This window comes from Lepeophtheirus salmonis, chromosome 5 (assembly GCF_016086655.4).
Source record: "Lepeophtheirus salmonis chromosome 5, UVic_Lsal_1.4, whole genome shotgun sequence".
NCBI classification, from domain to species: Eukaryota; Metazoa; Arthropoda; class Copepoda; order Siphonostomatoida; family Caligidae; genus Lepeophtheirus; species Lepeophtheirus salmonis.
The window spans coordinates 6,131,059-6,275,237 of NC_052135.2; the positions used below are offsets into that span (position 1 = coordinate 6,131,059).

Consider the following 144,179-nt stretch of genomic DNA (forward strand, 5'->3'; position numbering starts at 1 on the left):
GCTGTTTATGATTAGCATCAAGTAGTATTTTTATTCACAAAGCCATTTGATGAAGTTTTATCGAGGTTTATTATTAATTTGTCAATTTTATCTAGGAAAAATATCAACATTGAATCCCCAACGAAGATACAATTTATGACGTCACAGAGAAAGATATATTTTTATAATGACCTTTTATAAGAAAGTATAATAACCTCTATTGTATTAAGTGGGATTTCCATAGAGAATTTCCTACCCTATGGGCTATGGCCTATGGGTTATGTCATCTAATTCCCTCTAGCCGCTCAAATAGGCCATTTTTCAATTTAAGGAAAGAAACGAAAGAAACCTTGCATATAAATTCACTCAACCTTTGCACAATAGCAGAATCTGTGGCAACGTCAGAAAAAAAAGCTTCATCATTTAAAAAAAAAAGATTTCCTTAAATATTTATAATCCATAAATCGTTAAAACTATGCTCATAAACAATGTTTTACAAAGATGTACTGACCTGATAAAATTTTAAAACATAAACTTCATAATATATCTCTTAACCGATTTGTATCTGATAATAATAGTTGTATATACATATTTTGCTTCATATCTTTAAATAGTATATTTACTTAAGCAGTTCCATTTGACACTTGAGCTGCTGATCAACGAAGGAAAATGAATGTAATACTAATATGAATGAGGAAGTTAACAATCCTACCAACCACAATTCCATTTTGTACCAAAAAGTTTATTATATTTACCCAATACATAATGAATTCTCAAAATATTCCATAGAAATATCTGTATTGAATATATTTGTAGTATAATTACGCAAAACAATCCGATTATAATAATAGTCGATGTGTACATATTTCATGATCTCCGTATTTTGTCATTCATTATTTCAATAAAATAATCAGAATTCAAGTGAAACATCCATAGCTGAGTTAGATTAGATAATGTGTGATGAATTTGAGAGAAAGGGTGGAGTGAATTATAGTATTTGATATCTCCGTTTCTGTTTGATTCTTATTATGTACATGATTCATGAATATCAACTATCAAGCATAGGATAAGGTATAACAATATGTAAGCATCAATGGTTATCTATACGATATATATACGACCTATATATAATTAGTTTATACTATGATCATTCGTACATCCTTCAATATAATTTATTTCTATGATTTTTCTCTTTCTTCTTTTGTTTTCCCTCCCTTGGATATATCTGGTAGTTGTGCTCTAGCTTTAAAAGAAAAATATCTATAAAACAAAGTAGTGAAACGCACCCCATAGTTTTGAGGAGAGACATGGTCGTAGATAGTTCCTTTTTTTACCGTGAGGTGTCGCTTCTTATGATATCAAAGATGACGTCAATATATTATTTTTTGTCATTTTTCCTTATGCCGTAAACAATGTTTTCTTCCCTTCACAGATTCTACCTCTTTGATTCAGTTAAAAGGGTGAGTTCATGGAGGGTGTGTAGTTAGTTATGGAGTAATTCTCAACGCTCTTGGCGGAAAAAAAAAGTGTAGCCACAACTCCTATTTTGTACAAATATTGATCACGTGGTCTTCGTTTCACTATTTGTTTTAAGGCTTTATAGCAAGAAATCCAACTCTGTTTTGTTTTTGTTTTTAGACTGACGCTCATTTTCTTCCTTTGAATTCAATACAGAATCAAATAAATAATAGTTATACAGTTCCAACTCTCAAGTAAATAATTTATTATTTTGTATATAAATCTACTTCTACAGCACTATAATAGTTTGGCCACTGTCCTGTCATAGGGTTATACGAAGTTCTTGATTTGTTCAACGACTCTGCATCATTCTTTATCAACAACATCCCTGGAGTTCTGTCTTTGTATTCCCTGCTTTTGAAGGTATGAACCTATGTCATTTTTTCTATGAGTATTAACTACTAATTATTATTAACTATGAAACCCTCATTGCTTGATGTTAAGGGATTCCTTTGCATTGACTTATTTGACTCCCGCTCTGGAATGATAATAAATGCATCATTGGGGCTCCTTGATATTGATATGATATGTAATGTTTGACTGCTTGACGGATATGTAACTAATAATTGAATAAAGAATACTAGGCAAATTAGTTCCACTTGATGATCTACTCCTTCTTACTTATTAGGTAGAAGTTGACTGTCAATGGACAATATATAATAATTTTTAACTAAATAATACTTCATTTGATGGAAATGCTTTTGTTTTCTTTCAATCATGATTTGAGACACATCATTTGGATTTTCTCATCATCAAAGTATTCAAATGATTTATGTATTTGCATACTTAACTAGTTTACAAAGAGTACAATTTCCTTACTTTTTCGTTATATTATTGTCATGTTTAACATTCCAAGATTTATGGGAAAATGTAATTTTAATAGTCTTACCTTTTCATTCACAAATCTATGTCAAAATGGGGAATGATAAAATAAAAGTACTTACATTCTTCGAGAAACAGGATTGGAAGGATTGAGCTAGGCTTGTCTGTAGATACATTTTATTAATTAAATTTCCCAAATAGATGTGTACATGCTTTCACAAACACATTATTTATTAACATGTCATTGTAGATAGTGTAATTTAGGTGTACAAATCGAGATTTTGTGTAAGTTGCTATTAAAAAATGAAATGAAATATTTCAAATGATGATTTTTATAGTACATATGTATTTGTGATAAGTAGATATCGAAGGTTGAGGCCTAAACTGTCGTAACTACAAAATTACAAATATGTGTGTTAATGCCTGTATGTCATCTTAGACGTATTATATTTAATGTTAATACTTAAAAATAGAGAAATTCATTCTCTTGAAATATATTTCTACGATCCATTTTATTATAAAAATTGTCAAACGCCATTATTCAAATTGAAAAAGATGGAATTTCCAAGCATATTTATATAAAATAAATATTTGAGTGACAAAAATTTGGTTCTCAGTCGACGATAAGTGGTACGTCAATATAAAAACAATCTTAAACGAAACTCAAGGGTAGGAGGAAATCGCACTTTATTTTTTTTACTTCATATATTGGTACATAAGGCCAGTGTTAAGAGTTGTAAAATCAAACCAGTGTGGAGGTCAACGATGGATTCTGATTATTGGGGCCTCAGGGGTTTATCTCCCCCACCCCCATTAAATTTTTTTTTGAAAATACAGTTAATTAAAGTGGAATTTTTACTCAATATGTAAATATGTATATCATATGAATTATGAATATACTCGTATATTAATTGAGTTACGATACTCCATAATTTTAACTAGAGTTTAGAACCTTTATTTGATTTAAAAAACTTATATTAGTTCCACTATAGCCTTTCAATTAAAATCTATCAATTTCTCAGTCTTTTATTGTGAGAATCAGTTTTGTCTACTTTAAGTGAATTTGAGGCACACCTGAATGATTAATAAGAAAAATATGCTGATAGAAATAAAAGATAATTCGTCAAACTCAAAATTTTGAGAAAAATCATTCTAATTTGTTTTTGTTTTGATGGACAACCACGGATTGACCTTGATCCTTGGGAACCGAGAGTTAACTAAGGTTGGACTGTGTATTTTTGAACTACAATTTCAACAATCATCAGTTCGTTCATCACTTAATAGTTAATAAGTTTTTTTATTCTTTAATCCCATATTTCTTCTTACCAAAAAAAAGTATCTTCATTTTTATGGCTCTCATATTGCACTTACATTTTTTCAAACAAAAAAGTAACCTAGGATTTGATATGAAAACCTTTTTTAGAAACAAAGTTTGAACGTAACAGTTAAGGTGTGTGTGTGCTCTACAATTTCTGTGACAAGTTGTTATATAAATTGGGGAGGAGGGATAGAAAATTATATTTAAAAACGTTATGTCACCCTTCCAAAATAATTTGGAAGGTAATTTCATTATGATTAGAGTGATAAGGTTTATAGGGAATTTTGTAAAAAAAAACTCCCAAATCTCAAATAAATACATTGTATTCGAAAAGTTTGTTATAAAAGAAATATTGTATTATGTGTTTCTGTCATTTTTTTAGTGTATTCAAATTAAATAAAATGTCACGGGCCGGGTTTCAGGACTCAAAAGATTCGGTGCTACACTCACATCACTAATATGTAGGAACATATCTTTAATAAAGTGATCCTTGGCATTAAATACATATATTATTAAAGAAGTAATATATGACTTTTCTAGTGAACGTCATTATCATTGATAAGCATTTTTTTGTGGTACATATTATTTAATTAAAGGGTTCACACCTCCATTACTCCTAAATACATAATTAGCAAATATGACATATTAATAGATCAAAATGACATGATAATTAATAGGACATAGTATCAATTAATAGCTCTTGGTAATTAAAATGGCGGATACTATAATAATTAAATAAAACGCTATGGAATAATAATCAAATTGCAGCTTGTACAATTTGCTTTTGCAAATAACAAATTGAAAAGTACATATATTAGAATATTTATACTTTATATAATGTACAAGTTGTCAAGGAGGAGGGGAAAAGTATTCAAGAATGATGAAGTATGCGTGACATTAATTTATTTGTTTTTCAATTTATATTCAAATTATTTAATTATCAGTAAAAGTAATGATGTTTTATCCTTCGTTGATCAAACATATACATATTCCTTACACTACATATTACTCCACTGATTTATTCCAAGAGATGGAATCTACCTTTTTGGCCTTAACGGATACATTCCCTTTGACATTTTTGTAAACTTTATACCTACAGTGTGTGGCCGTTGTTTATCTACGAACTTTAAGCGCATGCGCATGTAGGACTTTGTTTGTTGTTTTGACGGCTAACCGGAAGGGGTTGGCGTCAATTTAAATGTATAGATGAAGAAAATATCTATTCCAGAATCGTTTAAAAGGGAGAGTGTCCTTGTTCCGACGAACAAGACAATTTTAAGATTGGAAAATTCTTGAACTTGGACAGGTCCATTGTCTGAAGGTGATTATGAATTAACAGCAATGTTTACTGATCCCAATATAAGGTCAGACTACCCCAGGGATCCGGATTTCTTTGCAAATTTGCAAAAAAATCATTGATACTGAGCTATCTACATCGATGAAAGCCATTAACAGAGGTCTCAACTGTTCTTAAAGGCTTATCAGAAAGTGTGTGGGGGATAATTTGCGATGCAAAAATAAAATATACGAAAAGCTCAACGTTGACCTGGTGACTTAGTTTGTCCCCATGTTTGGCCTCTAAGATCACTGGACCTCAACCCCATAGAATTCTTTGTGTCGGGTGTAGTTGAGCGACACACCAACATGTCCTCCTGCAACACAAAATTCAAGTTGATGTCTAGGATCAAGTATAATTCCAGAATTTGCCAAAGGAGAATTTCATCAAGACCAGGTCTCGTTTCCTAAATAGGACCGAGGTCGTTATTGACGCTAAATGCGATTATATTGAATAATAATATTTTTTTTATTCGGCTTTCATTTGGCATTGGTTTTAATTAAAATCAGATAATTAGCTAAGGAGAAAAGCCATTTAACAAAATCGTGTTAGTTGTTAAAAAGGATGTCCAACACTTAATCCGTTTAAAATATACTTAATCATCATAATTATATAATTTTATCGAATTAATATACTCATAAATATGTACGCTGTACACCTATGTTTCACCCTCTTAACGAAGTTTTCTAGGTATACACATTTATAAACATATATTGTACACTTACCTATAAATAGAACAAACTACTTTCTTTTATTTATTAGTACTTTATGATCGTTGTAATACACATCTCTCATGTCTATTCTTGATTCTACAAAAAAAAAATATTTTTCTAGACTTATAGGCTTCCAAAAACAAAAGAAAAATATATTACTCACTACTTTAAAAAAGAAAAGAAAAATGCCCTACATCGTCTTCCACTTTATTCCTTTTTGCAAGATGGAACTTAAATTTGAATGTTCCATTTTCAGGTATACAAAATATATTTTTTTCATGTACAAAGAGCTTTTCGGTTAGGACAATAAAAAAATGACTTTGGCAAAGTTTGAGGCATCTCAAGCCATTTTTCAAGTGGTATAGGTAATTTCAATATGGGGGAAAAATGGATTTTTGGATCGAAATTAGTTATTTAAAGCTTTTTACACCATCACAATATGATGCCATGAGTAAGCTAATTTATATTTGGTTTGTCAATCCAAAAGATTGTGCACCTTATTTTTAATCATTTAAGGGATCGAAGATGTGCTCAATGATTTTCAGTTTCCCTGTTTTATCAAAGATAACGTTCCTCAATTTTGCTGAACAACAATTACTTCAACTAGAGTTACTTTTTGCTATAGTACTTTCTCTTTATCATTGATTTAACTAGGACACTGCTTGAGTATCGAGTGGTACATTGAAATCTGAACACTTACTAATTCAATAATTAATTAAGGTGATATTTTGAAATTAATTTATATTTGAATATATTAAAGTTTAAACAATTAGTTTAATTACACAAAAAAACCTGAGAATGACACTTGAACGTGATCGACGAATTTCCATTCGCGCACTCCAAGCAGTTGGGCGTCTCCAGGACACCCGTCTACGCCGTCTGCAAGTCTGAAACGTTTTAGGGGAAGAAGGGCTCTGATAAAAAGGGCAAACTGGCCCCATATGAGTTAAAGAAAATAGCCGAGGTCAATCCCTTCGGGTCCATGAGGGACTATGCAAGAGATCTAAGAGTTTTTCACCAGACTGTCCACAGAGCTATCAAAAAATTTGGTGGAAAGAATTGTGGGAGGAGGAACTGATTCTTTTGAACTCTTGTTTGACACTCTTGCCCCCTTACTGCCCTGATGCCAAACCCCTTGACTACACTTTTTAGGTGCATGTCGAGGTGAAGACCTGCAATGTACGTCATCCAATCACCGAGGCCATCAATGCCACTGTCAGCCGGCACTGGGACGTCATTACAGATGACTATATCAACTGCGAGTGCCAGTCCTTACGTTGACGCCTGGAATCCATCATTGCTGCTAAGGATGGCTACATTAATGATTAACAGAGCTCAGACACTCATCTATTTATAGTTTTAATTTTTGTTGAAATTCTATTGTTAATTAATCAATTCTTGTTGAAGTTTAAAATTCAAAGTGTTCAGATTTTAATGGACCACTCGGTACATCTTAAACGAACGATACAAGAGGCTTAAAAATGACTCGAGAAGCCTTAAACATTGCCGAAGTCAGTTTTTTGGTCGTACTTGCTTCGGAAAAACATATTTGTGCAGAGGGAGGGGACGTTAAAATCAAATTCAATTTGCCCCACTTTTCGAATACAAGAGCATATTTTAAGCACTTTATAAAAAATAATGACCCTAAAGATTTTCTTATTCTTATAAATGCTCATTTAATCAAATTTTAATGTGTTTTTTTCCTCGACATATTTATCAAGTATTTCTACTGAGAATGTTATATATTCCATGAATCAAGACATAATTTATACTACAGGGTCCACCCTCTAGTGGGGCCAAGGGGGGGGTATGATCCCTCTCTTCTTTGCAATGTAAATAGTTACGACAATATTTTTGTACTTTAGGTAAAAGTAGTACATTTTTATTTGTCTTATATATAGGGTGAAAAAAATATATATCTCGCGTTCCTGACGACCCTCATGATCCACCAATATTGTAATCCCGGTTTGAACTATAAATCAGGGAATCAATTTATAATAATTTGAAATAACTATGCCTTATCTTTACATTTGATCATTTAACTCAAAATATGTTCGTTACCCAATAAGTTTTGTTTGCATTGTCATTTGAGGGAGTGGATTTTTTTTTAATTTATCGAATAGGGACATGTATTATTAGACGTCTATTTAATATAATCTTTCCTACGATTAGCAATATCCACAAATGTTTGATACAATAAGTTAGTTCTTAAAATGAAGGAACTTTATTTTGATTTGAAAACAATAAATCCTTGAAATATCCTAGATATTTCCCGGCCAGTCCGCCTTTCAATTAATTCAAACAGAATTGTAAAGGTAACTACTCTTCTCAAACTAACTGAATGATTTCATCGAAATAGGACATATGTCTTTGGATTTGAAGATTTTGATATGATCAGGGCATGGGATTTTAATACCCTTCAGCAATATTGAATTATTTTTCTGCGATATTTATTTTTTAATTCTTCTCTTACTTCATAGACAATTTTCCTTATTATCCGTTGTCCAACCATGCGTACATTCGATTTTGAAACTCCACATAACCTTAATTTCTAATACTTCAGCCACTTGTAATAAAATTTAAGACTAATACTCATTTGATTCGACTTCTGATTGTTTGAGTATCCGAAGTAGTTCATTGGGCTGTAATTTTTTTTTTCTTTCTTCAAAATGAGAAATATTAATTATATTCCTACGTGTCACTTGAGAAAAGGAACTTTTATGAAACTTCTGAAATACAGCAACATAACTTTAAATTGAAAGATCTGAATCCCTTCACAAATAGAGATAGGATTCTTTTTGAAATGGCTATAGAGGTTTAAAAAAACGCACATTGAAAGCTTAAACTTTACAAATACAATAGAAGATCGAATTAATAAGTCATCCTAAAAATGCATACCCTAGTGCACACACTATAATAAAAATTTAGAAGAAGTGTACCTTTTTTGTGACCTTAGACCTTTTTATATTACCTTTGGCCTTTTTATATGACCTTATAACTATAATAAATTATTTAAATAATGAAGACATTTGCGAGTTTCTTATTATTAATATGAAAATAGATAAAAAAATACACCAAAATACTACCAAGATATATAGTCATTAGAAAAGTTACCAAGATAAAGTCATTAGAAAAGTTGCTCATTTTCATATTTTAATTCCCCCTCCCCCCTTTCGGCTGAAGATGTACATTGTACATACATTAGATTGTGCATATTCTGTGGGAATCAATTTTAAAGAAAGTGTTATTGAATCCTTATGAATGTTCCTACATAGTAGATAGAGGAAGATAAAACTTGAAATGCTCCCATTCATATCCCAAATTCCTATAAATAATTATGCATGAAACCTGTTTATTACTTATTTTACTTTCCAAAATATTATTTGCATTAATGAATCTATATAAAATTTATTTAAGTTTCACTATGCAATGGACTTGAAATTATATGCATGATTGTATGTGTAGAGAGAGGTCTATGGACAAAACCTACATATGGTACATACATAGTAGTATTGGATTTCTGTCTGAAAATCCTTGACTAGTCCCGTTTACCCGTTATGATTTTTTTGGACAGAATTCATTCAGTCCAATAAAAAATTCGGCATAGACCAGTCTCATAGAAAAATTTGGTATGGATGAGTGCAAAGGAAAACATTGATCTAGATAGGTGCAAAGGAAAAAATCGATTTAGATCGGTTCAAAATAACAATTAGGTATATACCGATTTTACATATAAATTGTCGGGTCTAGGGAAGCTTGCCTGAGGAAAATTTGAGATAGGTTACTTGCCCCGGAAAAAATTCGTTCTCTCCTACGACCCAACCCTCGAGTGCCTCCCTGAATCCTATCAGTGATTTGCCTCACCACATCTAACCGCCTCTTCTTCAGACACATCCGGGATCATGACGAAATGTAAATCACTGCTCTTGCCTTATCTCATGTTATACTTGTTCGTCCATCCATGAGTCTTTTTCAGTATGAATAATACATCATGTCTACAGTCTAATGATAATTGATAACGGATAATTAAGTGAATTTACGTAGTGTTTGTTTATTTTTCCTTTTATCCTATTATTATTATTAATTAATTTGACTTATTTTGTCTCTGGTTCGAACTCATTACTCATTTCATGAGTAAGATTATTATTTGCATTAAATAAATTCCAATTGAGGAAAAATGACCATAGACAGAGGTTTGCGCTCTACCAAATGTACATTCTAGTTAAATATGGTTATATGGTTCTTCCGTAATATTAAGATAATAAAAATTAATCATAAAAATCTATCTCAAATACACATTGTCAATGCCCCCGCAGGTTCAGCGTGACTGCAGTGCGCAGTAGTTTTTTCCGCCCGGAGAGCTTTATCCAAGGCAAGTAATCTCACGGTAAGATTTTCCAAAGGTGAGCTTTCCTGCCACCTATTTGTTGATGACGTCATATGTGTTTCTAATTGTGAACACAGTACCATGATTTCATACGAAGATGAAACACAGATAGCTCGGATGGATTTTCTTCCCATCGTCCCACTTGGAATAAGGAACTCAGAATTAGAGCATCTCTTGAGATGGATGATCAAGTTAATAGTATATTCATCTGATTCCCTTATCTTCCTTTGGTTCTATGTAGAACACCGATTAAGCACCGAATATTATTTGCATTAATGAATCTATATAAAATTTATTTAAGTTTCACTATGCAATGGACTTGAAATTATATGCATGATTGTATGTGTAGAGAGAGGTCTATGGACAAAACCTACATATGGTACATGCATAGTAGTATTGGGTTTCTGTCTGAAAATCCTTGACTGGTCCCGTTTACCTGTTATGATTTTTTTTGGACATAATTCATTAGTTCATTAGAACACCGATTAAGTCCGAAGTTAACCAGATATTTAGTATCTATCTAAGATTTTTGTTTAATATAAGAGAAACATCAACAATGCTTGATCTAGAAAAAAAAAAGAAAAAAAATTACGTCTATCATAAAATATGATACAAAAAAAAACAAAAAAAAACAGTACATAGAGTGAGACTGAAAGAAATCAGTCCCTAATGGGAGACCGTAAATGGCCGTCTAGAATGTGGGACCGAAAAATGTCGATCCACGGGCTGAGACCCGGGTTGGACCGAAAAATCCCCCTCCCCATTTCCTACTTACTGGTAGTATACCTTGTCCTATCCACCATGCCCATATATTCATATAATAGAAGTGTATAATTTTGCATAAGGTGGAGTGTCCTGTAAGTATTTGATATGATACATAGACTCAATTTTTTGTTGTTAATTCTAGAAAAAATAACGTAAGAGAAAACCGAAAAAAAAAAAAAATCGGTGCTGGGCGGAGTCGCAACACTAAAACATACATATATACCTACTACAATTATATTGATTCGGTTTATGTATATTTATTTTATTGTTAAAAAATAAAACCTGTTGTCAAATCATTTTGCAACTTGTGTTATGTAATACTAAATATCTGTAAATATGTAGATGGACCGTGATGTCTACATATTTTACCATTTTAAATCGCCATGATGATCATATTAATTTCGTCCTCATTTTTGTTTTTTAGTTGTTTTATCTATCCATGAATTAATTACAATTTACAGTGTGTAAGATAAAATCATGTACTTTTTGATAACGAACAAATAGGGTAAACTTTTGCAAGAATTAAACAGAATGCAACATTGAGGCTTTATGACAGATGTCTTTATTGATATATCTTTCTATTTTAAAAAAGAGATTTTATTTGGGTGCTACCATAGCCTCTAATCTGGACATAATGCGCTACAGTGCTTCTTCATCTATACGTTTGCCCACTGCTGCTCGATGGAGGCCTTGAGGTCATCCACATTTCGTTGAGGGGGAAGTGCATAATCTTTTTCAAGTACCCTCCAGGTAGTATAGTTGAGGGGCAACAGTCTAGAGAGGAGATACAAACCCTTGACCCATTATCCTTTAACAAAGTCCACAATTTCTGACCTATCTTGACCTGGTTGGCCTTGGTTGTTGCAAAAAACAGTTGTCGATGTTGACGTAGATAAGATACCTTCCCCAAATCCTTTACATTACTCTCACTGACATTGAGACATTGCTGCCTCATCAACCCTGATTTTCCGCCGTTTACCGCTGCCAGGGGACCTCTCAAGGCCTGAAGCCACTATGCTTTTTATCTCGTAAACAAGACTCTGAGAGCACCCTACGATCTTCATGTCTCCTCAACACTCCTTGCCTTTTCGCCTCCAATTCCATGCTGACAAGTGTGTTGATATTTGTAAGTTTGCTTTTTATTGTTTATTAACCAGAATAGTCTTCTCTTTTAATAATGCAACCTAGTGTTTAAAAATATTAACCCTTAAGTAATCCAGATTAATTTAAAGTCAAGTTCACGATTTACCTCGCAAACTTTATGTAGCGTTGTGCCTTGCTTTAATACTGTCGTGAATGTGGATTGCTACAAAAAGTATTACAATTAATTATGGAAAGGAATTATCTTAGCTTTTATTTTCGGTATGGCAATGTATTGTTAATACATATGATTATTTGCTAATGTAGTGTTAGGCGTGTTGTTTGCCTTTGTGTGCGCTCAAAAGTAACTATTTCACACAACAATAATATTTTAAGATTGTCTCGTATCTTTTTTCTCAGATAGGTTCGACTTTTAAAAATTGTCCTCTTCTTTTCTATACTTAGATAACCGATAGCCTATTGACCATCGGTAAATATGTGTATTTAGAATATGCAATTTTATACAGTATGTCAGTATAATATTATTTTTATATACTTCTAAGCAATGGGTTTGGTTTAGGAATGATATATAACTATTTATATACTTCATAGTTATAACTTGATAACTACTAATAGGTTGTGTAAAAAATGTGTTTTTAGAATAGGTGAACTCCTGCGACAGGGCTTTATACATTTTAATATTATTGCATTTCCTATTGATAGAGAATTGATTCATTTTGATTCGTTTTATTAAGTGCAAACTAAATCAATCCTATAGTCTAATCCTGAATCTATATTAATAAAGCAATGTTTTTCTGTATGATTATATGAAAACTCATATAGTGCTCCATGAAATACATAATAAACATATTATCTTCTATATTATTAAAACAAAATTTGTCTTTTAGCCGGTGCCTAATTATTCCGGGTACTACCGCTATTGGAGATATATTTATAAAGATTTAAAAATCTTGGGCCAAATAACTTTTTTGAAGTTTGTTCTCCTGAATTTCCATGTTCTACGGTTTAAAGAGCTATAACAAGTGTGGGTTTCAGCTGGCAGGCAAAAATATTGTTGCATAAGGTTATTTATCAACTAGGGGAAGTACCTGGTATTCCTTTGAGTTATTTGTTTAACTATAGCACAAACTTTTTGAATGTCTTTATTACCCAGGCTCATCGTGTAGTCAATCTGAAAATTTTCACCTTTTCTATAACTAGCAATAATTATGCCTAAGTAAAAATTGAAGAATGTATTTTAAAATATAATTATTTTGCCGAAAATTAAAAGAATATTTAATATATTATTCTAAAAATAATTAAACTTTGCAAACACTACTTTTTTATAAATAATATTTTAGATCTTTAGTCTTTTTCATTATTGACTCTTCAGAATCCAAAGTATGACAGACCATTAGAAAAACATAAATTTGACAAATCCAGGCCAAGAACTTGAAGTGTCTGAGATTTAGTGTTTGATCGGTCTAAAAAAAACTAAAAATGCTACGGTCCGGTCCTAATAGAATTTGTCAGTCCTAGGTACGGTCCTTATAAGTATTTTATGCAGTGGTTCCCAAACTTTTTTGAGTTCTACAGCGAAACAGCTCCAAATAACGCTCCCAGTCCTCGACACTCTCCAGTTTTTGGTCAACTGTGAGTAAACTCGGCACCCACTTTGAAAATACCTTCTTCAAACACAATTTTTCATGCAAAATAGTAAACAGACTGCTATTTGATATCTTTAGGTTGTCAGCTATCTCGTGCAGCTTAATTTTATGATTGGACAAAAACATTTTGTGGACTTTTTGTATGTTTTCGGGAACAACTGCAGAATTTGTGCGACCAGAGTGTTCACCATCATCGGTGTCTGTACGGCCACTTTTAAATTCAGCAAACCAACGTTCCACAGTCGTTTTATATGAAACAGTGTTTAAATTACACTTATCAAGCCAAACTTTATATCCAGTTACGTGTTTATGGAGTACGATCTTCCAGGAAATTCATTTTTATAATGACTTGTAAAAAATATGTAAATTCATCATTATTAAGTTTTTGATGCTCCTAAAAATAATGTCAATTTAAATTATATTCTATATATTTGGAAATCATTTCGCGACCCTTGGAAGTTAGTCCGAGGACCGATCCAATTTCCAACACTACTGACATGGGATCTTATTGATGCTCCGAGCAAAATTTAACTTCAAATGAAACTAAAGTATTCTAAAATTAATTGCTGTATATTATCCTTGCTATAAAAATATTTTCTCTAGGAAAGTAGCACTTAATTATAGTCCTTGGTCCTAAATAAGGCCAACTCAACACTAACTATCTTCTATATTAATAAAAAAAAAGTGTGTCTGTTCATGTGCGCCTAATAACTCCAGACAATTCCAGGTACTACATCTAGTACCAAATGATATAAAATTTGTAGTTCCACCAAAACGCTCATAAGCCATCATAAAAAGTTGATTGTGAAACTATCATAATTATTTTCTCTCTCCTTAAGAAAAGAAAAAAAAATGTCAAGACGTTGTTATTATTATTATTATGTTAAAAAGTATGTACACAAACTACATACATTCACATAGGAGGACATAATATTGTAATAAGTATTAAGAATTGCAAAAATTCGTGAGTCATGTACAAAAGTTCATTCCCCCAACGTTACTAATGAACCAAAATATGTCATTTTTTTGTCCTCTACGTAGTAGGGATGTACATACAGTGTGCGTGAGCAAATTGTACCATTTTTGAAGGTAATATTTAAATTAACTCCATCATGAACAATACGTACCTATAGTATTAGAAGTATTTTTTTAATTATAATTCTATCTTATATTATTAACAATTTTTCTCAAAATGTACTCCTTTAAGGCCTTGCGCACTTTGATGACGTAGTCATTGTACACTTATCACTTGTTGCCGACAGTGATCCCCTTCGGGGTAGTTGACATATAACCAGTGCTTCACAATCTCTTTTATCACCTCTTGGTACTCCTTGCAAGCCGTTTAATAAGTTTAACAATCTTGTTGTGTCCGAAGACTTCCTGTCTTCCTAGAGAGGATCTCACCGCTGTTAATGAAGCTCTTGACCTTATGGTCAAGCTCAACAGAGCACTGACAATGCCCGCGAATTCCTTTACAGAACGATGGGTGCGGAGAAAGTCTGTAATCCATTGCTCATTTTCCTCCAATCTCGTTGTTTGTTGACGTATCGTAACCAATAATAATACATCCTATGAAAGCTCATAAATTTTGAAACAATCTATTGCAAGTAATTAGTGATGTGAAAGTCCTTATTTGTTTGGTCTAGTCCAGTCCAGTCTTGAGAACAGTCCTTCGAACTGTGAGTACTAGAACTAGGCTGGGCTGCAGTGTTCTATCATAAATAAGGATCGACACAAAAGTATTTCAGTAATAATGGCTACAATTTGCTTTCGCACACTGATGTGTTCCTGAATGTTTAATTATTATAAGAATGTATAATATAACTTAAGACGTGAGGCATTTGTATATCCATCATAAATTAGCAAATAAAATGCATGTTACTTAAGTTATATGTATGTTTGTTGGAGATCTAAAGTAGCGATAAATAAATTATGTTCTTGTTGTTGTTGATGGTGAAGAAGACAAAATAATAAGGTAGCCTGGAAAGTGAAAAAAGTAAGTACATAATAATTTAAGAGACACTCAAGCTTTCCACGACTCTCTTTCTTTTCTTTATGAAATACTTTTTTGCAAGAGTGTTTATTGTTGTTGCATTTTTCCTTGGCCAATTTATGTAAAACTTTTCATCATGTTAGGGGGGTGAAAGACGAAAAGTTGAAGGAAGGAGAGTAATACTAATAACTAATGATCGAGCAAGACAAATTATTTACAAACGTTTATAGACAGTAATGAGTAGGGCTGTAAATCATGAGCGTTTTCGGTATGTTAAAAAAAAAAAAAAATGAACATGGTCACTTTGACAGTTTGAAGAATACTTTTAATAGTAGAGCATTCTAGCTGTCATGAGATTTAATTAAATGAGCTGCGATCAGCTATGAGGTAAAGGAAATAAACAGTAAGTGTTCCGTTCAAAAAAATTTCTTCGTTTATCGTTCAGACGTTATTTTTGTTTCGGTTCCGGGTTCCAATCATAAGGTAGTACCATATACAGAGTACGACAACAAATCACGACTTCTACTTTGATAATTTTAGTGAAGCCAAGATTTTTAACGCAATAATCTGGTGAATATTAGCGTTCAAATGAGCTACAACAGACATAATCGGTTCATTCATTGTGGAGATGGAGGCCAAAAGGCAACGCATAGCCCATTTGATTTGCACCTAGCACAGTAACAACAAGACAAGACAAGATACGAATAACTGTAGCGTGGACTAGTCAAGTAACTCCAGGAACGACCGTTAACTCACTTATGTGCTTGATGATGTTCCGCCAGTCAACCAGACTAAGTTCCATGTCTCTGCTATTATGTCGTGAAAGGTGGCATCATACAGGAAGAGGATCCCCCGTATTGGTTCCCGAAAGGTCTGCAAATCTTGATTAAGGAGTACCAGGACGTCGTCCCAGGATTGTGAATTGTTGAACTGGTCAAGTTCATTTGTTCGAGTACAGGTAGAGTACGAGAAACTTTTATGTTCGATAAAAACCTTCAAAAAGTGGCATTCCAGTCCTTGATTTATCCGCCCTTTAAATCATATTTAAAAAACTATATAAACTTTGGTTTTCTTGAATTTTTTGTAAGTCATATGGGAGCGGAATGCTAAAATATCTTATGTCCTGTTCCCGTTATTCATGAGCACACTGTATACCTAAATGTTCTCCCTCAAGAAGGAAAAAATAATTATGTTAACGAGTGATCAAAATCGGGTGTATTTTTTAGAGCTTCCCCGTTCTTGTTTTGAGTTTGCAGACTAAAGATTGAATTTTCTTTTCACAACCTGTTGTCAATATTATTTAAAGATAATTGAACTTCCTTTTCTACTACATTCAATTATATTTATAACCTGATTGAACATTTGTGTGTGGTCATAAAAATGAGTAATAACACCTAGAGCAGTGGTTCTTAACCTGGGTTCGATCAAACCCTAAGGTTTCGGTGTGTCAGTCTCGGAGATTCGGTGGAGGTCAAAACACACATAATTTTTGATGACACGCTTCACTTGACCAATTAAAAAGGGTTTGGTGAATATTCACATGAAACTGTAGAGGTTCAGTACATCCAACAAGATTAAGAACCAGTGACATAGAGGATCCTTGTTGGACTCAAGGTAGAATTGAGGATCGACATCGGAGTAATTCTTACCTATGTCACAACTGCTCGTAGCTGATCTATGAAAGGTCATGACAACTAAGCAGCTCATCTCTAAAATATTCATCAAATTTTTCAGGGTGTCCATATTGATTTTTGGTTTCTTTTAGTTTTAACATCCCTGAAATGCTCTCAAATAGCATCCCTTATAATAACAGCTTTTATAAATATAAATAAAACTGTTCAGGTTGCCAAGAACAAAAAGTCTGACGCTAAAAATACTTAAGATTTACGACCCTAGTAATGATCCATGGCAGCTAGGTGGGCACGGGATTCATGCCCCAAATAGGTGCCCCTCAAGATTTATTATATGGACTTGTATATTTATTTACTTAGTATGGTTATTATTATATGGATATAGTGATGAATATTTTATAGAGCATCAAAAGTTAGAAGACATAAATTTAGGAAAAACATTGAAAAGGTCATTTAAGAAAAAAATGTACTAACTTTTCTGCAAAAAGGTATTTTCTGAAATAAAAGGTCATTTAAGAAAAAATAGAAATATTCCTCTCTAAAAAAGGCCATAAAAATAATATTAAGGATGGACTTTTTCCTAAATAGGTCATTTGAGGAAAGTAAATCAATTTCTTAAAAATAAGAGTCATTCCATGAAATTTGCATGTCATTGACTAAAAAAGGTCGCTTGAGAAAAACATTTTAATGTTTTTTTCCAAAAAAAGAACCCCGTTAACGCTAAAACCGGACCTGGCCTAGGGGTGTCAAAAATATTCTGAAGGGAATGTCAATTCGAAAGAAGATCTTCAACTTATTTTCTTAAAAATAATAAAGAGCACAATTAAAAAAAAAAAAAATAGGCTTGTGTAAATCTAGAAGTGTTAAAATTTACACATGGGCTCTCTTGTGAAAATTATGCTACTCCGTCACTGGTAATGACGTCTGATGATTATAATAATAAGATGGGTTATTATTTGTGATGCATACCTGGTGGTATGTAAAAAAAAATACCTGGAAATGAATGTGGTCATTCTGACAATTTGAAGAATGTTTGTGAGAATAGCACCTTGTTGTCATATCGTTCGATTAGATTAGCTACAAGTATCCGTGAGAGGAATGAAATACATACAAATCCCACTTCGTATAAAGGAGGGATATATAGGATGGAATTATTCCCATGTGAACCCTCAATTCTACTCTGAGTCAAAGAAGGACACACACTTAAAACTAAAGAAGAGACCTATGTCAACAAAAAACTATGTATAACGATTTGAAAAGAAAAAAAAAACCTCTGATGCGTGTGCTTTTATTTTTATTTTTTAATAAGTCGTGGAAGTGTTAACATCCGCCTCTAAAAGACGAATTCTTGCCTATCTTTGCAATAAATTGATTTAAAAATGTATATGAAAATAAATACATATATACATATTTAAGTATGTGTAGTTATGATATTTTCCCTGCACTAATGCTATTTTAGATGTAGAAGGTTCTCATCTCTAGGGCAGTAATTCATTTTCTCTGCCCAAAATCATATAAAAGGCAAGGTCTTAATTCAGTAGTAACATATGTCTCGCTCCTACCTTCTCCTAGCGCTCTAACACAAATCTCTTCTCTACTTATAACTTCTGATCAAACAGTCACGGTTACTCTCCGTCATAAATGATTACTTTATACATGTTCCCTCCTCAAGAATTCAATAATAATGATAACAACTTCAGAAAATAAAACCCCCTCCTACGATTGCTAACATTAAAAGCTCTCTACCTCTGCTTTCTATGACATATTTTATACACCTTTGGTTATTATTATTGCACCATCGTATTGAAGCGCGTCTATCGGTCAATCGGATTGCACTCTTTTTAGCCTTTGCGCTCTAGTTAGAGTGGGGGAGGGGATAATTCAAAGGCATAGTAGAACTATGTAGTAATGATAATAATATTTTTTAAAGCAACAGTTAATTTCTTGTTATTTGTTTTTTTTTTACTTTGCCCTATTTCAGTCATGATTTGTTTTCTCCTAGTGTGACATAGTTTTTGAATTATAAATTTTTCCATGAAAATGTGAATTAATTTCTACTTTACTCAGTCGCCTCATTCGTCAACTTCCTACAGCATATTTAAGTACAAATGACACACAAAAAAATAATTCACTCTGTAAGTTGTCTCCTGCTTTTGCGAGTAAAAAAAAAAAAAAAAAAAGAAAAGATATTCATACTACGAATACTATGTAAATACAATTTGATTTTACTTACATAAAAGGCTTGACATGACACATGTCCTTCAAATAAATGTCTTTATTTTTGTTTTTATCAGTAGTCGTATAAAATATTTTAAAACAACATAAGTTCTTGTAAATGACTCTTTTCTTTTTCATAATATCTTAAAGATATATAATATTTTTTCTCCTTAAGGGCTTGCCTACTATGTGAAACACACACACACACACACACAAAACATTATTAAGGAGGGTGAATAATTGAGTGCGGTTGCCAATTTTGCATTAGTGATGAGTAGTAGAGCTGCTCCTCAAATTATAATTGTTTTATCCCCTGTCAAAACCACTGACAAGTATGTAAGTCCATGATTCTATTAATAAATTCAAAATAAGGATGTCCAAATTGGGTAGTAGACTAAGGAGAAGTCCTTCCCCCGCAGTGGGAAGAAAGTTGAAGGAGTTATTTAGTAAATATGTCTGTGATCAAGATTGCAGTGGGGTTAAAGGGAATAGTAAGCTTGGAGGAGGAGGAGCTGGGGATCCCTACTACACTTTTTACTCCGTAAAGAAAGACAATGCCAATGGTGTCACGAAGAAGGGGATGGGAGAAGAGGAGTGGAAGAATCCGCCGCCGAGCCCTAGTGGTAAATCCAATACCCCTGTTGGTGTTATATTGGATGAAGAAGAAAATCATTATAATAATCTGAATAGTAAAAGTGAGAGTTTAAAATCTCGGGCGAGCAATCTGAAGGGGGAGGCGGAAGAAGTAGTAGAAGAAGAACTGCAAGAAGAAGAAGAAGTAGTTGTAGTAAAAGAGGAGGATCGTCATGTAGAAAGAGAAAACTCCTCGAAAATTACAAATACTACAGTTACGATTACACCACCTTACAATAACAATACTTTACTACTAAAACCTACAGCATCATCCCTCATCGAGTTGTTACCTTGCAGTAGCAGTAGTAGTAGTAGCTGCTATACGGGGGGAAGCAGCAGTGCTAATTCTAGCCGAAAGAGTAGTCTTGGTCAAAATACGTCCACATCATTACTACGGAATGATCCCTTACTATTCAACAAGTTCGATCAAAGACAATACACTCATGATTCTACCTTCCATATAAGCAACTACAATATGGCCAGATCCGCTTCACTGGGTCCACCTAGTCGGACTCACTTCCTCACTCAAGAACCATTTTTTCGCTCACAGACTGAAAGCATCATTTCATTTCAACGGGCTCTCTCTGCGGCTCAAAGGATTGAGGGGACTTTTGAGCATCAAAATCAGTTTTACAACAATAGCACTTCTGCGGTTCTTGTCAATAATAACAACCATAACATTAATAACAATAATGGACTCCATTCTCGACTCCCTAGTCCACCCATCACACGGTTCTCGCGAGGTTCTTCCATTCGACAATTTAAATCCGTGCATCAACATGTGTCTCTATCTAGGGCTAACTCTGCCCCACCATCCACCTCTTTGAATTCAAGGTAATCCTAGTTCTACTGATATATGTATGTAGTGTGCTCCAAATATTTATTGAACTACTTCACCCCTGACTTTTTTGCTGCCTCACATTTTCTCAAATCTAATAATTAATTTCGTTTCCCTAATCCTTTGCATCCTATTAATAACAGCTATATACAGAGTGCAGAAGCTAATATTTTCCGTCAGCAAAAACAATTTATTTTGTTTCAAAAACTCATCATTTTATTAACAGTAAATTAAAAAATATACTGACAAAAATTATTGTTAAATCAGAGAGGCTGATTATTATTAAATATGTCCTCCATTAGAAGCAATGACAGTCTTAATATGCTGCCTGAAGCTGCAATAGGCTTTGACAATTTTGTCCTTAGATCTTGGAGCTGGTGGGCCAACCAGATTTCGGTATGAGATCGCATTTGTGATGTACTCGATGGTGCACCCTACAAAAGTAATCAAAGGGGTTCAGAAATCAGCAAGTAGTTTTGGATGCAGAACTTTACTTCTTGGAGCTCTGCATATCCCTTTGTCAACATTCTTGGCATGCTGGATATTGTAGACGGTCCTCATATTGACATCCACGATGGGTGCGTTGTATTTTTGGGCTATATATGCGTTAAGCAAGTTGTTTGCCTCCTGATTTGGTGACCGATTCAAAAATGTATCAGGCAAAGCTCTTATTTATGACGCATTCACATGATCAAAAAAATCATGCAACATCGTGCTAAAAAAATGCATAAGAATGCTACCCGAAAATTTTGCTCACGCACCCTACATATACAGACTTACTACATAGCAGCAGAGTTGAATGTGTTTAGTTTTTCTTTGTCTCTTCCAACTTTCATGAGTCATCTTTAGTATCATATCATATGAATGTAGACTCACCTACTTAGACTAAGGAAGAGTCAAGGTGTTATAAATGAATTATTATTATTAACGATAAAAATAATTATAGTTTATAAAATATTCAATCCAATTTTTTTTGTTTTGCTCTTCATTTTTTGTTTGTTTCTTATTGCGCGTGGATTTGTGTGTCTCTCTTCTTTTCAAAATGATTTATTATTGGTATTTAAAATAGCGTAGTCAAAGCATATTTATTAAATGAATCATGATCCTACAAACATACTTATTGCAACTTACTTATTACATTTCTATTATTTAAACACTCTTAATTCCCCTATTTTCATTCTCCCCTTTACCTTTCCCAAAAAGCATTACATTTTTTTCACAAGGTAAATTTATCATTTGTGGGAAGAGCGAACGGCAGTCTTAACATAACATATTTTGTTCGTTTTTTAATCGTTTTATTACTATACTAATAACTACAATTTCATATGTATAAGAAATTATAAGGATGATCCATTATTATGTGTCAAGGAAGGATTAACCAAGATGCAATACTCTCAAGTTCTTATACTATGATAACAAATTATGTATGTACCAGTTTGGCTTCAACTTTTTTCCCAATTTCGATTACGGCTAGTTTGGAAAAGTTGTCTTGTTGTCAGAAAATAACCTTTGCTAAATTTTGTTGTTCCATAACGTTGTCTTGCACTGGTATATTAAAGATTGAAAGGAGACATAAGTTATTTTCTTCGTTCATTCAAGATTAAAATACAACATGAATCCTTATTTTACATAAATTAATGATGATAAACATTGTTTTAATCTATAAAATCTACCATATGGAGCAAAAAAAGAGAATAATATAAGAAAAATTTGATATTTTCTTTCCAAAAATCTAAAAGAAAACAAAAAAGAATGTGCGCTACACGCAATAAAACAATTTTAGCAAAAAACTTTTTAAATACTTATTATAGGTTAGAAAAATGTCTATCAAATTATTTTATGCAAAGTACCTAAAATGTATTTTTAATATCTATATTTATACAATTTGTCCGTTCTTTCATAATTTGATCGAGATGTCCGATCTAAAGATGACTACGTAGGGCAATGCAATTTTGCATAGAACATTTTCATAGCCCAAGACAAGGTTATATCATAACGCTTTTCCGACTGAAGTTTTACTTTCGGTATTAAGTCTTGAGAGGCTGCTAGTTTGAACTTATTCCACTGTTCTTTCTAATATATTACATATATAGCCGCAGTTTAAATCATACGAAACGAGAACGAGTTGAAAACGACTAGAAGCACAGAGTAAACTCTTAAGGCTTTAAATAAACTAAGTTTGAAGATATAATTAATATAACCAAACGAAGGTAATCAATTATTGTTGCATGTATATTTTGATACAAATCATTCCTAATGTAACGTAAGTTCCACAAGGAACGACTTTTGCTGTCAGTTGTCGATTTATCTTTTCTTATTTTTAACGGTGTTTTGATTTTTTGATTTTTTATTCCTTTATCTCAACTTGACATTTGCATATTTAAGCTAATAAAAATTAATTTTTTGAATTGATCGTCTATGTTTCTACAACCAAAGGGGCATACTTGGTTTTTTTACCACCTTCCCAGAAAAATGGTTGGAGTTAAGCGTTCTGCTTTTTATTATAAACGTTGATGGGTTGAGTTTGAATTAGCTACTGATACGCTGTGAACAACAATGATATTGTTACATACTCATTCCAAAGCTGGGAAGAGTGATTGGCTAACATTGTTTTCTGTTGTTTTAAAATAAATAAATGTAAGAAAGTTATTTCGGTTCAGACCAGAGACTCATAGCAATGATCCAAATTTTCTTTTCTAAAAAAACATCCCCTTTTATAAATGAGATAAAAAAAGGTTATTCACCGAATTAGTTCTGTGTTACGAAAGTTATAAACGGACACAGGACGAAACACATCACTATGATGTAATACAAAAAAAACCCCACTTATTTAGATGCTAAATTATGTATTTATATTAGGAATATGGGGCGTGGTTCATTAGAGTATATACTTCATAATAGAACAAATGAGGTGTTAAAAGCTATCTATTGACAATTTATATTACGCACCTAATTAGAGTTTATTCATGGAGTGGGAGAATGAGAGATGAATTTGATTAAAAAATAAAAAAATAAGTGAGGAAACGGAAGCTTTAATTAATATTAAATTATTATGTAGAATACATATAATAAATATATATGTATTCTACACATTTAATATACACATCAAGTGTCTTTTGTGCTTGTAAAACTTAGCTTCAGGAAGGAAGTCGTTGAACTTGAAGTTTCATTTCGTTTCGTTTTATTTCATTTCTTTCTTCGTCTCTCTGTTCCTTCTTCTTCATACCATATTTTTACCTTATTATTTTCAATTATGTAGAAATATTATTTCGAAACAACTGCCCAAAACGGTTACGGCTTCTTCTACTCCTATCCATGTTTTCTTTCTAACTACGTACAATATACATTTTACCTGTCTTGGTGCGATCATCATTCATTGTTCTTTGATAATTATCAAGAAATGCCTTTCGTTTTCTCCAAGTATCATTATTATTATTATTATTACTATGTACTACCTATTATTACCCATAAAGGTAGTTAGTTATGAGCGAACATGCATACACAAAGCAAGCAGCACCAAACTACTCTTATTGTCATCATTTGACGTTAATACTACCCCCTCTTTCTAATTAAATTTAAAAAATATGTACCTAAATCTATATCTATAGTAATAATCGGTACCAAAAAAAGGATATCTATTAATTGACAGCATAATTAGAAACATAATACTCATGCCATAAGACAAGTTAGAGAAAGATTGTTAGAATATTGTTGCAATATATATGTTCCATGAAATAGATATTCTGTAACTGGATTCCAATCGATTATTTTAAGGAAACAACATCAAAATTTCATTTTTTTCCCGACATTTTATAGATTGTCAGAACAAAACGCATTCACAGAGGAACATTTGATAGTTATTTCCTTGCTTAGAGTAATAAAATGCAAAATAATAAATATCCGGTGATACCAAATTTCTTAAATTTTGTCATTTGGGTCCACCCTAATATACATACAACCACATATTTCATAGAGATTTTTCGTTCATTTATAGCCTTCGTCAAATAAGAAAAGTTGACAACCACAAGAATGTTGGCTATAGCCAGAGAAATTGACAAATCTAGAGCTATTCGTAAAAAATTAAATTTTTGGAAAAAAAAAAAAAAAAGAAATTTTATGCTCTACTTCAATATTTGCACCAATGACGAAAGATAATTATAGTAAAAAGCAATAATTCCTTAATTTGAGGGCTACAGGGGCTATAGCTAAAAAAATTCATTTAATTTATTAGACTAAATTTGGCCTCTTACAGTTCTTACAAAATTCGTTTGAGCTTGCTTTTGTCTTGATGGTCCACATATTTTGTATTTACTTGACTGATGTTCATTTAGACGGCGTACATACTTACAATGTACATAATATGTGCATGCAATTTGAATTGCACGCGTTGTTGCTCATTCCTCTTCAAAATTGAATTTGTATACAGGGTGAAGACTCAAAAATTAGGAAATTTTGAAAGCCGTTTTAACTTCTTCATATTTTTATTTTGCGCCATTTTACGGCAAACTTTTTAAGCAAAAGTTGGTCATTTAACAATTTTATTCAATATGTCCACCTCCATTCTGAATGATGGCTTCAATACGGGGACGTAGAAAAGTACAGTTTGCCTTGATCAAGTCCGAGGACAAGTTGTTCCACTCCTCCGTGATCACGCCTTCAGAGCAAAGCCATTCGGATGAGAAGTCTTGTTCGTCTTGCCCTCCAAGATGTCTCAAACAGTTCAGTCCAGGGGTTCACGTTGGGTGAGGACGAAGGCAAGAAGGCAGCCATGCTCTCCCTGCCGAAATGCTGCAACTTCTTGGACGTTTGTGCCTGGGTACCGTCTTGGATAAACACATAGTTGCCCCTGAGGAACGCGCTCTTCAATCATAGCAAGGCATGGTACCTGAGGACCTTATAGTAGACGTTCGTATTCACTTTCTCGTGGGCCTTGAAGAAGTAGGGATGCATCTTGTTGCCGTCGGACGCCACGAAGCTGAGGACTCTAACCTGAGCTAGATGTTTAGTCCTGAAGGTTCCCTGGACGTGAGCTCTTGATTAAGCCCAGAACCGATCATTTCTCCTTTTCAGAACAGCGTCCACTCTGAAGATGTTCTTGTCAGAGATCTACTTGTCTGCGGAGGAGATCGCACACCCTCTGCCTTTTTGCTTGTTGCTCGAACTTTTTTGATCGCATAAAAACAAAACAAACATCAAATTGTAGGTTTTTGTCAGCTCTTTTGAATGACGCCAAAATTGTTAGACTTTTAGAACTGAGTTTAGAAGGACTCGGAAGATTATTCTAACTTTTGAGTCATCATCCTGTACATTGTTTGTAGATTAGACTGTCCACGTCTCGAGTTAAATTTTAATCAATTTGACACTGGGAAGAATCAAAAACTAACTGTGGCAAATTTTGAAGCCGTTGTTGGCATGCCTTTAATTTGAAAAATATGATTTTTAGCTATTTTTAAGCCTTTTTCACCGTTCCAAATATGAGTCAGCCTTTCCAATTTTATTATTTGACAAGGTTGTGCCCATTTCAGGTTCAGCGGTTCTATCAGTCCCGATCTCGGTTCTGCTTTATCGTTCTCACTTCCTGTTCATTTTTATTCAGGCTCGTTTTGGTAACAGGCACTTAAAACAAGGGGCGTTGCTAGAAAGTTTGGGCCCAAGAAATGATATTAGATATAAACAGGGCCGCAACTACCTCATACGCATAGTGTGTAATGCCCCAAGTTCCAGCAGGGGTCCCGAAAACTAAGGTTGCTTTAGACAAATCGAGTGCTGTGAGGGAGGCTAGGGGGGATTTTAATATTATTAATTTATACATGTGTAATTCTGAAAGTAATTTTAAAAATTGTGAATAAATATGGTTGACTAATTTGGCTAACTACCTGATTATTTCGGTCTTTTTTGGTCATTTTTAGAGGAAAGGTTGCAAGGTTCAATAAAAGTACAGAAGTGTTTTATTTACATAAAATTATGTAGATGGAATATTAAAAGGTTATAAAAATACCAAGAAATACAACAAACGAAAATAAGCACAAGAACCGAGACTGATAAGCAATATAATGCGGTATCGGTTCGACTTTTTTGGTTCCGGCTCTAGCGGCTCAAGAACCAGAACTGCAGGACCATAAGGGCACAACCTTGGTAATTGGTTTGGGTACATTATATAAGTTTTCCCGTAGGACATATTTTCTCTTTCTATCTTGAATTAGAAGTTGCAACTGCAGATTCTGGATATTCACCACTCTTGCTCTTCCCATTAATATTTCCAAATTTGACAGGATTTTGATTTTTTACTCTTAGTGGATAAATTTTTGTAAGAATACCGTCTCAATGGTGGTCAAAGCTGCAGGGCAGAGGTACAAGAGGCTTGAAAAGAGCCCATTCTTCACTCAAAAGCATCAAAAATTCCTTAGGAGCGTTGTATGAGTTTTCATCATGAACATCTTGGGAACGGGGGATTTTCTTCTCCGATGAACAATTTACGGAATGTGTCGTCGCTACTTTACAAATAAATCATCTATAATTCATAATTTCAATATAAAAACATATTAACTTGAAAACAGGGTAGTCTAATTCAGGGCTCGACAGCCATTAAAATTAGCCGTTGTTATTGACATATATATACGGAGATCTTTCATTGGCTTAGATTAGATAGAAATCCCCAATACAAACCCGTAATCAGAAAGAAGGGCACAGCGTGCTCTACGGAATATGTTAAATAGTGATGTTAGTTCTTGAATTGAAATTGTTCTCCACTCTTAGAATTGTGAGTTTTGTTATACAAAAATCCGAACCTCACAGGAAGTGAAATATTGGGAAATTTGTGTTTTATAAATATCATATATTTAACTCAAAAATCACACATATTTGTTTTCAATTTCTAGTCAATATATGAGACAAGGTTTTGAACCCAAAATTGCCTGTGTATATGCGTTATTTAAGGTAGGGTATTACCTAGCCAAGTTGGCTAGATACAGAGTACCCTGGTTTTTGACAAGCCGTAGGCTAGCGTGTCTGCCGAACACTTTAATGTACACAACTTTAGCTCATTAGTGTTTCAACTTGGATTTCCAAATTATGATTAACTATTGTTGTCATTCTCATCAGGATTGGGTTGGGTTGATGATATGAAAGAGTTCAAACAACAAAGATAACTTGGCAAGGGTTATATATAACGGGTATGAATGATTAGATTAGAAATAAATAATAGTGATCCAGCAGCAACCTCCTTTGTATTGCGCCAAAAAAAGACGTACATATTTATGTAATATCCACTTAAGGATAAAATAGCGTGAAAAGAATCCCCCTGTTTGTCTTTATTTTCTTTTTGCAAGAGATTGACCCTTTTTTCGTAGTATCGTCTGTGAATTCTATTGTTATGTGAGTGTGTAGTCCAAGTATAAATAGTCGTCGTCGCTATTACATAAGAAACGCACGCTCAAAAACGGTTTGGTTCATGGGTATGTTGTACATAGTATGTATGTACATACTATGTAGTCTTGTACGAAAACTGAAATAATACATGGTTCGCTCTGTTGCTTCGTGTGCCTCGTGCGCTTCTGGCATAATTTCTTTGTTATGCTGCTGTATAAATATCTTTTTTTGAAGTTGCTTCATTTTTCATATACAAAATATATCCAAAATTGCAGTCATTTCTTTATAAGAGCAACAAAGAGTAGTGGTTATTGAGAAGAGAAGTGTGTAGGTCAATCAATAGAGGTGATGGATCCAATGGAGTATTGTTTACCTATATTTATATACTAATAAATAGTCCGATCTATCAGGAGTAGTGTGTAATGATGATAACATATCTTCTGATTAAAATCAATTGTGTTACTCTATAAAAAGAAAAGGAAAGAGTAGTGAAATTAAATAAAATGATAACTCTATCATCCACAGTCGTTGGAAACAAACATTACTAATAAATTTCATGTATTTATATTGTGTGCCTCCGTGTAAGTTTTACAAATACGTGATTTGATTCATTTGTGTATTACACAATATGAATGCCGCTTGGAACAAGCGTCACTCTATTCTACTTGAGGTACCTAATTGGCCTAAGCGTTTACTTCATCGGAGTAGACGTAGACATACAGAGTCTGGAATTGTCGTGCCAGCCTCAGCGTCTGCATCCTCCTCTCCGGATTGGAAGCTCTCTGAGAGTTTTATATCAAATTCTGTTGATATTCGTGTGAGGAAAGATTCCTCCACCAAAAGGAGTTCTCGTCGGATCCGTCCTCTCTCCGTTGGAGATGCTGCATTTTCAAGGTCTGTACCTACTAGAAGTGTTGTGTAAGTCCTTATTTATCCGGTTCGGTCCATAAACCTTCGGGCTAGAACTGATTTAAAAAATAAAGTTGAGTGACGTCGTCAAGGACCGAACTTAATCAGTTTTAGGACAGAACTGGATCGGACCGAGACTGAAATGTACAACACTACCTACTAGCTTTTCGATATCAAGGCAATATTTGTTGACAGGAATCAATCTTCAATAAATACTCATAACAATAAAGGAAGTTCATTCTTATTTCATTATGATACCTCCCCTGACGTTTTTCATTTGGTGTAACATTCTCTTGATTCATCATGGATCCCTAGTAGGAGGAGGATAAGGATGATACGTTGTTTCACAAGGAGAAAATATGTGTATTTTAGAGCAAATAACTAATTTATATCCATATTTGGATATGTAGCAAATGTTCCAATCATTCTCAATACTTATTTTATGTAATCCTGGTAGATATATACAATATACATGGACTCATGCCATGCATGTGTCAAATTCAATAACTCCGTCTCTGTGTATTATTCTATAGCCATCTTTTTTTTCTCTTTCTTCTTACGGTTTTACCCCCACATGTGTGCTTTTGATTGTTCCTTATACTTTATTCGTATGTCAGTAATATATTTAATAGAACGTTTCATTTAATAGGCAAAGCGATGATCTATTACTTCATCGGGGAAATTCATTCGTCATGAGCAGTTTGGCAACACCCCCTCTGCCTAGGCCAAGATTAAATGTCAAACAGGATGGAACTGCGGCTGCCATTAAGGTGTTTCTCCCCTCTGGGGAGGCGAAGCAAATCAAGGCTCCAGACACTATTGATATCAAGGTAAGGGCTTTTATTTACTCTCTAACTATTACTAATATTACTTGTCAATTGTGTATTTTCAGGGTATTATTCAACTCTTGATGAGCCGGCTTAGCGATGATGAAAAAGCATATACTCATCTCTACGCTATGAGACTCATGAATGCTGAATTTCGAGAACCTATTTGGCTGCATCAAGATATGACGTTATCTCAAGTAAATTCTTTTTTTTTCTTTGTTATCTTCAAATTAATTACATTTGTGGATTTATAAATGTACTATATCATATAATTTATTGTCATTTCTACAAAGACATGAAATATCACCCTAGTGGTCAAAATTTTTTGTACATACATACATTGTATTGAGTCTCAAGGACTTGTAACAATAATAAACTATAGCCTTATTTTTGATAATCTCAATTTTTATTTTTGCAGGTCAAGGCAAACTATTTTGATAAAATGAACAGCAAGGATTGGGTCTTTGAATTGCGTATTCGATACTTACCTACAGATTTATCAGATCTCTATGACAGAGATAAAATCACCTTCTCTTACTATTATGACCAGGTTTGAGTCTTTTGTCTTCATATTCCTCTAATAGCTGATTACTTAAGCTCACATGGCTTTTTATTAGAATCTGTTGAGGTGTATTTACATTAGAAGGGTTTGATTTTCTACTTTTTTCGAATTTCGATTATGGGTAGTCTGAAAACGTTGTCATATTTTTTGGGAAATCACCTTTCCAAAATTGCATTGTCATATGATGTGAACTTTAGGTAGCATTTCGATCAAATTATGAAAAAAAAAAAAAACCGTCTTTACTCTGTGAATATAATTACAAAAAATACATTTTTAGTCTATTTACAATAAATAATTTTTGATAGGCAATTTGTTTATAAAGTTTGTTCCCTAAAATTGTCTTATGGAATACAAAAAGATAGGAAAAATTGATTATCCGCGTTTAACCTCCTGTTTAACATTTTCAGAATGGAAGGATCAACATTTTCTCTTTTTGCTCCGTAGGGTATTTTTAGAAAAAAAAAACTTTATTAATGTTTTTTATAGATTAGAATAATGTCTATCATAATGAATTAATCCAAAATAATGCTTAATGCTGTATTTTAATTCTTATTGACGAAAAAAATAACTTTTGTTTCCTTTTAAACTTCGAATTAGATGTACTAACTAAAGATGACATTACCAATAGGGCAATGAAATTTTGCATAAGTTATTTTCTTGCTATATCACATCTTTATCGAACTAGACATAATCAAATTTTGAAAAAAGTACAAAAAAAACCCACCCTAATGTACATGCCATTTTCGAAAATGCATTTGATTAAATTTTGAAATTCATACTTGTTGACAAATTTTCAAATTATTTTCTTATATATAGCAGTATGCATCATGAGTTACAATTGTTTGTCCTTGAGGGATGACTCTATTTTAGTTAGTTGAAACTCAAATTTATACAAGAGTAGTTAATATTTTACTTGATGCAACATGTAAATATGTATATTTACATGTAGCTAAGTATAAGAAAATATGTAATACTATTTTAATATATTTTGTAAGCGTGACGTAATACTAAGGGTCATCAAAAATTAATTGCAATACGAATTGGATAGGATAAATGTCTCTATTTTTGCGTTATTGTTTTTCTTAACTAGAAAGTGCACCTTATTTATGAATTTCTCCTTCACAAAAAAAGTATATATTATTTTACTTTTTGATTTAAAAAATAATTAATAGGTATCTATTAACTTAGCTTGTTGTTGCACGCACCTACAAAGCATGAAAATATCCTCTAATCCCTCCCTTTCTCATAAAGGTTCGTCTTGATTACTTAAACAAAAATTTTGAATCACTGGACTTGGACACAGCCATCCAACTTTGCTGCATCGAGATTCGGCGCAACTTCAAAGACATGCCCGGAAATGTCCTTGACAAAAAATCCAACTTTGAATACCTTGAAAAAGAAGTGGGACTCCAAACGTTTTTCCCTAGTGCAATCCTTAAGAATCAAAAATCTAAGGTTCTACGGAAGCTCATTCAGTCAAATTTTAAGAAATATGGAAATTTTACAGATTATGAGTGTGTTTTCAAGTTCTTTGAAATACTCAAATCCGTCTATAGATTTGATCTGGAACGTTTTAGATGTGCCCTGGGTGTAAGTTTAAAATACGCATTATTTACTCATTATCCATATATTCTGATTCGGAAATCATTCATAGTCTGGTTGGTCCATACCTGTGGAACTCGTCATTGGTGCCTCCAAAGGGATCGCTTATATCATTGATAGTGCAGTTACGGTAAGAAAAAAAATCAATAAATAAAAGAACATTTTTAATAACTTTGTCCCTACGCCTCACAGTCTTACACAAAAATATACAGTGTATTTCCTTGTCAACTGGTGATATTTTTGTTTTTTTAGCCTAACTAATGTTCTGAGCGTTAATTGGTGGAGCTATCATTAGCTCTTCTTAAGGTGTGAACGCTTTTCAACAATTATGGGATAAGAGTTACATAGTTGGGAGGAATTGGGTAATTACCAATTGTTTTTGGGACTTTTTTCTGTTTCTTTTCTAATTGATTATAGAATAAAGGGGTAATGACGTGTTGTGTGTAGAGTTGCCAACCGTCCCTTGAAAAACGGAATTGCCCCGTATTTAGAAAAAAGAACACCCGTCCCGACCCTTGCATTGAGGTTTCCCTTATGTATCTGGTGTGGATAGTCTTGTGTTTGTGGATATTTAGGATTGAAGACTGCAGTCCCGCCCAGTTCAGTATCGGTCCGATCCAGTTTTGTCATATAAACTTTCCTGTCCTTCATGACGTAACTCAACTTTATTTCTTCTTTATTTTATAATTTTTAGTACTCTATGAGTCTTAATGACCGGTGTTAAAAACTGATGGGACCTCTCCCAAGACTGTACTGAACTGGACCGACACAACACTAGTTATGGACATCCTTTATATAACTTTATGATGTGTATATTATTTAGAATCACCACTTTATCCTTGAGATGGGAGTAATAATACATTAGGATAGCTACTTTTAAAGATAATTGGAAATATATTCTAATTTTTTGTGTAGGAAGGTGTCTGTACAAAATTATAATAGTATTCCTTGGATTCCTTCCTTATATAGTAGCCATAATGCTGATAGTCCGTATAAAACTCACAATTAAACAGTCATACGCTGTAAATTTATTGGATGATAATTGTTTCTGCTTTTCTTATTAATTGATTTTCTAAAATATCTGCATACACATAGATAATAATACTTCTATACTTTTTCATGGAGTATTTTTGATGATGAAAGCAATGAATATTTATAATGTGATGTCTATTATGAGACGAATTGACAATAATAACTTACTCCTCTTTCGTCATTAAATGCCAGGGGTGTGGGAGGGTATTCCATGAAGACTACTACGATAATGATCTTTTTTAATTCATGAGATTCTATTATTTTTTTTCTCTATAAGGCAATCACTTGCTTTTTTCCATATTATACCTATATATTTTTTGCATTCTATACACAAACATATACAAAATAATGATGACGTCAGGTCCCATTTTGAAGCAAGTACATAAAATACTTCAATGCATTTTAGCCCCTCGTTTGTTTGTAGTTGGAGTCACTCTGCTACTCTTCATTCCTTAGGATTAACATTTAATCTAAACAACAAATATGTTGTTCAATTTGCATTTGGGAAATTGTATTGGAAAATACAATTCATATAACATTTAACTTCATCGCTCTTCACTCTTCGAATAGAATGATGATAAAAGGCACAAATAGATACAATGTATCACGTAATCCTCTTGAGCTTTACTATTATTATTTAAAAAAAAAACATATGTACGAAATGAAATGCATGTGTGAAATATAATATAAGTTATGAGCTATATATCTGGGGATGATTCTTTCTTCATTTTAATTAAATAATGAGGTATATTAGCATATCTCAACTCACTCAGTATGAGATACTCTAATGATATTTAAAAAAGATTTAAATACATACACAAAATGACACCCTTTAATCATTGAACGCTGAGCGAATTTATGTGTTAAAACGTATTTATACTAAAATAGTATACCCATCTTATAGGCTACTCATATGGCTGACTTTAGTCACATCAAATCCATTCGTACCCTTCTTCCTAAGGGCAAGGAGCATGACTTCAGATCTGGAAAGCCTGTTTTACAGCTTGATGTTGCTGGCTCTGCTGAAATCCTTTCAATTACTTGTCCCTCTGTTCATGTTGCTGAAAATATGGCGGATCTCATTGACGGATACTGTCGAATCATCAATCATTCTAACACTTCTATCTGGAAGAGAAAAAGTAATTTATTTGACTTGTTTTTATAGGCTCAAAATATTTATATATCCATTTTTTAAAATATTTAGGCATAGAAACGGAAATAGATCCAAAAACTCCACTACGAGATACCTCCAGTCAAATAAATTGTCAAAAAAACAATGTTGTCTTATTCTCAGAAGATTATTCTGAAATCGTGGATGATGAAGAGGGAGACTACTCTTCCCCCTCTCGTGATTATGAAATTGATCGAAGTAAAGTCGATTTACACGACATCATTGGTGAAGGACAATTCGGAGATGTTCATCGTGGCATTTACAAAAGTAGGAATGGAGTATTAAATGTCGCTGTCAAGACTTGTAAAGTGGATAGTGATACTAATATGGCCGAAAAGTTTTTGGAAGAGGCTTGTAAGGTTATATAATTTGTGTGTCATTTCATGCCATAATTTGTACTTTTAATTTTTAGATATCATGCAACAGTTCGATCACCAACATATAATTAAACTTATAGGAATATGTTCCTCTCCACCAATATGGATTGTGATGGAATTAGCACGCTTAGGCGAACTTCGAGCTTATTTACAAAATAACAAGCATAGATTAGATCTATCTCATCTTATACTTTATTCGCATCAACTCTCAACGGCTTTGTCGTATTTAGAATCAAAAAAATTTGTTCATCGAGATATAGCTGCTAGAAATGTATTAGTTTCATCTGAGAATGTGGTTAAATTGGCCGATTTTGGACTCTCTCGTTGGATTGAGCACAATTCATATTATAAAGCATCAAGAGGCAAATTACCTATAAAGTGGATGTCTCCTGAAAGTATTAACTTCCGTAGGTTTACAACTGCAAGTGATGTCTGGATGTTTGGTAATTAAGAATTATACTCTTCCAATCGGGCTATTCCATAAATAATTCATTTATTCACAGGAGTTTGCATCTGGGAAATTCTAATGCTTGGAGTGAAACCTTTTCAAGGTATTAAAAACTCGGATGTTATAGGAAAATTGGAGAAAGGTGAAAGATTATCCCTACCCTCAGGATGCCCTTCTCATTTGTATTCTGTTATGCTCCAATGTTGGTCCTATGAACCTAGTAATCGACCTACATTTCAGGAGCTGAAGTCTGTCTTATTCGAAACTCTTAATGAAATAAAAATTCAAGATAGTCTTGGAGGTTATGCCACGCCTTGGCAAGGTGATAATAATAGCATTCCTTCATCTCCCAGAGGGAACTCTTTACCTCCATCATCTACATCTTGTTCATCTCCCATCATTGATGGTCGATCTCGTCTTAGAAAGGTAAGCCCCCGATGTTTACAATTTAAGAGAGTGTAAATTATTTCGACTTTTATTTCTATTTACATCTCTATTTTACACTTTATTATCTTTTAGCCAATTACATATATAGTCTGTGGGTATTAAATTTAATATTTATTATTCAGTTTTTTTCGAGTTCATGTAGCAACGTGTGTAGCTTACGTCTTTAGCCTCAATAAATTACACTTTTAAATACATATGTACATAGAAGGTTAACATTTTTTTAAACAATTCAATAATAAATTGTCTTGTAATACCCGTAATGGAAAACTGTCGTTTAAATATTTGTACTCAAGGCTATAGGATTAAAATAATGTATAACTTGCAGCATGTTACATATTAGAGTTATGACATTTTTTAGGAGCCTATGATTAATTAAAAAAATACCTATTTGTCTCACTCCTATAGTCTCGTACCTTGGACTTGCCGGAAGAAGAACATGGATCACCGAAGATTAGTGCTTCACCTGTGGGTCTTGAACAAAGAGTTCTAGTTGCTCAAATCCGTCGACAACAACAACAAAGTGAAGAGGACTCCAAATGGTTACATCAAGAAGAGATTAATTTAAAGAAAAGACTCTCTATTACTGCATCTTTTGGCTCTGAAACTTCCACAGATTCTTACTCAGACTCAGCTGCTAATAATATTACTAATCTACCTCTTCCCTGCCCATCACCTCCTAGCTATGGATTCGATAAGGACCGATCCTCGACTCCAGTTTCTACCAACTCATCAGAAGAACGAGTCAAAGTAAGGATATATCCACTTAATAACATTATTTCTTTGTCAACTTTTAATTCTATCTTAGGATGTGAAGCCTACAAAGACAGCACAATTGGATAGGACTAATGATAGTGTCTATGAAGCCACCACTAATGTTGTCAGAGCAGTAATGTCATTATCTCAGTGTGTTCAACATCAACTCTCATCTCAGTACCTCGAAAAAGTTAGAACAGTAGGTGTCGAACTAAGACACTTGTTGTCCTCTGTGGATGTTCTTGTACCTGCATTTCCTCCTCTAACACATCGACAGGTTCGTAGTAATTTTCCCTCTGGTACATATATTATTATTCATTTTCTGTCTTCCATGCGTATAGGTTGAAATGGCACACAAGGTATTATCCAAGGATATGGCTGAGTTAGTGGATTCCCTTAAATTGGTTCAAAAATATTTAAATACTACTGTTGAAGCTGAATATCGCAGGTCATACATAATTAGAAACGCATTTAAAAATATACTCATACCGTTTTTGTATTCCACATATTAGGGGAATGCTCTCTGCCTCTCATGTTCTTGCCATGGATGCCAAAAATCTTCTCGATGTCATTGATAATATTCGTGTAAAATATCCTCATGTTGATAGTCATATAGTTCGAGGTGGAATTGTTGCTTCTGGAAAGTCGAATGGAACCACAAACAGTTCTTCTAGTGGAAATACAAGCACTAATAGCAGTTGTTCTAGTGCTGGTAAAAACTAAGAGAAACTAACAACTCTTTATCAAATCTCTCCCATAATATACATACAACAGAGTTATTATTATTTTGTGTAAATTATAAGCTATTAATTATATAAAAGATATATTTTAATAAAATACAATACGGAATGTATCTAAAAACATAAATACCCAATGCGTCATATTTGGATTTACAGTGAAGATTATTGTTCAAAATCGATTTAAAACTCGTTCCTGAAGACTGTGATAACAAAATTAAGCTTATTTCCAGTTAATTATAACAGAAATCCACTTTTTTCATTCAAAATGCCCTCCTCATCCCCAATGACGGCCCTCCTACAAATCTTACAAGTCAGCCCATGCAGCCTTGATAGCGGATTCCGAAGAGCTCACAGATTTTCAAGGATTGTTGTAGGCAGCTCCCTTTACATGGATGGAATAATCCAAAGGATTAAGATCGGGGGAGCTGGGTGGTCACATGTTCTTGGACATATTCAAAATAGGCTCTTGGCTCTAGATAACCTCTTCTCCTTTGTGGAAGCTGTAATAATATGTTTTTTTCTCCTTCCTCTTGGTTTTTTCCCTATAGTCATCTTAATGGTAATTCGGAGCGTAGTTTCACTCACATTCATCTTCTCGGTGATACCACGAATTGTCATTACTGGATTTCTATCAAGGCGGTTTTTGACACGCATAATCATGGCCTTTGTTCTTAATATTCGTTTTTGACCTTGTCTATACAATCTTGGGACTGTTTCCTGGTTTTCAAATCGATTTTTAGTGCTATACACGGGCATCCAGCTGACCCTGAGGTCGTTGGTGATCTCGATCAGGGTCTTCTGGCGCCTGAGTATTTCTAGCAAGAAAATTCATATCAAAACTCCAGCTGTGAGCATTTCTTTTAGTGTAAACTTAAATATCAAACATGAGATACACTAGTTTAATTATATGTAGGTATTTTTTGGCCTTACCCACAATGTATTGGGCTCATAGATCATCATCATATCACTGTGGGTATGTACATTTATCTCATATAATATGGGATAGTTCTTTTTAAATTACTTCAATATAATATGTAATCGACATACTGTTGCCTGTAGGTGGATTCCATATTCGTGACTTCGCATTTTTCCTTTAAAAAGTTTTATGTTGATGCTTTTATAATGTAGTAGTACATGCACATACAATCAAATGTGGAAATATACTTTAGGAGTTATGTGTAAAAGCATGATAAAATATATAAAGTGTAGTAAAAAGAAATCTATTATTTTTCCAATAGATGCCTTTAGTAATGAGTGTCTCATGCTGTATAAGTGTGATGGGTTTACACTAGATGACGTTAGAATGATAAAATTTTCTACTTAAAAAACTTTTTGGACAGTTTTGGAATTGTTTTACTCAGTTTTGTTTGAGCGTTCATCAAAGATGGATAACAAAAAATAGAAAATGTGCCATATTTTATAGTTTTTCTTCGATAAAGGGTAAAACGCAGGTGGCTGAAAATGTGAATAGTGTCAATCATATGGTATCTTGTTTAGTTGATTCTGTTCTGGTAATTTTGATGGCAAAGATGAACAACGTTCTGGAAGGCTAATGGTACTAAGTGTGGATAAAATAATGGAAATTGTCGAGTTCTATCGTCATGTAAGCACTCTTTTGATTGCCAACGAGATAAGCATTAATGGAGAAGAAAAAAAAATAATGGATTCTTTTTACTACACGTTATAAAATCAATGTGTTGAAAAACTTATTTTCAATCATATTATGAAATTGGTCCATTATAGGCAATGGAATTTAAAGGCTTAAAACTTGAGAGCCTAATCATGTATGAAGATTTATTCAGGCTTGTAAGCGTTCAGCTATTTTGGCATTCCGTTCAGCGTTCCGCTCTTTTTTTTTCTTTTTGTTCAGCGTTAATTGTCAGGGTCGTTCGTAGGGGAGGGCTGTAGCTCTCCCCTCCCAAAAAAATGAAAAAAAAAATCTTCTATGGGAAAAGAATTAGCCCCCCAAAAAAAAAAAAAATCAAATCAAATTACTACAGTTATTCAGGTATCTTTGATTAAAATAACTTCCACCGATACTGCTATTATAAACACTAATTAGTGATAAACTAAACACCAGCCATCACAATACATGAGAGCAGAATTTATTATTTTTAATGCCCATTTTGGGTACGTTTACTAAAATCTACCATCACCACTTTCTCTTTCTAATTATTCTTCCTTTTTTTTCTATCTCTCTTTCTATCCCAATAACTTTTTTCTCTAGACTGAACTAGATATTAATCCTACAGCAACCTAATAAATTAAAATGCATCATACAAAATATAAATACATCACCATGACAATTATTATGAAGGACAATTTGCTGAATGACATTTCGTCAAAGGATAATTTTCCGAATGTACATTTTAACGAAGGACCATTTGGGACATTTTGCCAAAAATAATATTTAGTATATTATATATGCGATTTTATATTGTAGTTCAATTTAAAATGATAGTATGATAAATAATATAAGTATTGTTAATATGCTATAAATGTCAAATAAGGTAAATTAATGGATGAATATTTGAAGACAAATATTTTTTTATTAATTATATTCATTAATAATAATTATATAATCATAAATAATTGTAGGGCTCATACTCCCTAGATGACTAATAACTGTCATTTTACACCCAAGCTAGTACGGCCTGTCCTTTTACCCCCTAGTATTTCACTGTCCGATCCATTTACCCACTGAACCATCTACTCCCCAGTATTTTACCCCTTATTACTATAAATAGAAACCATACGACTATACATTCAATCTTTTAACAACCATACAAACGAAATTATTAATTAAACCTAATGTGATGTATTGGACTTCTCTTGACGTCATCATATCTTGTCACCGGTATTTATTTAAACTTTATAATTAATAAGGATTATTTATGGGAACAGGAGATCTACCACTTGACCAAGTACCCCCTCCTTTAAACCCCTTACAATTCACTCCCCCGAGCCATCGACCTTCCTAACCCTTTATTCCCCATGATTTTCTATCATCATTATTGAGAAGTACAGTTAGTAAATGATAGAAAGCCAAAGTAACAGATGAATGTTATGGTTGTTTGGAGCGGTTGTTGTGCAATGCAACTTTCAAGTTTTGAATTGGAGAGTAATTATGAGTTCTATAAATCATCATAATTGTTTCGAGATAGACACAACATTTAAGCTTCAATAAATATTTCTACTTAATGCCATGACAAAAAATTGGGGGAGTAAAATGCTAGGGGGCAAAAGGACGGGAGAGGATGTCTTGTTCCCCAAATAGTATGTGGTTCGAATGTAGTTCGAATATTTACCGTTGTAGTATTTTAAATAAGTTAAATAATAAACAACAGCAACTCAAATTCGACATAAAGGATGATTTAAATTGGAAATAATCATTAATTGGTGAGCAAGCATATTATCAGCAAGAAAAGTAATTCCCATAATGTATCAGAAGAAGAGGTTGTTGGCTGTAGTGAGACAAACTCCTGAGAAAATTCGGGGAGGCCCTCAAAGGTCGAGTCGTAGGAGAGCTCGAGGAAATAACACTACTTTGTTATGTGTATGTAATGGTAATTAATTAATACAAAAAATGTTTTCCTGAAAAAGAAAATGCATTAATTTACCTTATTATATAGCTTATGAACAATACTTATCCATCATACTATCATTTTAAATTGGACTAAAATATACAATCGCATATATCATATATAATTTTTCAACCAAATTTATCAAATGGTCCTTTGACGAAATGTCTGTTCGGTCAATTGTACTTCGGCAAAAATATTTTCGGCCAATAGTCTGCACATGGTTAAAAGAGTACACGGACGAAGGAAAGAGGACGGTTGATCACTTTAGTCAGAAACTTTGATAGTCATCAGTGTCCTAGTAGAGTTGCTATTTCTAATTGTATATGGATTTTTTTACCTAGCCTGACTTCATGAAGAGACATTTATTGTTGTAATTAATATAGGAGGACAATAAATATTATAAATTATGATTATACCATAACGGATGTACGACTGATGCTTGACTTCCACCACGCTTTTTAATATTGACGTCATAGTGTATGAGTGGTTGTGTGTTCTGTCAAAATCTGACATAACTTACCCAGTAGATGGTACAATACATTAAATTGAAAATTCTAGCAATAATGATAACATAAACTATGATTGGTTACGTGTTTTGTCAAAATCTGCCCGTCTTGCCCAGCAGTCGGTACGATACATCACATTGAAAATTCTAGTAAGCCCGATTACATGATGGTCTTTTTAATTTCTATTTTATAATGGTGAATATCAAAGGGGTTGTTATCGGGAAGGTTGTTTTTACTTATTTATTTATTAACAAATTGAATACTGTGACAGCTTGCACATAATATATATATTTTAATTTGAACTTAGCTAGTGTTGGATCAGTACACTATGATTGATTGCCTAATCAGACTCCCCCTCCCTTTCGGTCTTTTTTTTTATCGGTACAATCTTTTTTACCATTCAACAGTCCTAAGGACGATACTTTTGTCCTTCCGTTCTATTTTTCTTAATAGATAGGACTTCACTCATAGCTAGGATTGAAAAATGTAAAAACGAAAAAAATAATAAATGATCGCTAGAACGTACAATAATAAGTTCTAACCACATATCTCCTAATTTAAACTTCAGCTGTCTTGTCTCTTGAAAGAGGTTATGTTGAACAATTGAAAGGACATAGTTAGTAACTACGTCATTTCAGCTGTTCTAATTACCATAAAAGTCTGATAAGGACCGATCCTAGGGCTGAAAAATTTGATTCGGTCCGGACTTATAGGCTTCAGACTTTTTAGTTTTTCGAGACCGATCCAACACTACTTATGCCCCATAATTCAAAAGTAATAAAGTCAAAAATTTGCAAACAGATTCTGACTCCACTCAAAATTTATCTTCTCTTTCAAAAGATGTTTAGAGCGACACATGATTAAAATAAGTCAGAATGTGTGCATTTCTGTTAGTACAACTCTTATCTTTTTAAAACTATTAACTCGAAACAGCATTGTATATATATATGTATATGTACTAAATAAATATATTTGATTAATGATATCGACTAATTTGCAAAAAAAAAAAAAAATCCCTGCGACTTATCAGACTGTAAATCAAAGCTACGCATGTCCACAAAGGAGATGAAATTTTTGAAGAGATTGAGCAAATATGCGTTTTAAAGTCAATTTTAAACACCGCTGAACTGTTGCAAAATAAAATCCTTTATTCTTTAAATCATTTGGGATGGTTACTCATATAAGGGTCACCTAGTTATGTATATGTTGTGCACAAATTGCAACTTGTATGGGGAAATTGTACAAGTTGCAACTCAAAAAGGGATGAATAATTTTAAATGAAGGATTTACAGTACTTGGCTTGAGAATCATACAATAGTTGAATATTTCATGGATAGTCGATATATTTATGTTGTAAAATTTGGCGGTTTTAAGAAAACAAAGAAAATACGTTTGTTTTTTCGTTCCACATCACTTTTCAAGCCATTGCTTAGCTTAAACGGTATTTTTTCTCATCAAGAATCGGTGTAAAATTAGAACACAAGTTTGTTTGTGATCTATTGTCTTGGAAATAACAAGGGTAGCGTCGCCACACTTAGCCCAATAACTCACAAACTCAAAAACAGATTGTCATGAAATTAGGAGAGCTGTCTTTTGAGGCTTGGTACCCACTCAAAAAGAGGTGAATTAAAAAAAAAAGCACCATCTACGTGTCAATCCCAGTAATTTTCAGCCCATGGGTTACAATTTAACCATGTTGATGTAGACATCGTTACCTTTATTACATCATGCAACCCTTCCAACGAAAAGAAGCAGACAAAAAGCCCAGAAATCCTCTAGTAGTTAGCCAAATAAGTCAACCACCCTAGTTTTCTATTTATGTCTTATGTACTCCCAGACTAACCCTCTCATTATTTCTTCACAATTTTTAAAATTAATTACATATATATATTTCGTAATATTAAAGTCCTACATTGAATTTTATTCGATACTGGTCTGTATTATAATATTGTTTAATAACATTTTGTTAAAACTGATAGACAAAATATCTTCATAGAAATAATGAATGACCAAAATATATATTATATATATTTGAGGAGAGATGAACAAGAAATTATATTCCTGTTCTTTTGGAAACGGAGCAGAAGTATTATATAACTTATTACTTTGTTTATTTATCAAAAATAATAAGTTATGAAATAGGGATGACGTATCAAACGAAATGAGGGAATTGACAGTTGATACATACATATGGTATTTATGTGTTTGGGAGGTAACACCCTCTGTAATTTTAATAGATCGAAATGAAAGGATATTATCAATTGACCTAGTTGGTCATTAGAATGATTCATGTTGTAATAAAATAATGCATTTTAAAACAAATAAATGTCTACATGTACAATTTGCTTATGCAAGGTGTAACTTGTACAGATATTGCAACTTGTACACAACATATATACATAACTCTTCATGAATTAACTGCTCTACGTATTGTAAAAGTGGTTTCATAACTTGACGTGTCACACTTTTTTAAAAGATTTTTCCTTACTTTTCGTTTTAAAAAGTAAGGGAACATCTCTTAAAACTAGTGCGACGGGCTCGAGTCATAAACCCACCCAAAGAGTACGTTATTTATTCCTTGGCCCACCTTATGATTATTATAAAACATTTTTATAAACTTATAAATATAGAGTAAAACAGGTAATTAATTGTTTTACTATGTAATCTGTTTATAATCTATGGAATTGCTATTTTTGTAGAATATTTGTAAATATTTTCACATGTAATCATAGAACAGTGGCGTAACTATTAATTACGTCATACTTTTTTAAAAAATAGATATAGCTTTATATATGAAATTAAAGTAGTCCATGGCTTATATAGAGTGGTAAAATTTAGACCATTTTTTATGCCCAATCTCAATTGATCAGAGTCTATACAAAAAACAACAATTATCCTTTCTTTAAAAGGTTTTTATTTGGTTTATGGATTTTAATCCTTCAAGTTATGGAGTACAGAATTTCAAGAGTTGAACTTAAGTAAAATGTATTGACTCTCTGTAAAAGCTCATCATGAAAGCGATGTGTTGAACTTTGAGGATGAAGAAGGGATTCTAGTAACATTGCTCTGGAGAAAATTCCAGGTCAAAAACAGAAACTATGGAAATTTCCCGTCATTTACTAACAAAATTAGAATACATTGGTCTAAAACTTGTTTAGTGAATGGCAGGGCCACCAAGCATGTTAAAAACTACTTCAGCCACTTCATGAAGCATTTATGCCCCCTTTGAATACTCCTAAATAAGTTCCGGGTAACTTGTTCATAGGTTAATTTTTATATAGTTTATAGTAGGTTGATCATACTTCCGAATTTTACCGTGTGTTGAGTTGCTTTGACTAATGTCGAACCTTTATAAAAGATTGGTTTAAGTTCTAGATATACTTTACACCTGTTTACTACTCCTCTGATCTCTTCTAGGGAATAGGGTAGATTCTTAGACCGGACAAAGTGAGTTAATCACCTGATTCCAGGATGAGCTAGACTTTCATATAAGATTTTGAGGTCATCAATTGTTTGAGTTGAAGCACATATTCTGGAAAATAAGTCTGCTGAAGCGTTCTCCTTGCCTGATTTATATGTAATATCATATAAAAAACTAGAAAGTTCGAGTCTCCATCGAAGAATTTTATCATTGTTTATTCTACTTGAGTGTTTTGCTTTGAACATAAAAGAGACGGCTTCTTGATCAGGGATTACCATAAAGTGTTTTCCCATCAGAAAATGTCGCCAATTACGAATAGCCTCTACGATGGCATAGGCATCTTTTTCTATAAATGAATGTTTAATTTTTCTTTTATTTAAAGTTCGTGAATAGAAGGATACATGTCTTCCTTTTTGATATTGAGCCGCTCCGATTGCAAATTCTGAAGCATCAGCATCAACTCTTCTGGGGCTACTTTTTTTATTGTACTAAATGATTCATAGGGTTCTTTTTCCATCGAAAAACGATTGATATTTGTAAGTGGTCTTAGCTTTTCAGAAAAATTATGTACGCATTTGGAATAGTGAGCAAATATTTCTAGTACTTGTCTTAAAGTATAAATATTTTTTGGGACAGGAGTACTGAATAACGGACGTATTCTATCGGGATCCGGCTGAATAGACAGATTTTCTATTAAACATCCCAGCAAGGTTATTTTTGATAGATTATATTTACTTTTTTCTTCATTAATTACTAATTCATTTAATGTTCTTCTTCACAATTTCCACATACTGTAATATCATCTATATATGCATACGTGCATTCCAATTTTTCAGTAGAAATAATATAATATATAACCCTTTGGAAACCAGACACTCCATTGGTAACGTCAAAGGGAATCCTTTGAACTGATAGTTTCCGACAAGTTTCAAAAGCTGTGAAAATCTTCTCTTTTTTTTCAATGGCTATCTGATGATAGGCCCTTTTCAAGTCAATTGTGTTGAACAACGAATGTCTGGCAATCTTATTTAACAGATCATCAATCCGTGAGAGTGGATATACATCCAATAAATATATTTATTTGTAGTTTGTGAATAATCTATCATAAGTCGTTTACGATCGTTTGTAGTAACAAGAACCTAAGCTCTCCATGGGGATTTACTTTCTTCGATAATTCCTTTCCTTAAAATTATTTCAATTTCTAATTCTATAAATTTTTATCCAGTTCTGAGAATCGCCATGATTTGATAGTTTTCGGTCGACAATCAGGAGTTAAGTTTCCGAACAGTGTTGGAAACGTGAATTTCATAATTGAAAGATAACATACCTGGGTTCATTTGGATAACATTTTCTGGGCTCTCCGAATGGGATTTCAATTTTAGAATGCTCTCGGAGTATGTTAAGTCCGAGAATACTTCCATAGCAGAGTTTGGTAATACCCAGAGTTCAACTCTATCATAATGTTGTTCCCTAACAACCATTGACAATTCACAGACTCCAACAACGACAGTTTGGAAAGAGGAAGATGCCATTGATACTTTCAATTTAGAAGGAATTACTCTCCAACTAAATCTTCTAATAAGTTTGAATGAGATGAGACTTCCCGTGTCAACTAGTCTATTGACCACCTTTCCATTCAATCTCACTGATATAATTGCCTTTTCTAGACTTCCTTCCCCAGAGGAAGAAGATGACAAGTACGGAATTTGATAGTTTGTAACGCTTGTAATTGCAGATTAAATGTGAGAAGATTTTTTTTTTTTGACAACTTTCAAGCCTTTGAATAATGGTCTCTTTTATTACAGTTTTTGCATAATGCATTTCTTGCTGGGCATTCTTCACGAGAATGTCGGTTGTCACCAGAGAAATATCAACTCTCCAGAGATGTGGATGCAGCCGTCGGTATAATCTATTTCTTCAATCTCCGAGTCTTCTTTAATAATTTTGTTTTCAGGATCCCTTGTAACAGCATTAATCAATGAAGAAATGGGTGTTTGAGAATATGAAAGAACATGACACATGACTTTCTGCCGCTTCTAAAGCCCAGCTTGCTCGTATACTTTTTCCAAGCTAAGTGTTTCATTTTCCAAAATCCTTTGCCTTATGTGTGAAGAACAAAGTCAATTTATGAAGGCAATCATTTTTTGCTTCTTCAGCATTTTCAGGACTTGAATTTGCAATCTTTGCAAAGAAGTTTGAGGGCTTGTAGAAAACTATCCAGTAGTTCACCCGATGTTTGTCTTTGTGTGACTAATAATTGCCTGGCAAAAATTTCATTCTCTTTCTTTACGTAAATTGATTCTAATGTTGCAATAACTTCTTCATACGTTGCTATTTCTGATATATACGAAAATACTTAATAACTTATATAATTATTCAGGACTTCAATCTATATCTTTATCATATATACGCCCTAAAAAGCTTTCAAATGTTCTTTTCCAATGCGTTCATTCCTTCTCAGCACTTGAGGAACTGGGATCAACCTCGAAACGGTCGGGTTTTAGGTATTTATCCATTTTAAGAATGGTTGAATAAATTGTTGTAACGGAATGTAGGCTTTATTCAATTATATATACAATTTATAACGATTCAATATTAATAATAATAACTACAAACAAATATAATTAATATAAAAATGTACAACCTCCATTTCAAATCTGGTCACATGGTCCCCCGATGTTTACTACTCTTCTTTTGTCAAGGTAATATTATATATGTATATTATAAATAACAAACGGAACAGTTGAAATATTTATCATAGTTCGATTTAAAAATACCGTACTACATAAATAATTGTTTTTCTTTGGGATTTTGCTTAAATCGGATGATTGACACACTTTTTATAAAGCATTGAAATAAAGCGAAAAATTCGAAATTATTTTTTTTCCAACCCAGCTAATATATTTATTTTATCATATATTTTAAAATCAATTTACACCAAAGATATGCAATAATTATTGTCGACTTATTCAATTATGAAAAAAAAAGAAGAAAGAGGACACGCTACAACACTCTTTTTCTTTTCTAATCGCTAAACCTAGTTTTTTCTTGTCACACTTCCCCACTTTACTTAAACTGTTATGTCAATAACGTATTTTCACACTTTCATTCAGCTCATTTTTGGAAATTCTATTGAGACATCCTTTTTTATTTGTTCCACATTGACAGCTCTGCATTTTAGTGGATGTCGACTTTTTAAAATATTTTAACTGAAATAAATGAATAAAATCCTTAAAAATGGATATATCATTCAGTAAGAATTTTTAATACTTTGAGTAATCGGTAGATCTTTTGATTGCAACCAAAGATAATGAAAATAAAAACTCCATATAATCCATTGCAAATGACATGCGAATAGACGACAAATCTCATTAATACACTCTCAATATCACTTCTCTCTGGCTTTATAAACATACCAATTATGCCAATAAACCATGTTATCCCAAGAACACTAAACATACGAATATAAATAATGACGTTCTTCATTTTCTGATTCCGTCGATCTAAATGAAGTTGCGTGTGAAACGAGAAGATGAAAAAAATTTATGAAAACATTATCGTTATCGTAATTGCTTTACCTTTTCGCCTACGATCAAATGAAGTTATACTTGTGGATTGTATGGAGCTTAATGAAGACGAGAACCTATTATTTTGAACCCCGGTGGCAGTTTTATGGATATTCATTGTGGTCAAGATATATAAAACCAAATTGAGGATCGTACTAAGAACAAACGGAACTCCAAAAAAAATAATAGAGCCTTGTTTATTTCCAATCCAACAAGTAAATTTACCATAATCAACTAGAAAGACGCCTGTATTATTAAACGCAACTGCCATGCCCACAATAACACTTGGCAGACTGATGGAGTAAATCAAGTATTTCATAAATGTTTGCTTTGGTCTTTGTTTCTTAAGGAGCCCATCCTTGCCAAAAGTTTTATATAGATCCCACGCAATAATGTTTGTCCAACTGAACATTACTAGTGTCAGGAAATGAATGGTAATTGCAATAAGGATACAGATGATAGGTTTTCCCGAAGAAGTTTGTCTATGAGCTCCAGCTAAAAAAAAGTTGTATAATTAACTCACAAACAATCGAAAATAGTCTATTTAATATCACTGATGAATAATAGCTGGTAAGCGAAAGTAGAGCCCACGAGTCCCATTAAGTTTAGACCTGGAAGGTTTCGTAGCTCAGAAAAGAGACAATAAATGAGAAAAGTCAAGAAAAGACAAATAATCGAGACGCTCGTAACTATGAGGCTCAACCAAGTTTCAATAATATTATCCAAACCAAATCCATGGATATCCAGCTCAATACATACCTATTTAATATAATTGGATGGATAAATACATATCTTCATAGCACATTCTTACCTCAACCCCACTTGGGTGCACAGTATATTCCCATGCTTCTAAATTTTCCTTTACACCGAATCTCTTGGGACCGATAAATTTGATTTTGCGTTCACTCTCATTCCATTGAAACTCATTAAATGAAAACAACATTCGATTACACATTGACTCATTTAATTTGGCTCTATTTTCGCAGACCTTAACAATCCCTGTTACGTTTTTCTGTGTGCTAAAATATTCGCCACGGAATAGAAGATTAGCAATGTATGTTCCTTTGGTATACCACTTATCTTTCTCCAAAATATACACAGACATTTCCAAATCATCTGAGTCCAGGGATTTGTTGATTTTAATTTCGAATTCTTCGTTTAGATAGGTCTGAAGGGTTCCGCCCCTTTAAAAGAAATGAAAATCTGTTTGTAATGCAACTTGGTAAAAGCTACACGGGTTCAATGCAAAATGATTGTCGTAATATTGTTGTGTATCAAAATCATGGTGTAAATTATCATTGTGAGACGAGGTTCTTGGTGGTAATAACATCATGAATCAATTTCATTGCAATACAATATTATCGTGTGCAATTTCATGGCACTTATATTATATTCAGTTAATCAAATCATTGAATGATATAAAAATGTGCATTTGAAATCCTGGGCCTTAAAACTATTTAAATTTTTCTGCCACCGCTTCCATGATATTATAATATACTACAATACACCCTTGTGAACAGGTAGTGTAAGTGAGCTACTGGGCCTCAAGTAACATTAGATTCTTCCACCACCGCTTCTTGGAGCATTAAGTACCCCTTCGAATACCCCCAAAATATGCCCTAAACAATTGGTTGTGCAGGTGTACTGTTTAAATACAAAGCCAAATTCGTTTTATATCTTTAAAACACCTTTTTAATAGATTACATATACATATGTAACTTTTATGCAAGTCCTTATTTATTTTGTCAAGTCCAGTCCAGTCTTAGGAACGATCCTATCAGTCCAAGAAACTTGTTCTTAAGACCATCCGTCCTTCAGACTGTCAGTAGAAGAACAAATTTAAAAAAAAGAAGTGGAATGACATCATCCAGGACCAAACTATATAAGTTTTAGGACTGATATGCAGGACTGAGCTGGAACAGACCGAGACTGTTGTCTTCAGTCCTAAATAAGGATCGATACAACTCTAACTATATGTATTTACTATAAAAGACTCACCGACACCAAAACCAAATATCTTCCTGATCGTAAAACGAATTCTCTTGGATTGAAGTAATGGACACATATGCTTCATCACTCAAGCTGATGATAAAATTGTTTTGCATTGTTAGATCCACCAAAGAGGCAAGTAAATCTTGAGTAGAGTATTCATAACTCTCTGTGGATATATCACTTAAATGAAATATAATACTAAAAACAAAAACATGGTTCTGAGACAGGATAACATTGAAAGCATTTAGGACTTCATTCACAGAGGGCAAGTCAGTTGGAACTCTCCAAATCCCTTCTTTGATTAAAATTAAACTGGAGGTAATCCAATCTCGAATTATCAAGAGTTCATTGCTTAGCTTTCGGGTTTCAACGTATTGAACATGGATATGAGACAAACGGGACATTGATATGGAGAAAGTATTTGCAAATTTTGAGAAGAAAATGTCTTCTAGCGTATTTTTAACTTCTTCTAGAGTATTATTGAACATGATTACCTGTGCAGTCAGGTTAATGTGGACTTCTTTACTAGGAAGAACCAAAGAATTAAATCCTGTTCCCTCAGAAATAGGACTTGAATCACACTTATTTACTTGTGAACCAATATTACAGAAAATCTTCCGACAACATTTTGAAAAGGGATCCCAAATATGATTTGCAGGACAGTTATGAAACCAACTATCTGCAGAGTACATAATCTTTGAACTATCAAGACCAAAAGTAATCATGATGGAGAGAGAATCAGGAACACCAAAGTTAAAATAATTTTTCATTATTGAACGCTCTATCGGGATGGTTGTCTCAGAATAAATAGACCGATGCATCGAAAAAAGTGAGATATTGTTATATGGATCAAAGCAAAATCCATCTTCTTGCGTGTACATTTGATTTGAGCAGGCTAAGCAGTCTGCATTTTTGAAATATACCATTTCCGTCAAAGAATCTGTACCAGATGAAAAATTTGGCACAAAAACAGGAAGAATGTGTGAATTACATGACTGTGTGAGAAATGGAAAATCAGGGTTAATCATATCCGAATAAAGACATGAGTTTAACTTGGGTACACAGTTTCTTTGTTTTAATGAGAGTATTTGATGTATTCTATTAGCTTCGTATCCTTTCCAACATTTATAGCAAAACTTATTTTTATATACAACGGTCCCATCTATGAATATATCCTTAGGCTGTCCAACCATGTCACACATTAGACCCAGTTTTGTATCTCCTTTGAAATGTGTAGGACATGATGCAATCATGTAAATACCTGGCCTTATCACTTGATTATATATATTTGGAACGCTTCTAATACATTCCACTTCTCCTCGATGATGAACAAATTCCAAAGGTATTATGGACTCTTTGCTTGCACAATGAGCCTCATAACGAAAACAACAGTCACCAAAAAAAATACAATCTGGATCGCACGAACATGACATTGGGGGTTTCATTGTTTCTCCACAATAATCAAAGTCAGAGCCCTTACAAAAATTATTGTACCAACAGGTGTCATCATCTTTTTGTGCCAAACAGAAAAAATCACTCGTCAGCTTCATAAAAAATAGTACTTTAGAGAGATGTTTTTGGAATGAAAACATGTTTATTAATAAAATTGGCCTCTTTTTTCTCTCTTATAGTATCACACTAATTGATTATCTGCTAATAAGTGGATTTGGTACTCCAAAGTAGTTAATGGATAGGTAAACAAGATAAGGACATGAGTAATTGCTTGATAACCTTTAAGAACAGTTGATTCACCCATTTGCTTAAACAAAAGGAGTGATTCTCAAACTCGTCACCTCGAAAAATAGCCAGATGCGACCCTAAATGGATGTTTCTGTTATCTATAAGTAGGGTTGAGTTGTGAAAAAACTAACTTTGAAAATTAAAAAAAGTAAAAACAGTTGTTACGTGTGCTCTTTTTTTCTTTAATTATTTAATAGGTCGTCATGGTGTTAAAGAATCCATATGAAGTAAGTATTATAGCCTATTTTTGCTGTAAATTGATTTAAAAGTGCATAATAAAATGAATATATATGAATTTAAATATAAATACAATTCTCTTTGTAGCAGTAATTCATTTACTACACCCAAAATCATATAACAGACAGCTGATATAAGCAAGTGGATATGTCATATACTCCCGCCTTATCCTCGTACTCTTTTTTTTCCCTTACAAGTCCATCAATTCTATGGGTTTGGTTATCTCACCAAATGCACTGCTTCGCTAAAAATATAATGAAGCATGGAATTCTAGATGCATGGAATAATCACGCATGTAGCTTAGCTTGTTTTTCTTTTTTTCCCCTCATGAAGGATAGAGTAAAAAACAAGTGTTACTCATTTTTTCCTTTTTTTCTACCAATCACTCCTTTTATATTAACCTCATGTAGGATACGTGAGCGTTACATGTGTATAGAATTCTATGACTCAAGTTTGAGTGAAATACAAAAAATGAACAACGGGAGGAAGTTAGAGTTATGACCGGTCGTGGATCCGGTTCTGAAGTACCCGTGTACGGTATAAGTGAACTTGTATTCCCAAAAAGATCCAAGACCCGCTCCAACTTAGGTTATCCAAACTTTTTACAGATCTTAAAATAGATCTGGGGTTTTTTCGGATCTTAAAAAGCTTATAGTACTAGGTGGTCCATTGAAATCTTAATGCTTACAAATTCAATAACTAATGAAGGTTGAGTAATTGAAATTCATTCATATTTCGATATATAAAATAATAAACAATTAGTTACAGAACAAAAAAAAACCGGAGCTCTCCAGTTTATGTACAGGTCGAGAAAATGACGATAGAACGTGATCGAGGAATTCCCATTGTGTACTAAAAGCAGTTGGACGTCTCCAAGACTACCGTCTACGCTGTCAGCAAGTCTGAAACGTTGGAAAAGAAGGGGACTCTCTCAATTAGGGTGAAAAAAAAAGAGTTTGGGTAGAAAGGCCACTTTTGAGACCGGCAATGAAAGAAACCAATCTACTCCGTTGCAAGACTCTTTTGAATTAGCCTTTTAAGTTATTTTGAGCTTGATTTGACACTTTTGGCCACCTCAAAGCTCTGATGCCAAAACCCTCGATTACAAATTTTGAGTTCATGTCGAGTGGAAGGCCTACAGTGTACGTCATCCAAACACCAAGGCACTCAAAGACAATTTCAGGTAGCACTGGGACACCATGATAAAAGACTACACCCGCAGTGGGTGCCAGGCCTTCCGCCATTCTCTGGAAGCCATCATTGTCACTAAATGCAGCTACATTAATCATATATGAGAGCTTAGACATACATATATTTATAATATTAATTTTGTTGATAAATTATATCATGTTGAAGTTTAAATTCAAATTTTTCAGTTTTTAATGGACCACTCGGTATTAATGATTTCTAGTAACAAAAAGTTATCTATATTGGACGTAGAATCTTTATATATCTGAATGAGTTTTGGAGTAACATCTACATAAACTGTTTTATCGCACACGTCGTTACCTTTATTGTATCATTTAACCTTTCCGGTTAAATGATACAGAAAAAAGGCCGAAAATCAGTTGGTAGTTTGCTAATTCTTCCAAACTATTGAACAATAATTATATATTTGGAAAGAATTGGCCAACAACATAGAAGGAATTAATTCTAGTTCAACCAATCAACGTACAAAACATTGGGTAGGAGAAAAGAAGCAGAAACATCAACAGTTGACAACAAAATAGACTGTCAATTTTTGTGTTAGTAAGGTAACGCGGTGCCTGTGGTTATTTCACACGGTGTTACCTTACTAACAAAAAAATTATAATGTATTTGATTGTCAGCTGTCGATGTTTGTTTTTCTTCTTTTCCTTTTATCAGGGTTCTTAACATTGATTGGTTAGATACGAATTAGTGTTTTATTAAGTTGTGATGAATTATCAATAATTATTGAATAACAATTCCATAGTTGGAAGAATTAGCTAACTACCAATTGAATTTGGGATGATAGGCTGCGAGATATAGTATAGGTAACAAGTAAAAACGTGTACAATGTTACTATAATAATAATTAATAAATATGTTCTCATAGAAATAACATTGGGCTATTCATTATTTAGGAATCAATAAAAATGTAACTTTAATCCGGATCCTATTTTATTTATGTCCGAACTTCGGGTAAAACTTTCATGATATTTGAGGCAAGTATCTGTGTAAAGATTCGAACCGACCCGGGTCTGAAAAAAATGAAAATCCGTTGTATCTTTGGATACATTGAGGTGGCAAATTTTATTTTTATAAAACCTTCTTACTTTCGTTTTGTTTTTTACTGGAGTGTCTACATGAAAATATTAATTCCATACCCTCTTTTTTTTGTATCCATAGTTTCCCCTCAGCTGTTGTTAAATCAATAATTGAGTTTATTTGTGTTCTTACATATGGGTCTAATAGATAAATATGCCGATTCTCATAAAGGACTACGATTGGAAGCAAACGGAATCCAGAATACTCATCACTGTCCAAAATATTCGATGGACCAAACACTCAAGCTATGATTTATCAGATCAATACTTTAAGTCAAATTATGCGACTGGTCACATTTTGGAATTTTTTTTCGAAAAGAAAATTGATGTAGGATGAGTATAGGAAAATAATTTTAGGGTTTAAAGTAATGTATGTTCTATATTAAATAAGTAGGTTCCGAAATCACGGATGACTATTAACGGTGATCAATTACTTCTTGATTTGTGCAAAGCAAATAATGGAGAGGTTTGGAAATCTGTAGATTTGAGTGGTTCTCTTTCAAGAGAGGATAAAATAGATTTACGATTAAAATCTCAAGAATGGATATCAGAATATTCAAAAAACTTACGTGCAAAAAGAGTGAGGATTCGTCAAGGCTCGAAAGGAAATCAATTGAAAAAGCAATCCAGAGGGATGAAGATTCACAAAGGTAACTTGAATTTTTAAAATATAAGAGAGTAGAGATAATTATTCAACTTAAATATATATATATAAAGGAAACTGGAATGTCAAAAAAATCGAATTAAGGACGAATTTATCTCTTCAAATACTAAAACTCCACTTAAAAACCATATAAATACAAACACTCCTTCCAGAGGTATTCTATATACATAAATCGGTGCCCTGTAATTTTTCCTTAATGGCATTTTGCCTCAAGGATATTTCGCTTTAATATGGAGAATAAATGAGATTTATACTCCATTATTGTGCAATTTTGGTTAAAATAGATTTTCCCTTTGAATTTTCAAAAACAAAATATGTAATATGAATGACTATAAATGCATTAAATGTTTGTTTTCTGTTGAAATTATCCTCTCGCCTCGATTTACCGAGTGGTCCATTAAAATCTGAAAGCTTTGAATTTTAAAACTTTAACAAGATATAATTTGTTAATTAACAATAGAATTTCAACAAAATGAATACTATAAATAAATATGTGTTTTCTTAATTATTAATATATCCGCCTTTAGCGGTAATTATGGCTCCAAGCCGGTTGCGGAAGGTGTTTGGATGACAGACACTTCAGTCCTTTCCCTCTAAATACACCTAAAATATGTAATCGAGAGGGTTGGCAATAGAGCTGTAGGGGAGGCAAAAGTGTCAAAAAAGAGTTCAAAATAACTCAAAAGAATCAATCAAAACTAATTCAAAAGAGTCTTGCAACGGAGGAGATGGGGTTCTTTCATTGCTGGTGTCAAAAGTGACTTCTCTACCCTGATAAGACTTTTTCAATCCACCTTTTTGATAGCTCTTGAACAGTCTGGTGTGAAACCCCGAGATCTCTTGTCCCACATGAACTTGAGGGAATTGACCTGGGCTATTTAATTTATCTCCTCCGGATCCAGTCTGGCCTTTTTGAGTTCGTGAATGGAATTTCATCGATCACGTTGAAGTGTCATTTTCTATAATTGTACGTAAGCTAAAGAACTCAAATTTGTTTTCTTTTGTAACTAATTTTTTATGCTTTAATATATCGAAATATGAATTAATTTCAATCACTCAACCTTAATTAATTATTGAATTAATAAGTGTTCAGATTTCAATTCATGAGTGTTTTCTAGTATGAATAATCCATCATGTGTTGATTATTATTAACGAAGAAGTGATTAGCAATCCTTCTATTCGAAACGTTGCTGTGTTTATTCATTACCTACTTTGTCTCTGGTTCGAATTCATTAAATAATGAGATTTTGTTGGTTTGAGCATTCAAATTTTGTGCCTTTTTTTTCATTTTTCCCAACAGAAAACAACCATTTTATGTATTTTATAGTAATACACATTGCATATTTTGAATAAAAAGTTTCAAAAGAACATCAATTTTAATCAATAATTACCAAACTCACCTATAAATCTCGTATACTTATATAATATTAAGGCGAAATGGGGTTAAGGCAAAATGTCCTGAGGCAAAATTACATTGCGCCGTATAAATCATTTGACATTATAAATGTTGTGTCAGGTCTTATTTAATTGGTCCAGTCCAGTCATAGGACCTTTCCTATACGTCCTTGGGGCTGAACTGGACCAGACTGATACTAAACATGACAGTACTGCAGTTTTCAGTCCTAAATATGGACGGACACAACACTAGACACTATAATTAGCAACCATGCGTATTTTGGTTTTGGTTCACAGTAAATGAAGTTAAATGCCATGATACATCCTTATTAGTCAAACTTGCTATGGAAAAAGATCGAATTCTTCCTGTTGTTCGATCTCCAGGCTGTATAATGGTCACATTCACTCCTAGAAGCGCTCCAACACCTCTTCGGTAACTATTAATTAATTAATTACATATCTATTTTTGGAATAATACTCCTTTTTAGAGAAAATAAAAAGGACAATGAAGGAGAATGGCTACGAAAGAAGTGGGAAGCATTTTCAAGGGCTGAAGGACTTCAAGTCTCTGAAAACAATGAAGGTACATATTCAAAATAACAGCAATGTATCCTTCGTGGCCTCTAACTTTCCAGCGAATATGTTCCCCGACAGTAATTTTATACTATTGGTTCGAACTTTACCGTTGTATCTCGATCAGATTAATTATATTTTGTTAGGAGAAGAAGAAAAAATGAAAATAATGATTAAATAATTAAAAAACATAATAATAGAAAAGAACAGTTCAATAGATCTAATACTATCTGGAGGAGTACAAGCTCCAATCACACAACCTCTTATAGTGAAAAACATCATTTCTAACGAGAATTTCATGTTGGTCAACCCATATGAATTTTGTAAAAATTAAGATAGCTATAATATTTGTCGTAGTTGTAATTTTAATTCAACATTTCGTGGTATATTAAGCAATTCTTCTATTTTGAGATAATATTTGAAATCCTATAAAAAAGATGGATTCAAAATCAAAGAAGAACAGGGCTGACTATAAAATTAATTAATCAATGGTTGATGAATGATAATTGTTCATCAAATTGATAATATTTTCTTTTTTCTTCTTCTCCCAGCTACATACTTGTAATTAATCTGATCGAGATACAACAGTAAAGTTCGAACCGATAATTTAAAAACTTAAAAAGAAGGCAAATACGTCATGCGGTAAAGTCTCCTTCAGGCAAAAATTACCGACAGCAAAAATGTATGTGGTAAAATAAATGAGGCCAAAAATTTTCACGCCAATGTTACATAGAACCGTATCCTTAGTACATTTTACCCATGTGTTTCTTTTATTAGATCTTGATCCAACCCAAATCCTCCATAAAGGAAATTACTTCATCTCAACTGGAGACATTTTATCCGCAGTATCCATCTACACCCATGGGATAAAACTTTTTCCAAAAATGGCAGCCATGTATAATAACAGGTCCGTGGCATACATCAAGATTAAAAATTATGAGGAAGCTCTCCACGACATACATATGGCCCTTAAATTCCTTTTGCCCCCTGTGAATGACAATTTGAATCAAAGAACAAAGTCCACCATGAGGAAAAGTTATATTCTATTTAAATTAGATCGAATCAAAGATGCTATAAATGAATTAGATGTTGCTTCAAAGCTCATGCCAGATAATGTTGAGATTGCTTCGTACTTAGAGAGTTTAAAAGAGTTATCCGATGAGGATGAAAGTCTGGATGAATCGGATTGAATATAGATGTTTTATTCGAACATCACCTCCTCATATACATAGACGCTGGAACAACACAATTACAAATTGAGTGATTGTCGTGTCATCAACATTTGATCCCATTTTTATGTATTTAATCCCCCCTTGTTTATAAATAGGGTTGCGTCCCACCTACTCTTACCTATATCTAGAGATGAAAATCGGGGGTATTTTAAGCATGTCAAAAAAAGAAAAGAAACCGAAAATCAACATAGTAACCCTGACAATATGAAAAATGTTTTGAGGAGAGCAGCTTTGCTTTCATGACGTTCCATTAGATCAGCTTCAAGTAGCTGTGAGGAGGGAGGAGGGAATATACAAGGACATTCGTAAGAATTATTCAGATGTCGATCCTCAATTCTACTGTAAGTCCAACAATGCTTTACAATTATTACTTCACAACAAATCCTCGGGGTTACTATCTGTCTTTCATGAACACACGCCCTAGTTATTAGGTTATACTTTCATGTTCTGTCTCCAAAAATAAATAATAATGATCACAGCCTTGGAAAAGAAAATTGGTTCTTCAGATTACTAGCTCAAAAAAAAAAAACAACCAAAAACAAACAAACTGGCGATCTAAAAAAACACCTGATTTTCATCACTACCTATACCTAGAGTTAACATTTTTGTAAGGAAAAAACTAAGTTTATAAATTAAAAAAGTAAAAACAATTGTTGCTGGTACTCTTTTTTTTCTTTTTTGTTCACATTTAATAGGTCGTTGTGCTGTTAACTTTTCCTTCTGAAGTAAGTATTATTTTCTATCATTGGTATCAATTGTTTTAAAAGGCATAATCAAATAAATATATAATTAAAATATTTTCCCGGCACTAATGCTATTTTAAATGTAGAAAGTTATTCTCTTTATAGCAGTAATTCATTTTCTCTCTCCAAAATCATATTAAAGGCAGCTGATACTAATAAAAGACTTAATTTAGTAGCACCAAATGTCCTGGTTCCTCCAACTCTTTGCAAAAATAATTGAATAGGCAGCTGATAGTAACAAAAGTATTTATTTAGTAATACCATAAGAACCGCTTCCGCCTTTTACTCGTAGTCAGTCATTTTTTCTTGACAAGCACGAGATTCTTACCTATAATTATGAATGTACAAATATACGTTCATTCAAATAAGCTGCTTTATATTTAAAAATATTACTCATTAAAAAAGTAGGTTGGAGGGTAAGTTGGCACACTTCTGTTTTTTTAGTTTCTAAGAGTTGTGCTTCAGCACATTCGTCAAATAAGCTCCCAATTATATGAGTTATAACGGTGAATTTAGTCAACTTTTGTAAGAGAGATGTGATTAGATAACTTTATATTGATATATCGTTATATAACTTCAGTACTTATAAGATCTGAATTTTTTGTTGGCTTGGAGTTGCAGTACACATATTTATTCAATTGAAATTTGCCTTTTTATTTACTTTATACTTGTATATGAAAGTAAATAAAAATAATTCTTCTATGCTTATAAAAGACAATAAAAGAGCCGTCGGACATCCTTCAGGACAGCTTCTATATAGCATTATAGGATGACTTTCTTTTCTGTCTATATTTATTGCAGAGGTTTTCTTTATTATCTAGAGCTCGAATAATGTTGTAAAAACGGGTTGGAAGAAATTTCTTTGTACTCTGATGATTTACCGTATTAAATGACTTACAAAAATCAATGGCAATTAGGACACCATACCTTTCCCTAATTTTACGGAACTGATTGCTATTTGGATATTTCAAGGGACATCTGACACCATTATTCCTTATAGTAGAGCTTTCTAATGAGTACTAGTCTTCTTATTGAATATTGGCTGAATCTGATTGGAAAATACTCCAAAGATAATTCGGTAAGTTAAATTTACTATTGTGATCGGCCTTCAGATGCCAATCATAGTCCCATTTTAACTTATTGGCATAGTTTTCTGAGTGTTCAAGACTCACATTCAGATCACTGAATAAATAAAAGTTTAGTATATTCTTTTATTTATTATTATTGTTTAAACTTATACAATGTACCCCTCTTCATGTACAGTATAAGTGTTCAACCCGTCATTTTCCACAATTTTCCCATCACCAGAAGTATTTTTCCTCTCATTTGAATCTACCAAATAACGCAAGTTAACTTCCTTCCTGTCTATAATTATGGAACCAGTACTATTGTTTTCACTTTATTTTTCATATATTGTATTGACTTTGGTTAATAGTACCCTCATTGACTTTAGATAACTTTCCTATTTCGCAAACTTTCCTATTTTGCAAACTGATTGATACAACTTTTTGCAAAGTAACTCACTTTATAGTAACAGGTGATCCATCGAAATCAGAACACTTATGAATTAATTTCAATCGCTCAACCTCAACTAATTATTGAATTAGTATTTCGATATATTAAACCATAAACTATTAGATACTAAAGAAAACAAACCTGAGATTCTAGCTTACGTACAAGTTGAGAAAATGACACTGGAACATGATCGACAAATTTACATTCGCGAACTCCAAGCAGTTGTGCGTATCCAGGACTACCGTATACGCCATCAGCAAGTCCGAAACGTTGGGGAGGAAGAAGGGATCATGTTGAGGGGAAGGTCCACAGTTTTTGTCATCCAAACACCGAAGCCCTCAAAGCCATCAGCTAGCACTGGGACACCATGAAAGAGAACAAAATCTGCAGTTTTTCCATCTGGAAGCCATCATTGCCCAAAAGGGCGGCAGCATTAATGATTACGAGAGCTCAGACACTCATCTATTTATTGTATTAATTTTGTTGAAATTCTATAGGCAATTAATAAATTATATCTTGTTGAAGTTTAAAATTCAAAGTGTTCATATTTCAATGTACCACTCGGTACTTTGCACATGTAATCGATTTATCTGCATAGTTGATCGAAGTCTTGGAACATCTAAAACCTCTCAATCCTGGAGCTTAACATCTTCATGAGGAGAGGGAAGTGTTATTTTCTTCTCAAAACTATAGGATTTATAGAATCCTGTTTACGTTGAGAATTGAAGCCTCTTACAAATAATATAATTCCTCTATCCTTGTCATTTACTTTCCTTATAAGAAAGGTATCATTTACATAAGAAAAGACAATACCAATATCTAATTATATTTTCAGTGCTCGAGGAACCATGGGGCAAGATCCGGACAAAATGAATTCCTTGAATACCAAGTGGGTCTATCTTCAGAGTTCCAAATATTTGGTTCTCAACTGAAGGTTCTAAATTTGTCCGTTGAGTAATACGACCTCCATCAATGATCAATTATTATCTTCATTCTAATTGCTTTTGTAGCCGAATCAAATATTAGTATACTATCATTGTTATTTTATGAAAATACTAGCAAAGGCTTACTCAGCGTTGCCCGGGAGCGAAAATCACATGGACAATGTTCAAATATTATTTCTTTTTAATGTTTAGACCCCTTCGGTGCGTGCAAGCATTAAAATATGGCGCCTTTGTAATATATATATGTATTACAATGAATTTAAAAAAAATAATTGTGTTGGAAACTTCAAATAACATTGCAACATAAATGGATTGAAAACTATTACTGTTCACGATATCAATGAGAATTGTCCATTTCGGGATGGAAAATTCAAATTCCCTTTAATGAGGTCCACAAACAAGCATATCCCTCCAAGACCTTGGTAATTGAAAACGGATTTTGATTTAGTTACTCCAGAGGAGATCGATAAAATTGTCAATCATTATCTACAAAATTTGGATTTGCCGAAATCATGGAAGACGAGAATCTTAAGCTCAATGAGTCGAATCGCGGACGGTAGATAATTCATGGTTCAGCTCCAAATCACCAATTGGCTCATTTATTTAAACTCTCCTTGCAAAGACTGTGGGAAAATTTATAATTTTACCATTCATGCATTCACTGATTGTCCATCTATTAGGATTTAAAAAAACTTTTAATATTTTAATTATGAAAGGCATGAATGAAAAGTTCGTATGATCAATTTTATTATTTGGACCTACGACCAAAAGTTCAGATAAAAGTAAGGCTCTTAACAGTATGCTCTTTAAAATACAAAAGCACTAATTCCTCACAAATTAACCAATGAAGAAGAAATTTATCAGAAGGACGTAAGTCCAATTTTAATTTCCTCTGCCGCCCGCTATGGAGTGCTCAATATGAAGATTCCCAATCTTGGCAACACTATTTGGTCATGGGTAGGCGATATCATTCGCTTTCTTGATACGTCTCTCCAGTCCACTTAAAAACCATACGCAAGATTGTCAGGAGATTTTTTTTTATGGTTTTATAACTTTATCGTCGTTTTTTGAAATTTAAAAATTTTGTTTTTGGATTTTTATTGTTTCGTGAAATAATAAATATGTACATTTTTATTATGATGTCTTTTGTCTGAAGGATTACATTTGAACTATAATGTTTATTTATATTGATTAAGAATTCAACGTCTTCGGATTTTTAATAAAGACAAAAAAAGTTATAAAAAAATAACATCCTATCAAATATGCATGAAAAAATTTGTCTAGATGAGAATTCCATATTTTATTTTTGTCAAATAATTGGCAAATCAAAATTTGCGAAGACAATTGCAAAAAAACTGTTTTGCACTAGTTTTGAAAAAAGTTATTAATAGTATTTATTGGCATTGTTAAGAGGAACACGTATTTGCAAAACCCCAAAAGTTATTTATTTTATCATTTTTGCAAATATTGCAGAAATTATTAAATAAAATCGTCGGAAAATTGAAAATACTATGTTGAAATGATCAAATCTTAACTTTTTTGGTAAAAAATGCATTTTTTTTGGTGGTATTTCTACTTAAAAATTCAAAAATGACGTTTGATGAAAAAAAAAAAAAGAGAAGAAAATTGAAAGAAATTCTTTAGAAAATGACAGATATTTCAATTAAACATCAATTTTTATTTGTCATATTTATATGAAAACGAATTTTTAGACAAATTGCTATAAGCTTCATTTATCTACGAATCCAATATTCCATTGGAAATCCATTTTTTTTTTTTTTTGCCATTTTCTTTTTGATATATAACTCAACCCCCTATCTAGTCTCGTTGAGCTCCAAAAAACAATGTTTGTGTTTTGGGTATAGAATAAGACCCCTTTATATGAACCCCTTCCCCCCACAAAAAAAAAGAAAAAATTATTTATTTAGTTGTTAAGTATTAAATATTCAGTATCAGTTGGCACACGTTAGTTCCAGGACAATTTGAGTACAAAGGGTTATGATCTTTCATCGGGAACAGACTTTGACCTCATCCAGATCCTGTAAGAGTGTATCACGCCAGAGTTTTTCCTTGCTCATACAAAAGGTTCAGATAATAATAAAATACATTTGAACGCAAATAACTCCATAATTAATCATGCTAGAGTAATATAATTGTTGCATCTTCTCATTGAAGCTTTCTAAATTAGTGCGGTTGGTTCTGTTTGGGTAATTGGAACTAACTCTGGGACCGTTTATTTTTCTTTATGATGTGAAATGGTTACGATAGTTTTTACTTCATAAATACATATAAATGCAAATATTGACATGTAACAGTTGAAATGGAATAAAATGTCAGTAATAACAACGGTTGAAGATGTTACCTTAAGGGATAATGCAGTTCTGAAATCCTGAATTTTTTCCTTGAAGCTTCTATTCCTTGAAAAAGTCTAACACATAGAATAATGAAAAAACTAGCCCAGATAATGCAAACCTTCATTCAAATCTCTGAATGTTCAAAAGATATACAACTGCTAAAGCCATAATTGGATTTTAAAATATATATTACCAGCTCTGGGAACGGTTATGCAAGATTAATATTTTTCTTTATTAAGTAAAATGGTTACACGGTGGGATATTTGAGGCAGTGATGAATGACCATGGAGGTGATAGTGAAACTAATATACTATTACCATCTTTGCTATTAAATAAAACCAAAAAAATCGCCACAATGCATTGGTTCAGGATCTGGATGAGATCAAAGTTTGCTCCAATTGTAGCGCAAGACCCTTTGTTAATAAAAAAAAAAAAAAATTATTTTTCTTCCTAAATCTTAAATATCGAAATGGTTGTAAGTTATGAGAGGATCCTCCATCAAATAATATATGGTTTTTTTTTTTGTTTAAATTATAGCGGTAAACACTTAGACAAGTTGAGACACAAAATTGCAGACATTTATACTGATGTTACAGCTAATACAAATAACTTTGTTATGAAATTGTTGTAAAAGGTTGTATTATATTTTGGGCATTGTCAAAAAATAACTAACATTTCTATGGCATTTACTAATAATAAAATAAGTAATACGCTAAAAAGATTATTTGGTACCCACCAGTTCCTCTCTTCCGTAGAATACTTTACTAATATACGTATATAATTACGAATATTAGTTTACAGAACTATCAAGTGAGAACTTTAAATATTCATTTATGTATTAAATATTGAGTAAAACGTCCCATACCTCATTAATATTTAATTAGATATACCCTATAAACCATAGTATAAATATACTAACATAAATGTTGGGGTCAGTTTTATCTGTAGAAATTGCTTAGAAAGTGATGAATAATTAATTGATAAAAAAGTTTATTTTTATTAGAGAGAGAACAAATTTGCTTCTAGTTTATTTAGTAAATAATATATATTTATTTATTTTTTGAAAATATTTTGTATCAAAGAATTATTCATTCAACGATTCAATGTTCTTACTTATTCTTAATACGAGTAGTTACTTAATTTATTACTAAGTGTCTACCTAATTAAATTGCCATGTTAAACATGTAAATTGATATTCTCAGAGTTTGGAATATGATTAGTAATTTCCATATTTTCAAAATGAATAATAGTTTATCGATTTTTTATTACTTTCTAAAAGAAAGACTTTCCCCTACAGGTAGGATTTTCGAGGTAAATCCTTCCTATAAATTGCTCCTTTCGTATGTTTTTTGATATTGTATATTCAGCCAGGCTTAAAAATAACAAACAAATCAGAAGAAAAGCAAATATATTTATTTTGAGGGCTATTAGTAACGTAAAGTAACGTCGTACGTGTATCTGGTCTCTGTGTAGACAATCAAGAATTACATTCGGATATTCATCATAAACACACACTGATATACATATGTTAGAGTATGAACTCTGATGGATCCATTCTGGAAGATATTTCCACTAATGGACTCAATTGTGAATCCGAATTAGCATCACGAAATGAGGTGAAAGGACTCCCTCGTTCTATTTTATTCATTCAATTTCTTGTAACTCCTACATACTTCTTAGGTTGAATCCCTCTCCAAAATCACCTCTAAATCTCCAAATGGCTCTATTGCAGATGCTTCCTACATTGGTGAAGTAGAAGAAGGTCAAAATCCCCATTCCATCACACTCAATGCTCCCGAATTTTGCTCAACCTTTAGCCCAGAAGAGGATGTAAGCGGAGCATCAGCTTTTTCAACGGCATTGGTCAACAATGACTCTGGAGAATATTCTAATATCTTCACAGCAATAAATCCACTTCAGCACACAAGATATGATCACCTGTCAATAGGTACGTAGGTATGTTGATGTTAAACCTATATAACTACAAACATATATTGTAGTTGATAACTCCTGCACCTATACAAATCTAGAGGATAGCTTACATAGACGTGAGGTGGGATACAATGAATCCACCATAGCCACTATTACTCTACCCTCCCCAGATTCCCAACACATACTCTCAAATGACTTAAGCTCAAAAAAGAATGATCACTCACGATTGGTTTTGTCAAAGCACATGGATTCTCCTTCGAATGCCTATGTTGAAAGTGATAGTGATTTTCAGACAATCAACTCGGACTTTGAATCTAGTAAAAGGGTCAAAGTATACTAATAATCAAATGGAACATAAATCTTATATCTTTATAGATTCTACAAATATGAGTCATGCAACTCGAGTGTCACCAGCTACAATTGAATGGTTGGTTCTCAACTATGAAACATCTGAGGGTGTAAGTATTCCTCGCTCAACCTTATATCAACACTATCAGGATCATTGGTAATGAATTCAAATTCAAAGAAATTTTTTAAACAGTTTTATTTAATTTGCATTGCTTTTAGTCGAGAATCACAGCAGGAGCCGGTTAATGCTGCTAGTTTTGGTAAATTGATCCGCTCGGTTTTTTTGGGTTTGAGAACGAGAAGAATAGGTACTAGAGGGAATTCAAAATATCACTACTATGGAATCCGTGTCAAGTCAAAATCCGGACTGAGTGTAAAATTTAAAGAAACTGACTTTCAACTCATTGTAACTAATACTACCACAATAAATTTGATATCACATTAAAAATTTATCTAAACATAAATAGGCTCCTCCTATGAAGAAACGCTGTCAAAATTCTTTTATAACCACAAGCCTCAAGACGGACCAATCCAATATAACTCTTTTAAATACAATATCAACAGATGCATTCATGAGTACGTGTGGAAATAATAATCACTTTATCCAATACTTTGACATCACGGATAACTTTACAATTGATCGTAAGCTTTTTCAACCCTCCTTGCGTCGACGTTTATTAAAATTACAATGAATTGCAGATTTTCCAAATTTACACATACTCAAGGAGCAACTTCCTGCGGGACTTTGTGAATCCGATGTGTCCAGCTTTGAGTCAATATATTACCAATATTGCCTCAAAATCTTAAAACTTGTACAAAATGGTGAATTTAATGAGTGAGAATCTAAAATAAATTTTAGATACGTCCTCTTATAAAATTCCTTTAAATACATTACAGAATTGAAGAAATATTAATGGATTTTTGGCCATCAAATAGCTCTGGCTCCAAGTGTTTCATGGATCAAATGAGTGAATTGAAGTTAATCAAGTTACAATTCAACTCTTTATTCAATATTTTAGCAATTCAGCAATACATCCAAGAGGCAGATCTCACATGCTATCAAAAAATAGTAGATATAGTTGTTCCAAACGTAAGGCTGATCTTGTTTTGCAAAACCCAATATACCTACAGTCTACACGTGTATCATAATATTAATATATTCATTTATAAATGTAGGTTCTCCTAGATATTCCAGGATCACTAACACAAATACTCCGGAATTTTGGTAAAAACATGGAAACTTGGATGAAAAACTCTTTAGTGGAAGTCAATCCAGAGCTAATTAAAATGAAAATGTCATGTATCAAATCCTTGAACCTATGTTTGAAGCGATATACAGGATTGAACCACCTAGCACAAGCCACACGTGCAGTTCTGGCAAATAGCTCCTTAATTCAACAAATGGATGAGGACTTGAGTAAAATAGATTTCGATTCCGTACGGGAGAATTGTGGGTGGATATGCGATTGCAATTCGAGTATTGTTAAATTATTTGAAGAAGAATTTAAGAGTACTCTAAAGAGGGAAGTTGATTTAGGTGAGTTAGAGTAATGATTAATTATTATTATTAAGTATAAATATGTTAGCGGTACTTTTGCCTCAAGGCCTTTCGTCTTTAAAAATATGAAGTTTATTGTTTATTTTTGCTTGAAATTGATGTTCCCTTTTTATTTTAAATCAGAATATTTACCCGAGTGTTCTGAAAAGTTTCAGACCTCAACGTGAAGATGGCAGCATTCGTAAATAAAAGCTAGTCACACCTATCTAGCATCTGTTGACCGTTACTCACTAAGATATTTGTTTTTGAAAATGTAGCCATGAAATAGATTTAAACAATAGCAGACATATATGTAAAGGCTTGCTGTGTTAAAATTAGAGGCGTAATTGAGTTGAAAGAACACTATGTTGAAAAATAAATGAAGAAAAAATGTATTGTATCTCTGTTAGGTCGGAAATTTTTTAGACCACCTTGTATGTAATGTTCATTACCATAAAACGCATGAAATGTTTGTTTTCTGTTGGAAAAATGATATAATTATACTTTTGCCTCATATTAGGCTTGTTGGTCAATCATTGATTTTTTTTCTAACATGAATAATTATAATCCATCATGTCTAATGATAATTAATAACGTTCTTCAATTCGTTGTGTTTATTTTCTTCATTTTTCTTATTATACTAAACTTATTAGCAATTTTGTCTCTGGTTCGAATTCATTACATAGTGAAATTTTCGGCCATGATTCTATATTTTTCTAAGAGAAAACAACCATTTCATGTGTTTTATAGTAATATATATTATCTTTTATTTATATATGCGAAATATCCTAAGGCAAATTATTTTTATGGGAAAGTACCTAATGCCAAAAAATATATGTAATTAAATATGTATCTATTTGGGACTTTAGAAACTTGGGCTAAATGGTTGGAGGATGTAATTGATCCTTTCCTTGGGGGTCAAAAGGAAAATTCCAAATATTTCAAAGCATCAAGGCAATTCTTACTTCGATGGTCCTTCTATAGGTATTGAAAAAAAAAAAACTCAATCACATACTAATTTCATTACTTTCAAATTTCATCATTTTAGCTCAATGGTATTAAGGGATTTAACACTTAGATCCGCATTAAGCTTTGGCTCTTTTCATCTCATACGATTGCTCTTTGACGAATATCTCCACTATGCCGTCGAGAAGAGAGTTGCTGCAAAATTAAAAACCGTACCAATGGCACTCGTGATAGGTCTTCAAGACGAGGAAGCCAGAGAGTCTCATGACTTTTTGGAATGACTCAACAATTATTTGAAATCCATGTTTCATTCTGACTTAAAGTCAGATGTGTGTATTTGTTTTTTATTTTTAAAAGAGTATAATTTCAAGTTTCTTTTTAAAAGATGGAATCTACAATTTTTCTAGTGTTTTTTATTTTTAAAAGAAATTACGTAAATAATTCAGTCAAATGATTTTTCTTTCTCCTGTTTTTCTACTCACAGTTGAAAATTTCCGTTTTTCATTCATTTCTCATATAACTACATTTTTGAATTAAAAAATATAAAAGTTTGATAACAGATTTGCAATTTTGAAACAAAGTATTGCACATGAGGAGGCCACGGAGATATTTTTTTTAAAGCATTGAGTATTTTTTTTCTAATAATTTATTTGTAAAATTCATCAATTACCACGCCTACAGCATCAAGTATATTTATTTTTTAGTAATCAAGAATTGTACATAATACATAAAGTATGTACAATGTATATTGATTACAAAAAATATGAATTATTGTTAGATTAGAATGGACAACCCACCTCTACCATTGGAGTGAGCTAGAGGTTAAAATAAATATTAAACTTGAAAATCGCTATCTTTTTGTAATTGCTCCGCAAAAATAATTTTTGATTTTACCAAAGCTGTATATTTTTGAAGAGAGAACAATAAGAATAAAATAATCAATTGTGCGTTATACACGAAGCGTAACTCAAAGGATTTGCTGTGGTGTTTTGAAGGAGAGCATCTTTGCTGTCATTACGTTACATTAGATCAGCTACAAGTTGATATAACGAGGATATAGGCTCAATTCAATTCTGAGTCAGACAAGAACTTAGAATTATAACCCCTCAACAAATCATTAATGTTACTCTCTGTCTTTATGTGCACTCACCATAGGTTGGCACCGGGTAGTCCGCTAAACACTAACCATCTTATTTTCTTAGTTGTTCCGTTATGGTTAATTCTGCTAATTTTGTATATTCATGGGTTTGCTACAGCTAATCTGCTAACGTTAATTTTATTGATTATTTTAACCCTTTAATCCCCTCCTCGACCGTTGGTAAAATACATTTTGATTTACCATCATATCTTCGATATACACATAGAAATATATTTTCTTTTACTTCAATGCATAAAAATCATGTGCGTTTCATAGAATGTACTTCTAGCATGAATCAGTATCTGAACCGTATGGTTGAGACCTATAAAAACCCTGTGTTTTAAACATTTTTTTTGGTGAGGACATTAAAGGCTTAATGCAATGGTCTGCCAAATGGCCCAGGGATGATATAGGAATTCGTTTAGATCAGAGCTTTCCTACACAGGAAGAATTATGATTATTCAGGGGTGTGGGGGCAGAGATGTGTCTTATTCTTGATCTAAACCCTCTCTTATGACGGCTAGCATCCCCCCTCCCACGCAGTGAAAAAAAATGATAAATATTATTCGAAAATGAAGCATCTTAAACAACTCGAATCTCAAAACCCACAACCCACACGACGTGTATTTTTTTAGTCTTCACTAAACAGAGATTTTTTTTCCTTTTCATGATACTGGCTCACATAAATGCTCAATCAGGTTTTGAATATAATATAATGTAGTAAGAGAATGAAGTTCCCTCCTCAGAAATTAAGTAATAATGACATCAGTTATGGAAAAGAAAATTCTCTCTTCAGTTAGTCAACTCCAACAAAACGGGTGAGCTACAAACGCACTCAATTTTCATCGGTAGAAATGACCATAGAGGAAAATAATATTATAATGGGAGGGTGTCCCCTTCTTTTTGCGGTTGCTCCCTTGATAAATGTTTTATTTTTATTTTGTAAAGATGTTTTCATCATTCTTTCATTTTTGAAGAGAGAAAATATTATAAGTATAAACTATTTAAAGTGTAACCACGAATGTGCTTGCTCATTAATGACGGAGAGTGACACTGAAGGTTTTTTTAGTGTAATCACTAATACTGTAGCTTTAAGAGAAGAGTTGAGGATCGGCATGGAAGTAAATCCTACCTATATCTTAGCTAGATACGGGGATGGGCTTGTTTTTATTTCCATCATGCACTAGGATCTAGCAATTAACTTAATGAAACAGCTTAGCTACACTAATACGATAAATTCTTCAAATTGTCTAGGTGATCACGTGAATTTTCGGTTTCTTTGTTTAACATACCGGTAGATATCGATTTAACTCAATAACTACTCCGCACCCTCCACACGAATTCACCCTTTTAATTGAATTAACAAGGTAAATTCTACAACTGGAAAAAAAAAAGGGATAGGTCATGATGGAATATGGCATAACACCATCATCACTGATATTATAATAAGTGACATCTTGAGGGTGAAAATATTTTACGTAGCCAAGGAATCTACTCTAACTTATGGGCGAATTTATCCTTGGTGTACAGCTTTCTTTATGACAACGAAATGGAAGCGTGGAAAGCCTTTTTCCTACATAATTTTTTGTCAACTATCTCACTATGAGCATCTTTTAAAGGAATTAAGTAAAAGTCAAGCTTTTTCTAATAGAACCCAACCAAAATATCGGTTATTTACACTGATTTAAGGGTCTCTCATCGTTACTATCACTAATGAGTCATGAATAATATAATTCATAATTAGTTATATATTATAAGTCAATATTTTTGTGAATAACTACTCAAGAAATCTCTAAAGAATAATAAGAAACTGTTCAAGCAAATTTAGTAAATTCCATCCTTCTAATTTATCACGTTGTTATAATGAATAAACACTAACATACATAAATTTAATATGTCCATTTAAAAAAAAAAAAAACATTATTCTTGACAAATGATACTACAAACAATTTCAAAACATTATAATCATCACTACTGAGCAAAACATGGACGTGTGACAAGATACAAATGATAGCATACATAATATTTAATTAATTACTTCTTAATTTTATAGTACACTGTTCCTCTCTATAAAAAGAATAGTTATGCAAAAAGAGAAAGCACACAGATTCAAAATAGAACTTGTATTGTTCTTGATTATTTTCTTCTTCTTTTGTTGATAAAAAATGATATAAGTTGTTCCGATGATTTTAGAATGTATATTGCGAGTTTTGAATTTCATAAATGTACTAGCGGTAGTACCCGGCATTATCTGGAGTAATTAGTCGTTGGCAGGAAGACAAATTTTGGTTTCATAATAGACAAATCCTCAGTGTTACTCTCAGTTTTTCACGAGCACACTCCCACGTACCTATTCAATACTTATGGCAATTCATGTGGATGAAACGTAGAAAAAAATTACAGTTTTAAGATTATAAAAGAAAAAAGTTTTTGCTTCTGTTTTTTTATTCAATCTTTAATAGATCTTTATGTTGTTAACATCTCTTTCTGTAAGAAAACTTCTCGCTTAACTTTGGTGTATTAAAAAAAAATATAAATATAGATTATAGGTAATCAAATATAACTATAATATTTTCCCTGTACTAATGTTAAATTAGTCATTTACATGACAAACGTTCTCCTTTCGGTTTCTGCAATACATCTCCTGAGAGGATAGTCCATCTTTTATTGGAATACTCAAAAATACAAGCAGTCTACTATAATTATCGTAGATATTTTTTTGTTATTTTATCTGAGGAGAAATAGCATGAAAATTGACGCTACAATTACGAAGATTAGGAAAATGATTTACACAAAGTGATTTAATAAAGAACAATAATAGCAGCCTCAGAAGAAAAAAAAGTAATATGACGTCATGACTGATGACTGATGAGCCCTATTTTGTTCAAACATCATGATGATTAATATAAATTCGCCTATTATTACTATTTAAACATAATTGTTTGTTCCATTCCCCAAGGGAGTAGTACCCCCAAGTGTGATTAAATTATTACAATACAATTTCCTTTTGTGATTTTTTAAATTCAATCCAATCTTTATGGATCGAGGATTGTTAGGGAGTACTTACGTTTCTAGAACTGTATAGGCACACACGCTCGATGCTACATGCAAAACGCCTGCGTGATTTTATTAAGATGACTACATTGATACTTCTTAGATGAAAAATATGTAGAATGATATACATTCTCAACTACATACTACAGGCAAAATGTCTTCTAAATTTAATTCTTATGACTACATTGTTATTTCATAGATAAACAATAACTGCTTTTTTTATTACTAAAACAGTCATTCAAACCGACAAAATTTGCTTTATAAATATAGAAGATAATATGAATTGGCTCCATCCAAATGAAGCATAATATGCAAGTAGCTATAGCATATTTTATGCAGAAGGAAGTGCAATTATAAATAAAGAATCCAATTGAGAAAGATTAAATTTGAATTTGATCTCAGGTATGAACTGAGTGTCTACAAACATACGCGTATATGATATGCAAATATTACATCCATAAAACTGACACCCACTCCAAGAGGAAATAAGAATTACATGAATATTTATACAAATTATGTAGCATTTAAAGCATCTGAAAATGATAAAACAGTTATAAGTACAATCTATTATTTCATAATGAAGGCACTTTTGTTTTATTGGTTCAAGGAGGGTGCGACAACATAATTGCCTTTTTTCAAAAGACAATAAAATAAATTTTATAAAATATAAAAGTTTTATTTTTCCTTCAGAATAATAGTTTAAGCATTTCAAGCTTTGTTTTACAAAGTTTTGAAAGATAAGTGATATCCCCCATTGTTCGTACATTTAATAAAACGAACATCTGTATTTGAAAATCCGATGATTTTTCCTTTTTTTTGGTTTATTTTAAAATAACTTTTCATTGAGAGGTTTTAAAGGGCTATTTATTTTCTATAAAAAGTTGCCAATTTTAATTGACAACATATCTTATTTTATGAGTGTGGATGCTTAGTTGATCAAGTAATCAGTTATTGACAATTACGCAAAGGTCCTTAAAATGTTTGGTTTTCTAGAATAAATCCGGTTTCAATTACCCAATTTGGACAAACTGCACTAATTTAGATTTCTCGTATAACATTGGATTTAATTGTATCAATTAAATCCCTCCAGCATTATTATGAGTGAAGTAATTTGCATTCAAAGAATTTTGCAAACTTCAAATTATAAAAATTAATTGAAAAAAATAGTTTTCAACGGATATATTATATAAAGTGGATGAGATCAAATTACGGAAGACAGAAAATCAATAGTATTCTTATTCATATTTTATGTATAGGCCATAAAAACATCAAATAAGTAGTTCAGTTTGAATCTTACAGATATTCCATCCTTTTAAAAAAAAGTCTTAATACCACATTTAATATTACAGTTGATAAATATGGCTAGTGAAAGTCAAGATGGTAACTCTGGTAATTTGAAGAATATTTTGGAAGAGAGAAGCTTAGCTGTCATAATATTTCATTATATCAACTACATGTAGCTATGATGAGGGGACGGGGAGAAGGAAAAAATAAGGACATTGACGGAAGAATTACTCCAATGTCGATCCTCAATTCTACTCAGATTTTAATAATGATTAAAATTATAACTCTGTATTAAATATTATAAATAGGATATTCTCCGTCTTTTATGAGGGCACACGAATGTTCAATCAGGTGTTGAATATACCTAATTGAATGCAGTGACAACAGCTAAGGAAAATAAAATTCACTCTACAATTTGGCAAAAAAAAAAAGGCGAGCTAAATATATACCGTTTCATCACTAAATATGGCTTCGTAAAGACCAGGAACAAGGTATTATTGTCTAACTAGTATAATTCCTATTTTAATTATAAATTGTTGTGGATTTTCAAGTTCAAATTAAGGAATTTGGTCCAATTGAGATTGGGTTAATTCTATTGAAGTTCAAATTGACATTAAAAGAGTTTCTTTCTACTATAATAGATAGTTATTTTCCTTAACTCAATGTATAACAGGATAACACAGAATAATATAAACTACATACAGTAGATTATATGGGTGATGCCTGCTTGATAAGACGGGGAATAGAATAGAATAGTAGAGTACAACCTGTATCCAAAAATTGGCCTATTAGCACCTGAGGTCCTGGGCAATCAACTCATTTTATTACATTGAATAAGTCAAAGATACGGTTTATTCCCTAATTAATTTTATATGAAGTCACCAATTCCAAATGAAAACGCCGATTGAATTATCGGCGAGTGGGGTTCATTGGCCAATTCTTTGCCACTTGAAAATAATTTGAAATCGTCCAACATATTTTAACATATCATCATTTGACATAATGAAAAGTCATATGGGGTACATACAGAGTAGGAATGCAAAACTTGTAGTAGTTTGAATAAATTTAAAAAAATGTGATCTTTACGGGACCAAGAAAAGATAACTCAAAACCAATTTTTGAAATGTTTATATGCTATTCATATTTAGCTATATTTTTTAGTCGATATGTTCTACTCGACAATGGCGTCATGACGGCACCTTGGAGTGAATCCAACTTTGGATGAGAGGTGCGGCAGACATACTTCTCCTAGACGTTCCAAACTGCAAAGTGCAGGAGTTTGAGGTTCAGGGATGGAAGAGGGATGCATTGAGGTAGGACATAAGTCAGCCATATTCTTTCTGTTCTTAATAGCTGTACAAGGTTGTAAGCAGTCTGGAAGAACATGCGAACAGTCTCTACAGCCTCCTTGGTACTGACATCGAGGACACGTAACCTTTTTTGTTGTTGCTCAGACATTCTTACACTTAGAGACATCTGATTAAAAGGAAAACTTGCTTACTTTTTTTTCAGTTATCGTTTGGCTGCCTAGTGAAACCTCATAATTAAAGATTAAGGGGATGAAATCGTAATTAAAGGTCACTCCAAGTTTTAGTTCACACTTTAGACATTTCAAAATAGTAATTTGTATTTGAACTTTTTTGATTTTATCCCCCATTACTATTAAAAATTAAAATAAAACTTCCGGAAATCTGAAATTAATACTTTTTTGTATATAAAATTAATTAGAGTATACCTATTCAATTACTTTAAAATTATTAGCAATATCTAAAATTGAAAAGGAAAACTAAATTAAACAAAATCATGCATAAGCAAGAATTTGTAAATTAGTTTTTTTGATACGATTTATGAGACCAAAAAATGTGGGGAAAATAACTATTAAAAGGATATTAAAACTTATAATACCTTGCTCAAGAAATTAATTTAAAAAAATTATTCACAATGTTGTAAATATGAAAAAGTACCAGAATACACATCAATTGTTTTTACCTTCAGTACCCAATTTCATAATCTCAAAAAGTTTCATATAATTGTTTTTTTTTTAATATATATAAGATGATGTTTTTTTGTGCTGATTAATTTAGAGCCGGAAAATCAAGGAAGTGGAATTTAAAAGATTTTTGAAAAAGTAATATTTTGTTAATTTGTGTTATATATTTTTCAACAGCCAGAAAAGAAACCAAAAATCAACATGGTAACCCTGACAGCAGGTTAGATCGCTACAATCAGCTGTGACAAGGGAGGAGGGGAAAGGAAGTAAACAAGGAAATTGGGAAGAATTACTCCGATGTGGATCCTCTATTCTACTCTTAGTCCTGCAAAGACTAACAATTATAACTCCCCCATAAATCTACAGAGTTACTCTTTGTATTTTATAGGCACATACAAATGTTTAATCCAGTTTCATATAAGTATCTGGGCAAGTCTTGATTGTCACTCCTATATCCCGAGGTGGTATCTGACCTAATAGGTATGAAAATGTGTTTATCATTAGTAGACTAATAGATAATCACATTGCTCTGCACATTGCACAAAGCGTCCGTCCGTTTCTGGTTTATGTTGTAGAAAAGGAAGAACAAAAGCTTAGGAAAAGAAAATTCATTCTTCTTGTGATTACCATTCCAAAAAAAACGGGCTCGTTAAAAAATACACACGATTTACATCACTATAAATAGGAATAACCTTCCTATTTTCCATATTTAAACTATGTTCATGACAAGCACTACCTACGTACGATTATAATTAAATATGAGTATTACATGTATTTTAGTATCGATTGAAACTAAGGATTGGTATTTTACACAGGATTGAATTATACACAGGTATTGATTTAATTATATTCTATAAGTTTAGTTTTTTAATTTTGACCCTGTAATTGTTCTTTTGTGTTATTATTTATTTGAAAGGAGCTATGAAAGAGAGGTTGCGTGTTCATCCAGATGTTAAGTAATTAATGCCTCACTGAAAATGAAATATACACTGTATTTTGCTGCTCGCGGACAACTTTTATTCTTCTCCGACCCCTTATCAGTGATCTGACTGTTGATTGGTTAAATTCAAATTGGCTCTTGTTAAGCTGGTAACAACTCCAACTAAACAATTATTATATTCTAACTCCATAGTTGGGAAGAATAGAACTGACGTCATCAAATTGTTAATTTTTATTTACATTAAAAAATAAGATTTTAATAATATATTTTTAATAGATATTGGGGTTATATATATTATAAAACTTAGGCATTAGAGGAATATATTTTTGATGACATGCAATAGCTCACTATTTTCATTAATACTAATGAAGAAAGGTTAAAAAACTCAAAATGGCTGACATCAACAATGAAAACGCCAACTAATTTTTGGCTCTTGTCCCCGTTTTGTTTAAAAAAAGAAATAGCTGCGAGATGAAATAAAGCAGCAACATTATAACATAAACCTGGATGAACAATTACTTTTAGAAATAGAGCAAAATTTTGATTAATTTGAATTAATAATAGTCACGCAACCTCTAACAAGTTTCCAATTTTTAATCATCTTTCTTCTTTTTTGCAAATATGTATATATTTTGCATTTATGAGAATATTTTACATTCCTTTTATCAAGATATAATATACGTTTTATGTTGAAGGTTTTTACAACTACAAATCCATAAAGCAAAGAACGCTAAAAAACTACAGCAAATCCTATATAAAGTTATTACATCCCACCCTCTTTGGGTTATAATAATTTTTATTTTTTTTGAAGGAAACGAGGATGATAAGGAAATGGCAGAAGTTTTTTTCACTCTCATATAAATAATGATCCATCCAACTTACTTAGTGTATAACCATATTTTTTTATTATTTTGGAATCTTTCAGCTTTGGTGATTCATTTAAGTGAAGAAACGAATCGAAAGGTTTCATACAGAGACTTATAAAATCCTTAATCTTACAACAATGGGTTTAAACAGTGCCGTTGCTGGCACCCCTTTTTTAAGGGAGGGTGTTAAAGCCCCTAAAAGTTTATGAAGCCCCCGCCCCCCAATTTTTTTATCATCTATATTCATTAAGCAAAGTTTGAATGTCTTCATGACCATCTGAATATATAAAAACTAGTTATCGGGTGTACAATATATAAGATAGCGATCCTGATATATATACAGGGTCGTTGGTCTAAATCAAGACAATCTTTAACTACATCTTCGCCAATAAGGAAATCATTTACCTCGGTTATTTCAATTTTAAAGTGAGAGTTTGAATCTTAGCTTTAAGCCAGTTGTATAACTTTTAATTCAAAACAAGTAGGATGTAGGACACCCGGAGGAACACCATCATCGAATTTGCTTGCGTGGGGCACATCCCAGGATAAATCTATAAGATGCTCAGATATGCAAAGAGCACAGTCTACGACTTCTACCAACACTGGAAGGAGGAGGGGACTTGCAAGAGAAAAACCCACAAGTCCCAACGTGATAAAGAACAACTACTATTTTCTGGTCAGTATCATGCCCCTTGGAGTCATTAGGAGCAACGGCAGTGTCATGCCCCATCTTATTTGAACCAAAAGGGAGGATGAGTGCCGACAATACTGTGAACTCCTGTCTGACCAAGTGATACATTGGGTAAAGCTGAGGCAAATGGTGTTGAGTTCCTGTTTCAACAAGACTCGGCCTCTCACAAGGCCTGCAAGACCCAAAATTTGTTGAAAAATGAGAAGGTGCCATTTTGGGATCACCAGACCTGGACCTCTAACTCCCCTGATATGAATCCCACGAATTACTTCTTTTAGAGGCAGCTACAGAGGAAGATCTTTGCCAATTCACACAACAGCATCGACTCCTTGAAGGCTTCTATCATCAAGTACTGGGACAAAGACTCTCTGGTGGACGTAGTCAAGGCAAGCAAATCCTTTAGGCCTCGCATCGAGCGGATGATTGACGAAGATGGTGAACACATTAAATGATTTTTTATTTCTTTCATTTTTAGAAGTTGTAAATAAAATTTCAAATCTTTACTTGCTTCCCTTATTGATTAGAATGCAGTTAAAGGTGGACCTCCTTTACCTGAACTACCCTGTAATAAACATATTTTGATCTAAGAAATAATATAACAAAAATACAGTCGTATTAATGAATACATAATGTACATGTAGCATGGAACGTGTATACAGGGTGTACTGTATATAATACTCTCTGATGTAAATAAGTATCTTTTGGATCATTTTAAGAGTTATTCCCAGGAGATAATTATCCACCAAAACATAACTGGATACAACCCTTTTACCCGCCACAGCTAACCATATGTCGTATGATAATGGAAGATGCACTTATAGATCTTTCATATGTCCATAAATTTCTTCGATGAATGAGTAATCACTGCTCGCTAAAGCAGGTTAATATTTACTTATGTCATTTGGGTCAACTTATTTATGTGAGAAGACCTTTTCCCCCTTGATTTATATCAAAAATAAAAACAGATTACGGTTACACGTGGAGTTTGATCTTCAAGTTGCTGTGTCTCATATTTAACATGGAATATATCTGCTTTGATCAATGCACAGTGCACATCCGTCATATTACAGAGTTAAAATCTTTATTTTTGATCCTAATATAGTCAAATAACTTATAACATTGGCCTCTGAGTTGAACTTTATAGTCATTTATTTGCATCAAATACACTCCAATTTTTATATTCATCTCTCAATGGGTTGCAAATTGTTTAGCCACATATTTTAATGGTCGAACTCAAAAAAGTTTAGGAACCATTTATGTATATGATCATAATTAATGTGCATTTTAAATGTTAAAATACAAATAAAATGGTTGATATGTTGAATTTGATTTTTTTTGTTTTTATTAGTGAGCGCTCCCAAAACTAAAGTACTCATCAGTCATCCCCAAGGATGATAAAAATACAAGTTTATACCATTATGTAAACGGGCTTGTCTAATATACCGTACCGATTGCTGGGCAAGACAGACAGACTTTGACGTCATAGAGTTCAACAACGGTATATTAATAGCATATAATACTAGAAGTTATATAATTAAGAGTAACAGTATATTATACTCTTTGACATCACTATTTAAAGGCGTAGTGGAAGCTAAGCATGAGTCGGGAAATCGATATGGTATAAACTTACAATTCTATTAACCTTTAGTCATCCCAAAATATTTTTTTTTCTTCAAACTCTTGAGATTATTCTTTCATTATTGAGGAGAGAATACATATTAATATAATATAAGTATTGAGTAGTTTCACGTGAGTATGCTCATGAAAAAGGAGAGTAACTTGATAATTTCTTGGGGAGTTATCTTCTCTAAAAACAATTTTGTCTTTTAGACCACGCCTAACTACTCCGGGCAATGCCGGGTACTACCGCTAGTATATATATAAAATAATTAATAAACCTATTTATATAAGTAATTATATGACAGTGTTTATAATTTTTGGAGTTACCCTTCGCCCGGCCACCAAATGATCAAAGCTGTCAAAGCCCCTGGGCTTAACTCAAACTTATTGTCTTTTGGAGGATGACATGGATTACGCAGAATTAGGGGGGGGGGGGTACATACAAATTAATATATAAAATTATCATAGATGATAATAACATTATCCACCACTTTATTATAAAAAAAGTAAGAAACCGAAAACTAAGGTGGTTATCCTGATAATTTGAAGCATATTTGGAAGAAGAACAGTATAACTATCGATGTAAGTCGTTTGTATTTTTTAGCTACCTCACTTTTTTAAAATTGGTAACCTGAAGAATAAATTTTCTTTTCCTCAGCTGTTGTCATTATTATTTTAATCCTGAGTAGTAAACTTCCTTATCTATAAGATTCAATTATATTCAAAACCTAACTGAACATTCGTGTTTGCTCATAAAAGACGGAGAGTAACCTTAAGAATTTGTTACGGAGTTATAATTGTAAGTCTTTGTTGGACTCAAAGTAGAATTGAGGATCGACATCGGAGTAATTCTTGCCAATGTTTGTTCATGTCCTTCTCCCCCTCCTCCCTCGTCACAGCTGAATGTAGCTTATCTACTGAAACTTCATGACATCTATAATGATCGCCTCTATAACATTCTTCAAATTCTTAGTGTTACCATGTTGATTTTTGGTTTCTTTTCTTTTTAACATGTCCAAAATAAATACGATTTTCATCACTAATCATACCTGTCATTGCGTTTCATTTAATGAGCTTCGAATAGCTATGAGATGAAGGAAATACAAACTCTGAAATTTGTGGGGCTCATCATAGGTTTATACCTATTCTGCTGGAGATGGTAAGTCTAGATGATTTTCTACTCTATTATAACTAATTAGGGACTTTCCTAAATGTCCCCTGTAAACGAATATCCGTATTAAGCGTGACCGCCTTATAAGTAAATAATATATATCTTTTAAATAAATGAATCATCAGTTAGGATTATCAGAAATCGACAGGCTTTATATGTCCTAAAATGATAGATCAAAACAACTATAAAAAGGGACCTCTGAAATATGAATTTAAAATAGTGTCTCTCCTTAGGGGCGTCCGCAGGAACAGGACATTACAGAATGACACACAGTCGATATAACCTTATTGCTATTGATAAGAGCATCTTATTTTAACATTATTTTTCTTGCATTATATTGTGCATAGAATCTGACAAACAAAAATTGCCTCAATTATTGTGTTACCTCTTTAGTTTCTATTATCATTTTGAAAAGGTTTAAATTCATGAGAAGTTGTTGAAGATAGAGGTCAAGTATCTATTTCTTGAAGAGAATGATTGAACAAAAACGACTTTTACGCATTCACAAACTGCAAGCTACTACAAGATTTTAGTACCATAAATAATAAAATATGTCTATGTAACTGAGGTTAAGGTACAGATGGAGTCACAAGTCCTTCAACATTTTGTAAAATTTAACATAGAGTAATCAAATTAACGAATCAATTCCACTGCGTGACTTCTCCGCCCACTATTAATCAATTCCTAATCATATTTAGTAAATATTTCATATAGTCTTTACATTGATTAAAAATGGAGAAATCTTAATTGCTACAATAAATTCGAATAGAATATGATGTTGTGATAAATAAACCTAATTATAAAAAGGTAAAAATTAGATTATTTTTTAACATTTGAATGGTTTGTTATATAAAATATTTTTCTTATGACAAAGAATGATAATTATATTTACATAATAAGCATAATCTCAACCATACTTTGGCATATAACTAGTGTAAATCTATATATCATGTGCCAATACTGTAATAGCAATTAATAATCCTCATCCTCAGATGCGAAATTTCGTTTATATTTTTTAACTTTTTTATTCAAAAAGAATATTAGTATATAAGTTTATGATTATCACAGAATTGTATGCATTTAAAAAAGACAATTACACATTTAAATCATTATTAGCTGGCAAGATAATTGAATAAACTATTATTGTATTAGTGATTGTTAAATGATTGAATATTGAGGGTTCATCCGACTCCAAATATACATATATTTATAGATTGAATTATATTAATCCTTATATAATTTTTCCATTAAAGAAATGCTTCCATGTCTATATCCATCACCGAAATGGTTCCTACAAAAATAACATAAAATAATCATTATACTACATATATGATTGAACATTTTCGAAAATTACCAATGGTTAAGATAATGAAATAGTTGATAAAGGGAATGACGTTTTTCAAAACCAGGTTCTTTGGGAATAATCTCATGATATGAATCATAAAATGACGTTGAGAATCCACCAAACATTCCAGCAATTCCCAAATCATATTCATGATGACCATAAAAACATGCTGCATCATACATAACCGGTGTACCATCATCTAATTGCTTAACATTTCCACTCCACATATCCCCATGAATAAGAGAAGGTTTGATCGTTATTCCAGCGAACAAATTCGGAATTTTATCTTTACATTTAAGCCAAAGCTCCTCAACTTCTTCATCATCCTGTTCAACTTTGATCCGATCCATTTGCTCTTGAAGTTTTGATGTGTAGAATGACTGTAAAAAGATTTAAAAATGTTAAAACAAATCTGAAGGTTCTAAGAAAATTGTCATTGGGAAAGCATATACAAAGCATATATGCCCCTTCCAAAATAAATCCCGGAGCCATGGGTTGATTAAGAATACGACAGGGCCACTTAGCAGGTTAAAAACCACAGCCAACATTTAACAAAACATTTAGCCCTCACAATATACTTCAAAATGAACACCGCCCCATGGGTTGATAAAGACTATGGCAAATATACTAAGCGGTTTAATAACTATGAGCCCGGATTAATTTTGAAGTATTAGGAGGGGGCTAAATGCTTTGTGAAATGACGGCACTGGTTTTTAAACTGCGTAGTGGCTCTGCCATTGAAAAAAAACAACAACAAGGTTTGGACCGAGATATTCTGACTTTATTTGTCAATTTTCACAATGACAATTTTCCGTCCATGAAATCAGAATTATATTGATGAAAGCACTTACAATCCAATCTGGATTCCATTCGTTTTTTTGAGGTAGAATACCACAGCATGTTTGACAATGGAATCCAAACTTTGAAACGTATTTAGAAGGATCCGTTTTTTCCAATTCAATATTGTGTAGGTGAAGTCTAAAATTCAAAAGAAGTATAATGAAGATAGTAGAGAATAATGTCATCCAATTCCCTTACTTTGCTAATTGAGTTCCAAATTCGGCAAACTGAGCACTATACATGCTCTTCATTTCCAGGAACTCCATAACTATGTATGCCTGCGTTAAATCCTCCAATACTTTAATTGGGCGTGGAACTCGAACGATTCCAGTTTTTTCTATTGCCTTTATACTTTCAAGTTCTCCATTGAACATAACAGATCCCTGGAACAATGAATATTATTTACATTTTTATATCAAACATTTCATATGCATAATTAATAATCTATGGACATTATGATACTACCTTAACTTTTTCATTTTTCTTTACGAACAACTTTCCTATATTAGAATCAAATACACTTCCTTGGCTGATAAATCCACAGAGCATTGCTCGCTGCTTCTTAACGAATTCTAATTCCAGAGACTCCTTAAGAAAATCCTCCATTTGTGACATTTTGACCAAATTAAAAAGTAAAAAACCTAATTTAAACTACTATGTTAAAATCCATTAACATTAAACCGATGTCGGACAACAAGTTGAAGCTTGATTATAAATGACGTAGTAACTACAATCATGCGTGTGTTGTGTAAATTCTAAATATTACACCATACGCTATTGTTGACTAGCGACATCTATTGATAATTGATTTTGTTAGATACAGAGCGCTAGACTCTAAATAAAACTTCTGGAAAAGAAAAAAATATAAAGAGCGTTTTCACTGACGTCATAAATTTCATTATAATTGAACGAAAAGCCATTTTGGGGGCTCAAAGTTGATGTTTTACTACATAAAATGTACCAATCTCCAAGAAATCTTGATAAAAATCCATGAAATGGCTTTATAAATAAAAAAAAATTAACACTTTCAATGAATACTCCTTGATGCAAATGATAAACAGTGATATTTGAATTAATTTAAAGTAATATGTACTGCAAATCCGTATGAAATGTCTTAATTTGTGTCAAAATATTATCGATTAGGGACAAGCAAACTAGGATGATAAGAGAACAATTTCATATTATTTCCATTGTAATGGTTAATTTTTATTTAAAATATGGAAATAAGATTGTATAACACTTTAATACCATACTTTTATACCTTTTAGGGATAGATATATAATAAAACTAGGCAATGGAATGATTTTTTATTTATTCGAGAGTAAGGTTTAAGTCCTTTTATTTATTGTTCCGGTTTTCACATACATTATTTTTTTCTATTTTCTTTAATATTAATCAAAAAAGGTTTTCATTGTTATAAAACTTTGTTGTTTCAAAATGGTAACGTCATTAATTGCATCGTAATTGAAAAAATCGCCATTTTGGGGGTTCAAAATTGTTTTTTTTAGTAGATAAAATGGACAAATTTTGAACAAATCTTAATAAAAAAATCATTAAACGGCTTTATGAATACATAAAAGCTTATTAATTCCATGGAATACTACTTGATGTCTCAGATAAACACCTATACTTAAATTAAATGAAAGTAATATGCACTAATAGTCCCTAAAAATAGCTGGATTTGTACATTTATTTTCTTGGATAGGGACAAGAAAATTAGGATAATAAGAGAAAAATATCTTATTCCTTCCATTGCAATAGTTAATTTGTATACACTGTATGGAAATAAGATTGTACGACATTGTACTAATATATTTTTAATGAATTTAAGGCTCAAATATACGCTTAATTAGTCAATACAAGGATACAAATTTTATACACGCTAAGATTTGAGCCCTTTTTGAAGAATTATATGACGTTGACTGGGAGCTTTAAAGGTTATTTAATTGAGAGTAAATCCTGAAGGGATCAGTTGAGTTCTGTTTTAAAAGAGACTCCATGTGGAGGCATTATTCACATAATTATATATTTTATTATTTAATTAATGACGGATACTATTTAATTATAAATCTCCTTTAGCATCTTGAAACATATTGTTTGTTCAAGAGGATTTTTATTCATGATTATATCTAATTAATCGGGTTTATGTGCTCGTGGACCTTAACAGATTCAACATAATGCCTAAAACACCAACAGTTATCAATTGTACGTTCCCAGATGGTGAAGTTATGGAGAGTGACTCAGAGGCATTGGCGATTGTTCTATTCAATACTCATAGTCTGAGTCATCATATACCAATTTCACAAGACTTAGAACCGGGTCGTAAGTATAATCCACCACCTTGTGAGACCCAAAATTGATTTTAAAACGACAAAAGAAGGCTGGAATAGTTGTTTAGTCTAGATGGCAATGGTTTAAAAGAATTACGAAAGTCGAAAGTCGGAAAAGATTATACCAATTGTTTCATTGCTGTGAGGTTGCACTGGGAAATGATTTGCTAAAAACAAGTCCAAATTTTTTGGAAGAAAATGAAGACGTTGTTCTGTCAGCTATGAATTCCCTCGGAGTCATACCAGAAATTCGCTGTGTAAAATAAACAGATTTATTTACATTGAAACACTTCCATGGAGAACCAATTAAAGCGTTCGTGTCAAGAGTTTGAAGCAAATCAGCTATCTGTTCCTTCTCAACAAAGTACAAATACGATAGGAGCGTTGATTTTACAGAAGAAATAGTTCGAATAATATTAATGAATTGAGTTAATGATCGATAAATATTCACAGAGACTGTCACTATACCAGAAATCGGTAAGAAAAGTATATCAGAGTTGACCCAAATTATTGATCCTAGAGAAAGAGCCAAAATAACTCCAGGTATCCACCCAATATTGGCAACAGTTTTTACTTTCAAAGGACGGGCCAGGATGAATAAAGAAATGGAGGAAGCTACAAGTAAGGAAAAATTCACACATTGCGGAAAGTTCTTTAAATTGTTTACTGGTGGCTATAAGAGCTATAACAAGAAATCTCATAAAGAGTGCCTAGAATGTTGGGGCAAAATTAGAAACCAAAATAAGCAAGAGGAGTCGGGAATTTAACAAAACCAAGTCAATAAAGAAGAGGCTCATATATGGGAGATTTCTACTTCTCAGATATCAAAATCTCACCTCGAATTCAGGAACGAAATATGGATAAATTAAATCCATGGCGAAATCGAGAGTACAAATAAATGTATCTACCCATAAAATGGACTACAAAAATATGTCACACAAATATCCTAACATGGGTCCAGTAATGATACAGGCAATAGCTGATAAAGGGGCTCAACTTTGCCTTTGTAGACGAGAAGATTTTTCAAACCGGATTACGTCTGCAAGACCTTATAAAAGTTCAAGATCAAGCTATGGCAGTGAATGGAGAAAAAATTAATATCGATGGTGCTGTTTTACTTCGCATATCAATGTGGAACAATGATAGACGTAAGTCCACAAGCTAGGAGTGTATACTTATCAATGGATGTATTGAAGCAGCTGAAGGTAATTGGCAGGTCACTTCCAAGTGCAGTGACCGCTGTGATGATGGTGAATGAAAATCATAAAAATCGCCTGAATGTGGCAGTTTGAGGCGCACGGTGCCTCCAGAGAAACCAAGGTCCTTCACCAGTGGCCATTCACTGGAAAGATAAAGTGGAAGAAGATTTAAGAAATGACGAGAGGATGGGTATCATAGAACGCGTACCAATAGGAGAATCAAGAGAATGGTGCCACAGAATGGTAGTAACTAGGAAAAATGATATAAATCCTAGACGTAACAGTGGATTTGTCTCCACTCAATAAGTATTGTAAGAGAGAACCCCATGCCTTGAAGTCTCCTTTTCACATGGCAAGATCCATAACTGCAGACACATACAAAACAATCACTGACGCATGGAATAGTTTCCACAATTTTTCGATTCGAGATCAAGACCCTCACATGACAACGTTAATAACACCTATAGGAAGACTCCGATACAAGAGAGCACCTCAGGTGTGTGTTCCAGGTACTCTCCGGTGTAATATATATATTTGTCAGAGGGGGGAGTTGGAATTTTTGACAGAAAGTTTTTTGTACTTTTATAAATTCCAAGTTTGACAAAAAAAAAAAAAAATCTTCAAAAATTTAATTAAAATTTTTTTGGAAGACTAAATTTGAAGGAGTGAGCATTTTAAGAAATTTATAGACATTAGGTCTAAATATTCAAAAAAAAAAAAAAAAAAAATCGTGGACAGTCCTGATGACGTCAGCGTTAAACAGTCCTCCTCCTTACTAGCAAATACAAAGACCCCCAAAAAACAAAACAACAACAACATAATTTATCTGGTAATTAGGAAAATAAGTCAATCATACCAACTGGTACTTATCTCTTATGTTCTGCAAGACTATCACTCCCATATTATTCCTCTACAATTTTTAAAATGAATTACATAATCATACATATATTTCATAATATTAAAATCCTACTTAGCATTTTATTCGATACTGCAGTAATATTTTATCCAATGCGTTACTTTAAATTTGCATTTATGTAATGATAGCCAAAATTTCTTCATAAAAATAATAAAATGGCTGATATATATATTTTATAAGCGATTAGGGATCAAATAGAAATGGAATTCCTACCCGCTTGGAAATATTCATCAAAAATAATAAATTATGAAATAACCACGACGTGCCAGTGTATGTTAAGTAATCAATAAACTAGTACAGCGTTTTTCAAACTTTTTTTTCAGTCAGGACACCTTTCAAAAGTGTATAAAATTTCCAGTCTATCTATTGTAAAATATTCTTAAAAAATGACACTGCTAACCCTAAATGCAAATTTCCTATTTATTTAGACGAAACAATTATGAAAAAAGTATAATACGAACTGTAAATAACAATTGTAACCCATAACCATACATGTAAATCAGGTGTGTTTTTTAGCTGGCACGTTAATTTGTAATTGGTAGTATAAAGATAGCCACTTTGAACGTTCGTGTGTGCTCATAAAATACGGAGTGTAACCCTGAATATTTGTTGCGGAGTTATAATTGTAAGCCCTTCATGGTCTCCGGATATAATTGGGGATCAACATCGAAATTATTCTAGCAAATCTTCCTTGTTTATTTCCTTTTCTCTTTCCTCCCATGGCACAGCTGATTGTAGCTGATCTAATGAAACGTCATGAGCATTATTCTTTCTCTCCTCCGAAACACTCTTCAAATTGTTATGGTTACCATGTTGATTTTCGGTTTCATTTTTTAACATGCCCATTCCGCGTTGGATTTTCACTCTTCCCTATAACTTTTAACCAATAAAAAACAGGTGCTACACAATTTGATTGACCACCAAAGTGATACGGTAACACAAGACACCAACAACAAGACCCGAAGAAATCAAAGGAAGTGCTGAGGTTCCATTTCACATTCAATCATGTCCAGTTCTTGTAAGGCTTTTGTTTAAAAAAATAAAATAATAATGAGGTTGCTTGTTCCTTGTTCTTTGTTAATCAAATGTATTTTTGGTGTTAAATTAGAAAAAATATCCTATGGACTGGTGTCATGCTGACCTCGTTTGGCTGTTGACAGAGCAAGTTATTGACAATGGGTACTTGAGACAGATTTTTATACATCATTATACATTTTATACATCTAAACTTTACCTATTAGGTGTCTATTTGGACATAAGTACTTCCTTGGATACAGAAACAGCACTGGGAAGGATCTTACTGCTTCCAGCAGGAGGAAGAACTTCCTTCCAAATCTCAAAGTAATGGACTTCTCCATATTGTCCATTCTCGAGAGGGAGGTTTGTGTAACTTCCTATCGCAGTGTCGTCGACTTGAATCCCACCATAGTGTCCACATAGGACAACTTGTCGGAGGAGACAATTCGTACTGTGTGTAAAGCAGTTCTGAAGCGTCTGAGAGCTGTAGTTGTCGCAAATGTTGGCCGTGTGGAGTAAACTTGCCCTTATTTTGAATGAAATTTTACGCTAATTGCAATGGCATAAAAATATTTTCTTGATAAATAAATATTTGTTTTGTTTCTTGACTGTTGTCCTACGACTTAAGGTTCACCCTCTACATACTGGCCAATATTTCATAAATATATTTGAGTCAATTATATGCTTATTATTCAAATTTGGGGGATGTGATAAGATACCCAAGAATTTTAGCTATAGTTTAGAACATTTATTGATTTTAAAGACTTAAAGTATCCCCGATATGCCCTCTTTCAAGTAGAATATATAATATGGATAAAGTACTCATATTTACGGATAGGGTTGACAAACGTATATTTTTTTTCAAAAAATATACGTTTCTCATTGAAGTATAATCTGTAATGCAATCGGAAAAATTGAGAAACAATATATAATGTGCATTGAATGAATGACCTATTACTCATAAATATCATATTTGCTAATATTGTAATAAATATAAATCTAATTGAACAAAATTGAGAATTGTGTGCACAACTCTTTGTCTCTAATAAAATGCTATTTCAGATTGTATTTTAAGTGTGTCAAGAAAATTTATCAAAATATGATTTGTTCTTTATCATAATATTAAATAATTCATTCATACCTGACACTCCCAGGTCATTAATACCTAATTAATTCGGTTCTTATTTATTAGGTTATTGGTACAGGTTGCCCTTGGATTTTACCTTTACACGAACTTTTGGATCCAGATCCGAAACCAAAATCAGAGGGATATTTATTTATAATTTTATTAGCATTTGATCTGAAGTTCGGACCTTAATAAAATCAAATCTGGATGTAGGTTACATTTTTACTGATTCTGATGCCGAAACAATAGACAATGTTACTAATATTGGAACATAACTCTTAGTTACTATTATTTTGTTGTCAGCTGTCGATGATTTTGCTTCTTTTCTCTTAATAAGTGTTCTGAACGTTAATTGGTTAAATTATAACTTGCTCCTTTTAAGTTGTCAAACAATTCTAACAATCATTGAACAATAGTTCTATAGTTGGGGAAAATTGTCAAACTACCAACTCATTTTGTGCTTTTTTCTGGTCTTTTTCTGGGGAAAGGTAACAATGTGTGAGATAAAGGTGTGTGGAATAACTACGCCATGCAAACTGTTTATTTTGAAGGTAAATAGAGTGTAGATTTGATATAGATAAAAACTTTTTTTATAACTAGGACTAAGTATTAAGTAATTCTATAAGCATTTTAAGATCCAGATAATTCCAAGGTTCTTTTTTATGATCTGTAAAAGTTCATTTACTAGAAGCCAGTTCGGGAGTGTTGCTTTCCTTCGAAAACAAACATTCTCAAATTGGATTAGTATGTGGATTTTCGGTTTCTTCTTTTTTAACATACTGAAAATGCGCACAATTTTCATCGCTTCTAATTATGTGTATAGACTTAAAAGACAATTTCTAGGTAAGACAGAGTAGTTGTAATACTTAATTCTTGTAACTCCATCTGACTAGTTAAAGGAACATTAAAACATAAAACATTCATATTGTGAATTTCATTTTGTGACATTTTTTTATTGACAACATACACTCATTTTTGACACCAAACGTTGGTTTTTCGACAAATTTGACAACACCAGATTTCAGTCGGGGAGAGTGTAGAGCCCCTCCATGACCCACTCCCTTAGTCAAACACCCGACCACTGACTGTACTTTATTTTAAATTGAACGTTTAAAAGCGAGTATAAATTTTTATTTCCAGTACCTATGTACATATGTATTATAGGTATATTCCGCTGTTTAGAAAATATAGTTTGGTATCTAAATTTTCAATTAATCTCGGGGCAACAACGATGGAGACTATGTGGAAATCATTGAATATTTGCTGGCTAAAACAAATTGAAAATAATATAGACTTTTAGGCTTAGATAATTAAGCGTGATTTTTTTATAAAATATGGAAATTATTGAAGGATCAAGAGTATGCATGTGGGGCCATCAGAATTATTTAGAGTAGTAAAGAACTGCAGGAATTATTAGTGACCGATGTATCCATCCTGGTATTCAATCAAACTTAAATGTCTGCCTTCCTAAAATACCAATAAATTATTATAGCAGATTGAGTAGCAAGGATTTTATTTAATGTCAAGTCCAAGGAAAAAAACCTTGGCCCTCCGACCTTTATTGCTCTGGTAGATCTTAGAAACTCTGAAAAGAAAGTCGATATAAACATTTTTCCTTCTAAATTCAATTATATTTAAAACCTTGTAAATTTTGTTCCAGGTTAATAATTGTAAGCCCTTGTTAGACCCTGATTATAATTGAGGATCGACATCGGAATAATTTTTGTTTATGTTCTTGTTTAATTCCTCCTCAGTTGTCACAGCTAACTTTTGCTGATCTAGTAAAACGACATAACAGCTAAGCTGCTCTCTTTCAAAACATTCTTCAAATTGTCAGGGTGTCCATTAGAGTGTTTGCTATTTTATAAAGTTGACCAAATTCAAAATTATCATGGATCACGAGATGTGTCTAGGTGTTGGTAATGACCTCCTAATTTTTTTTTCTGTACCATCAAAAACCGTTAATCTCCATCCGGTCAAAGTTCCGGTGTATCGGAAGATCTTTAAAATGAGGTCAAATTAAAAAAAGAAAAAAATCTTATTACAATTAAGGCATAAAAAAGGAAAAAAATATTTTATAATATTTTTAAGTTTGTTATTAATTTTTTTGACTTTATTATGTAGTCGGTCTTGTAAGTTAAAAGTAATTAAGTAACTATTGACGTCAAACAAATATAAATAAATAAATATGGATTTCTACTAGATTTAAACTGAGACATACTCTCATCTGTTTTATGATTGCTCAAAATTTACCACCGACGTAAGGATTGTCCACTCTAATTTGTATAAGACTGATAGGGTGGTTACTACAAGTTTTCTTAGAGCATTTTGATAGAATGTTTTTTGAATGACCTTATGATAGGTATGTTCCCCTCTTTTCCTCTAATAAGGTAGTCCAAGAGCATATACATACCTAAAAAGCATTTTGTATTCAACAATATGTATAATTAACAATCCCATTGGTGGAAAGAAAGCAGAGCTTTTTATGAGGTGTGATTATTTTTTCGTGCACTAGTACAAATTTTCATGGACACAATAGTCATTATACTTTTGCATGTGCTTTTTTCTTCACACGTCACAACCAAGTCAAAATAGATCCCTATGGAGAATTGTATTTCTATGGCCTTCCAAACTCAATATAAATAGGTTAAGGAAAGCGATCCAAAGTGAGGAAGGACTCTAAATATGTGAATTCATGAAGTAATTATTTTTGTACAGGGTCCGTAGGCAAAACAAGGACATTGCGATCTTTTTAAAATAATAACAAACATTTAACTAGTTCATCGTCATGAGTGAGCAATAACCAGAAAGGCAGGATATCTCTGACCTCATTCACCCAGGAATTAGTGTGGTAGAGATTATGGACATCACAAGGATCACAAGGAAACACAAGGAAAGCAGAAAGTGGAGGACACAATTTGAAGTACGATTCTAAGTTCCTGACCAGTCTGGAGAAGAAGATCAAGGAAGACACCATGGTATCCATAGATCGCCTCTCCAACGAGTTCTCTATGGCTGAGGGGACCATCAGGAGGACTTGGGATTGCCCTCATACACGCAAATCCCCTGTCACCTTCTGATTGTATCTCTGACTTGAGAGGCGCAACAAAGTTTTTCACATGGAACAAGAACTGAAGTTTATCATCAAACCATGCAAGGTTTTTTAGCACTGTGTGGAGGCTGTAATTACTGCTAATGGCGGCCATATTGAGTGATCAACTTATTAAAGGCTTTGTTAACAAGTTTTGTCATAAAATAATTCATTTTTGTTAAAAAAAAAATGCTAGTAAATATCCAAAGCTACAGGGTGAGGACTAAAAATTAAGATCCTCTTCGAGGCCCTTTATCCTTAGTTCTAAAAGTATGACAATTGTATAATTGACGCCATTTGAAAGAACTGACAAAAAACTCCAATTTGAAGCTTGTTTTGTTTTTGAACGATCAAAAATGTCCGAGCAACCAGTAAAACAGCAGAGTGTATCCCATCTCCTCCGTGCAGAAGTCGATCTCCAAAAATCAGATCTTCACAATGGATGCTGTTCTGAAGAGGAGGTATGATCACTTCTTGGCTTAAAAGCTTAGGTCGAGGCAACCTTAATGACCAAACATCCATCTCAAGGTCATGTTCCTCGGCGTCGTGGCGTCCAACGGCAGCAAGATGCCTCCCTACTTCTTCAAGACCAACGAGAAAGTCAACACTGAAGTCTATTACAAGTTCCTCAGGTACTATATCTTGCCATGGTTGAAGAGCACGTTCCCTAGGGACAACTATGTGTTTACTCGAGATAGTGCCCTGGCACAAATGTCCAAGAAGGTGCAGCATTTCTGCAGGGAGAACATGGCTGCCTTCTATCCGGCAGACTTCTTGCCTTCGTCCTCACCCGACGTGAACCCTCTGGACTTTGGTGTTTGGTCCGTCTTGGAGAGCAAGACAGAAAATACTTCTCACCCTAATGTCGATGCCCTTAAGGTTATGATCATGGAGGAGTGGAATAACTTGTCCTCGGGCTTCATCAAGGCCAGCTGTGATTCTGTTCGTCCCCGTATTGAAGCCATCATTCAGAATGGAGGGGGGCATATTGAATAAACAATCTGGAAAATGATTGAATTACCAACTTTTGATTGAAAATTTTGCCATAAAAATGACACAAAATAAAAATATGTAGAATTGAAAAGTCATTTTAAAATTTTTTAATTTTTGGGTCCTTACCCTGTACTTCTTGAGTCCACATTTTCCCTAATAACCCTATCTAATAATTAATCAAAGAATGAAATGAGTAATTTGCATAAGGATTTATAGTCATATCCAACTGAATTAGAGGGGCCTATGGGTGTGTAGGTACCTATAAGGGCCCAAGAGCTACAAAAGCTTTTATTCTAGTCCTTGAAATTATCATTGAAAGTTGTTAAAATGAATAAAAGTTAGTTAGGATAAATGTCGCTAGTAATAATAAAAATACGGTTCTTAGTTGCTTACTTTGAGCAGTGCCTCGCAGGATGAGGGTGTTGTGTCTTTTCAAACATAGATAAACACTGCATGTTCAGAACCTCTAATATAGTATACATATTGATACAGGGTGAAACAATAAAATTGTCACCCTACAGAAAACAACACTGTAAGAGTCTATATGGATGAGGTTGTTAATTGTAATAAGGAAAGACATTTGATATTACTATTACTCAATCAAATTAATGTCATAATATATTCATATAATGTATTTCCTTTCAATATTAAGTATTCACACTAGGATAACGACTCTATGACTCTTTTTCTCAAATGTATTTCCGGTAACGTTAATGGATAAATTTTTTACTACGTATAGTATTTTTACATTTGTTTGATAACATTTATAAAAAATTGTCACGCATAAACTATTTTAAAGATAATCTATAGGAATATATTAATTAAATATTACCCTAATATTTTTGTGCAATCATTTTTTGGGCGACCGACAAATATACTTATTTTAGAATTTGGTAGTTTCATAAAAAAGATTACTTTTTACGAATGAGGGTGGAGCTCTAAGAATCCCCGTTCTCCCTTGGTTCACACACATATGTAGGAATATAAAATATGTCCTGGAAAGTATGAGCAGTTTTTTCCAGTTGGTAACCTGAACAGGATTTCTTATTTTTAGAGGTGTTATTATTATAATTTAAATCTTGAAGACAGATCTATTAAAGTTGGGTTCACTGAAATGCTTACGACCTGATGCACTCAGAATGCATCTCCCTTTTTATTATTATTAAAAAAAATTAGTGCATGCGCTCATGAAAGAGTAACAAAGAGGATTTGCGCGGGAGTTATAAGTGTAAGTAGTGATGTGCTAGAACTGGAGTCCCCTCCACTTCAGTTTAGGTCCAGTACCGTTCAGTCCTCCATATCTGAACTAAAACTTATAGAGCTCGGTCCTTCATGAAGTCACACAACTTTTTATGTTATTTTATAGGCGGATAGGATCAGTACGACGACTGGACTGAATCGAATAAATAAGGACTGACATACTTCAATAAGAGAGAGTCTTTGTTGGACTCGGAGTATAATTAAGGATCGAAATCGGAGTAACTCCTGCCACCTATATGTCCTTACAATATACGGAGTGGGATTTGTGTTTATTTCCTTTCTCTCACTCCCGCTTCCATCTGATCTAACAAAACGTAATGAGAGCGAAGCAGATTTTCTTTGAAACACTCCTCATATTGTCAGGATTACACGTGGATTTTAGTTTATTATATTTTTAAATACTGATATGATACATTTTATGCATCACTGGTTATAGCTAGAGATGGGGTATTTGTAAAAGTGCAAAGAGAAATGTGGGAGGAAGACCTATATTGTCTCACAGAAATGTTCCATCAGGTTTTGTATTCATCAACTATATGTTGTACCAGGTGGGGGAGTAGCTTGTGCACGTCAGATACACAATATTAATAGTGCTGCCAAGGCCGCAAATGAATTTGTACAACAAAAACCTTTTTGGTGGTTATTAAGGACACCTTAAGGATGATTTATTTCTCAAGAACTGAGTCTTTAGCTTCAATGTACGTGTGAATTCTAGTTCTGAAAGCAGTACAGGACTTCTTGACAAAGTTGGTAGACATATTAGCCCAGTCTCCATTAATTGTGGCATAGAGACTCCAAATTGGGATGAGATTGAGCACAGAGAACCCTCTCAATTTCATCCCAAATACTGAAATCAAGAAGGATCTGGGTCTGGCAATGAAGGAGGCCAAACCTCTTTCGACCAAAACCTCCCCGAGCACAGCTTTTTGAAAATATACTGCTGTACGACATTTGATTTATGGGCAGGGACTCCATCTTGCATCCATATGAAGCCCCCACGACCATAGGTTGCCTCAAGGCGTGGAATAACTTGACTCTGAAGTACTTGCTTGTAGCTCTTAGAAATGGCACTTCCGTTTGGCTGTATGGGAGAAAAATCTTTCCCAACAAAACCGACCATCCCTTTGACTTGCTCACAAATCTATCAGAAGGGTTGGAAGAGATAACTGAAGACTCTATGCACCTACCATTCCTTCTATTATGATATATGTCACCCAAAAACTTTTTTTCGTCAGAAAATACAAGAACATGTACCTAAGATTTCTTCTTGAATTTGTTCCATATCTTCAAACACCGTTCTAGCATCTTTTTGTGCTGTTCTGAGGCTAACAACTGAACTCTTGTCTTCGTAAAAGACTTGAGGCTCAAATTTTCGGCCAAAAGCTTCCTCATTGTCTTAGGTGACATCGAATTGTCTCGAGCAAGAATATATACGCTTGTGGAAAGGTTGCCTTCAATTGAAGCTTTCCTTTTAACAATTTTTAATGGTGTTCTACTGTGCCAGACTGTCCAGGGTGTAGGATATCCTTAAAATTAGGTCCTCTTTCGTCCATCCTCTTCTTGATCTCCAAACAGTGTCTTTGTGGACTCCAAATGTCCTTGCGATACTCTTGTTTTCCTCTCTAGCAATATATTAGACATATATTACACCTCAATTCAACCCCATATCAATAAACTAACCTACTCCTAACTTGCCTAAAGTAAAGATCGCTTAATACATGCACCAACTACACAACAACTTTAAAATTACTTTACCTCCAAATAAATTAGTATCCTGCAGAATATCCTATGCCTCAATAGAATGCTTATGGGCTGGGCAATAGGTACTTCAAAATATTAGTTATACAATCTCACTATGTGTCTTATTGAACAAATTAAATTATCATACGTGTTCATTTGCAATCCAAGACGAATTAACTGGATAATACAATCTTCTCTTCACTTCTTTTTTTTAATAGTAGATAGATCTAGAAAAAAAAAACTGTTGCTAGGCAACAAAAACGGAGGAGGAAGATAGATTCTTTTTGTATATATGGGATGTTTCTTGCAACTCAAAGTGCATCAGTGATTTCTTTTAGGTACGTAGTAGAGAGCTAATCGAAAATGTAAAGATAATATCTTATTATCCACTTTGGGCTGAATATTTATAGGAATTTAAATGAATGCAAGATTTAAAGGGACCCTGTTGTAAAAGTTTGTATTACAAGTAATTTGGATTCGTAAAAGATTATGATAAGAATTTGTATTTATATCAAACTTAAATTTGTATTAAAATAATTATAATATATGGTATATTCAAAGCTAAATATATAAAAGCACATAACATAAATTTGTCATAATTTTATGCGTGACGTTTTTTACTCAAATCTCTTTTAAATTAAGTAATATTGAAAAACTATATAAAATTAGCTCACATATTGTTTAGAGATATAAGATTGTCAAAAAATTATTCCTCCTAATGTACACTACTTCTCAATTGTCTTGCATGTCAATTCGCCATAACAATGGCCTTAATGACTCTCTCCATTAATGGCTCTCTCTCTCTCTTATTTCCCCCTTCCCCCCATTTCCAATAAATAACAACAACATTTTATTATTAAGAGTCTTTTGGCTCCGTAAAAATGAGGGTTCTCCCATTGTGTCGTTCTGATGGTGCATGACCAATCAAAATTTCTTTTCTTTTTTAACAATGTGGTAACATATTACATACACAGTACATATTGAACACTTACATAGCATGTCAACATATAGAAGAATTGCCTTCATTATAACAAGGGTACAAACTATTCAATATGAATTGATCAAGTCTATTGATTAGATATCTAAACTATACTTATCCGTATTATTTGGTACTTTGGTACTTTGTAACCTTAATGATGATCAAATTAATTGAAATTATTTACACCCATGAACACATAAATAATACAATTTTCATTGGACAGGAAGTCCCTACACAACGCAGTTTCAAACACTAGTCTTTAGTGTTTAGAATTATTCCAACTCCCCGTACAAGGCTGAGTGTCCTGATATTATTTGATTTGATAACTAAAATTATTACTTATTATACAGTGTTCGGTAATTTTGCCAAAGGACATTTTGCTTTAAAGCCATTTTCCTTCAAGTATATTTAATATATAAAATTATGAAGTTGATACATGTCATTATTGTTTATTTTTGGTTTAAATAAAAAAATGCAATATTTATTAGTATAAAATGTCTTAATTGTTTTTTTAATATTGGAATAATGATGGAATTATGCACTTGCTCCATATTATGCTTGTTTCTCAATCCATGGGCCTTTTCTTGTATGAAAAATCAACCATGTCTAATGATAAGTACTAATCGTTTCAATTCGTTGACGTTTTTATTTATTTTTTCTGTTTTTCGTATTATACTAATTTTATTAATTACTATGTCTCTGGTTCGAATTCATTACATAGTGAGATTTTGTTGGTGTGTGCATTAAAATTTTGGACATGATTCCATCATTTTTACAGGAAAAAATAACCATTTAATGTATTTCATTGTAATATACATTGTATATTTTGATTAAAAAATTCCAAGGGAACATTAATTTAACCAAAAATACAAAAACAACATATACAATTATATCGAATTCATTTATTTATTAAGGCAAAATATCCTTGAGGAAAAATGGCTCTAAGTCAAAATGTCTTGAGGCCAGATAGTTTAAGCCAAAAGTACCAAGCACCTTGTTATCCGAAACTTGCGACTTAAAATGTTGCTGAATAAATATTGGTTAAGTTCCAATTATTTAAATTTTACACTATTGAAATGACCGGATTTAACATCAGGTAAATACCCCATTAAGATTAGACTTTACAACTATTTTGTGTGGGATACATTATTTTAAATATTTTATGATGAATAAATTGTGTTTATTATCCTAACCATAATAGAAAATAAAGGAAAAATAGTAAATAGTGAATATTGAAAAATAATATCCCCGATTTTACGGGCTTAAGTACAAACAAAGTCCCCGTACAACACGGATTTCATTTAAGGCGGCTTTTACTTCCTCCCAAAAAGGCCAATAAGTAATTTTTAATTATTCTACCATAAAAGAGGTAGAAAAAAGTCTCAAAGTACTAAAAGCCAATTACATCATTCTAAATAAATAACTACTAAACTATTCTTTGTCTATTATTGGATACATTCATAGTTTATTAATATTTTATTTAATTTACTAGTCAAAGTACTAATAAGGAGCAAAAGTGGACGAATCGGCAGCTGATAATACTGTATATAAATATTTTGTCGTTGTACTAGACACAGGATGGGTTGTGAACAGAAATGAGGCCCAAAATCTGTTGGTAGTTAGCCAATTCTTCCAATGTTGGAGTTATTATTCAATAGTTTTTGAAAATTGTTAACAGCTTCGAAGGAAGGAATTCTATTTCAACTAATTAACGTTCAGAAAAGTAATTAAGAGAAAAGAAGCAGAAACATAAACAGCTGACATAAATTACAGTATTTTTTGTTAGAAAAGTAACACAGTGGCCGTGATTATTCTACACGGTGCTAAAACAAATATTTACATTATATTTCGTTGTCACCTGTCGATTTTTCTAGTTCGTTTCCTCTAACCAATGTTCGTAATATTGATTAGATGGATTCGAATGAGTTCTTATTGAGCTGTCAACAATTGACAACTATTTTTGGAAGAACAGTTCCATTGTTGGAAGAATTGGCTAACTACCAACAGATTTGGATTTTTTTTTTCTTTTCAGAGGAGAGGTTGTGAGTAACGACGTATCAAATGTTATTATTAGAATAATAACAATTAATTAAATTATAATAATAATAACATTCGGATATTCATTGTTTCGGAATCAGTAAAATTTGAACTGTAATTTTATTAAAGATAAAAGGCTCCTCCAATTCAAGATGAGTATCCCCTAATTTTGGTTTCAGATCTGGATCCAAAAGTTTGGGCACCCAAAATTTACCTCTAAAGATCCGAACAAACACAGATCTGAAAAAAGGCAGATCTGTTCTATCTTTACACTAGATATTTCACCACAAAACAATTTCGTTGTGTGTCATTTCACAAATAATTTATATGTTAAAAAATACCTTAATAATCTTACGGAAAAATTGTTTTGCAGGGAAATCCCCCTGATTTCAGTGCAAAGCAATAGTTTTAAAAGGGAAGCAACGTAATTAGATTTTCCATGAATTAATAAATATTTTATAGAAAAATGTCATATGAAAAAATAATAACAATGAAGGATACCGTATTTTATTTCCAAAAAAAAAAAAAATGCGGATTTAAAGTTTTTTTTTACTAAAAACAAAATTCGAAATTTAAAAAAAAGTAAAAGACTTTATTTATCTTTATTTGTATGTCTTGTTCATGGTAAATCGAGTCTTGGATGAAACAACCTCCAGTGTGATCTATTACAACAAAAAATAAATAATAGCCCGATATTAAATAATATCAATATTGTAGATATTTTAAAAGATTGGTAAGTTGATAATAGGAAAAAAGGGTACAAAAAAATAGCAAACAAAAAGTGAGTATGTAGAAAAATGGAACAATTCTTCTAAGCCAATATATACGAGGATGGTCAGAAAAGTGTCCGACCTAACAGAGATACAAAAAAAAAATTCCAGAATTTTTATTTATTTTCAAGATTGTCTCCTTGTAACTCACCACACTTCTCTCAGTGATGCTCCCATACCTGTAACCAGTTCAAACAGTACTCGGCATTTTTATCTACAAAATGATTGTCCACGAGACACTTTGCTTTGGCTCAATATTTCAGAGTTAAATTAACTTAGACGCTTCAAATTTTTTTACACAAGAAGCCTTTATATGTTTGCTATTGTTTAAATTTATTTAAAGGCTACATTTATCTAATGTCAACACATATCTAATGAAAGGCTATATTGTTTTAATTTACCATGCAAAATTGGGCAAATGAATTTGTACTGCTTCAACTCTCTTGATCTCTGAAGACAGCTACCTGCACCTGGAATGTATTGCAAGTGGTGTATAGGAAGCAAATTATATAATAGTGACGTCATCAAGGAAGTTGGCATTATTTTTTTAGGGGGGGAAGCAAGGCTGTTGGGCTTTTTGAAAATTTTCCCATAACTAACCGTTTAACTATATATATATATATAATAGGTAAATTGAAATTTGTTTTTCAAAAATTATTAGATTTTATATTTGTAAATAAGAGAACATTTTTTTATGGTGAAATCTAGTGTTGTGTCATCCTTATTTATTTGGTTCAGTCGAGTCTTAAGATTTCAAGTCATTGGGACTAGTTCTTAAGACTAACGGTCATCCGGAGGACTGTCATTACTAGAACTTATTACAAAAAAAAAAAAGTTGAGTGACGTCATCAAGGACCGAACTTTATCAGTTTTAGAACTGAACAGGACTGAGACGAGACTGAACAGGACAGGACAGAACTGCAGTCCTAAATAAGGACTGATACAACACTGGTGATAAATTAAAAAAATCTGCAAAAGTAGGAGGGCATTGGCCCCTTTACCCTAGGGGTACGGCGTCACTAATACAACCTATTTAGGAGATAATAGAAAAGAGTAGAGTAAAATGGAGGCTGGTATTTAATTATTTGTTGGTTTCTTTTATGAAGCCAATGATTCATAATTCAAAAATAAAGAGGACCATATTCGTCTTTGTTAGATCGAAGGATTCAATTAAGAGTTCACTACATTTAGAATTGATCACTATTTGACTGATCAACAAAACTTTTTCGATTTGAAGTATATCATAAGGGGTGACTGCAAGGGACGGGGGCTGTTGTACTTCCCAAACGAAGGAATTTCTGTTTTATATAAATAAATAAAATATTCTGTTGGTAGAAAATTGTTTAGGAGAAAATAAGTCTTAGAATTTTTTTAAAATTTTTTTCTAAAAAAAAAAATTACTTCGAGAAAGTTACAAATATTTAAACCTCCCCCCTCCCCTTTAATATATATATAATCCTGCGGGCGCCCCTAATCAGTGGTAATCAAGATAATCTGTATATTATTTGATTTACAAATACATACAGGGTCGGATCTAAAAATTAAAAATGTGCAATGAGAGGGGTTATCAAGTTTTGCCCAAATACAGGCAGGGGGGTTCAAAACTTGTATTTAAAATCATATATGTATGACCCCTGAGTTAAGAGGCGGATTAAAATAATTGTGCAATTTTTATAAATTTGTCACTTTCCCATCTTTTTTCTTGGCATTTTTTAATTCTGCCATTTTTTCATGGTAAGAGCAACGACATCTATAAGTCAAATTCAACAGATTAATATTCCAGCAATAACCATCAATAAACACAATGCTATTTACATACATATTATATTTTGTCAGTGGGTTACTATTGTGATATATAACGGCAATTAAAGAGTATACAAAGGCCCCTCCCCAATCATTAATATGTTATTTAATTGGGAATATTTTCCATGAGCAAATTATGCTTCGAAGATTTGATGGATGAGGTTTTCCTTACGTACATGAAAGGGTATAAAGTAGGTCTAAGAACTCTTTAAAGAAATTATATATTGATTATATAATCATGGATTGAATCTTCTTGATCGAATTTATTATAAAATTTGACTATTAATTACTCCTGAATGTTCTACTCAAAGCTATAACACAAGTAGTGAAACAAATGCCACGTGATCTATATTAGAAAAATATAAGGGGCAGTGGGGTCGCTAGTCCCTTTTTTGGGTGGCGGAGGACTTTAGCCCCCTAAAAGGTTCTGAGCCCCCCAAATTTTCATCATATCTTATATATATTGTGAAATTTAGCAAGTAGACGTATAAAATAACCAAACATGTTATTAAGAGCCTGTTTTTGACCGAAATAAAGCCTCATATTTCTTTCTCTCTGTCTCTTCTCTCTTTTCTTCTCCCTCTGTATCTTTTTACACCCCTCTCTCTCTCTCTTTCTTTTCTTTTACATTCATTCTTTGTTTCTATACCCCTCTGCAACAAGCCCCCAATAATAATCCAAATAATTCGTTTCATTAAAATAGGTGTGTCTAAAAATTTCTAGGTGTGCCTTGGGCACTTTTTGGGAACCACTGTGTTAGGGGATATGTAATTACGAGGTTTCATACACTATTATACAGTTAATCATAATAATTAGTTTGAGATTGAACACAGGGTTCTCAAGTTTTTGAACTTATGCCTGTAAGAAATTTTGAGATCTTGTGTCAATTTACTACATAAAAATATAAGAAAATCCTATTTAAGTTGGGAAAATTAGTTTACAAAAAAGAAAGATTCATCTTCCATCTTTAAATTAGTGAAAATTCGAGCGATTTTATCGCTCTTCTAAAATGGCGAGATGCGCTGCTCCCGCTCTTTATTCAAAATGATGAGCGCGCTCCTGCTTTTGCTCAAGAATTTTGAGCGGTACTGGGAGTGGCGCTCAATTGAGCGGCTCTCACTAATGCTTTGATATTTCGTGTACAAGTTGCAACATATATAATAATAAGTTATAAAGTTTACCATTTGTATGTCTTCAAATGCCTTATTTACTTTAGAGTGACGATATTTTGTTATCCAAAAAAGAGGATACAGTGTTTTTTTTTTTATTGACCATTATTGGCAGGCATTCAAACATTTACAATCTGTTGATAATGGAAGATAAATGAACAAAAAAAAAATTGTTAAAACTTATGACAAACAAAAATGACAAATACTAAATATTTAGAAGTAGCATTCATTGGACGTTAACTAAAAAAAGAGTCTAAATTTTCAATAAACCAATTGCGTAAAGATTAAAAAATTTTAAATACCATTAAGGTTTTTTTTTATAGTACGTAATTTATAGACGATATAATCATTAATAATAATTGTATCAACATTTGTATTATTCGCCGAAGAGAGGAAGTCTTCCTTGAATAAGTTACTAAGCATTTTAAAAATGTCTCCATAAGTTTTAGATATACATTGACACTCCCCCAAAATATGATCGGGTGTTTCCTTTATACATTGGCAGACAAAGCAAATTTCCCATTCATTATTAAAATACTGGGTAGCAACCTCGAGAGTCCCGGATAGTATTCTGTAATTAAACCATCTCCTACTGGATGTAAAAATATATTTGCAATTGCCGTAAGGCTTTCTGGGGTACGTTTTTTAATGCTGCGTCTTTGCAAATATGGATTTTATAGGTGTTAAGGTGGGTGTATACATTCATTCAAAAGTACTTGTTTAATATACTTTCAGTCTAAAAGAGAAAAAACTGAACTACTGAACTGTTTGTTCCAAAAATAGACAAATAAAAGACAAAAGCCATTTGATTCATGTGACAATCTCTCAACTTAACAACTTAGGATGAAAACTTTTCACCCAACCCACGTATTTTTGTACTCGTATATAATGAAAGAGAAAATAACTCATTTGGGAAAAAGGAAAATGACATTTTTATTCTAGGTATCGAAAGTTCCATGACTGAGCTATGGCTTTGGTGTTATAAGTGTATATATTTTTTGAACTCAGCTGAGAATTGAGAATCGTCAACTGAGTAATTCCAGACTATATAGCCTTGCTATCTACCGAGTGTTTGTGCTTATCCTTTCTCATAGCTGCATGTAGTCAGAGCTGAGCAACTCCGTACCAAAAAAAGTACCTCCATACCGTTACAGAAACAAAAAAGGGTACTGCCATACGGATATGGAACCGTCTTAAAAAAATGGTTCGGAATTACGGTACGGACTTCATCCAAATCTAGTCTGTAGTGCCTACTTTTTTGGATTTTAAACTTCGTAGCTCAGTTTTTTTTATGGTGATCAATATATTTCACAATATTCATTCATGACTGGTGTACAATGTACACGCTAGTTTTTATTGTTTAAATGTACAAAAAATGGATCTACTAGTCTTAAAAGCTTGTACATAAATCCCTGTGTTATTGTTCCAATATACGGTATAATATAAAAAGAAGTATGTCTAAAATTTATTCTTTAAAAAGTTTGGGAAAAAGTTATTTCGTGTTTCCTACCTATTTTTTATAACTAAGTATATTTTGTCATACGATAAGCCATTGTAAAGTTAGGAGTGTATACTCCACTTTTGGTCAGTTCAGTTATGAATTATCCAGTATGAAGGTTGACAAGAAAGAAATTTGCCATATTTTGCATTTTTACTGCATGAAAGGGAAAAACACTTCAAAAGCAACCAAGATATTCTATCAGTTTGTGTTGCACAACAGTACTTCAAAGGATCTACTGTGTATAACTCGACCATTTTAAGCTAGCAATCGAACAGAAGCGGCCAGTATAGGTGAAAAGGAAATTAATCGTGTTTCATCAAGACAACGCCAGGCTGTACAATCTTTGATGACGCGCCAGAAGCTCTGGGAGCTCGGATGGAAAGTTCTTATGCATCAGTCCTACTATCCGGACCTAGCACCAAGTGACTAATACCTGTTCCTGTCAATGCCAACGAGCCCGGGGTATAAATTAGGCCTCAATTTAATGTTATATTTTATTCATATTTTGTTCATTATTAATACTAAGTAATTACATATATTTATTGTTATCCATTTAAGATTTTATTCATGAGAAGATAATGGAAGAAATACTTGTACTTTTTATTGTAGGTTATACTTGTTATTTAAGAGTTTTTTCAATATTTATAACTAAAATATTTTGGATTCGTAATAAATAATTTTGTATGGGAAGAAACCATCATCTGGAAAAATGGTACGGAGTTACGGATACAGAAGCACTTATTCAAAAATTTTGATATGCTACTCAGCACTGCTTGTAGTTAACATAGTAAAAATTTATAAAAACTAATCTGCTCATCTCCCAAACATTCTTCCAATAGTTTTTGTTACCACGTCAGTTTTTGGGTTTTTTTCTTTTTACGTACTGAAAATGTGCGAAATCTACAACTTTAATGAGAACATTACTAGAAAAGAAATGACTTGATTCATTTACAATTATGTATTACTTCGTGTTGACTTTCCAACTTACTGTGACATAACTGAATCAATACAGAAGTTTTAGAGATACATATTAGTTATTAAAGTTGAAAAACAAAGAGTCGATATGATCGATTTGAAAATTTATTTAAAATATTAATTCATCCGAGGTTTTTTTATTGAGTGCTTAAAATATGCTGTTACATCCGAAAACTAGGACTAAAATTGAATTTGATTTTAAATCCCCCCCCCACCTCATTAATAGTTTCACAGTTGAGAAGAATTGCCTAACTATCAACCAATTATGGGCCGTTTTCTAAAGAAAAGTTTCGAAATACAATAAAAGTAGCGACGTGTGATTGGTTTAGTTTGAATGAATCCTAGCAATGTCACCCACCCGAAGACCTCCGTGGAGAAGGAGTGGAAGCTCATGAGAAGGGGCTACATTGCCAGAGTGTGCTCCACCTTCCGTGGCCACTTGTAGGCTGTCATTGAGAGCAATGGAGGTCAAATTCATTTTATAATATCTATCATTGTGTGCTTAATAAATGTCTTAAAGTAATCCATCACGTCTGACTTAATTGTGACTCAGGAGAAGTAAAAGTTTGCTTACATTGATAAGTGGTACATCCATTATGTACGACCCGGTATGTTCTGCCCGAATGAAATAATGGTTGGATTATGATAATATAGAACAATTTTTGTTCTTGTTAAACTTCTTATAATTAACTAAAAACAAAAGAGTTTGCAACCCGAGATTTAATATAAACAAGAACAGATACATGTAAGGACAACTGCATATATAAAACTCTAAACTTGATCACTGATCAGTATTGGCACTATAATACTCATACTAACTCTAATTAGCTGACATTCATATTTTATTTAGGTTCTAGAAATATTGTCATAAAAAAATGTCCGTCGGGAAAATTACCATCTGTAGAAGATTGCCATCTGTGAAAAATTGACTGCAATTTTATTGTATATTAGGTGTAGTAAAAAGAAATCCATTGTCCTTAATGGTCTTTTTTTTTGTTATCACTCAAAATAGGGCTTATATGACGGTCGGACATAAATATTTTCATTATTTTATCCCCATTTTCAACAATAAGCTTTCCAGAACATGATGCATTATACATTAAAATTACTGAAACTGAATCGACCAAACCAAAATACCAAGTGATTGACTGTTACAATATCAGGACCATAAACACTATTCACACTTGCGTTTTCCCCTTGTTCAAAGAAAAACTCTAAAACATGGCGCATTTTCTCTTTAATAATGTCAAAAATATCAACGGATCCTTAAAGTGTCAAACCAACTTGTAGATGTACAGATTGGTATACAAATCGCTATAAATGCAGTATAATTACGGGTAATTTACCTGAAAGGGCAATCTTCTAAGGTTGATTATTTTGTAACCATGGAAAAGAAAGATTGCTATGTAATAAAATGTCTTCTAATTATACCCATATACAATGCGACGCTTAAAGAGATCTAAACAAATACAAGTGTATTTATTTTGTCTAGAAGTATTTTCTACAAACTCACGATAAATCAAACTAAATCGGTCATTCCCTTATCGTCTCTACACATGTAATTGGCTCATTACATGTCATGCATTTTTATAGACATTTACTTGCATATATGGGCCATTAAATAAACATTTTAACCCATTGCTAGTGTTGTGTCTATCCTTATTTTGGACTGAAGACTGCAGTCCCGTCCAGCTCAGTCTCGGCTCCATTAAGCTCAGTCCAGCATATCAGTCCTAAAACTGATAAAGTTTGGTCCTTGATCAACTTTAATTCTTCTTTTTTAAATCAGTTCTAGTAGTAATGAATGTCTGAAGGACCGAAAGTCCTGAGGACCGATCCTTAGACTGGACTGGACGAAATAAACGAGGACTGACACAACACTACTCATTTCTACAGATTAGGTTGAAATTAAAACTAGTGTTAGATTGACCGGGTGGTCCATTGAAATCTGAACACCTACTAATTTAATAATTAAATAATATTGCATTTATATTTCTATATATTTAAGCATAAACAATTAGTTACAAGGTAAAACAAACTATCAACCTCAATGACAGTCTCCAACCGCCTCGGGAACCCCTTGTACACATTAGCGACATATACTTTTTTTTATCATTTTCCACAGCTGGTTAACGGAGGTCTTCAGGGCATCAATATTCGTGTGGCGGACTTTGCAGCCCTTCTTCCAAATTTGCCACCAGATGGAGTAATCAGGTGGATTCAAATCTGGGCTCTGAGGGGGCCAAAGGTTCTTGGACCAGTAGTTCATGTTACTACACATCCACCCTTGTACAATATTAGTAGTATGGGCCAGAGCCCTGTCCTGATGAAATACGTACGTGGCCTTGTTGGACTTATTCATGGTTTGGTGATCTATGGGGCAGAATTTCGTTCAACACCATCAAATAGTCGGCTGCAGGTAGACGGTATCCAACAGAAAACCAAATTGGAGGCTTTTTTTCTCCAGCCGATGTCACAGTCCCGAACATCATCACAGAGGTCGAACTTTTGATTTTGGTGACTGTACTGATGGTGTTTTCAGCCTTGCCAAAGCATACCACCCGATCATTTTGCTTGTTGTAGACGGGGTCAACGGTAAAGGTCTTTTCATCAGAAAAAAAAAATTACACAGTTGGTGTTGTGCTTCAGATCATTGAAGAGCTATTGACATCGCTGAAACGGAGTTATTTTGTACGTTGGGACAATATTTGCCTCTCAATTTTTCTCAGCGACCTTCGTCCAAACTTTAAGATGGTATTGTCTACAGTAGACCGATGCACCTTCTTCTTCTTGGCGTACTCTGAAATCTTCATCGTTGGGTTAATCTTAAAGGCCTCCATGATGTCTTCGGGCTTCACTTTTGGGGGTCTTCCACTCTTTGATTTGTCCTTAAGCTTGTCCCCATCAACGAAACGATTTCTGATCCAAGATCCTGGGGCCTTGCTGACGTTTAAGGGTTTCATGATGTCGGAGGTGGTCCTCCCGGGCGCAGATTAAATTGGCTATGATGGCTCTCTTGCCTCTATCGAGAAATATACATAATTTTTCTTTACAACATGTACATCAATCAAAGGCTTAAAATCTGAGCAGGGAGTATTATGTACATGGAGAGTGCAATTCTATTCAGAAAATACATAAGTTCATATAAATAATCATCTTTAGTATCTTCGTGGTGTTTGATTGGATCAAAGATTATGCGTAGATATACTAAAGATGATTGTTTAGGTCAACCTAAAGGACTCTAGGGAAAGGGCAGTTAAGGGAAAATAAACAATTCAATCCATAGACAGAGAAGGCTATTTTCCTAACACCGACCTATAATATCGTGTTATAGTTGTGACGTAGTCACCCTTATTCTTCTCTTTTCACGAGGGAAAGACGGCCTGTTCAAACTGGCTGTGTCTTGAGGAACATGTAACAGCTTCTAATTTTAAGACAATCAATATTGAGAACTACTAAATCCTACCTTCCTTATCTTGAGTGTCCACTCTTTGCCTTGAGTTCTTTATGTCAACTTATGTATTTTCTGAAAAGAAGTGCTCTCTCCATGTATATAATACTCGCTTACCTAAGCTATTAAAAATATTCGGAACTTAAAGATTTAATCAACAACACCTATTCAAAACTGTATATTTAGAAAATCCTATTATTTTTTCTACATTTTTCCTTTTTTAACGTGATCAACGAATTTCCAATCGCACACTCCAAGTTGTTAGTCTTCAGTAACAACGTCTAGCCGTAAGCAAGTCTGCAACGTTGGAGAGGAAGAAGGGTTCTGTCAAACCGGCCAAACTGGACCCGGAGGAGTGAAAGAAAACTGCCCAGGCTAATCCCCTAAAGTCCACGAGGGCCTATGCAAGAGATCCTGGGGACTCGCACCAGACTGCCCAGAGAGCTATCAAAAATGTCGGTGGAAAGAGTCTTGTCAGGGTAGAGAGACCCCTTTTGACAGCAGCAATGAAAGAAATCCATCCCTCCGTTGCACGATTCTTTTGAATGAGTTTTTTAACTCTTTTTGACACTTTTGGCCAACCTACAGCCCTGATGCCAACTCCCTCGTCTACACCTTTAGGGTGCATGTCGAGGGGAAGGTTTTCAGTATCTGTCATCCAAACACTGAGCACTTGAAGGCACTGTCAGCCAGCTCAGGGACGTCATGACCGAGGACATCTGCAGCGGGTGTAAGGCCTTCTGCCGCCACCTGGAAGTCATCATTGCCAGTAAGGGTGACTACATTAAGAGAATTCAGACACACATTCATTTATAGTATTAATTTTACTTAAATTCTATTGTTAATTAATAAATCTAGGATATTTTTCCCGACTTTAACCACAAAGACAGTTCTGAAACACGTTACTCCGTGATTATTCAATCCAATCCAATCAATATTTATTATTGATTGTAAAAGCTGTAGTAGCCGGCATTGCCCAGAGTTACTAGGTGTCATCGAATAGAAACACTTTGCCTAAAATATTTGGAAGATATGTGCACACGAAATTCTCAGTGTTACTCAGTGAGGATTTCATGAGTACACAAACATGTAGTTAAACAATACGTAGATGTTTTTTCCTCAATAATTAGAAAATAATAATAACAGGACGTTATTACTCATCAGTGGTGAGCCAGGGTGTACTTTAGTCTCTAGAGCCCTATCTGGCTGAGGCTAAGATACATGCTCAATGATATGTAATAGTTGTTACACATATATATTACTGAATGTAAGTAAACGATTTTTATAGACATGTTTAGAAAAATAAATATGATATAAATTCTTTATTCACTCTAAATAAAGCAATTGATAGATAAAATTAATGGCTGACACGTGGTTTCTTCAGACAGTTGAACAATAAGGAAGTATTATATATATATCATTATGATACTGAGGGGCAATATCCTATTTTCTTACAATGCAGCTGATTACATCTCCCCTTTTAGTAGACAAAAGGTCCTAAAAATGCGTTGGAAAAAAAAAGAAAAAAGGAAAGTGTGTTTTTATGTTTTTTTGTAATGGAGTAAGTTGTCTGACTTTGTTTGTTAAATTTATATTTAAACTCGCCTACAAATATGTATATTATCTTCATTTTTAATAAAAACAAACACTCTATCTTTTTCTCTCTTTCTCTTGAGTATCTATTGTACTTCGTTTTTCTTGTATTGATTAGACTCTTGGACATGAAAATGATTGCTTTTTGACATTGCAAAAATAAAGGTTGATATACTTCTATTTTTAGGTTAAGGACTTTCCTAAGGACTCATTAAAACTATTCTAGATTTTTCATTGTTCAAAAGGAAGAACAATTCTTTAAAGAAACATTAATTTTCTTTTAAACGGGAGTAAAGTTAAGTCCAAGAGATGGCACTAATTGTTTTTAGTGGCGTGTATCGAGGCTATGTTTAGTTAGTAGCATCTCTTGGAAGAACACACAGCAACTTTCAGCTAGATCGGTCATTCAAACGATTGTTAAACAAAAATAAATAAACCAATATAGCTGAAAGTTGGTGTGTGTTCTTCCAAGACATGTTACTAACTAAACATAACCTTGATGTGCACTAGTAATCACGGACATTTCAAGGATTTTTCTCGTATATGTGTCCCATCAGAACTAAAGCATACTAAAATTATTTATTGTTCATTTCTATTATTCGATGTCATCCTTTTCGAAGCGCTGCAAAATGTACATAAATTAGAGATAGTCTTGGAACCGGATCCAAAGTACCAAGGTACAGTCTAAGTTAATTTGTATTATCTGAAATATCCGAAACCCAAACCGGATTCGGGAACTTGGACTTTACAGATCTTAAAAAGATGATAGTATTTGTTAATAAATATAGTAATGGTCTTGGATCCAAGTACTCGGGGTATTGTTTTAATAAATCTGAATTATTCAAAATTCGGGATTAAAACAGGCTTTGGATACTTGAACTTTTACGAAACTAAAAGAAGATCAGAGGGATTTTTCGAATCTTAAAAAGCTTATAGTATTGCTTAATAATTAATCCTAGGGTTAAAAAAAAGATATTAAATCAATATTGACGTCGCATCTCTATTAATATATTTTTTATTACTTTGAGCGACATCTACATATCCAATTGTATTGCCTGTTTATTTTTCAATAATTTACATGTAATTATATGTAAGGAACATTCGTCGGCAATTGAATATTCTTCTACCAAATGAGTCCATGACTGTGAGTCTCCACTCTACATATTTTTAAGCTTTCAGTAAGAAAGCGTTTCTTGGGAATGAAAGGACTATAATTTCCTTCATTCACTTGCTAAACATCAATTTTATCTCTTAGCTATTAGTCTCACGAATACTTAATTTGCATAGTCATGAAAGAATCTCTTTATTTTTGCTATATTGCACTGTAATATGTTAACCTAAGCCCATCAAAAACATGAATATATTTCATTGTTCTAGTGATTGGAGACCCAAAACTTGCAGTAGCATTACTAAATTACGAAAAACCAAATAATGATATCTTTAAATACTATATTTTGCTTTATTTTTTATTCAATATGCTTTTTCTTTACAGGCAATAACAGCCTCCACAATCTGTCGAATAGATTTGCTGTTTTTGAAGATGAAAGCCGTGTCCATGGTGTACAATGTTCTCATAATAGCAACTTGGAGCGAATTAAAATTTGAATGAAAGGTATGGCAAACATTATTCTCTCAGACTAAACTGCAAATTCCAGGTGGTTGAGGTCAGGTATGGAGGAGGGTCAAATGGAGAAGGTCAGAAGTCGCCCATATTGTTGCTGCAGAAGTTTTGGTTTTTCTTGGCTGATTTCCACCATTCCCATACATTATTGACTTCTTCATGTTGTTGCAGTCCAGATGGTCTAGAAGCCTTTCCGATACTGACACTGGTTCAGAGGAGATCGTAGACGCGGTGCCTTGTTTGTCGCTGCGCCGAAAGTTTTTACACTTAGAGACATGGGATAAAAAACAAAACTTGTTTCTAGTGTTGTTTGTTTGCGTAATAAAACCTCGTAAATAAAATAACAGGGATTAAATCGTAGTTAAATGATACTGCAAGTTTTGAGTCCTCACTCTTGATTCTGAGATTTTGTTTTAAATTCCCTTAGTTTTACCTTTATTTTGAAGTTAACAAAATGTATCCTTTTCTTTGATTGTATTCGTTTCAGAGGCTAAAGAAAAGGACGTTTAAAACAAAGTCTAAGTATCAAGTTTGATATGTATCATAGATGTAAAATAATTAAATTATAGATTCAGGAAATCTAATTAATATTTATGCCATCCATATTATGATACACAAGATTATGGAATAAAAAAGAATATCTATGTATATAAGCTGAATTTTTTCAATTTCATTGTGTGATTTTTATATTTTTGTATATTTTCTTACTAAATATAGGGTCACGCAACTTATAGTCTTGAAGTGACGGATTTAACTTTAGAAATGTATTAAAATAAAATGCAAAAAGTCATTTTTTAAAAATAGATTAAGCTTTTTTGCTTATGATAAAAAAAAGTTTACTTCATAAGAATTTTATTTTTATTTAATATAGAAATCGTTAAGAACTAAATAAAAAAGTTGGGTATAGATACATAGGAAATTAATTTAAAACAAAGGATTTTATTTATAATAAGCAAATTTTTAGATGCCTAAATCCTTGAATGTTTATTTTTTTTTGTCTCTTATTTCAAAATCTACAATAATATAATTGTGCTTTATTTTTGTTCAATAGGTTTATTACTATTACTGATTTTTGGGAATATTAAGATGTCATGTAATTGCCAAAAATAAATAAGAAATAAGTTTTGTAACCCGTCCCCCTTCAAGAAAAGAAACGATAATAAACAACTTAGTAAAGTACTTTGGGACTAAAGTACTTTCTACATTACAAGATTTATAGCTTCTGTAAGAAAAGTGAAATAATAAACTTGAGCAAAAAGTGTATAGTGGAGAGTGGGGTAAGTTGGCGCAGAAGGCAACATGGCGTTCTTCAATTTCTAGGAAGCTTATACGAGCAATGTTTTGAGCATTTTAGTGACATAACCATCTATACGTATTACGTTACTTACTTAAACATGATTGAGGAATTTCTTTATGCGCACTCTAAGAACTCAAAGTAATTCCAACTAATTTTGGTGATGTTAATTAGTTTTCTTCTGAAAGTCAAATATGAAGTTAAATACAAAAAATTAAATAATGCAAAGCTAAATAGCTTCGTATATACTATTTTAAAATCTGAGGTCCTGTTAGTTTCCTTCTCCAAAGTGCTCAATATAGAAAAGTCCAGTGGGCTCAAATCTGGTGAGGAAGGGGATGATATCTCTTTGGACCAGAATCAAGCTATGTTGTCTGTGCAGGACTTTTGGGACTTGGCGTACGTGTGAGAGGGGACACCGTCCTGATTCAATGCGTAGTTACCCTCTGGGTAGTTGGTATTCAGCTATAGCAAAACAAAACCTAAGCACATTATAGTCGGCCTCCTGGCCGATTTTCAGTTCAGTCTTGAAAAAGAACGAAAATTTCCTCTTCCAATCAGAGGCTACGACACCGAGGACCATTGTTTAGAGTGGATATTTGGTGTGGTAACCCCATTGGATCTCTTTTTTTGTTTGCACAAGCCAGTGGTCCCTGCAGTGGTTGTGGAATTGATCTAATGTGAAAATCTTCTTGTCCGATTTGTTTTTCACAATTGACCCCTTTGCCTTGATCCATGAGATGATTTTTGGCACCTCTCGAACCTCCTGGCTTTCATGCCCTCTGTGTGGAGGTGGCGTGGGGTCTTTATGAAAGACACTTTTGCCGAATTGTGCTTCATAGTTCTCCTGATGGTCGTTGGCGAGGCGATTTATCGTCTTACTGGGATCCTCCTTTATATTATTTTTCAAACTTAACAAAAACTTCGTATCCCTCTTTAAACTATGTCTTCCACTTCTTGACATGCTAGAGAGGTATTCTTTTTTTTTTTTTTTTTTTCATCCTGGTAAACTTAAAAGCCAGTCTCCTCATACACATAACAATGTCTGTAATCTTCATCACGACAACTCCAGCATCTCGGACATCTGAGATGTGCTGCCTTTTTACTTGTTGCTCGCTCATGATGATGAAATGAATAAATTTTAGTATAGTTTGTTTATATAAAAAGGGAATAAAAATACGTCAAAAATAATTACTAAACCTTATCATAGTAATGAGAAAATATACATTAATTTTCAGTCCACGTTTAGCTTCCTTACCCTTGTATTCATACACGATAATATTTCATGGACATATTATGTCAATTGTAGGCTTTTTATTCAAATTTGTTGGATGATTTAGGATACCCAAGAATTTAAGGAATAATTTGAAATCTTTATTTTATTTAAGTGACTTATATTGACCCTGATATGCCTCTTTTCAAATAAAATCTTTCAATTACTCATTCTTTTATTGCTAAGGTACATTTTGGCTAGTCTCAGTGTGATTTAGGACACACCCAAAGGTTTAATAAGATTAATTTGATAATAGAAGCTAAAGATAATTCGTCGAAGAGTACTAATGTAATCTACGCTCCATTTTGAGAAAAATCATACTAGTTTGCTTTATTGTTGACTGCCACATATCACTAAGGATCCAGACCAACACGAGACCAAAAAAAAACGACGTCACTTGCAAATTATGAATTAATTTTTGGAAAGATACTAAATAATTTACCAATTTTTTTCCATAATATCAAGTGCTAGAGCAAAAAAATATATATTGTGAAACAAGTTTCTTCGTGTGACCAAAGACAGCAGAATTGTATGCCAAAAGAAATTGTGTGTCAATGTTAATTGACACGAGGAATGATTTATGACGATATCTCCCGCATCCTTTTCTGATCGTAGGGTATCATTACCAAGATTAAAAAGCTAAAGACGACAACAAGAGCCTTGCAAGGAAGGCTAGAAGCCAAATAGTGATGCCAAGTCAACTAGGCGAATTTCTATCACTGTTCAGTGTGACCTCTGTTCTCACCAGACTACAACCCTCTTGACTATGGGATTTGGGGTGCTATTGAGAGGGAGTCCTGTCCCTCCTCCAGATGAACGTGGATTCCACAAAGGAGTGGGTTCACTGTCTTACTACATGTAATTTTTGATAATCCTAATAAAGTTGAGCTTGGGAAAATTCGTCATTACCTTTTTTTGTATCATACAACTTTTCCTCCAAATAGAAGCAGAAAAAAGGCCCAAAATAAACTGGTATTCAGTCAAATAAGTCAATAATAACAACTGCTATTTATCTCGTATGTACTCTCCGGCTATCACAGTCATATTATTTGTTCACACTTTTTTTTAAATGAATTGCATACATATAAGAGTATATATTTTTTAATACTAAAATCTACATAGTATTTTGTTCGATACTGTATTATAATATTGTTTTTTAATATTTTATTAAAAGAGTAGTTATACACTTTTGTATTTGTGTTTATTTGCAAAAAATAATTAATTATGAAATATCCATGACGTATTAAGGGAGAAGAGGGAATCTATAGCTGACAACAACATATATAGGGTATTTTTGTGCTAGTGAGGTAAGGTCGGGATAGATGTAGATCCTAACCCATATTGTATTTCAAATACAAGCTGTTATTACCTGAGTTGTAAGAGCAGTTTTTTCCAGTTCGAAGTAAGAGTTTAATATCTAATCCATTTTATTGTTACTTCTTATGAAAAAATATCTTATTTTGACACATTATATATTATTATATTTATACATAAATGTTCTAGATAAAAACAGTTTTAAACATGAAATAATGAAAATGGTATAACAACCAAAAATCGCAAAAAAAACAACACACAGTTTTTCTTAAGAAAAACATTAATACACTTAACCTATTTAGCACCCATGTAAATCGATTTTTTCTCTCTCCTTTACTTTAGTTTATTCATTTTTCACTTAACAGAACAAATATATAAATTACCAAAAGGCAACCTACAATTGCATTCTAGAGCTAGCAATGAAAGAGAAAGTATAGTGACGCCATTTAATCTGTCGTGGTGGAAATACGTACAGTACACTCTTAAAAGTCTTAGTTAGTTATTCGAATGAAATATATGCATAAATGGAAAAGATTCAGAGGGTTCATGGATAATGAGTACCAAGACTAATTTATTAGATCTTTCTATATATGCTATGTATTGTTCATTTAGTACCTTACTTTAGATTGATCTAAAATTGTTAATATTGGTTGATTTTTTAGGCCAGCTGACGTAACTTTACTCTCAAAAAGTATTATGAATTAAGCTAACCCTGTCTTCATTATAAAACAACTTCTCATTGACATCAAATCAAGTGGAATATGCTTCCAAACTTACATCAAACAAGATGGAATTCAAATGCAATGATAGGATCGTTAGAAAGTCCGTACATAGTCCGAGAGACGACACTACTTGAGCGTATCGAGGTTATGTTTAGTTAGTAGCATCTTTTGAAAGAACACACACCCACTTCAACCATATCGGTCTATTTATTTTTGTGTGTAACATTCGTTTGAAACGAGGAAGTGGAATCATTTTCAAAAAATAGACGAAAAATAATTTCTGTTGTTGATTAAACATTACTTTATTACAGGAAAAATACCTCAAAAGACAAAAAAAAAAATGCTTGATAAACATTATTGTGACTCTGAACCTCTGAACCGTCTATAAGTGGTTTTAAATTTTGGGAGTGGACGTATAGGCACAAGTGACGCTGAACGTTCCAAATGCCGTGTTCAGGTTACTGCTCCTGAAATCATCGATAAAATTCATGATATGGATGTCAGAAGAGTGAAGGTGCGTGAGATTGCTAGTGCTGTTGACATCTCGAGTTGAACCCCTATTTCCATTAGTTTTGCGACCACAACTGCTGAGGTGTGAGCTGTTGTATTGTTGGGATGAAAAATGGGGTTTTTTTTTTTGTGGGTCAATCGTGGGTGTTTTTCTTGCAGCTCGGATTTCAAACGGTCCTATAACGATGAATAATATGCACCTGTAATAGTTGTACCCTTTTCCAGATAGTTAATGAGGACTATTCCTCGGGAATCTAAATGACAGTCGCTATAATCTTCAAATGAATGCGCAAGAGAATGAAATAAACCGATCTAGCTGAAAGTTGGTGTGTGTTCTTCTAAAAGATTTATTGTTTTTTGCCTTTGGCCAGAGACTCGTACCATCTTAGTAACAGAGAATGTGATTTAATCTCTAATTCTTGGGCAAATTTTTGATCTGAAATTAATAAATCAACTTTTATTGGAATTCTGTACCTCACTTTACCAGATTCTATGTGATATAGTCATTAAGAGCTGAAACCCCATAGGGAATGTGATTAATCAATAAATGGCATTCCCAGAAAGAATTCAAAAAGCCTGTGAAACTTATACAGGAGATACATTTAAGTTCAAGAACAGAAGAATGTTTAAGTTTGAGGTTTATAGGAAAAAATAAGCTTAAATAATTTAATTTTTTTTGAATGAAATCATTTATTTATTTAAAAATCTTTAATTATAAAAATAAAGCTACATATTAGAAAATTTTAGATTTATACAAAGTTTTACTCCATGGAAAGTGGGAATTTTTTTTTTTTTCAAAAATTCTATCAATATTCTTCAATTAGATATACAAGTTTTGTGAGTGGTTTCACATAATAAAAAAAAGTGACTTTGTTTTAGATTTCTCTAAAATATATATTAATTGTTTATTTTTTCGGCCAGCTTTATTTCCTACAAACATATTGCATAAATTATTTGCAGACTTTTTGTGATAATGGGCCTTGCTTTCCTTCTTAACTCTATGGTGTCCTAAAAATCATTTCCATCTGTCGTTGTCCCAGAAATCTCGAGCAGATCATGTATGATCTGATTATAAAACCCCCTTAAAGGCTCACAGTTCCCCAAGATATGGCTGATTGGTAGGTCATTGCATGTTGCTCTATTGATGTTTCTTCTTATCAAATAATTAATAAAATGAACCATATTTGATTTTTAAAACACCTCCTGAAAACGTCAAGACTTTCATCCTGAAAAGCACCAAGAACCTTTCGTAACCCTTAAAATGACTTAACCACTATTTATAAGATTATTCAGCCATCTTATCCATCAGTAAGGTTGACCAACAAACATATCGGAGGAGATAGTTTTTACTTCGGGAAAATTAAATCGTCTTCCTATGGGCAGTTCCAAATCGAGAGACACTTCAAATTTTTAAGTTACATCATTGCACCATCTACATAGATACTCCATACGTTTGGAGTATAAAGTAAGATTCTTCAAAACATTTTAATAACTTGTATAGAAGTTATCCATTCAAAAGACTTATCTCTGTGTCAGCAAAATTCATCGATATCCCACATTTTTCTCTTGCAACCTTTCATAATTATGAGACGCTTGTCCAGGTAGTCATCCACTCTTCAATTGACTGTGTAGTCTATCATAGAAAATGCTCATTCTCCTTTTCGTTTGGAGAAATGAGCTCTCTAAAACATATACATCTTTAAGAGTTTCTTCATTGTATGGAGTTAATCTTAGAAGATGAATTTGAAGACACTTTTAGGAGAACGTAAATGTTTCAAGAAGCTATTTTGTTCACATATTTAGAATGAAATTTTTGTAGAAGGGTATAGTTTCATTAAGTTTTTGACGATTTTTTTTTTTTTTTTTTTTTTTTTGGACAATCATCACCTCCCACCCCAATTCCATGAAGTATGATGTTAGTTGTGGTATGGAAACTTGGCCATCCTTTTGCTATCAATCCTCCATATGTTCTCAATATTTCTGTTTTCCACGGATTATTTTTTTATTAAATAATTTAAAAAACGAGAGTTATGCAAGTTAAAAAAATCAATTTACAATTATAAAGAGATAATTACCTCCTCTTGGAAGTCGATTCTCCCAATAGTTATCCCGTTAGTTGCTCTGCACAAGCCGTTAAATTATAACAATATTTAAAAAAATCAAAACAAACTACTCAAGTCTAACGGACTTACTTTTTTGGACAATTTAGAAAATAGCGAACGCTAACTCTCAGCTTGTATAATTTCCTGTTAAGAAGTTATGTTCTGAATCTTTGGTAGAGCTTTAAAGATAGCCAAGGCTTTTGGGGAACAACATATTTGCAGTATATTTGCCGTTCAAAATATTCCCAGCAGATCTGTTAAAATGGTAATAGCCCCGATTAATAAAAAACCCAAAGATTTGTTGAAAAAACAACTATTCCAAGGTGACTGTGCTCATGACAAAGTTACGTTAGTAATCATGTAAAATGTATTTTACAAAATCCCTTCACAGCTCGCATCAGAAGTTGTTGCGATACAGATTGGCGACTAGGTCTCTTTTTATACATTCTAAACACTCCCTTGAAGAAGAAAATAAATGCACTGCAACTCTTCGTAGGCTATCAGTCAAGGAAATTTTAAGAGTAACGTTGTGTGAAGGGGACTGGCTTTTCTTGATGCCTTTAGATGTTGAATAAAATATGAAGATAGATACTCAAATAACGGGTTTACAGAAATAGATGCTGCAGAGTCAAGTTAAGGATTAAGGAGGAAATACAGGGATTCGGACTACTTAGTTAACTTGTCTTAGTATGAAAAATATTTTACTTATTTTTTATTACTCAATTTTTCTCTCTTTTTTAACTATGATAATCTATTTTACGTAGTAAAGTATTTTTGATATGTTTTATGGAAGGTATCTAACAAATAGCTAATGATACGAATTATAAAGTCTAATTTTGAAATGAGTACGTGGAAATAACCCTCTCTAAATGGAGGAAAAAATGATAATAATAATTGTTTAGGAATTTGAAATTTAGTCTTATCTATTTTTGAATTTGCTTTAAAACAAATTAAAGTCAAAATATGTTATTTCATTTTTACATAATAAGGAAGTATCGGTCCAACATCCAGTTTCTATTATCGGTTCCTGAAAAAATATCAAATCTCCCTCTGCAACAGGGGTTTTTAAGCTTTTTTCTCCAATTCCCCACTTTTTAGTGAGCCAACTCTCAATATCCCGACATTGCATATGTCTTTGACAAATTCGATTTAAACCATGCAGCGTTTAGTATGTAAAAAGACGCTTTGATTTTTTTGTAACCTTTTACGGCCCTTTATTTTTGTTTGTATAAATTATATTTTTTATTAACAGTATATATAATAGGAAATAAAATACATATGAAAAGATTCGTTATGTTTTTTTCTTAATTTATTTGGCCTATAAAAACATAACAAAAATGCAACACTGGACGAATGCAGGTTGATGATACTTTTTATTTATTTTACCTTGACGAGTGCCTCAATGTTCGGTTCCACTTTTGAAATGGGGCAACGTAAATCAGATTTAAGGTCAATAAGGTGGTGTCGCGTTTCGATTTTGATTTCAACCATGCTCGAAGACACTGCCTAGCACAGGTATCAAGAGGGAAATGCAACCAGTAGTGTGAGTGCCACCACAGTAAAGCGAGGAAATGAACCCTGTATAGTGTCCTAGAACGTCCTCTGCAAAAACAGCCTTACCTGCAGAGTTATGCACCAGGTCAACAAACTAGTCTTGGATGTCTTCTCCTTCATTCAGGAAGTAATTTAGTCGAAACCTAAAGAGATCCCTTATGAAATACATCATTTGAAGTCTGGAAGTTGTGCTAAAACTCCGCCAGGAGCCTGTTGAAGTTGATGATGGTTTTGTTCTTGAGAATGTAACTGACGCCACTTGCAGTCTCGCTGATTTGTGACATTGTTGGAAAAATCGTTGCACAGCGGCCAGTCTCAAACCTGTTACATTTTTTTTCACGCATTCACAAATATTAACCCTTAAAATACGTTATCATCACAAAAACACACACTAAATAAAATAACCATAAGAATATATACACGAATGAGTACTCCCAATTGCTTAATAAAGGGAGTTCTGTTGCCCATTAAGGATAGACATGACAGGAGTAAGTTTGCAGGGAGCTGGTGTTGACATTTCTAACCCAGTGTCACTATTTCCCAAAGATGATTTACATGACTCATACATAGTTTTTTGTTATTAAAACAGTCTTTAAATGTTTCAAATTGAAATAGGTGATATTTTGAGGCATTGATTATTCTGTCCGCTTGGTAATTCTCCACTTGGGAACTCTGTCATTCCCCATAGGTTAAGAACCACTGCTCTACAAGGAGAGGCCCAATTAAAGTATTTATTATTATTAATGTACAAAAAAAATTAGAGATAATCGTTTTATGATGACGTCACAGGCTGTTATGTATCATTGTTAAATTGAACGGCTCTTGCGTCCAAATTCAAACATGTTTTTTACAATATCCCTTTGATTTATCCATCAGTTATAATTTGGCAAGGTTAGACTGCTTGGATGAACCTTTTGCCAAAGTTTAGGCTTTTATGTAGGAAAATACATTTCCCTTTATGATTTACAGTATTTATTTTTCACCATCTAAATCAGTTTAAATGTTTTTCAGCTCTTATTTGTTTTGCTATGATATAGAAATGACACGTATCACTATTAGGGTTGTGTCAGTCCTTATTTAAGACCAAGGACTGAGGTCCAGTCCCACTTGTTAGTCCTTAAAGAAGGTAAAATCGATCCTTTATGACCTTTATGACCTCAATGATTATGTTTATCCTTTTTCTAATTTATTTTATTATACATAGTGAATTGCTCTGTTGAGCTTGACTGCAAGATCTGGAGGGTCATTAACGTCGACAAGAGTCTCTCCAGGAAGACGAGAAGTAGAAGACACAACAAGATTGTCACCGAAGACTTCTTGACCGTTATTGCCTTTGAAGTTGAATCCAAAGAGTACCAGGAGATGATGAAAGAGGTCGTGAAAACTGGTTATATGTCAACTACGTCGAAGGGGATTACTGATGGCAACAAGACTCAGCACATGAGCATAAAACCTTAACAACTCAAGCTTGGTGCAAGAAAAACCTCACCAATTTCTGGTCTCCAAACTTGTGGTCCCCTTATTACCGGACTACTCGTCACTGGATTATGGAATAAGGGGCTTCGTGGAGAACAAGGCCTGCAATGTTCCCCACTAGAGTTTTGATTCCTTGAAGGGCCTCTGTTGAGAAGGACTGGGTTGATATTTCCAATGACTACATCCTCAAGGTGTGCATGGCTTTGAGTCCTAATGGGAGACCACGGTGGCCTCAGAAGGAGACATTTTGAGAAGTAATTGTTAATATTATAAATTAAAACTATATAATACAAATACTCCTGATACTACTTACAAATGATGTGCCACGAGAAAAACTTGTAAATTGGTTATCGAGCTTTATGAAGTAAATAAAAAAAGACACAATAAACTTGGCATAAAGAGAGAGTATTACTCAAAACTCGTTAAAACTTGGGATTCTTTTTTGTTTTGTTTTTTGAGCCCATTATAACATGTACAGGGAGCGGGGATCAAATTTTCGCCTACTTTAAACCTTGATAACTTGAAGACGACATTATCAAATAAAAAACCGGTTACCAAATAGGAAAGCTATTCTTGTCAGCTGACGATACGTAGTTCAGTTAGCATCATGCCGTCATCATATGAGGAGATAAAGAGCTATAAGTAGAACGAGGAGCTTTCGAGGTCCGCCGTAGTCATGGTATTGGTTAATAATGGAGGTGAAATCTCCAATTCAACGATTGCTTCAACCTTAGGAGTGAATTTACGGACTGTTCAGCGTATCTGTAAGAAGCTAGAGGACACCTGGGATGTTGATGCCACCATAAAGAGGGCACCCAAGGAGGAGGGCGCCGACAGGAAGGTCAGGGACACCGACTTTGTCAACAAGGTGAAGAAGATGGTTGAGGATGACCCTACCAGGTCCATAAAGGCCGGAGACAGGCCCTGGGTGTGGCAACAGGACTCAGCACCCTGCCATGTGTCCAAAATCTCCATGCAGTGGTTAACCGAGAACTGTTATGACGTCGTAACCAAGGATTTGTGGCCTCCTAACTCTCCCAACCTTAATCCTTTGGACTATTTTGTCTGGGGCTATGTCGAGAGACATACCAACAGACATCCCCATAGCACCAAGGCCAGCCTGATGGACTCCATCAAGGAGGTATTCGGCAACATGGACAATGGGATGGTCAGAAGAGCCTGCGGCCGGTTCAGAGGCCGTATTGAGGCCTTTATTGATGCCAACGGTGATTATATCAAATGAATGGCTACTCTATACCTATATGCTCGTCATAGTTTTAATTTTCAATAAAAAAGTTAAAAAATGTATATTTTGTGTTGTTTTTTGTAGAAAAATATTTTGGCGACAATTTGATCCCCGTCCCTTTAAATCTTCCTAGACTTACTTCCCTTCTATACGAAATTTAGGTTTAATGTTGTCCCACTGGTAGAATTATGTTGACTTCTCTGCAATGTGTACTCATAATCCCAGGTTGTTTTAAAAATAGGGGTCTACTCCATTACTTGGAACTACTTAGCCGTCTATTTTTTTATAGCTTATAATTAAAATGCATTCATATTAATAAGAATCATTGGCATTAAAAAAATATTTGTAAAAAGCTATAACCAGACTACATATAGTAAAATATTGATTTATTGACTATATAAACTGTTAAATTACATAAATACGATTAATATAAGATTAACTATTTTTAAATTAATCTGTCGAACATAAATTGGGGAAAAAAATTTCTGTGGTAATCAGTACCTATGGATTATAGTCCTTCTTGTATACTATTATTATTAGATCTTTTACATGTATATATTTAATATATATTAAATATGTTCATGCTACGAGGAAAACTGTCATGGGGAAAATTGCCAGTAGAAGATTGCCAATTAGGAAACTTTCCCGTATTTTATCATGAAGTTTGATCAAAATAACACATTATAAATTCGCTTAATATAATTTATGACAAATATTCAAACATATTTGTTTGTTCCATCCCCCGAGGGAGTACATTCAAGTGTGAGTAATATTATTGCAATATAATCTCATTGCATTTTTTGAAATTCAATCCAATCTTCTAATATATGGATCAAGAGGATTGGTAACACGGAGGGGGGGGGATAAATAGCTTAAGGCCTTTTAAAACCACCGCCAATTCATCCAATACATCTAAGAAACCCTTCTAACACCACAAACTAGTTCAAAGCCCTTGGGTTGATCAAGATCCAGGTGGTAGTGTGGGATAGTTAAAAACCACCGCCAATACATCACAAACATCCAAAGAACCCCTCTAATACCAAAAAATAGTTTCAAGACCTCGGGCTGGGCGTGGAATTCTTGGTAGTGTTAAAAACCAAGTGTCACGGCCCGAATCAGCAAGGTGCATGTCTCACACTTGCTAAATAAAAAAAATCTTATAGGCTACCTTAGTTCAATGTTTAAACAAAATTATAATTATTAAAATTTTATTTCATTTAACATTTACTCACAGAATTAGATAAACTACTTCCCACAGAAATCAGTTAGATTGTTTAACCTTTCCAAAAGGAAAAACAAACAATTAATTTAAAATTGAGTGTACTCAATTAAACTATAAAAGATTGGATTGAATTTAAAAAAAGCAATGAAATTGTATTGCAATAATGTTACTCATATTTGAAGGTACTCCCATGGGGGATGGAACAAACAAATATGTTTAGATAATGTTTAGATTTGTCATAAATAATATTAAGCGAATTTATATTCTGTTATTATTCATCATGAAGTTTGATCAAAATACGGGCAATTTTCCAAACTGACAATTTTCTCTATGGTAATCTTCCTCTGGCAATTTTCCCCAGTGCAGTTTTCAGTGCACGATATTTAACATATTCAATCACAAAAACAGAGTTCTCTAGAGAACTACACAATTTTTTAAATGACAAGTTTTCTATAATTCATTAACAAATATGGTTTTTTTAACAGACAAGTTTTTTGGGAGTAAATAGTTTAAGGGTGAGTGTCGATTTTTAGGCAAGTAAAGGGGAGTAACGAGTATTCAAGCGAGTAACGAGTAAAACTCGTAAGTCCTTGAGTATTTTTTTTAGAAACATAAAAATACTCATGTAGTAAAATTCAGCTCGCGGCACATCACTACTATTTATGGTAAATAGTTCATGTTGTTCTTGATAAAGTTGATTTAAATCTCACCTTGAAAAACGGTAAGGGTTGCTTGCACATACTGTATAATGGTTTTTGTGACATCCTTTATCTGACTATTGCTCTTGTAATGGCTGTTCTGCCGATTCAACCAACAGTAGTGATTCCCATACCTTTAAAAAAAAAATATATCATTGACCCCTCCCCCCCCTAACACAATTTTATCGCTTATAATGGCCTAGAAAGCCCTAAAAATTGAAAACAACATATTTGTAATTGTTAAGATTTTGCAGTACTGCCTTTCTTAATTTGATTGGGGTGGATAACATTTTGGGGGTTGATATTATTATCTTTGTAAGATCCAATAAGTCCAATACACTGTACAATTCTTTTTGTGCAAGTGTAACATACAAAAATTAAGAATTTTAAAGGCCCACATTTATAAAAGTGCATTATTTGAAATTGTGTAACTAAAATATTTGCGATCTACGAAAGCCAATGTAAATTGAATTAAAACTAAACAATTCATTTATATTTGAATATATATACGAATAAGCTATACCTTAATCACATTTACAACACTTCATAGAAGCTTTTTAGCGAAAATAGCCGATGTAGACTATTTGACGTAGATATAATTGGAGTTGATCTCTTTGGAGATGGTTATCAGAAAAAATATATTTGTAAAATCATTATTATCCTAGCATTCAACATATGTTTCTTGCTTTGATCTTAAATTTACGTTGAATTGAGTTAATTCCAAGAATTACTCCAGTTAACAAAACACTATTTTGAATCAATTTGAGTGTGAATTGGATACTGCTTTTATTTTGTATTAATTGAAGCCCACATTTACACTTATACGAGTATAAATGAATTGTCTTCATGCTTTTCCTAACTTTTAGACACGCAATTTTTATAGAAATCACGACTAGTTTGTGTATAACGAATCATATATCTAAAAATAAATTATATTACTCTATAACTAATAAATGAGTAATCATGAGACAATTTTGATTACTCATTTCCTTCTATTTAGATATTTTCGTGACGGTGGGTGGATTATGTTATTTTTTTTTCTATTCCCTAAGTCCTGTATATGAAGGTACACAGAAAGGAAATGAGGTCAAGCTTTATCGACCCCATCCTCTTTGACCTTTTTAAAATAGGAGAGTTTCTTAATGGCATATACAATAATACAGTATGACGAACAAAAATCGAACTGAGTATGTAGTAACTTTAATAATATATTGATATGGGCTACAACAGGGCGGCGTACGTTTTTTTTATTTTCCAAACAGAAAAAAAATGTTAATTCCTACTATATATATATTCTTTTTTTTAAGTAGGTGAGAAATAAAAAATATTTTGAAACTCTTTCTAAACTAATTTAACGACCAACAATAAAATATAAAAGCACCAATAACAAAGTACATTTAATCTCAATCTAACGTACTTTAAACCGTTTCAAACGAATAGTATTTTTACGTATTCAAGCTTTTGTTTTAGTTACACTTTTTTTAAATATTGTAGATGAATTGTATAATTTATGATCTAATTAGCAGTAGTACCCTGCATTGCTCAGAGATATTAGGAGTCAACGAGGATGAAAATTTTGCTTTGATAATATAGAAGACGTGCATAAATAAATTAATCAGTCGATGACGATATTCCCCCAAATTTTCCAGTTAGAAAGTTATCCTTTATAATTTAAAACAAGAATGAAAATTGTCCTTTTGTTTAAATAATCAAGAAATGACATTATCTTTTAATACGTCATTAAATTTCTGAGCAAGATCATCCGGAGGTATGGATGAGTTCGTACAACAGTTAAGCCTGATCCCTCACCTTTTGAGAATTTACAATAGTAATAGTAATAAATATTATAGGTAGCTCGGGTCAGCCAAATCTTCTGGCGCCTTGTGGGCAAGGTTGTCAAGAAAGGTGGATATCATTATGACCAATCATGTTATTAAATGTAGATTTCAAATAATAAAAAAGTATGATTTTCGTGCGTTATAAGCCTCTAAAAATTTTCCAAATTTATCTGACCCCCCCATAAATTGGAAAAACCTTTAAGTATATTAAATAATATTATCATTAAGGGAGTTATATTGTTTGGGTATAAGACGACTATCCATCGCTTCGTTTACAAACTAATATAAGTAAAAAACGCTCATACCCCATTCAATTGATATGCCCATCAGGCATCTTGGTATATTCAAACAACTTCATATCTATACTTTACATCAAAATAATTTTAATTATTTTCATTTAATTTTTCAAAATATTAGATACCAGACTTGTTTAGTATAGTTGTATAATTTTTTAACCAGATACTTTAATTAAAAAGTCGAAATAATGTAAGATAGCAAATATATTTAGAAACAAGTATAGGTATATTTGTTTTTACAAATTACTTATAATTTGTATGTTACTTCGGGAAAAAGATCACAAACATTAATGCATTTTTTCTTTTCTCATATGTATAAATCCATTATACTTAACCTGGGGTTGAACAAAACCGAAGGTTCGGTAAAAGCTCTTAAAATGTTCAAAGTAGGCTTTGCGATATTAATATTATATTGTCTTTAATAAAGAAAATTTATGAGGGAATATTAAGAATCATCAATAACAGTTAGAGATTGGTTGGTTATATCACCGCCTACACATTTTTTCAATTTTTTTGTGGCAGATGCGTCGAAAATAAATATTGCCAAATTATGATATCATATTAAACTAATTTCACTTTAGTTCCTTAGTTTTTAGGGGTGTAATTTATAAAAATCAGTTAATTCTTTAAATTTCCAATATATAAAACGATTTTTACATTTAATTTTCATAATTTGAAATCCCAAAATTATTCGAACGCAAATAACTCCATAAATAATGATACTAAAGAGCTAACACTGGTATCATCAGATTTAATGTAACGAAAAGATCTAAATTGGTACGATTTGTCTAAATCAGTTAATTGAAACTGGAGCTAAACAAAAATTATCCCTCAAAAACCTCTCAATGAAAATTTATTTAATAAGAAATGAAAAATTAAATTGCTTTTAAAACGGTTTATTCAGAGTACGGATAATAGGGGACTTTACCTATTCGATATGATTTTCAAAACTCTGTAAAACAAAACTTTAAATTGGCACTATTATTATCAAAAAAAAACTTTAATGAGTAATCAAACTTGTTTTATTGCCTTTTGGAAAAAGGAAGTTATGTTTTTGCACCCTGTATTTGAGGTGTATGACCATATTTTATAGAAGAACAATACAAATTAATGATATAATATTAAATGTTAAGAAGACTAGATAATATGTTTGTATTTTCTTTCTTTCTTTAAATGGTCAATTAGAAAAGCAATAATGTATCGTACCCTACCATGGATTGGTTGCAGCGTCCTAGACATTGCATATATATATTAAAACATTTGAAATTTTCATATTTTATTAACATTTAAAAATAATGCTTCTCTAGGGCTTTCTAAATTATTAATAACATTTAAATGATATTTACAAATGCTTTTTTATTTTAAAAAACAGTATCAAAGGACAGGAATCTTCTTTCTCTATCGATTTTATTGCAAAAATAGAGTTTGTAGGTGGATGTAAATTTTATTTATAATTTTGTACTGTAAACTGTCACTGCCGAACTGGGGCTTATATCGTACCCTGGGTTTTAACGTATCTTCCAAGACAATGTATAGATACATATTAACATTTCTAAATCTGTAACCAATTTATTTTTTTAAGAGAAAAACACTTTTTTTTTTTTGTTGTTGTTTTATTTTTCTACGACTTTCTTAATTATGAATAACATTCTCAAAAGTATTTAGAAAGAACAGTATTTTTTTTTTTTCTTCATCGATTTGATCTAAGAATAGAATTTGTAGATGTATATTAATTTTATATATAATTTTGTAGTATAAACCATCAGGGTTGGCACTTGATTTATATCTTACCGTACAAGCTAATGTATACCTACATATTTATAATCAATTTTATTTTTTTTTCAAATATGCACTTTAAAAAAATTGTTTTTCTACAGCTTTTTTAATTTAGATTTTTTTTTATCAATATCCGAGAACAAAAATAAGTAAAATAGTGATAGATACGTTTGCATTTCTTCTTTGAATTTTTTTTTTTTAAGCTTTTTATGCCCGGTATTACTGGCAAATTAAAAAGCTTTGTAATATTGTTGTGTCCATTAAAAGGCAAAGTTCTTTGTTAAAATAGTTTATTGACAACAGATAAAACAGAAGACGGCTCTTCACTATATCTAAGGCCTGTCCATCCATTTTACAAATATTATACAAAAGCAAAAGTCTACAACTTTTCTTGCAAATTTAAACTCCCTAAAATCTTTGTTCAAGGCCTTCTAAAATCTATTTTTTTAACGCAATCCGTAAAAATATGTAATTGCGTTTCCATTTGTCTACAATTAATTCTAGCGATTTTCCCATAAAATAATTGCAGAGTAAAACTTAATGTAAAGATGAGATTGTAAACTTCTACACATTTCATTCCCAACACTTTTTAAAGATGTAAAAATGTTTAATGTTTTAAATATTTTTATTTTCTTGATTAAGTGTGTAGTTACATTGTTATGAAGTATATATATTTTTTTAAATATCAGAGATCCAAAAATCTTCTTTATCCATCGATTTGATTGTAAAAATAGAGTCTCCAGAAGGACAATTAATTTTTTATAACATTTATGACAAAAATTGATTTAAAAATATTTATGCTACACCATATTTCAATGCATGAGCGGACAATTGCCTTAAAAATTTTGTGGAATGACAATTTTGCCAAAGAAAAGTTTGGGATATTTTGTCAAAAATTGATATTTATTATATTAATATATGCAATTGTATAATTTAATTCAATTTAAAATGGTAGTATGATAAATAGGTATTGTTCATATGCTATATATGTATGTCATATACGTAAATTGGTTAGTGCTATATTCCAGAATTTTTTTTATACTTGGGTGATAACAAAAGTTTCCAAGCAAAACTTAAATATGGAAGCATTCATAAATATAAGCCAGTCACATATACCTAGAATCAGTTGACAGTTACTCGCCAAAGTTTCAGCCATTTTGGACAACAAGTTGTTTGTAAAAATTGTTTGAGGGATTTGATGTGAGTGTTTTTATGAAAATGCTAAAAATCGAGGTCCGATATGTCATTAAATATTTGTTTTTGTAGGTATAGTGTTTAAATAGATTCAAACAATAACAGACTTGTATTAAAATTTGAAGCGTCTAAGTTGGAGTAATTAAGTAGAGAAAAACGCAGAGTACTATTTGGACGGATTACAGAGATTGGAGCATTGCTGGGAGAAATATATAGAGTTACTATGTTGAAAAATGAAAATAAAAAAATCTGAAAAAATGTTTTGTATGTTTGTAAGGTCGGAAACTTTTTAGATCTTCCTCGTAGTTATGTTCATCAATAAAATGTACATTCGGAAAATTTTACTTCAGGGAAATGTCTGTTCGGTAAATTGTCCCTTGGCAAAATTTCCTTCTGTAAAAAATGTTTTGACATATTGTCCTCGAAACGTTCTAAAACATGTTCCATAATGTGTTTTTCTATGTATATACCTTGTTACAGTGACTTTTTCAAACAAAGGATCAAAACACTCATCTATTTGATGAAACGGAGAGGAAACAATTGTTTCTATCCAAATAATAGATAAATACACAAGGACAATCCAACCCTTCAAAAAAAAAAATAACAATAAAGAAACAACCATTATCATAAAGAGTAGTAATAATGATTGGGATATGGTTCATGTTCATCTATTGTCATGATTGTGGAGGAAATATCCTTCAGAAAAGGAAATTACTTGTTTTTACTTCAAGAAACGCACAAAAGAAAACGAGTCTCGAACACAATGGGGGGCCTTGTGATTCCAATACATATTCATTAATCAAATAATAACGTCATTATTCCAATAAAAAGTAATATATTTAATATTTGCTTGTTGCCTGGAAAAAATGTTTGTATGGAGATTTTTACAAAGAACATAAGAAAAGAATACACATATTTTGTAATGCAAACAATTACTTTTTTTTAAGTAAATTAAGTTTAATGCAGCTGAATGAACCATTATGTAGATCAGTGATTCTTAATTGGAGAGAAGGGGTTTAGATCATCCTTAAAAACGTTCATTACAACAGAGCACGTCGCTGTATGTAACTTTTTTTCAAAGAAAAAGTTATCTTTTTTTAAACTATTGGTTGTACCCGGCATTGCATGGATAATTAGGCGTGGCCTAAATGACAAATTTTTTGATATAATAATATAGAAGATCGCTTCCCAAAAAATCATCAATCTTACTCGCCATTTTTGATGAGGGCACTAACAAATAGTTACTCAATACATAAATGTTCTCTCCTGAAGAATGAAAAAATAATAATAACGGATTGATACTTTTTTACTATGACGTTATGATTGATGAACCAGGGAGTATTTTAGTCTTTAGAGCGCAACCTGGCTGAGCCTCAGCTATACATGCTCAATGCTACATGCAAAACGCCAGCAGGATTTATATTAACATTGTTATTTCTTGGAGCAAAATGTGTATGTAGTATACATCAGGGAACACTATATTCAGTGGACCCTGTATCCACGCTCAATGTTAGATGAAAAACGCCTACGAAATGTCATTAATATGACTATGTATTGTTAGTTTTGAAAGGGCAAAAATGACTGTTTTGCATTCTAACATACATTCCTACAGATAAACTTTGTTTCATAAATTTGTTCATGTAACGTTTAAAAAATGTGGGGGATGATTTTCTATATATTTAGTTGAAAATTGGAATAATATTGTTCTTCACTTCATTAAAAGTGATCAAGCATAGTTTGATTACTAGAGGATACTGATGACAAAATGTTTATTCTCCGTTCTATTAATAGGAGGAAAGGCTGCATTGACCATATAGAGAGTCATATGTGAGACTTGCCTTTGCGTTCTTTATCACTTATAATTTAGGATGTGAAAGCGGCCGAAATTGGGATGAGCTTAAGAACCACGCCTTAGAAATGTCACAAAAAATATAGTATATAGTAAAACACTAGAGTTTTATTTTATTTTGCCAATATCATCTGTGGGCATTTAGTGCAATTAGTGTTTAGTAAAATATCATAGAAAAATGCTCTATACAATTATAACTACATAACAAGTCTGTCGATAAACACGCAATGTACATTTTTTGGGCCGTATTAGATGTTTTTTAAACAGATGACCTCTATCCATTTTAAGTTAAATGTTAATGATGATAACGACCCCACCAACAGTCATCTAAAGTCCATAGGATGGCAGTAACAATTCCTGCGTACTTCAATTGTTCAGCTTTGATAAAATGTAAGATAAGGCAGTTTTCTAATTTAGCACAGTATAAGTTCTCCTTTCCAGCTAATAAGTTTGACCTTTCATCATAGGGAGAAATAATTAATAAGAATACATTAATGTCTTGGAGGTTTCCAACATATACTATTTTTTTAATTACACTCGCCGGGATTTCGACCCTTTTCACTTCTAATTAACAGGGTCCAATCAAACACCGGTTGCCTTGAAATGGGGAGTTTCAAATTATATGATAAGTGAAGTAAAAAGTTCTGTGCGTTTTTTCGCTTTATTTTGACAATGAAATTATGATATCCAGGATTATCCGACTTAGATGGTTCCAAACGATTTTTGGCTATTCTTCAGTTCCTGGGCAATGGAGTAAGTGCTCATATGTCGGTCCGACTCGACATATTTTATCAATATTTTGGACGCTTATATTACCAGAAAGGAATCGCTTTGTTGTTTCATTCAAAACTGTATTGGGCACATAAACAGCACATTTGTTTTGGACGCCTGCCCCTCTTTACACGTTGACCGTAGTGATAACTACAAAACTGTAATTTTTTTTTTTTAAGTGTACGCTTAACCTTTAAGCATACTTTAAGCTTTTTTCTATGCAATGTAAAAATCGTGAGATATGGTCACTAACGAAAAACCCTCATAACTTTTTACTTGATCTAATGTTTACTTAACTATCCAAAAATTGTGGTTGTTTTATATTCAGTTTTGGATATAAGAAAAATATGGTTATAATCAATTGTTCATCTTACAAATATCAATTTCCTTTATCGAGATTTGACTGTATTTCAATATCTATCTATAACAGGTAGAATAATACTTGGGATGATTAAATTATACATTTTGACCAGGATAAGTATAGTTAATAAATATGTTTTTTACTAAAATAACATTACGAGCATATATTATGTGCAATATTACCTTCTATTACCTCATTTCAAACCCTTCCTTATTTTATTTTTATGCATTTTTTGGTTATTGAAAAGAAAGGAAATAAGTATATATCGTTTTTGTCATGAATATCGTGAGGTTGGCTTCAAGGATTATTTCCCTTATGGGAAGCCCGAAAGTTGCATGTTATGTATAAAAGAGTTTTAGCACCCTCTACGACATAATTAATTGATAACACACATGCAAAGGGATAAAGAATAATAGGGAACAAGTACAAAAATTGGTTTTTATTGCGTATTAGTGCTGGATCGGTCTACAAAAAGTCTGGACTTTCCCGAAGGAATAAAGGAGCAAGCTCGAAAACCAAAGCAATTGACTTTACTCTCTTGAATTCAAAATCCCTTATTGTCATATGAACCTTGTTGTGGAAGGACTATAATTTTAGACGCATCACCAAGACAAAATGCTCCTCCGTCTAAAATGCAATACTCTTTAGAAATTATAAAAAATGTTAGATGATAAATAAAATCATCAAATTTGGAAAAATTTATTCATACAATTAAAGGATACCTTCTTTAAATTCTAAATCAATATATCCACATTTTGCCTGGTGCAGAACTTTGCATTACAGTTTCTTTATTTGCATCAACCAATTTTGTAGCCTTTTTGACCTTGATTTGGATATTGTGGAAGTTTTTGGTCAGCCTCTTGCGGTCACCCGGTAAACAGTAGAGCGTTTACCCCCCCAGAACTTCAGAGATCTTTAATGTTGATTTTCCAAGATGAAAAGAAACAGAAAAAGATACTACATTGGTTATTAGGCTTCCTATTCTTCCAACTATGGAACTATTATTCAAATATAGTTGTAATAATAATTGTTGACAACTTTTTAGGAAATAATTCCTATCAATGTTAAAAACGATGATTAGAGCAGAAGAAACTTCGACAGTAAATAACCAAATACAATGTACATCTTTGTGCTTGACCATGAGGCAATGCCGTGTGAAATAGCTACTTTATGCAACTGTTTATCTAGATATTGCTCCAATCACTAATCATGATAAATAGAATGTATAAGGTGCTATCTATGCCACCACTTGGGCGCACTCTCTATGGTCAAACGGACGTAAATATGGAGCTGATTTTTTTCTGTAGATAGCTTATTCAAACCTGCACCTGTTGAAAAAAAAATGGAATCAATTGACGAATTTGCTGTCCCAAATAATTAGAAAAAGGACGGAGCGATCCTTGGAATCCTTGACGGGAGCGACAACAATAAAATTTCTCGAACTCTGGTTCACAGTGAGACGTTTGTTTGCAAGGTTAGGAGGGAATTGGAGGTCTCTAAAGATGACTCAGTTCCCTGCTACACCTCAAAAACTTCATTTGGCTCCTCAACCATTTTAACGAGTTCATTTTGCCTAACTATATGCCTACAAACTTGCCGTATCAGAATCCACTTGATTTTGATTTTTTTTGTGTGTGGGGCACAATCGAACAACAAACCAATCAAATCCCCAGCAACACCAAAGACGAACTTATCAGTAGAATCAAGAAGAAATTCCTGGATTTACCCAGGGACCAAGTAGTGAAGGCCTGCTTGCACTTTTGGCCCCGTATAGAGACCGTAATTGAAGCTAGAGGTAATTTAATTAAATGAAATAAATCAAAATCTACCAAGCTTTCAGAGTCTGTTATTATTTTTTTTATTTGACAACTGGTTGGAGAGAAAGTTGAACTAAAGAAAAAGGATCAATGATAACTTGCACACTCTGTACATTAACGAGGATTAGGTACTAAGCAATAGTATAAGCTTTTTTAGATCCTTCAGGTCTTTTCGGATAATGCATGTTTACTTACTGTACCCGGGTACTTTTGAGCCGTGTCCAAGATCCGTCCTATCTCTAGGAGAGAGGAGGAGGAGAGGGGAACATTACAAATAAAGTGGGGGAGGAGGGGAGGACAAAAAAGAGAAGAATAAGGTGGAGAGAAAAACCAGTACACACAAATAAACAACAAAATAATGACGAAAAGTCATGCAAACACACACTGGTAAATAAAAAGAAGAAAAGCCCTCGCGGGCTTTTCCCCCCTCTCTTTGTTATGTTGTTGAATAAAAATACATGCATAGTAGTCAAAGAAAGAAACAACATGAACATATATTTTGCCTAAAGGATCATACCTTAATCAGTTGTTATTTCATGGTGTAGCAGTAGTTGATAGCACGATGATGCAACCCTTGGAACCCCTCACATCCTCAAAACCAAAAAGAGGAGTTAAATTTAAAGAGAAGAAAACCTCTGATACGAATTTAGATAAGATAGACGAAGAGAGTCGAGAAGGTAATTGTGCCATTTTCTTTATGAATACATTGTTGATCTTACTTATATGAATAATCGCTCAACCTATTGTTAAATTTGCATTTTTTATGCATTGAAAAGTCTTCATTAGAAAAACATACAAATATTTAGCAACAATAATATAGGTACATTAAATGCGAGTATCATGTTTTGCATGATAAAAACTTATAAACAAAAACTACATATATTCACAAAAAAAAAATCAATATATCATTACTAATAATTTATAATTATAAGCGGAGTTGGCTTAATGGGTATTGAAACTTTTACTTCAAGTACCCTCACATTTTAATAAATTGCTATAAAGATATCTATTTTTGGAACTTTCCCTTTATTTCTAAGGAAGTTATAAAAAAATAAGCAAACAAGTTTGTTTATTCTGATGATGGTCAAATAATGATGAATTTAATCCATGAACAATTATTTTTTAATTAAACTTCATCAATTGGCTTTAAGAGTAAAAATGACCTAACACTTATCACGGCTACTACTTAAACACAACGATAAACACTGACATTTGATTTAAATCAAAGTAATATGTATAAAAATTGCTAGATTTGTATTTTTTTCCTATTGATTAAGGACGAGAAAGGTTATGTTGTGTTAGTAATTATATATTTGGTCCAGTCCAGTCGTAGGACTGGAACTATCAATCCTTGGGACCCGTCTTTGAAAATTTGAGTTTGTCATTAAGGACCGAGCTTTATAAGTTTTGGGACTGCTATGCAGGACTGGACTGTAATCTTCAGTCCTGCATAAGGACCAACACATCACTAGAGAAAAGTAGGATAGTTAGAGAAAAATATATTATCATTTCCATTGTATTTCATTCATTGTTTACAATATGGAAATACGATTGTACAACGATGTCGGAGCATATTTTTAATACATATTAGGATCTTATATATAATAAAACTTGGCTCTAGAGGGATTCAATTTTGATGGACGGTAAGGTTTAAGTCCTTTCATTTGTTAGTCCCATTCTGATATGCAATAGTTTACTATATTCCTTAATATTTATGAAAAAGGGTTTTTATTGAATGTAAAACCTATTCGTTTAGGTCCACAAAATGTCCGGTATCAACAATGCTGACGTCACGTAAAAACACTCTATTGTCGAATGCTAGAGTGGTCATACTTTGATTACTCTTAAGCATCAATTTTTTGTAATTTTACATTGCTTGTCTTTTAAATAAATAATGAATTCTGTTATTATTTTACAATATAGCAGGAAATTTGAATAAATTTATAAAAATCAATTCGAACTACCTGAATCATCCAGTTTTCGAATTAAGCATATGAACATTTGTGTTCCATGTCATCATTTTAATGATGGGAATTTTCAATCTTTTTTAAATCAAATATAAATTTGCCTTTCCTTTTTTGATTGAGTTCTAATTAGTTCGGATTATAGTCTTTCCTTTGAAATTTTAAAATATTTGAATGAATTACTAAGAAAATCTCACGGGTTTTTTTTACATTTACAAAATTATATATCGAAAATTTCATCATTAGGGGAAGAATGATATGTAGCAAATTAATGTTTGGAGTTACAGTCGCATCTGTATTTAGAAGTCAGGCCAAGGAAAATAAAAAAGTGAGTGCAAGTTTCCTATTTTGAAACAATTCAAAACATGATAAATTGATATCTACGCTTAGTCCTACAGTATGTTCACTTCAACATAAAATCTTATTTATACAGGGAGCGGGGATCAAATTGTCGCCAAAATATTTTTCTACAAAAAACAACACAAAATATACATTTTTTAACTTTTTTTTATTAAAAATCAAAACTATGACGAGCATATAGGTATAGAGTAGCCATTCATTCGATATAATCACCGTTGGCATCAATAACGGCCTCAATACGGCCTCAGAACCGGCCTTAATCCTTGGTGCTATGGGGATGTCTGGGGCTATGTCGAGAGACATAGCCCCAGACAAAATAGTCCAAAGGATTAAGGTGGGGAGAGTTAGGAGGCCACAAATCCTTGGTTACGACGTCATAACAGTTCTCGGTTAACCACTGCATGGAGATTTTGGACACATGGCGGGGTGCTGAGTCCCTTATTGTATTCTCATGGCAGCCCAGATCCCTCGCCATGGCCTTCATGGACCTGGTAGGGTCATCTTCAGCCATCTTCTTCACCTTGTCGACAAAGTCGGTGTCCCTGACCTTCCTGTCGGCGCCCTCCTCCTTGGGTGCCCTCTTTATGGTGGCATCAACATCCCAGGTGTCCTCTAGCTTCTTAGGGATACGCTGAACAGTCCGTAAATTCACTCCTAAGGTTGAAGCAATCGTTGAATTGGAGATTTCACCGCTATTATTAACCAATGCCATGACCACGGCGGACCTCGAAAGCTCCTAGTTCCACTTATAGCTCTTTATCTCCTCATATGATGACGGCATGATGCTAACTGAACTACGTATCGTCAGCTGACGAGAATAGCTTTTCTATTTGGTAACCGTTTTTTTTATTTGATAATGTCGTCTTCAAGTTATCAAGGTTTAAGGTAGACGACAATCTGATCCCCGCTCCCTATAAGTTATGTACAAATATCTATTTTGTTGGAGTTGTAACATGTATAAGCCGGTTATACAAGTTGCAATTGTTGTATCATAAAATGTCATATTGAATTACTACATCAGTCGTTTTAATTGCCAAATCGATACTATTATCTATTTTGGACACAATATCAATTACTCTTACTTATACAGTGGAGAAAATAACTATTTGAGCCCTTGGCGGTTTTTTAAGTCACTGACAAAGAAAAAAACTGTCTTTAATTTTAATGGCAGGTTTATTTAAACAGTAAGAGATATAATATGAACATCAACAATTATTGAATGAAAAAATATGCTGTGTATAATCCCAAGAACACCATCTTCACAGTCAAACATGGAAGTGGAAACATGATGTTTTGAGGGTGATTCTCTGCTAAAGAGAAATTGACGATTTCACGGCATTGAAGGACGCCCTGTTCCTTCTTCAGGAAATCTTGGGAGAAATACCTCCTCTTCTCAGAGCAGGCGTTGAAAATGGGTCGTGTAATGGGTCCTGTAACATGACAACGACCCAAAAACATACGGCCATGGCAACAAAAGAGTGGCTAAGAAGGAGTATATGAAGGTTCTAACCTGGTATTTCTATTAACCTTGGTTTGCATGAATTGAGACCATTTCTCTGTTCGGATGGTATATAATCTGTATTAACCTATCCAAAAGAACAATTTGCCGGCGCTTTGAAAGTTGTAACTTATACAAAGTACTCAAAATTCACATTTACTAACCGGTCCCACACTATGCGAATACTTTAAAGATGGCAATGGGTCCTAAAAATGAAAATAAATCTTTGGAAACCCTCATATAATTCTTGATTGTGCTCTAAACATTTCGAAGAAAATATATTCATAAAAAATTCCATTTGAATATTGTGTATGTCTTAGAACTTTGTGTTAACCGGTATATTTAGGCAAAATATCCTTCATGCAAAATTGATTTAAGGTGAAATGGCGTACGTCGAAATATTTTGAGGCAAGATGTCCGGAGGTAAAATAGTTTAAGGTGAAAGTAGCAGACATCCAATTTGCCTGTCCCGGACGATCAGACCAGTGTTAATGTTTATATAAAAAGTATATAGTATACAACATTTGACGAGGGATTTTTGTGTGCATAATAATATCATGTCGATAAATCGGTATTTAGACTTACTTAGCTTATTCATGGGATCAACTCTTTAAATAATATTAGTCTAATTTAGAATATATAATGGTAAACTTTTCTTTGGAGTAATTGTATGTACATGTAATGAGAATATAAATTAACCTTATGTCGACAAAGGTCTTTACCATATAATTAATACATAAATACTCCTTGTTAGGAATGCAATGCAGACAATCAAATAAACAAAAGTACTTGTTGAATTGGAGGGAGTACATACTTAATTATAACATATTATAAGATCTAACTTGCTTTTCTAATTTATTCTTTATCTTGTTTATCTAAATTAGTCTACGTGTACTTTTCTCTCTCAGCTGTTTCCCAATATTTAATTAACTCTTTATTTTTTCTATTTAAATTCATATAGCATCACTACCCTCCTCCTCCTCTTCCATTAGTTTCAAACTCAAAAAAGGATCTAAATACAAATTAACATCTTCAGATGTAGTAAAAGCACTTGGATCTAATAGAGAATCCAAGACCATTTCATCGAAATGGAATTTTGCTAGATCTTCAACTCGAAAAAATAACTCAAAGCCTCTCCATCGACCCTTTGAAACAATATTAAAAAACGTTTCAGAACCAGTCACAGGCGGAATTGGTCGGAGACTATACGAAAAAGATGAAATATTCAGCTTACGAAAGTATGGCGATGAGGTTGGTCATAAAAAGCCCAAATCTCTGAGAGAAGTACAAAGACATCCACAGGCCTTTGGTATCTGGGATAGAGTGTTTGATCTTTCAGTGATTGACACTTTGCCTCCTATACGTAAAGATCACATTGTGAAGCCAGTAACAGAAGAGATACCTGAAGATGAGAAAATACCCGAGTATGAGGGCTATGTTGATATAGTTCGATTACGAGACAATCATGATGAATCAAAGTGCTATCTTAGTCCCCAAGAGTTTGATTGGTGCCTTGAGCACACAAATTTTGATGGGAATGATGTTATAGCATGGTATAAAAGATTTCGAAAGGACTGTCCGCATGGACTCCTTTCAAAGGCTCATTTGATTCGGCTGTTTAAGCAAATGATACCCCTGGGTAATGGAGATGCATTTGTGAATCACATTTTTCGAATCTTTGATAATGATAACAATGGGCATTTAGACTTCATGGTATGATAAATCATGGATTAATTTCCCTTTAAATGATCCATTATTTTATACTTCCTTTTAGGAATTTTTAATGGCAATGGACATGACAAAGTGTGAGAGTCCAGAGGAGCGACTTAAGTGGGCTTTCAAAATGTATGACGTGGATGGAAACGGAGAGATTGATCTCAAGGAACTTACGACAATCATTGATATCGTAGATCAATTAGAAGGCCATAAGGGTGGATATAAGAATTCAAAGAAAAAAGCAAAGGAGATTTATGATTTGATGGACTTGAATCATGATGGAAGTGTTTCCTTGGAAGAATTCTTAAAGTATTCCGCTTTAATTGATAGTGTTCGAAATCAGACTCAGGCTGCCAAATGAGAAAATAAAATCGTGATACTCTTGCACACCATATATTATTTTGTAGATATTTTTCATTTCTTATGGATTTTGCTTCTTTTGATTTTTTAACGTGTGATAATTCTTTTCGATCTATTTTCATGAAATTCATATAAATAATAGTTTTTACTCTTTGAAATAAAGAACGTCTTTCCTTTGATTGATGATTTTATTTAACTTTTAATCAATTTATCTATGCATAAAAAAATTACATTTCAATGTCTTCAAAGTATTATTGCAACATTGAATATCTGCATAACCTAGAGTAAAGTAATCGAGAACCTGAACAAAGATTCTTTATTTTTCGAGTCTATTATCGTTATTTTTTAGTTTTTGGCAAAGATATAGTCCAAGTGGAAAAAACAAAAACCACTTGATCAGTATTTGTTGAAAGTAGTATTAATAGTATTGATCGGAAAATTCCAAAATAAATGCCGATTCCAATGACATTCTAGTAAAAATTCCCGATGCCGATTCTTTAATAGAACAATTGTTAAAAAATACCATTTTGTTATCAGGATTATATTCTTTTGAAGAGGCTTGGGTTAAGAATTATTTTTCCAAAAATACAAAAAAAAAACATTTTTTTAAACTTTGAAAAATTATATTTTTTTAGACATAAAATTTGATATTTGCTTTTCAAAAATCTTCAACTATTCACAAAAGGTTAAATATTTTAGGAAAAAAAATTCAAAAACCCATGGCATTTCTCAAAAATTAAAATATTTTTCGAAAAAAAAAAAAGTTCACAGCGATTCACAAAAAATTAACTTTTTTGTAGAAAAATATCCACAATATAGAGCGGTTCACAAATAATCTCTAATTGTTCCTAAAAAAATAATTTTTGAAAAAAATTTCAAAAATTTAATTTCTAATTTTATAATTTTTGAATTTTTTTTTTATAATTTGTTTAAATCCACTATGGTTTTTCCTTCAAAACTACATTGTTATTCACAGAAAATTACATTTTTTGTTTAAATTGAATTAAATTTCAAATATTACATTTTCTAGTAAAAAACAAAAGTTCCTTAATTCGCGAAAGGGGCTTGTTTTTTTTTTTTCAAAAAGTATGAAATAGTTATATACCAGTAATAAATAAGAATGGAAATTGCATGTTCATTTTTTTTTATTATTATTTTTTTTAATAAGTTCTTTATTTATATTGTTCATAATGTGGATACAGAATTAAAACAATATAAGATGTTAGGAAGAATTGTATTTATAACAACAATATAAGTATTATCTAACTAATTAATTATAACAAAGATTAAATAATGTAAAACTGGTGAAAAATTATTCAATTTTAAACGTAGACCTCTTCATGTTTATACCGTCGGACGATCCTGTTCAACGTTGAAAGTATCGGAATGAATCAAAAATATGATACCAAATCATCTCAAGGGCGTAGACCCCGGAGGTACCATCCAAGTTTGGGATTTTGAGATAAAAAGAAGAATATATCGCGGAACTAGATATAATTATAGACCTAAAATCTTGCCTACAAATATTTTCACACTTAGTTGGCTTTGATGCAATGCTGAACAAAACAAAATGCATGGCTTGACTTTTGTGTGACAATTTTCTGGATGAATGACCGAATTAAATTAAAGCTTTAATTTCCCCCACGTTGTGTTTTGTTATTTTTATGTTCAATGATAGGAACTCTGTAAGTATTCCCACAAAAGGACAATTTACGAAAGAATGAGGAATACTATTAAAGACAAGTCCTTGCCAAGACTATTGAAAAAAAGGCAATTCGTAGATACCTGC

General features: G+C 32.7%; 6 protein-coding genes across 11 annotated transcripts; 4 read left to right on the forward strand and 2 right to left on the reverse strand.

Annotated features, from left to right (window-relative positions):
- Positions 1–1,429: 1,429 nt before the first annotated feature.
- Positions 1,430–37,260, forward strand: Fak (protein tyrosine kinase 2 Fak). 6 transcript variants are annotated; one of them, XM_040711412.2, is made up of 15 exons: positions 1,430–1,691; positions 1,744–1,860; positions 29,824–30,004; positions 30,067–30,198; positions 30,420–30,551; positions 31,815–32,153; positions 32,218–32,295; positions 34,102–34,336; positions 34,402–34,722; positions 34,781–35,188; positions 35,249–35,619; positions 36,046–36,387; positions 36,446–36,670; positions 36,735–36,841; positions 36,906–37,260. In XM_040711412.2, exons 3-15 carry the CDS (start codon positions 29,867–29,869, stop codon positions 37,114–37,116), a joined length of 3,039 nt encoding a protein of 1,012 aa, XP_040567346.1. In that variant the 5' UTR covers positions 1,430–1,691; positions 1,744–1,860; positions 29,824–29,866; the 3' UTR covers positions 37,117–37,260. The 6 variants fall into 6 exon arrangements, with proteins under 6 accessions (XP_040567346.1, XP_071744241.1, XP_040567343.1 ...); XM_071888140.1 differs by having other exon boundaries at positions 1,766–1,860; XM_040711410.2 differs by lacking the exons at positions 1,430–1,691; positions 1,744–1,860 and adding exons at positions 19,114–19,344; positions 19,602–20,893.
- Positions 37,261–47,186: 9,926 nt separating this feature from the next.
- On the reverse strand, positions 47,187–51,860 carry LOC121118986 (uncharacterized). The gene is made up of 6 exons (XM_040713595.2): positions 50,209–51,860; positions 49,022–49,394; positions 48,765–48,969; positions 48,223–48,705; positions 47,915–48,147; positions 47,187–47,853 (listed from the first exon to the last, which is right to left on the reverse strand). The coding sequence occupies exons 1-6, from the start codon at positions 51,792–51,794 to the stop codon at positions 47,728–47,730; spliced, it is 3,006 nt and encodes a 1,001-aa protein (XP_040569529.1). The 5' UTR covers positions 51,795–51,860; the 3' UTR covers positions 47,187–47,727.
- Positions 51,861–54,579: 2,719 nt separating this feature from the next.
- LOC121119096 (dynein axonemal assembly factor 4-like) lies at positions 54,580–59,118 on the forward strand. The gene is made up of 6 exons (XM_040713715.2): positions 54,580–54,794; positions 54,861–55,116; positions 55,184–55,284; positions 56,823–56,958; positions 57,014–57,108; positions 57,876–59,118. The coding sequence occupies exons 2-6, from the start codon at positions 55,007–55,009 to the stop codon at positions 58,286–58,288; spliced, it is 855 nt and encodes a 284-aa protein (XP_040569649.1). The 5' UTR covers positions 54,580–54,794; positions 54,861–55,006; the 3' UTR covers positions 58,289–59,118.
- A 6,110-nt stretch (positions 59,119–65,228) lies between these two features.
- On the forward strand, positions 65,229–69,237 carry LOC121118845 (DNA-binding protein RFX2). Its single transcript, XM_040713442.2, has 11 exons — positions 65,229–65,502; positions 65,567–65,834; positions 65,887–66,135; positions 66,194–66,323; positions 66,386–66,572; positions 66,634–66,808; positions 66,866–67,001; positions 67,064–67,256; positions 67,343–67,703; positions 68,573–68,687; positions 68,752–69,237. Exons 1-11 carry the CDS (start codon positions 65,422–65,424, stop codon positions 68,948–68,950), a joined length of 2,094 nt encoding a protein of 697 aa, XP_040569376.1. The 5' UTR covers positions 65,229–65,421; the 3' UTR covers positions 68,951–69,237.
- Positions 69,238–82,603: 13,366 nt separating this feature from the next.
- Positions 82,604–84,381, reverse strand: LOC121118428 (ketosamine-3-kinase). Its single transcript, XM_040713014.2, has 5 exons — positions 84,074–84,381; positions 83,807–83,991; positions 83,620–83,746; positions 82,778–83,148; positions 82,604–82,714 (listed from the first exon to the last, which is right to left on the reverse strand). The coding sequence occupies exons 1-5, from the start codon at positions 84,221–84,223 to the stop codon at positions 82,648–82,650; spliced, it is 900 nt and encodes a 299-aa protein (XP_040568948.1). The 5' UTR covers positions 84,224–84,381; the 3' UTR covers positions 82,604–82,647.
- A 52,575-nt stretch (positions 84,382–136,956) lies between these two features.
- LOC121118852 (uncharacterized) lies at positions 136,957–142,593 on the forward strand. The gene is made up of 3 exons (XM_040713450.2): positions 136,957–137,169; positions 141,276–142,027; positions 142,089–142,593. The coding sequence occupies exons 1-3, from the start codon at positions 137,055–137,057 to the stop codon at positions 142,389–142,391; spliced, it is 1,170 nt and encodes a 389-aa protein (XP_040569384.1). The 5' UTR covers positions 136,957–137,054; the 3' UTR covers positions 142,392–142,593.
- Positions 142,594–144,179: the final 1,586 nt, after the last annotated feature.

What these genes read in the sequence shown, in the direction of transcription:
- Fak (XM_040711410.2), top strand. Translation starts at nt 19,800, where the DNA reads ATGTCCAAATTGGGTAGTAGACTAAGGAGAAGTCCTTCCCCCGCAGTG. An exon ending in GTCGATCTCGTCTTAGAAAG is followed by an intron (nt 35,620 to 36,045) that starts GTAAGCCCCCGA and finishes TCACTCCTATAG; the next exon opens with TCTCGTACCTTGGACTTGCC. An exon ending in CTCCTCTAACACATCGACAG is followed by an intron (nt 36,671 to 36,734) that starts GTTCGTAGTAAT and finishes CCATGCGTATAG; the next exon opens with GTTGAAATGGCACACAAGGT.
- LOC121118986 (XM_040713595.2), bottom strand. Translation starts at nt 51,794, where the DNA reads ATGTTTTCATTCCAAAAACATCTCTCTAAAGTACTATTTTTTATGAAG. An exon ending in TTACCAGCTATTATTCATCA is followed by an intron (nt 48,706 to 48,764) that starts GTGATATTAAAT and finishes ACTTTTTTTTAG; the next exon opens with CTGGAGCTCATAGACAAACT. An exon ending in ATTTGATCGTAGGCGAAAAG is followed by an intron (nt 48,148 to 48,222) that starts GTAAAGCAATTA and finishes AACTTCATTTAG; the next exon opens with ATCGACGGAATCAGAAAATG.
- LOC121119096 (XM_040713715.2), top strand. Translation starts at nt 55,007, where the DNA reads ATGGATATCAGAATATTCAAAAAACTTACGTGCAAAAAGAGTGAGGAT. An exon ending in AGGGATGAAGATTCACAAAG is followed by an intron (nt 55,117 to 55,183) that starts GTAACTTGAATT and finishes ATATATATAAAG; the next exon opens with GAAACTGGAATGTCAAAAAA. An exon ending in AGCGCTCCAACACCTCTTCG is followed by an intron (nt 56,959 to 57,013) that starts GTAACTATTAAT and finishes ACTCCTTTTTAG; the next exon opens with AGAAAATAAAAAGGACAATG.
- LOC121118845 (XM_040713442.2), top strand. Translation starts at nt 65,422, where the DNA reads ATGAACTCTGATGGATCCATTCTGGAAGATATTTCCACTAATGGACTC. An exon ending in AAACTGACTTTCAACTCATT is followed by an intron (nt 66,573 to 66,633) that starts GTAACTAATACT and finishes AAACATAAATAG; the next exon opens with GCTCCTCCTATGAAGAAACG. An exon ending in CTTCGATGGTCCTTCTATAG is followed by an intron (nt 68,688 to 68,751) that starts GTATTGAAAAAA and finishes TCATCATTTTAG; the next exon opens with CTCAATGGTATTAAGGGATT.
- LOC121118428 (XM_040713014.2), bottom strand. Translation starts at nt 84,223, where the DNA reads ATGTCACAAATGGAGGATTTTCTTAAGGAGTCTCTGGAATTAGAATTC. An exon ending in TTTGGAACTCAATTAGCAAA is followed by an intron (nt 83,747 to 83,806) that starts GTAAGGGAATTG and finishes TTTGAATTTTAG; the next exon opens with ACTTCACCTACACAATATTG. An exon ending in AATGGAATCCAGATTGGATT is followed by an intron (nt 83,149 to 83,619) that starts GTAAGTGCTTTC and finishes ATCTTTTTACAG; the next exon opens with TCATTCTACACATCAAAACT.
- LOC121118852 (XM_040713450.2), top strand. Translation starts at nt 137,055, where the DNA reads ATGATGCAACCCTTGGAACCCCTCACATCCTCAAAACCAAAAAGAGGA. An exon ending in AGACGAAGAGAGTCGAGAAG is followed by an intron (nt 137,170 to 141,275) that starts GTAATTGTGCCA and finishes AAATTCATATAG; the next exon opens with CATCACTACCCTCCTCCTCC. An exon ending in ATGGGCATTTAGACTTCATG is followed by an intron (nt 142,028 to 142,088) that starts GTATGATAAATC and finishes ACTTCCTTTTAG; the next exon opens with GAATTTTTAATGGCAATGGA.